The sequence below is a fragment of the Bos javanicus genome, chromosome 1 (genome assembly GCF_032452875.1).
Source record: "Bos javanicus breed banteng chromosome 1, ARS-OSU_banteng_1.0, whole genome shotgun sequence".
NCBI lineage: Eukaryota > Metazoa > Chordata > Mammalia > Artiodactyla > Bovidae > Bos > Bos javanicus.
The window spans coordinates 1,456,447-1,600,625 of record NC_083868.1 but is presented as its reverse complement, the minus strand read 5'-3'; the positions used below and the strand labels follow the sequence as shown (position 1 = coordinate 1,600,625).

Genomic DNA, 144,179 nt, shown 5'->3' with positions numbered 1-144,179 from the left:
TCATGACAGTAATTGCTCCCCCCCCCTCATTTTTTCTTACTTTTTAGATAAAAATAAATCAAAATAGAAGCTCTAAAGTCTTCTTCTAGCGTTCCGGTGGGTGACGGTAGTGCAGCCATGGTGTGTGTGTGCTTCTCTTTGGAGTCCACTGCCTCTTCAGCTCTGTCCTTCCTTCTCCTCCCACCGTGAGCATTCAGCCCCAGTTCTTACTGGGGCAGGGAGGGTGAGTGGAAAGACCAGGCCCTCTTCAGGAGCTCCAGTGATGCGGAAGGTTAGTTTAACATGGACTTCCAGTATCAGGATGGCCGAGTGAGCCACCAGGGACACTTGTCTCCCTTGTTCCAACAATAGAGAAAACACAGTTTTAAATGAAAGCATTACTGCACTTAAAAAGTAATACAATTATGTAAAGTTTAAAAAAAAAAAAAAGCAAGTGGGGGAAAGACAGTTCAATGTTTCTTCGAGAAGTTAAACATAGAATTACCGTAAGACCCAGCTACTCCAACTCCTAGGTATATATCTCCTGAAACTAAAAATGTATTCGAGCAAAAACCTGTGCTTCGGTATTCATAACAGCACTATTCACAGTAGCTAGGAGGTTGTTATGAATGTCCCTCTACTGATGAATGGATATGGATAAACAAACTGTGGTATATCCATGCAACAGAATATTACTTTGCCATGTGAAGTTCTGATATATCCTACGTGATACGAAATGGAAGAAGCCAGTCACGGAAGGTCGCATATTGTCTGATTCCGTTTACATGAAATGTCTGGGATTGAGCAATCATAGAGACAGAAAGCAGATTAGCAGTTGCCAGGGGCTAGGGGAAGGGGAAGGTGGGGAGTGACTTAATGGGATGAGGCAAGAACATTCTGGAAGTCCATAGAGGTGGTAGTTGTACACTGTTGAGAATGTAGTCGATACCATTGAATTGTACAATTTCAAATGGTTGATGTTATGTTACATGAATTTAATTTTCAATGACAAAAATTAAGGAGCAAGAAGGGAAAGTCTTGGGGCGGTGGGGGAGGGGGTGGTCTGAGTCTGTGAGGACTCTGGCGCCACGGATGGCTCTGTGGATTGCCTCTGCGCTGTGTCTCTGGAGAGAGCACTCAGTTTTTGGTGCCATCCTGAAACTGAGCTGGACAGCCTCCGCCACACTGCCCAAGGGAAAATCTGAGCGACAACATGGAATTTTTTCTCTTAAAAAAAATCAAGTGGCTCAGTGCTGTCTGCTGTCCAGAACTCCAGGGCATTGCGGACGTATTAGTAACCACAATTTACAAGGACCCTTCCTGTCTTCTCTATCTCCCTCACAAACCTTCAAATCCTGTATTTTAAATTCCTCCTGTTTTCTTTGGAATGCAGTTAATTGACTTGGAATGACCAGAGTCTCTGGTGGAGAATAACATGCTTACTGGGTAAATAGCTCCTTCTCAAAAGAGCTGCAAAAAACAGATTATGTGCAAATTCAGAGAATGCTTTCTGGTGCCAAGCTCTGGTTGGATCTGAAAGGTCCTGTCAAGTTTCAGATTCACAGCTTGACATTTATATGGTTATTTATGTCACTTATTAGCTGTGGTATGTTTATGACACTCTAATTATGACTGCCCTCCTAGTTTGTCTTGTGAATATCCAGAGGAGATTGCTCTTTGACAAGGCTTCACCCTGGGCTGTTCTTCTTGAACACATCTGGGGAAGGATGGGGGTCAAAAGAGCTGATGGCTTTGGCACGTGTTCATTTTAGTCTGTGATGTTCTTGACGCTTTTGCCCTGAGAACACTGGTTGCCAGGCATTTCTGCCTAGCAAGAGGCAGAAAGACCTACCGTTGGAACCCGAGCAGTGCTGTGTCTTGAATAGCCTTTGTTTCTAGGAGATTCTGAGGCACACAGAAGGAAGCTCTGCATTTCTTTAAGGTGGCTCAGAAAGCCAGCCTGAGTGGGGAATTGTGAAGGGCAATGTCTTGCTTTTCGAGACGTCTGTTCTAATTTTTGACATTCTGACATTAAAAAAAAAAGATACAGAGCCGTGCTTCTGAGCCTTGTACTTTGCAGGGCAAAGGGTCTCTGCTCTGTTTCCGTGGGCCTGGTCTCTCATACTTGGCCCTGGAATGAAAATGGACCACCTTGGGAGCCTTCTGATTGGAGTATTCACTCTCCCCCATCCTACCCATCCTGGCGTGGGTACTGGCTGAAAGGTAGGGTGATGGAGAAGCCAGAGCAGCAGCAGAGAAGTGAAGAGGGTGGATTCTTGGCTCACAACGAGCTCCACCTGGCTCCTCTAGCTCTAGGTGAAGTTCTTGAGAGGAGACTGAATCCTGACACTTGCCAGGAGAACCAAAAACTCTTAAGAAAAGCATGTCTGGAAATAAATGTTGCCCTGAGCTGCAAGAAATGCCATAACAGGTGCACCCTGGCCATGACTGGTGGCCCGGAATGGCTTTGTCTCTCAGGTGGGTTGTTTTTTTTTAAGTATTTTTTTAATTGGCTATTAAAAATGGTTTGGTTTTTGGTTGTACCACTCAGTATGTGAGATTTTTATTTCCCCACCTAGGGATAGAGCCCATGCCTCCTGCATTGGAAGCGTGACGCCTTAACCACTGGGCCGCCAGGGCACTCCCCTGGGGCTTTAATTGCACACTTAATGGTGCCATTGCTCCCACCACTGCCCTCCACAGCCTTCAGAGCAGCTCAGGGCTTTACAACCACCGTCCGCAGCCTCTGGGATCCATACCTGATGATCTGAGATGGAGCTGATGTGATAATACATAGAAATAAAGTGCACGATAAATATCACGTGTTTGAATCATCCCAAAGCCATCCCTCCTCCCCACTCCCACCCTGTCCATGGAAAAATTGTCTCCCATGAAACTGGTCCCCAGGGCCAAAAGGGTTGGAGACCGCTGGTTTAGAGAAAGGAAAGCTGGAATTCACTCACATTTTGCCACCTCCTTGGAAACAGACCTATCCTTCTTGTTTCCTTTTTTTTTTTTTTTTGTAACTGATACACTTATTTATTTTAGCATTTGAAGCTAATGATTTCCATTTTCATAAAACCTAGTTAGGTCCTGATTGGTACCTGCCTTTCCTCAGACCATTTTCGCTTCCTGCTTTTCTTAAGTTAGGGCACCGCTTGCCACACCACTGGTGCTTCCCAGCAGGGCGGGAGTTTGTGTCCAGACTGCTTGAAGTAGTGTCTACCTGTCTATCCAGAGTTTCCGAGACTTTGCAGTATGCCCAGCCAGTTGCCTTCCACCAGGCAGGGGAGTTTTTAAAAAAGAATAAAGGCAAAACGAATGTTAAACGAATGCCCACATAAATATGTCAAACTGATTTTGGACAAAAGGGTCAAAGCCACTCCATGAAGGAAGGATGGTCTTTTCAACAAGTTGGTGCTAGAGCACTGGATGTTCACAGGCGCAGAAATGAACCTCAGCCTCAACCTCACACATGGTATTCATACTTGTGGTGTTACGTAGAAGTCAACTCAAAGTTCTGAGTTGGAAGGACTGATGCTGAAGCTGAAACTCCAATACTCTGGCCACTTGATGCGAAGAGTTGACACTGATGCTGGGAAAGATTGAGGGCAGGAGGAGAAAGGGACGACAGAGGATGAGATGGTTGGATGGCATCACCGACTCAATGGACATGGATTTGGGTAAACTCTGGGAGCTGGTGATGGACAGGGAGGTCTGGCGTGCTGCAGTCCATGGGGTCACAAAGAGTTGGACATGACTGAGCGACTGAACTGAACTGAACTGACAACTCAAAGTGGGTCATAGACTTGAATATAAGATGTAAAATATAAACCTTTCAGAAAAAATAGAAGAAAACCATAGGGACCTGGTGCTAGATAAAGAGTCTCTAGACTTGAGACCAAAAGTATGATCCACAAAGGGAAAAACTGGTAAACTTTACCTTCTCAAAAATGAAAACCTTTGCCCTGTGAAAGACCCTGTGAAGACAACAGAAAGACAAGTTACAGCCTGGGAGAAAATATTTGCAAACCACACACACCCAACAAAGAATTTATATCTGGAATATATAAAGAACTCTCAAAACTCAAAAAGTCCTAACCAATCTAATCATGAAACAAGTAAAGACATGAACAGATGTTTTGTTAGAGAAGGTATGTAGAAGGCAGACATGCACATGGAAAGGTGTTCAACACCATTAGCCATGGTTTTTGTTGTGTCTGACTCTGTGACCCTATGGACTGCAGAATGCCAGGCTCCTCTGTCCTTTACTATCTCCTGGAATTTGCTCAAATTCTTGTCCATTGAGTAGGTGACCATCTCATCCTCTGCCGCCTCTTCTCCTTTTGCCTTTAATCTTTCCCAGCATCAGGGTCTTTTCCAAAGAGTCGACTCTTTGCTTCAGATGGCCAAAGTATTAGAGCTTCAGCTTCAGCAACTGTCCTCCCAATGAATATCAGCCAATAGGGAGATACAAATTAGATCCGCAACAGGTTATCACTGTACACCTATCAGAATGGCTAAAATAAAAACCAGTGATAACACCAACTGCTGGCAAGGATGGGGAGAGACTGGATCACTCGCACGTTGTTGGTAAGAATGGAAATGGCACAGCTCCTTTGGAAAAGAATCTTGCAACTTCTTACAAAATGAAACACGCACTTACATATGACCCTGCAATCTCTCGCTCTTGGACATTATCCCAGGGAAATGAAAACTTACGCTCACAAAAATAAAACCTCGACAAAAATATTCAGAGCAGCTCTATTTGTAATAGTCCCTAACTGGAAACAACCCAGATGCCCTTCAGTGGGTGAATGGTTAAATAAACTTGTACCTCCTCATCTCTGTCAATTTCCTGCTTGTGATACTATCCTCTAGTTATGCAAGATGATGTTATCCTTGGGAGAAACTGGGTGAAGGGAGCTTCCCAAATTATCTCTTACAACTGGGAACAAACCTACAATTATCTTGAAATTAAAAAAAATTTTTAAGTTATATTAAAAAAGTCAAGTGAAGCAGATGCTAAGAACCAGGGGCTGTGAAGCAGGAGGCAGCCCCCAGAAGGAACCAAGGAGGATGGAGCCTTTGCTGAAAGGGACAATTAGTAATAGCACCACCTCTTCTCATATGATCCGCCAGTTATGGTCCTTGGTGTTTACTCGGATGAATTGAAAACGTTTGTCCCCATAAAAGCCTGTACATGAATGTTTGTAGCAGCTTTATTGTAGTCACCAAAACTTGGAAACAGCCAAGATGTCCTTCAGTAGGTGAATGGAATAAATAAACTGGGACATATAGGGAACAAACTTATGGTTACCGGGGGGAAAGGGAAGAGGGATGCACACTATTACATATAAAAGAGATAACCAGTAAAGACCCGCTCTACAGCACAGGAAACTCTACTCAATACTCTGTAGTAATGTATATGGGGGAAAAAATTAAAGTGGATATATGCATGCATATCGCTGACTCACTTTGCTGTACTGCAGAAACTAAGGTAACATTGTAAGTCAACTATACTCCAAAAAAAAAAAAAAGTTGATGCATACAATGGAGTATTATTCAGAGCTATCAAGAGATGAACTATCAGCTATAAAAAGACATGGAGCAAATATAAAAGCATATTATTAAGCTCAACCCAAAGAGGCTACGTACTGTATGATTCTAACTATGTAACATTCTGGAAAGGCAAACCTATGGAGACAGTAAAAAGATCAGGGGTTACCAAGGGTTAGGGAGGAGGGGTGACAGAGAAAAAGGCAGAACATAGGGGATTTTTAGGACAATGAAAATACTCTGAGTGAGACTACATGGGTGGATGGATACATGCCAACATATATATGTCCAAACGCATAGAATGTACAACACCCAGAGGAACTCTAATGTAAACTGTGGGCTCTGGGAGACGCTTGTGTGTCAATTCATTGATTGTAACACAAGGGATATCACATCTGATGAGGGATGTTGATATCAGGGGAGATTATGCACGTGTGGAGGTGGGTGTATGAGAAATCTTAAGTTTAAGTACCTTTGGCTTAATTTTGCTGTGAACCTAAAATGTAAGTCTATCAAGAAATAACAATATCTCTAGTGTTATTGATGTCTTCCCACAATTCAAGGTGTTTTGGGCAACATTTTCTTCCTTAAAGGATCATCCTGAAGACCATGCTCTGGGATGTAGGAAGGGTGGGGGTGGGTGGGCAGGATGATAGTGAGTGCTGTGTAGAGGACCCTAGCAAGGGCCTGTATCAAACAGAAGTGTGCTCTGCCTTCTCTTACTCCACGTAGTGGATGGGAGGTGCTGTGATCCGCACACCTTTTCTCCTAGGGCAGGGATGGGTGAGGGGAAGGCGCCTTGGGGCTCCCTGGTGGGGTGGCTGGATGGATGGGGGCATTGACACTCCAGCTCAGGTCAGCTGGATGGAGGCAAGGAAGAGAGGCGAGTGATCCAAGAGACGAAGGACCAGAGCAGAAAAACGATAGGGGTCTGCTGGAATTTTCTTTTTCTCACTGGTTGCCATGACCTCATATATCCCCGGTGGTCCTAGTGCTAAAGAATCCACCTGCCAGTGCAGGAGACATAAGAGACACAGGTTTGACCCCTGGGGTGGGAAGATGGAGGAGGGCATGGCAACCCACTCCAGTTTCCTTGCCTGGAAAATGCCGTGGATGGAGGAGGCTGGAGGGCTATGGTCCCTAGGGTCGCACAGTCAGACACACCTGAAAGGCCTTAGCATGCGATGGATCAGTGGGGCTCAAGTGTATGTACAGGGTGAGGAAAGGAGAGGGGAGAAGAGTAATGGGTCCAAACTCAAAATCCGGAAGGGGTGGGAGTCTGAAACCTGGGATGGAACTAGCAATTAACCCAAAGGGTTTATTTACTTTAGGGATGCCACATAGAGTCAGAGAAGGGGAGAGAATGTGGTAGGAGGGACTTTCCTTGGTGCCCTGACTTTGGGGGAGGGATGCTTGCTGAGTTCCCTCCTTTGTTGTTGCTCAGTCACTCAGTCATGTCCAACTCTTTGTGAGGCCATGGACTGAAGCATGCCAGGCTTCCTTCCCTGTCCTTCACTATCTCCCAGAGTTTGCTCAAACTCATGTGCATTGAGTCCGTGATGCCATCCAACCATCTCATCCTCTGTGGTCCCCTTCGCCTCCTGCCCTCCATCTTTCCCAGCATCAGGGTCTTTTCCAATGAGTCGGCTCTTTGCCTCAGGTGGCCAAAGTGTTGGAACTTCAGTTTTAGTATCCGTCCTTCCAGTGAATATTCAGGGTTGCTTTCCTCCTTTATACCTTCTCAAACTTATTTATCTTTTTTCAAGCCCTTGTTTGGGAAGCAGATTTTCTTGCTGCCCACCCTGACAGACAAAGCAGTCTACCTTTTGTGGTCTCTTGGGAAAACCACTCAGAGCTCCTGGGACTCTTGGAGCTGGGAGGGTCTTGTTGGTTGCTTCCAGGTTGGAGGCTGCCTCCAGGAAAGAAGCCTAGAGGGTTGGGAATAGGAACCCCAGCTTAGCCCCTTCCTAGCTGTATGAAACCAAAATAGACTCACAGGATGCCTGAAAACTGGAGGAAGAAAAGGAGAATGCACCTGCAGAGGTGGGGGAGAAGTTTCCAGAGCTTCGTGAAGCTAGGTGCTGCCATCTTGGTAAAAAGGAGTAAAAAGTTTGGAAAGAGCCAGACCAGGACTTGTCTTCCAAGTCCTCCTTTCACGGGTGGCCCCTCTGGTATTCATGCTTGGGAAATCCCACGGACCAGGAACCTGGCAAGCTACAGTCCATGGGCTCACAAGTGTTGGATACCACTTAGCGACTAAACCACCAGCACCACCACCACCACCATCTCAACTGCCACCGAAAAAAAAGGCAACCGGGAGGGCCCTTTGTCTGTGCAGTGTGGTGGCAGATGCCCACTCTGTAGTGACCCTAATGATTTTTTTTTAATGGGGACAGTTAAAATGATTTGAGAAAGGGAGTGACATTCAAAAAGACCCATGGTCATCTAATCCCTCCGAACAGGTCTTGCATCTCCACGACCTCTGTTGAGCTGAGGTCAAGGTGTTGACCTGGGGCCACGTGGCAGAGGTGGACAAGGGCCCGGCCCTTCTGCCTCCTGAGGGCAGCCTGGTCCACTGCTGGGCTCACCCCAGTAGTCACTGAAATGAAAACCAGAAGTTAAGGAGGTAAAGAGAGCACTGATGCTTGGCAGGGAGAGGGGAAGCTTTGTCTGAGAAGCAGCCCCGTTTGGAACTTGGAGTCAGAATAGATGCCCCCAGAAGCAGGCACCCTCGCCTGCAGGGCTAAGGGCCGTCCTGTGACCCGCCCACTAGGGCGGTCTTTGGTCTGTGAACTGCCTGCCTTTCTTCCCATCCTCAGCAGTCTTCTGGGCGGAGGAATGGATCTCCCTCGTTGGTTCTCTCCTGAAACACAGCGTGTGAGCCTGGCTCCGCCTTTTGGCCCTCGTGGTGGGGTTGAAACCCGAGAGGGCCAGTGAACTCAGGATCAGAGGCTCTCACCTGTCTTTGTACCCCTTGCCTTTAATCCCAAAGTAAGATGTTTTTTAAATCCCTAGACACTCTTTTAAAATTTCATTTTATTTTTAACCTCTTATTTTAAAATATGTCAAGCCTGCAGAAAAGTCGTGAGGCTGGTAAAGTGGACGTCTGTCTGCCCTTGACCTACATTTACCCATGGTTAACATTGCCATGCGCTCTTTTAGTCCTGCATCCAGACTTATTACGTTATTATTATTATTTATGGAACTGTTCGAGAATAAGTTGCAGACACTGTGATCCTTCATCCCCGAATGCTAAGAATAAGGACTCTCATTTTTATAAACACAGTACAATTGTTAAGTTCAGAAAATTTAGCACAGGAACAATACTAATATGTAATATACAGTCCATATTCAAGTTTCACTGATGTTTCAAAAGATGTCCGTTATTGTACTTTTCTGATCCCAAGTAAAACCTAGCCTCAACAGTTCTTGAAAAGGTGGATCTGGTTGCGCACGCACACACACACACACACATATACACACCCACATATACACATACCACACACCACAAATGCACACACACACACATATACCCCCCCACAGACAGAACACACCACATCACACACACACTACAGACATACATATACCACACACACACATCCATCCCACAGACAGACACACCACACCACACACACACACACACACACCCCATACCACAGACACACACACTACACCACACACACACTACATACACACCACACACACACACACACATCCATCCCACACCACAGAAAGACATACATACACACACCACACCATACACCCCATACCACAGAAAGACACACACACCACACCACACACACACTACAGACATATGCATACCACACACACACACCCACCCCCACATCACAGAAAGATATACACACACACACCACACCACACACACACTATAGACATACACACACCACACACACACACACACCCCACACCACACACACATACACACATATACCCCATACCATAGACACACACACCACACCACACACACACACACACCCATACCATAGACAAACACACCACACAACACACACACTATAGACATACACACACCACACACACACACACCCCCCACACCACAGACACACACACCACACCACACCACACCACACACACACTACAGATATACGTATACCACACCAGACACACTTCTCACACCCCCCACACCACACCACAAACACACACACACCCTATGCCACGGACACACACACCACACCACACACACACTACAGACATACACACACACCACACACCCCATACCACAAACAGACACACACACCACACCACACACACCTCCCACACCCCCCACACTACAGACACACACACACACACACACATTACAGGCATACACATACCATACTACACACACACCCCAGACATAGCAATACCACACCGTATACACACACACCACACCCCCGCACAACAGACACACATACCACAGCACACATATACATGCCCCACATTCTCGCACACCACTCTCCTCACAGAGTGAAGCTTCGTTACCAAGCATGTTCCCTGCAAGAGGATTCTAATGTATTTACTCCTTTATTTTTTCAGACAAGCTGCCTTCCCCCATCCTGGGGTCTTCTCATCAGGCTCATTCCTCCAACTGCTGATGATGCAAAGGGTTTGGGGGCCTGTCCGGATTCGCTCACCGGGCTTGTGGGCCAGGGTGGGGGTGCCAGGCCAGCTGTGGGATACCCAGCTCTCCCTGAAAGGATGAGGTCCACTCATCGGGGGCAGCGGTGAGCCTTTGCTTTTGACCCACCACCATCTGCTCAGGGAGATGGAAAATGCAGCGCTCAGAAGGACTTAGGGATCACACTTCCTCTACATTTGCCAGAGAAGAAAACTGGTATCCAGGGACATGAAGTGACTTGGCCAAGGTCATTTCGCCAGCAGATGGAACGGGGTTCAAACTGCCAATTTTTTAGGCCATCCAACTGTCTTACAGACACCCAAGTCTGGGGGGCAAGGAACACAGGGACAGAAGAGAGAGCACATTCCCTAGAGAGAATGAGAAGCATGGCCTGTGAACATGATTCTGGAAAATTCAAGAGGCAGACCTTTGGGTGTGTCATAGCCCCGAGGACATGTAATATCCAGGTGACTGAGGCCAAGCTCACCTCCTGCAAGGAGGCAACTCCACAGTGAGATGGCCCCCAGGGCTGGGTGGTGAGGGGTCCCCAGGGCTCAAGGGTGAGGTGGCCCCCAACAGGTGATGGGCAGGAGGCTGATCCTGCCCTGGGTCTGTCCCAGCTCTAAGAGCTCTTGGTCTGGATGTTCCATTTTCCTTGGCCTCCATTCCAGGACTGGAGTCTGCTGGGAGGAATTTGCTATCATCTGCTCTTCTTCCTTTGGAACTCACCAAAGGATGCAGACAGGAGACACATGCTCAGTGTGAACGAGAAATCGCAGCTAAAACCATCATTCCTCTAGCGACCACCAGTTGGATTTTACAGAACGAAATGATTAGACGGAAAGTCATAGGCTAACAAAATAGGAGCTTCTGCCAAAAACTCCTCTGCTGCAGGTTTGGAGGTTGGAATCGGTGGCCTGATTTATGGGGATCACATCCACTGGGAACTTGGAGCCGTGAGCCAGAGTTGCAGGGCTTCGTTCCTCCTGAAGACAGCCCGGAGTGGAGACTGGCCAGACAGCATCTGTTTCACACATTAGGAGAGACACACAGAAAACAAGCTATTGTGTTCCTGCCACTCTCATGGCTCCTGTTGGCCCATGCCAAGCCATGGTGGCCAAGAGCTAACATGCAGTGGATGGAACCTGGCCTTCCTTGCAAAAATCTTTTCCTTTCTGAAAACTACTAAAACACCATATTCAGAATCCCATGACTATGGAGAAGGAAGTTTAGGCCAAACGATCAGCTTTCTCTCTTCTTCAGGGTATACCTTCTGATTTTATTAACAACCACAAATGTCATGAACTGACTATTAACATTTATTGAGTTTATTGTGTGCCAGACACTGTTCTGCATGCTTTCCCTATTGTTTTCTTTAATGCTCGGTACAGTCCTGTGAGATAAATTCCATTCTATAGATAAGAAAACCAAGACCCAGAGAAGGTGAAAATTTGGATAAAGTCACACAGTAATGAAGTAGCAAAATCAAGACTCCAGCCCAGATAGTCTGATGCTAGCCTGTACATCCTTAACCACTATCCTTCATTTTTCTTAACAAATTTGTCATCTGGTTTCAGATTGGTGTGTATTTGCTATCAATCAAATGTGTCCTCTCAAAATTCATGTTGAAGCCTAATACCCAATATGATAGAGGTGGACCCTTAAGGCAGTCATAATGGTAGAGCACTCATGAGTGGGCCTAGGCCTTACAAAGAGACCCCAGTAACTTAAATGACCATTGACAGATGAATGGATAAAGATGTGGTATATATACATAATGGAATATTACTCAGCCATAAAAAGAGTGAAATTATCCCATTTGCAGCAACATGGATGGACCTAGAGATTGTCATACTAAGTGAAGTAAGTCAGAGAAAGACAAATATATGATATTGCTTATATGTGGAATCTGAAAAATGAACAAATGAACTCATTGGTTTTTTTATTCTTGTTAGATTGTACTAGATAATGCTTCAGAAATGTATCATCAAATTATATAGTTATCAATAATGCTTTTTCAAGATTTCTGAGTACTTCCATAGCAGTCCAGTGGTTAAGCCAGGTTTAATCCCTGTGTGTGGTGCAGTAAAAAAAAAAAAAAGAAAATCTTACAATTTCTGGTATTCTTAGCATTGGATTTTAATAATTGAATTCCTTTTTAAAAATTTTTTGCTAATTTGAAAAATACAAAATGCCATTTCATAGTTGAATTGTATGAAGCTGAACATTTCTCTTTCACATCATGTATACAAACTAATTAGGCTGGGTTGAAATACACTCACTACATCTCAGAAAGCTTAGTGACATAACCACAGAGGTTCATTTCTTGCGCATGCTACATTTCCACTGTGGGTTGACCAGTTGATGTTTCTCCTCACGTCCTCACTATAGGGTCCAGGCTGCTGAAGCCATCACTCTCTGAAATGCTGCTGGTCATAAGAAAGTGAGAAAGAGTGTCAGATCATGTGTAGGTCATTAAAGGCTCTGGGCTGCAGTTACAAGTATCACTTCCCCCACCATTTCATTGGCCAAAGCGAGTTCCATGGTCACACCCTACTTCATTGGCAAGGAACCTACAGCCTATACGGTCCCAAGAGGAGATCCAGGAAAAACTAGAAGGCAGAACTAATGACAACCACATCTTGGTTTACTATTTATTTTTCCTCTGTAAATGGACCATCTATTTTTGGATCACCTTGTGGTAGGCAAAGATTCTGGGAGAAGAAAAAGAAGTGTAATGTTCTTTATTTTATGCTCTTCTCTGAGAACATTAGACTCTGGTGTCTGTGCCATGGAATTCTGCTGTGGACATCTCTCCCTCTACGAGCTCATGGTTGGGCTTAACCTGGGAGTATTTTTTATTTTGTCTTCACTGTTCTTTTTTGCTAAGTCAGAATGTCAACCTGGAGAAGTATCCAGTCATCTTTTCCTCATTCTCAACAATGGGGCACTGTCCACTCCGATTTTGCCTGTAGCTTTGAGACTAAGTGGTTTCAAGCCTAGGGAGTGTCTTTAAGTGACTGTTTCAGTAGTCACTACAGGATAGTGAGTTACTTGTTTCCCTTAAAAGGCCAGCCAATTTGGCTTCATTTCTGTTTAACTAGTGCTTCCTTTGATGTTACTTGTGTAAAAGAGTGTTATTAAAAACAGTCAAAGTATATTCATACTCCATTCTAAGTACTGTGTGATCCATGTTTCATGATCTGACCAAGAGTGCATGTTTTAGGTAAATACACATATAATTTTCCTTTCAGTATAAATCACATAACTTTAATGAGTTGGCTCTTGTCTTTCTCACCTGATCTAAGAGTTCATGCATAAACTAATTAGAAAAGAAACAGTTTGATTAGACAGAGATGTGATTTTCATCTGGGAGAGCACCTTTAGAAAAACTCTGTTGTTCAGCTGAGATCCCTATGCACACTGGTTGGAACACTCCCGTTTGTAAAAGGAGGACCTCCTATGCAAAGAGGCATGAGTCACTGTGGCCAGGGAGTTATGGTGGTGCAGAGTGGTAAGAGGCACACGTGTCTGGAGACTGCACAGACACCAGCTAAAGAAAGCCAAGAAAATCTACTCCATTATGTCGTTGGCTGTCCCTAGTCTTGAGGGACAGGTCCTACGGCACATCCTACAGTTGAATGCTGGTGATGACCAGACATGGTGGCAATTCTGCTTTGGTTTGCCCTGAGGGTGAGCTGGGAGCCTCATTTTAAAAGAATCAGTGCCATTCCCTTCCCATCTCATCTAGCAACATGGTTCTTAGCCCTTGTTGTTATGGTGGTTGTTCAGTCGCTTAGTCGTGTTCAACTCTTTGCAACCCCACGGACTGCAGTACACCAGGCCTCCCTGTCCTTCACCATCTCCCGGAGTTTACTCAAACTCATGTCCACTGAGTCGGTGATGCCATCCAACCATCTCATCCTCTGTCATCCCCTTCTCCTGCCTTCAATCTTTCCCAGCATCAGGGTCTTTTCTAATAAGTCAGTTTTTCCCTTCAGGTGGCCAAAGGAATTTCAGCTTCAGCATCAATCCTTCCAATGAATATTCGGGACGGATTTCCTTTAGGATGGACTGGTTGGATCTCCTTGCAGTCCAAGGGACTCTCAAGAGTCTTCTCCAACACCACAGTTCGAAAGCATCTTAGCCCTGGCTGCACATTAAAATCACCAGGGAATGGACTTCCCTGGCAGTCCAGTGGTTAAGACTGCAGGGTGCATGGGTTCTATCCCTGGTTAGGGAATCAAAATTCTAGATGCTGCATGGCGCAGACAAAGAAAAAAGAAAAAGTGGATCACCAGGGAAGCTTTGAAAAAAATTGATATCCAGGCTCCACTCCCTAGAGATTCTCATTCAGTTAGTGTAAGGTGGAGGCTCGGATTCTGTATTTTTTCTGGTGTGCGAAGTTGAAATCCAACGAAGCACAGATGCTTCCCAACTCTGCTGTGTCCAGTGAATGAAAAGAACTTCCTCATCAAATGTCCACCAAGCACATTGAGGGTATTTGTTTTTCCACATGGAGGAGAGCCCTTTCTTCCAAGTTTTATACAGTGGCTTGAATGGTGCCCTCCTCCCTCACCCCAAACATATCCTTGCCCCAGATCCTTTGAATGTGACCTTATGTGGCAAAAGGATCTTTGTGGGTATGGTTAAGTAAATGTAGGCAGCTTGAGATGTCATCCAGAATTATCTAGATGGGGTTTACATCCAGAAACAAGTGTCTTTTTAAGAGATAGAAGAGGAATCACAGACACAGAGAAGAGGGGGCGGCAAGGTGGGGATGGAGACAACGATGGGCTTGATGCTGTCCCAGCCTAGGAAGGCCTGCAGTCACCAAAAGCTGGAAGAGGCTGGAAGGAGTCCTGTCTAGAGCCCCTGGAGGGAACACAGCCCTCTGACACCTTGAGGTCAGACTTCTGTCCCCACCCCCAAGCCATGAGAAAAGAAAATTTTGTTGTTTTAGGTCACCAAGTTTGTGGTCATTTGTTACAGTAGCCACAGGAAACTGAATACATCCTATTTCCTTTTTCTCTCCTTCACCCTTTCTTTGGCTCTTTCCCAGATGTCTTGCGACTGTTTTTCCAGAATGAAGTTGGCATAATCTCTGATTTCTCCATACCCTCTCATGACTGTTGCCTCCTGGGACCCCAACTTGTTCCATCTACCACAACAGCCCTTAGCTGTGGGCCCTATTTAAGACCCTGGAGATTTTCTAGCCCATCGTGATGATTCTTCTTTGGAGGGTGCACTTTTTCCCCCTCCACCTGTTGACACCTCTGCCTGAGCTCCTGGGTGATGTCTTCTTTCCTTGCTTTCTCTGAGGTCTTTGTAGCACTGAGCTGGTGCTTTGGGCTGCAGAGAAAGGTGAGGCAGCAGAGAAGGGGGACAGAGACAGAGAGAACTCTATGGTATGAGGCTAGGGCCTGGACAAATTTTATGGGCCAGATGGACAATTTGCAGCTTTCTGAAAGGGATTTGCAGCTAAGGATCTTGTGCATTGCCTTAAGGAAAGGTCAAGGGGATGTTGGAATTTCAGAGGCTCAGAATGTTCTGAGTCTTCTTTTATTTTTCTTCTCTCATTGTCTTAGGTAGAAAAGTAGCCTTTTCTTCTTGTAGCTTCTCCTGCTTAAGCCAGCAAAAGGGAGCAGAGGCAATGGTGTTACAAGGCTGTATCTCTAAGTATTCAGTGACATTGAATGAAAACCTGTGTTAATTAACCTCGTATCTTGCCCGGGATGCCTGACTTGGACCTGGAGATGCTGCTGCTGCTGCTAAGTCACTTCAGTCATCTCTGACTCTGTGAGACCCCATAGACTGCAGCCCACCAGGCTCCCCCGTCCCTGGGATTCTCCAGGCAAGAACACTGGAGTGGGTTGCCATTTCCTTTTCCAATGCATGAAAGTGAAAAGTGAAAGTGAAGTCGCTCAGTTGTATCTGACTCTTAGCGATCCCATGGACTGCAGCCCACAAAAAGAGGCTCCTCAGCTGGTTCCTGTGACCTGGTACCAAGGATGGCAGAAGAAGGGTACCCCGGGTGGATCCAAGGAACAGAGCCAGGGGATCTAGGATAGAAAAGAAAAAGTCTGTCGAAACTATAGTGGCCAAGAAGAGCTACAGAGAGTCCCAGGACCTTCAGAACTGGTGATGCTGGAGAGAGAGCTGACTCTCTGGCCCAGGTTTTGTTTTTCTCTTTTTGTAAGGTTTCTTTCATTGGAAGGACTGATGTTGAAGCTGAAACTGCAATACTTTGGCCACCTGATGTGAAGAGCTGACTCATTGGAAAAGAGCCTGATGCTGGGAAAGATTAAGGGCAGGAGGAGAAGGGGATGACAGAGGATGAGATGGTTGGATGGCATCACCGACTCAATGGACATGAATTTCGATAAACTCTGGGAGTTGGTGATGAACAGGGAGGCCTGGTGTGCTGCGGTTCATGAGGTCACAAAGAGTAGGACATGACTGAGCAAGTGAACTGAACTGAACTGAATTTTGTTTTGGACTGGATTGGCTAAAAGTTCATTTGGGTTTTCAGTAAGATGCTATGGAAAAAACCCAAGTGAACTTTCTGGTCAACCCAATAATATACATTTTATTTTTGAACAAATCTCATTTTGAGATTTGTAGGATTATTGTAAAGATAACACAGAGAATTCCTGAATGCCCTAGATCCAGTTTCCCCTATCATTAACATATAGCATTCATAGGGTACGTTTGTCACGATTCATGAATCAGTATTGATGTGTTATTTGTCACTAAAGTCTACTGCTTTTTCAGATTTCCGCAGTTTTCCCCTAATACCCCTTTTCTGGATCCCATCCAGATCCCAAATGGCATTTAGTCATTGTGTCCCTTTAGGCTCCCCTTGGGTGTGGCAATTTCTCAGACTTTATTTTTTTAATGACCTTGACAGTTTTGAGGGAAACGAGTCAGCTGTTTTGTAAAATGTCTCTGAATTGGGTTTTGTCTGAGGTTTCCCTCACGATTAAACTGGGGCTACACTTTGCCAACAAAGGTCCGTCTAGTCAAGGCTATGGTTTCTGCAGTAGTCATGTACGGATGTGAGATTTGGACTGTAAAGAAAGCTGAGCACTAAAGAATTGATGCTTTTGAATCTGGTGTTGGAGAAGACTCTTGAGAGTCCCTTGGATTGCAAGGAGATCCAACTAGTCCATCCTAAAGGAAATTAGTTGTGACTGTTCATTGGAAGGACTGATGCTGTAGCTGAAATTCCAATACTTTGGCCACCCGATGCGAAGAACTGACTCATTTTTGTTGAAAAATCTCTGATGCTGGGAAAGATTGAAGGCAGCAGGAGAAGGGGATGAAAGAGGTTGAGATGGTTGGATGGCATCACTGACTCAGTGGACATGAGTTTGAGTAAGCTCCGGGAGTTGGTGATGGACAGGGAGGCCTGGGGTGCTGCAGTCCATAGGGTTACAAAGAGCCGGACATGACTGAACTGAACTGAACTGATGGGTTTGGGGGAGGATGACCATAGATGTAAAGTGCCACTTTCTTCACATCATATCAAGAGGTTATGCTACCTATGCAGTCTACCATGTGTAAAATAGATAGCTAGTGGGAAGCTGCTATATAACACAGAGGACCCAGCCCTGTGCCCTGTGATGACCCCAAGGGATGAAGTTGGGGAGGGTGGGAGGGAGGCTCATGAGGGAAGGGACATATGTGTACTTATGGCTGTTTCATGTTGCCATGTGGCAGAAACCAACACAACATTGTAAAACACTTGTCCCCAATTTTTAAAAAAATTTAATACCCACACTTAAGGAATAAGGAGTTACACTTTATCTCCTGGAGAGTGTACTCCATTCTACATAAATTAATTGCAATTTCTGTGCACAGGAAATTTGTCAGTTCTCCCCAGTTTATTTATTTATATCATTATGGGCTGATTTATATATTTATACACTGTTTTAATCCATTATTATTTTAAAATTTTTGTTGCTAAAAATTCTGACTTTGGCTATTAAGAGCTCCTTCAGCTTGCTCCTGGGTCCCTTTGATACACCCCCATCAGTAAGAGTTTTGTGGGGTTTAAGGAACTAGACCTGACAGACAGAGTGCCTGATGAACTATGGATGGAGGTTCGTGACATTGTACAGGAGACAGGGATCAAGACCATCTCCAAGAAAAAGAAATGCAAAAAAGCAAAATGGCTGTCTGAGGAGGCCTTACAAATAGCTGTGAAAAGAAGAGAAGTGAAAAGCAAAGGAGAAAAGGAAAGATATACCCACTTGAATTCAGAATTCAAAAGAATAGCAAGGAGAAATAAGAAAGCCTTCCTCAGCGATCAATGCAAAGAAATAGAGGAAAATAATAGAATGGGAAAGACCAGAGATCTCTTTAAGAAAATTAGAGATACCAAGGGAACATTTCATGCAAAGATGGGCTCGATAAAGGACAGAAATTATATGGAGCTAACCGAAGCAGAAGATACTAAGAAGAGGTGGCAAGAATACAGAAGAACTGTACAAAAAAGATCTTCACAACCCAGATAATCACGATGGTGTGATCATTCCCCTAGAGCCAGACATCCTGCAATGTGAAGTCAAGTGGGCCCTACGAAGCATCACTATGAACAAAGCTAGTGGAGGTGATGGAATTCCAGTTGAGCTATTCCAAATCCTGAAAGATGATGCTGTGAAAGTGCTGCAATCAATATGTCAGCAAATTTGGAAAACTCAGCAGTGGTCACAGGACTGGAAAAGGTCAGTTTTCATTCCAATCCCAAAGAAAGGCAATGCCAAAGAATGCTCAAAATACTGCACAATTGCACTCATCTGACATGCTAGTAAAGTAATGCTCAAAATACTCCAAGCCAGGCTTCAGTAATATGTGAACCCTGAACTTCCAGATGTTCAAGCTGGTTTTTGAAAAGGCAGAGGAACCAGAGATCAAATTGCCAACATCTGCTGGATCATCAAAAAAAGCAAGAGAGTTCCATAAAAACATTTATTTCTGCTTTATTGACTACACCAAAGCCTTGACTGTGTGGATCACAATAAACTGTGGAAAATTCTGAAAGAGATGGGAATACCAGACCACCTGATCTGCCTCTTGAGAAATCTGTATGCAGGTCAGGAAGCAACAGTTAGAACTGGACATGGAACAACAGACTGGTTCCAAATAGGAAAAGGAGTTCCTCAAAGCTGTATATTGTCACCCTGCTTATTTAACTTCATCATGAGAAATGCTGGGCTGGATGAAGCACAAGCTGGAATCAAGATTATCAGGAGAAATATCAATAACCTCAGATATGCAGATGGCACCACCCGTATGGCATAAAGAGAAGAAATAAGGAGCCTTTTGATGAAAGTGAAAGAGGAGAGTGAAAAAGTTGGCTTGGAGCTCAACATTCAGAAAACAAAGATCATGGCATCTGTTCCCATCACTTCATGGCAAATAGATGGGGAAACAGTGTCAGACTTTATTTTTGGGGGCTCCAAAATCACTGCAGATGGTGATTGCAGCCATGAAATTAAAAGACGCTTACTCCTTGGAAGGAAAGTTATGACCAACCTAGATAGCATATTCAAAAGCAGAGACTGCTTTGTCAACAAAGGTCCATCTAGTCAAGGCTATGGTTTTTCCTGTGGTCATGTATGGATGTGAGAGTTGGACTGTGAAGAGAGCTGAATGATGAAGAATCGATGCTTTTGAACTGTGGTGTTGGAGAAGACTCTTGAGAGTCCCTTGGACTGCAAAGAGATCCAGCCAGTCCATTCTAAAGGAGATTGGTCCTGGGTGTTCTTTGGAAGGACTGATGCTAAGGCTGAAACTCCAGTACTTTGGCCACCTCATGCGAAGAGTTGACTCACTGGAAAAGACTCTGATGCTGGGAGGGATTAGGGGCAGGAGGAGAAGGGGACGACAGAGGATGAGATGCTGGATGGCATCACCGACTCAATGGACATGAGTTTGAGTGAACAGGAGTTGGTGATGGACAGGGAGCCCTGGCGTGCTGCAATTCATGGGGTCGCAAAGAGTCAGATACGACTGAGCGACTGAACTGAACTGATACTAATGTGTCTATATACACATATCTATAAATGTTTCTACGTGTAACCGTCAGTATCTACACTAAGCTAAAGACAACCCATTACTTCACAGATTGAGCTTCCCAGGTGGTGGTAGTGGTAAAGAACCCACATGACAATGCAGGAGATGTAAGAAATGAGGGTTTGATCCCTGGGCTGGGAAGATACCCTGGAGGAGAAAATGGCAGCCTACTCCAATATTCTTACTTGGGAGATTCCCATGGATAGAAGAGCCTGGCAGGCTATCGCCCATGGGGTCACTAAGAGTCAGACATGACTAAGAGTCTGAGCACAACAAAAATGTCATAGATTATTCTGGCCTCTTCTCATTTCTTATCTGTAACCTTCCCCTCCAACAGTAAGAAACCTGGCTCTCGCTATTTGTGATCCATTTACTTAATTGTCCAATTCCAGTATACTTATATAGAGATTTTAAAGTTGTTATCCTGTATACTCATGAGAAACAACTTTATCACGTAGGGTACCGTGCTGGGACCACGTTCTTTTAGCCCCTAATCTGACAGATGCCACTCATTTCTAAACTTACTTAGGACAGCACCTTATTCCCCTGCATTCTGCATTTCCTTCTGGGATCTCCTGACCTCCTAAAATGACTTTATTCTAGCTTAAGTAGGAAAATACCAGGGAAGGACTTTTACTTGCCCAGCACTTGTGGTTAGAGTAATGGGAAACTTTGATCATCAGAGTCTATGTCAGTCATTTTCACCTGCCCTGAGAGATGGTGTTGGGCCGCTAAGGTTGCTCATCCATCTAGAAGTTCATGATTGACATGGAAGACGAGCACTTCCACAGAGGACGTGGGGGTGTTGAACAGACAGAAACAACAGATGCTCACAACTTTCCACCCCTTAGTCCCAAGTACACATACCAATCCTTCTTCTCATATTTAGAGTTAAAAATATGCCTCCTTCTAACAATATTTGTGCATCTTCTCTTCCCCAGAGAGTCAACTGAAAACCCACACAGTTACCATACCCAGCTGCAGATCCGGGACCCTGGGCGACACGTTCTGCTTTCTTTTAGCTTTCAGTGTGTCTCCTTATAATCAGGCAAATAGCCAGAAGTATTTGGACTTTTAAAAAAGAATAAAAATACAGGGTAATACTTAACTAAAGATGTTAATCTTTAATGGAAAAATAGGGAGGGGGATTTTCTTAGAAAACGTTTGTGCATTTTGTAGTCCTCTTCACGAAATACCCCACAGGTGCTCAACTACTCTGTTCCTGTGTCAGTCTGGTCCTGTGGACAAGGCAAGCAAGGGAGGATATGGATTTTTGGGGGGACATTAGGTCTTATTCCCAGCATTGGTTACTGTGTGTTCTTATTTCATCTGCTTACAGGGTTCCTTTCTCAGTGCTAATTGAAATTCAAATAAGTATCTTTTATTTTCTCATGACAGTTTAATTTAGTAATCACTTTGTGTCTGTCAACAATTTTATGTGTGTCCTTCTTTAACTCCATTAATCATAGCTGAATTTCAAAGGATTGTAATTAAATTGTATCAAATTGTTTACTTTGAAAACCTCTTAAAAATGTCAATGGACTGGAAATAAATTCTACTAATTGGTACAGAGTGCCTGCAAAGGCAGAATGAGATACAATATGTGACCATTGCTAATATGATAAGACCAGAGTTGACGTTAATGAAAGGACTGTAATAACTTGCCATCTGTTTGATCATCTGATGCTTCTTAGCACGTTGCAAAATACTGCAGAAGAAGGCAGCTATTATGAAAGGTGATAATGCTGTATTTCCAAGCAGCGGTTCTCAGTGGTTGAGTATCACTTTCATTCTTTTAGAGATTTTGGTCTACATCACACATGCACATACACAAAATCTCTGAGTTCCCCAAATGGTAGAATATTTTAAAATATTTCTATTCAAAAAATTAATGTTTTAATATAAAAATCCAAATTTAATATAATTGTCTCACTTACAAGATGATTATAGGATTTATAAAAAGTATAACTTCAGAGACATTACAGGTTGTTGACCAATAAGGACAGAAATTAAAAATCAGATTGATAAACATTGTCTTCTCTCAATTTTATCAAGTTATTACTATGACAGTACATGTAATCTCATTTGGATATAATGTCAAAAGTTTCCATTTAAGTCCCTTTATGTATGTGAGATTCTGACTTCTCTGCCTTCTGACTTCCTGGTCTCCCTGAGATAGATAAGCTTTCAGGTTTCAACAGAAAAATCTTCAGTAATTCCTTATTCCTTAGGCTTTTGCCTATCATACTCCATAATTTTGTTACCACCTGCCCATTATCCTTCATTTCTCATCACCTGTCCTCCCCCTACTCCTATTCCCTTATTTTTCTAGAAAACCACATCCTAACTGCTCTTGACAAGCAGTTCCTAAGAGCTGTGACCCTGTCTTGTTCATGATGTAGATTATGGGTGGATATAATCTTTTCATCACCCATAAATGAATGTCTACTTACTCAAACTCTATCCATTTTCCAAGACCCAGCTTGAACGATACCACTTCTGAGAAGATTTCTCTGATTCCTTCATCTGGAACTAACTTGCAGCTCCAAGCTCCAAGCATAGTGAAAGCTCCTTCTGTTATAGGACTTCACACACACATGTCCTCTGCTGACTATTTGTGCTTAGTTATCTTTGAGACCATGGGGAACAGAGAGGAACTTGGAAAAAAGATCACCAGCTGACTTGATATGCACCACTCATCTGCTGCTTCTCCTTTCACAAATGACAAATAACAAATGGCATTTTCCTACCAAAGTTCTCCTTCAATTTGTGTTCTGGAACCCACTGACTCTATTTTTCTTTGCTTCCTCTCTCTTCTCTTACAACAGTCTCTCCATAGTTATGATCACTGTCATCAGCACTCAATCATGTTCTTATATTTCTCTTCTTAAAAAACAGTCCCTGTTGATGTCACATCTTTTTCTAATCACCATCAAGTTCTCCCTGCTCCCTTTTACAGCAAAACGTCTGTAGATGTCCATGGTAACTCTTGCTACTTCTTCATCTTTTATTTCTTATACATATAACCCCACTACTTCACCATGGTTGTTCCTAGCAAAGTCATCATATTGATCTCCACGTTGTCAAATCCTATGGCCATTTTTCTGTCTATATTTATTTGAGCTTTCAGAGGCATTTAACACAGTTGATTACTCCATGTTAACTTTAATGACATGGGTTCATCAAATTTTATTCCTCCCTTTTTGTTCACCAGAGGTAGAGGCAAATAAATCATAAAATATTCTCAATTAATCCAAAGAAAGTAAAAGAAGGAAAAGGAGATTGGAGGTTGGGAGGGAGGAGGGTTCAGGATGGGGAGCATGTGTATATCTGAAATTAAAAAATTTAAAAAAAAAAAAAAGAAAAAAAAATTAATAAAAAAAAAAATTAAAAAAAAAAAAAGGACAGATGGGCCAAATAGAGGACAAATTGGAAGATGGTAAATGAAAATTCTCCCGAATGGATAGCTAAATATAAATGGTCTAAACACCCTAATTAAAAGACAAGGAATGTCACTGGATAAAAATGCAAGACCACACCATTCCAGTAACTCTCTTTATAAATAAAAAACACAGATAGGTTAAAAGTAAAAGGGTAGATAAAGACATACTATGCTAACATCAATGCAGTGAAAGCTTAACTAGCTATGTTAATATCAGACAAGCCAGACTTTGGAATGTGGAGGATTACTAGGGATAAAGAGGGAGAGTTCATAATAATAAAATAATCAATTTTTCAAGAAGACACAATTCTAAACATACATTTATCAATAACCAAGCTTCAAAATGTATGAAGCAAAAACACACAACTAAGAGGAGAGACAGACAAATCCCCAGTTGTAGTTTAAGATGTCAATAGTCCTTTCTTGATAATTGATAGAAGAACATCAATAAGCATATGCAAGACTTGAATGTATATCAATAATGTGATATAAATAAAAACTCCCATGACAGCAGAAGACTACTTACTTTTTGTTTGCATACAGAACATTCATTTAAATAGATTATATGCTGGGTCATAAAATAATTCTCAATGATTGAAAAAAAATTAAATGGAAAGTGTTCTCTGATGGTAATGGAATTAAATTAGAAATCTATGAAAGAGATCACCCACCAGGAACAAGCAGAGAGAGGAGAGATGGTCCAAGGTTAAAACTTTGAGGAATACACACCAGAGTAGCTCGAAAAAGGCCAGTAAGTAAAAGATCAGAGAATAATAAGGAAAACCAAGAAAGAGGCATCACAGAGGCCAAGGGGGCAGAGAATTCCAAGGAACAACCATGTATTACAGAAGTGTCCAATAAAATGAAGATTGAAACAAATTCATGGGAGACCTGAAGATAAATGATAAACCTCTGAAAGAGAAGCTGCTGAGAAATGAGGAAGTAAAGACAGCACCTATCACTTCCAGGCAAACTACTTTCCGTCCTCGGAAAGCCAAGAACATTTCAAAGCAGGCAGCAGCTGGAGGGAGTCAGGGTCAGGGTCAGTCACTCAGTCATGTCCAGACTCTCGAAAGTCCCTTGGACTGCAAGGAGATCCAACCAGTCCGTCCTAAAGGAAATCAGTCCTGAATATTCACTGGAAGGACTCATGCTGAAGCTGAAAATCCAATACTTTGGCCACCTGATGTGAAGAACTGACTCATTGGAAAAGACCCTGATGCTGGGGAAGATTGAAGGCGGGAGGAGAAGGGGACGACAGAGGATTAGATAGTTGGATGGCATCACCGACTCGATGGACATGAGTTTGAACAAGCTCCAGGAAATGGTGATGGACAGGGAAGTCTGGTGTGCATGGGGTCGCAAAGAGTCAGTCATGACTGACTCACTGAACTGATACTGATACTGAATTTGCTGTTGTTTTCATGATAAAGGAGATTTGAACCTGTCTGCCAACTGAAGATTAAGAGCCAGTAGTAAAAAAGATAAGAAATGGGGTTATGACTGTAAGTAGTAGATTCATCTTGAATACACAGATGAGAGCTAACAGTGTAAGGGTGAGTGTGTTGTTGTTCAGTCACTCAGTCGTGCCCAACTCTTTGTGACCCCATGGACTGCAGCTCGCCAGGCTTCCCTATCCTTTACCATCTTCTGGAGCTTGCTCAAATTCATGTCCATTGAGGCAGTGATGCCATCCAATCATCTTATTCCATGTCATCCCCTTCTTTCTCCTCCTGCCTTCAATCTTTCCCAGCATCAGGGTCTTTTCCAATGAGTTAGTTCTTCACATCAGGTGGCCGAAGTATTGGAGCTTCAGCTTCAGCGTCAGTGCTTCCAGTGAATATTCAGGACTGATATCCCTTAGGATTGACTGGTTTGATCACCTTGCAGTCCAAGGGACTCTCAAGAGTCTTCTCCAATACCACAGTTCAAAAGCATCAGTTCTTCAGTGCTCTGCCTTCTTTATGGTCCAACTCTCACATCCATACATGATTACTGGAAAAACCATAGCTTTGACTAGATGGACCTTTGTTGGCAAAGTAATGTCTCTGCTTTTTAGTATGCTGTCTAGGTTGGCCATAGCTTTTCTTCCAAGGAGCAAGTATCTTTTAATTTCATGGCTGCAGTCCCTGTCTGAAGTGGTTTTGGAGCCCAAGAAAATAAAGTCTCTCACTGTTTCCATTGTTTCCCCATCTATTTGCCATGAAGTGATGGGACCAGATGCCATGATCTTAGTTTTTTGAATGTTGAATTTTAAGCCAGCTTTTTCACTCTCCTCTTTCATCTTCATCAAGGGGCTCTTTAGCTCCTCTTCACTTTCTGCCATAAGGGTGGTGTCATCTGCATATCTATCATAAGAGTGAGTGTAAATGTAGATACATTTGTAGGTTGGGCTGGAAATTGTTACAATAAAGCACCACCACAGATTCACCTTGTATCCTCAGGCCAATGTTTCTCAGAAGTTTTCCCTAGCCCTAACTCGTGAACTCCAAACTCAATTTCCAAGTGTCCTCTGGTCATGTCCACTCATATATACCATCACTTTACATGCATGAAAACAAATTTGATTTCTCTCCGATAGGCCCCCCTCTTGTCTCCTCTCTCTTCCCTTTGTCTCCTCTTGGCCCAGGCAAGTGGACCCTTGAGTCAGCCTGATGTATAGTATATCCTAGCCTTTAGTTCAGGTGAAAAGTTCAGATTCACACGTCAAAAGTTGCAGGGTGTGGTGTATATGGGGTGAGAGTGGGAGAGGGATGGTAGAAAATGATTATAGAAATGACAACCAACCCAAAGTCTACCAGGCTACACCCCCAAAAGTCACCAGTTCACCAAGGTGAGGCAGGAGGGAGGATCTAGGGAGAAAGTGAGCAAGATGAAATTTTGCAAGATTAGAGGAGAATGGAAGGTTTGAGGCAGGGGAAGGTGGGAAGCAGATCCTGCAGAAAGCTCACAGCTGGTAAAATGCTGATACAAACCCTTTCAGTGGTGTGCCTTTGAATCTGAACACGAGCATGAATGATTAAGAGCACCAGCCTGGTACAGATGGCCCAACTCCCCTGATTCTTCCAGATCCAAGCCTTAAAATGTGGACTTTCTCTGGATTTTCCCCTCTCTTTTCCTCATCCCCATCCCATGGTGAATTATTCTTGAGTGCTGGATAGTCTTCTGCAGCATCTTTGCTCTGCAAACCCCCCTCCCAGGCATACATCTTGTCTCCCTTTTCCTTTTCGTCTTGCCAACCACTGTCTAGATTCCTTATACCTCTGTCTCTAGTCAGTTCAGAAATGTTATATATATGTAAAGGTTTTCTCATAGTTTTCTTGCTCTTGGCAGAGTAGATCTGGCCGGAAGCCAGTAGTAGCAATGTGCATGAAAATGGAAATATATATATATATATATATATATATATATATATATATATGGAAGAAAAACACAGATCCAACCTTGGAAAAGAACTCCCTTGAAAGTTTAGGTTGGTATTCTGGGCCAAGATGTCGATTGCTGTTTATTTGCTTTAAGCCAGACATGGTGGCTACATGCTGCTTGTCTTTCCAAAGGTCTCATGAGGCATTACAGCCCCCTACAGCCCTGCACAGGCCCCCTTCAGACTAGCTTTAATTAGGGTAAATGATACTAGTGTTTTGGCCTGGAGACCGCCACGGTCCATTTGCTGGACTGTGAGCCTGGGAGTCGCTCACGCTGGGCTCTAACTCCACTCTCTGCCCCTCCACCAGTGAGCTTCGAATTTTGTAAATGCTGGGCGTGCCAGCCCTCAGGAAAGTGTGCTCTTCTTCATTCATCTTGCCACCTGGGATTCACCTGTGGTTTGGGGACCAAAGTATTAATAGCCCGCTAAATATAGCTCATAAGCCGATCATCACTTCTGTCTTTGACATCACCGTTTTCAAGGACAAAGCCTCCATTTTGTGGTAGACCTTGCTGCTTTAGACATAGAAGAGTCTGGCAACAGAATCTTGTCAAAATTCAATTCAGATGTGTGGCCACATTTACTCCAGCCTTGGCCCAGGGGCAGCAGCGTCTGTTCCACATAGTCGAGCTACCAGTAGTGTCAGCCAACAACTATTTTAACATTTCTGCTCGCAGAATCAAACTGTTCAAGCATCCTCACATTCAAGAAGCATAAGAACCCACTGGAACATTTATAGATCATGGCTCTTCCTGGGTCTAGGGGCTTCCCAGGTGGCTCAATGGTGAAGAACCTGCCTAGCAATGCAGGAGACATCTAAAAGACATGGGTTTGATCCCTGGGTTGGGAAGATCCCCTGAAGGAGGGCACTGCCACCCATTCAGTATTCTTGCCTGGAGAGTTCCATGGACAGAGGAGCCTGGCAGGCTATAGTCTGTAGGGTGGCAAAGAGTTGGACATGACTGAAGTGACTCAGCACACACACACTTCCTGGGCCCTAGTGTAAAGGAACAAGTGTCCCCACTGTGTAAGGAGGAGAAAGAGCTGTGATGTGGGGATTGGGTGGCAAGTCACTAAGGCCCATGAGTTATAGTTGCTCAGTCATGCTCGATTCTTTGCAACCCCACGGACTGTAGCCTGCCAGGATCCTCTGTCCATGGAATTCTCCAGGCAAGATTACTGGAGTGGGTTGCTATTTCCTTCTCCAATGAAGCCCATGAAAGGCAGGGGAAATGCTGTGACTAGGCCTGCCACCCAGCCCTGCCTATGGATGCTACCCCCCACCCCCTCGAGAGAGCTGGTAGGGAGAGCAGCATGGAAGGCAGCCTAGAGGCCTGCCAGGGAAAGTCATGCTTTCATCAAAAGATCCAGATGACTTGTGTGGGGGGGTGCATCCTGGATTAATTTGGGTTGGGGAGCGGAGGCTGGGGACAGATTACTGTTGACTGCCGCAGGCCTGGATGTATGTACGGACAAAGAAAAAACGGTTCTGAGTCCTCAACACGTTCTCCCCTGGGGTTTCCTCCATCAGTGTTTCTCATCAGGAGGTGGACCCACCTCCTTTGTTGTTGGTCAATTGCTCAGTTGTGTCCAACTCTTTGCGACCCCATGAACTGCAGCACGCCAGGCTTCCCTGTCCATCACCAACTCTCAGAGTTTGCTTAAACTCATGTCCATTAAGTTGGTCATGCCATCCAACCATCTCGTCCTCTGCCATCCCCTTCTCTTCCACCTTCAAGCTTTCCCAGCATCGGGGTCTTTTCCAATAAGTCAGCTCTTTGTATCAGGTGGCCAAAGTATTGGAGCTTCAGCATCCGTCCTTCCAATGAACAATCAGGACAGATTCCTTTAGGATGGACTGGTTTAATCTTCTTGCTGTCCAAGGGACTCTCAAGAGTCTTCTCCAGTACCACCTTCTTTAGAGGGGCATTTGGAAATTAAAGGGAGGCATTTTTAGCTCTTGACCATGTTGTGGGCGTTGGCACAAAGGGTGGAGCAGGGAGGCAAAAACTTGACCAGGCTCAGGATGGTGGGCACTCAACAAAAAATGGTCTTGCTGGGATGTCTTCCTGTGAGAAACACACAGAACTCAAGGTCTTCCCTGGAGGCTCCTGTCACATCTGGACAGACTACATTTTGGAGTTTAAGTGTAATTCCTATGCCTCTCCTTTGCTTGACTGCAGGGTACTGCTCATTACAGCACCAGGCTCTGAGTGGCTGAAGAGATGGCTCTACAGCTCAGTCTTTCAGGGGCTGGCGCCCCCTTGGAATTAGCTAGGAACTCCGTGTGCCTATGGAGGTTGTAAACAGATGTAGGAGCAGAAAGGGCAAGCCTCTGAAGGTGGCAGTGAGACCCTACCTTCATTACCACCATGGCAAAGAATATTTGTAGCAGAAATGACTTTCTTTGAAAGCAGAACCAAGGTCTCTGGCAGGACTTACAATGAGGCTGGGTTTAGACAGACGCATGAGAAACAATTTTTATTTACTCTACTACCGGCAGCCCTCAGAAAACACAGGTATCCCTAGAGATAGGAGTTAATCCAGCCTCTAGAAGGTTCTAGAAGCTTGCACACAACCAGGTTCTTCTTTCCCAACCCTCTACTCCTGCCCAGTTGTTGGCTGGTCAGTGTCTTCCCTGGAACCAGTGCAATCATATTTTGACAATGCCTCAAGTCAGGTGTGGGTTTTCCTGGTGGCTCAGTTGGTAAAGAACCTGCCTGCAATATGGGAGACCTAGGTTCAATCTCTGGGCTGGGAAGAACCCCTGGAGTAGGAAATGGCAGCCCACTCCAGTAGTCTTGCCTGGAGAATTCCATGGACAGAGGAGCCTGGCAGACTACAGCCCATGGGGTCCCTAGGAGTCGGACAAGACTAAAATGACTTAGCAAGCCAAGTTTAGAGAGAGGAAGACGAAAATCTGGCTCCCTTGTCCAAGTGTGCTTCTCTTTCCCTCCCTAAAGGTAAGAGCAGAACCTGCCAATGGTTTGCTAATTGTCTCCAAGTGAAAAGATTGTTGAACTAAGAAGAGATTTTAGACTCCCAGGGGCATGACGCCCGTCATTTCACAATGGAGAATTATTTTGCGGTATTTATTTTATGATTCCTGACCCTTGTTCTAAATCTTGCTGGTGTGTTTTCATTTAAAATGTATTAACTGAAACTTGGCATCGTGTCTTGGCTCCATTAAGCTCTACAACAGCTTAATCCAGATTTTATTATACTGGGACTTGAGTATATGAACTGTAATATGGGAGGGAGCTTGAGGATAAAGTAATTTCAATACTTACTATGCATTTAACTCTTTGGGTGCCCTCTTGGCAATCGACCGGTTTGTGGTTGGATTTCAGTGTTTTCATGGTGTTGCCACAGAGACCGTTAGGCCTTTTTTAGACTGGGGCTCTGGAGGCCTCCAGGTAAACTGTAGATTTGGTGGAGTGTTTGGGGTTACATGGTTGTCCTTTGTTAGGCCAGGCTAGTGGACATAGAACCCCGGTAGACAGAAGCTAGCAGCTTCCATCTCCTTTCTGAGCTGCAGGTTGGCCACACCTCCCCCTCCCTATCAGCTCAACTTGGAGCTCTCATGGACTCCTTGACCTCAGCACTTCCAAAGCAGCCTCCTGACCTTCCCCTTGAATCTCCTCCTCTACTGTATTCCCCTTTTGAAAATGGAGCCACTGTCTGCTTCCTTGCCCCGGAAACTCTCTCTCCTTGATCACAGAGTGTGTTGACTCTGCCTTCTGAGTACCTCTGCAATCTCTGTATTTCTCTCCATCTCCACTCCCTCATCCCAGGTCCAGCACCAAGAGCTGTTACCTGGAGAACCCATTAGCTTCCCACCTATGACCATTTGTGGTTGTGTCCACCTGTGGCCTTCTCTCCGGCAGCCAGAATGATCTCTTCTAAGTAAAAGCCTTTGCCTTCTCCCAAGTAAAAGCCAAATGTCCTTAAAACCCTACCCCCAGACCTTCCAAAGTTTCCTACTGCTTCAAATAGAAGTCTTTCACTTGTCCTCAAGAGCAGTGTAATCTAGCCCCTGCTTACCTCCAGCCTACTCTCATTCACCCAACTCTCCTGCTCACTGAGCTCTGGTCTCACCAGTCTTTCCCTTAAATCAGCCCCTGGCTTGGGCTTCTTCATCTTTGAGATGATTTCCTCAAAGAGGCCTTCTCTGATACCCCTTCCACCTAATTAAAGCCCCCTTTATACTTTCTCATCGAACTTGAGAGTTCATGCTTTTAAATTTATTGTTGTATTGTAAATTCAGGACCTGTCCCTTCTACTAGACTCTAAATTACATTAGGGCTAGGGGCTTCCCTCACAGCTCAGTTGGTAAAGAATCCACCTGTGATGCAGGAAACCCCAGCTCAATTCCTGGGTTGGGAAGATCCCTTGCAGAAGGGATAGGCTACCCACTCCAGTATTCTTGGGCTTCCCTTGTGGCTCAGCTGGCAAAGAATCTGCCTGCAATGTGGGAGACCTAGGTTCGATTCCTGGGTTAGGAAGATCCCCCGGAGAAGGGAAAGGCTACCCACTCCAGTATTCTGGCCTGGAGAATTCCATGGACTGTATAGTCCATGGGGTTGCAAAGAGTCGGACATGAGTGAGCAACTTTCACTTCACTTTACATTAGGGTTAGGATTGTTATGTTGTTGCTATGTTAGGATTATTATTATTATTAGGGTTAGGATCAGTATGTTGTTATGTTATTTTAACAACATAAAAAATTTAACAACAATTTTTATGTTGTTAAAAAGAAGACAACATGACTGCAGTGGAGTTGTGTATGCAACACTCACATCACCAAATCAAGCCTTAATGGAATTACAGCTTCAGCTTTCCCAGAAATGGAGTCTTTAGTCAGTCAGTAAGGAATCACCTGATGAGCATTCATTAGGTCATCTGCCTAGTAGACCCCTGCCACCCTCTAAAGGAAAGTAACCTGGCAGTAACCTTGCTCCTTTCTGCCTTCCTGCTCCTTTCTGCATTTCATTTTGCACAGCTTCTCAGAACTCCTTTTTATCTGCTTAATTGGATGTTGACTGATTCATGAATGGATGAATAAAGTCAATAAGACCTCTGAAACGTATTCCACTGAATTTGGTTTTCCACTTTGTTACTCTCACCACTGTAAACCAAGACCAGTGCCTGAGATGTAGTACATGCTCAATCAATGTTGGTGGAGCCCGTAAACACTGCCTTCAAGGAGCTGATTATTGCCTTCACCAGCAAAAACCTACTGAGCCTCTGCTTGTTCACTTTGGATGGCAAAAAACATAAAGACCTTAAAAAAACTTAATATCATTCAAACACTGTTCAGTAAAGTGGACATCCATAGTTACTGAGTTTATAATCTTCTGAGTAATCATGTAAAGGTCATGGATGGGAGGCAGGTGGGGAAGAGTGATGGATGACCAGGGTACATTCTCAGCTTGGTCTTTGCGTTAGAGTTTCAAGTCTCAGAGAGCTGAGTGCAGGCTCCAGTAGAGAGGAAATTCATGGACAAGGTGTGTGGTTGCTACCAGCTAGGTCATCCCCTGGATCTTGTTGTTGTTCGGTTGCTCAATCATGTCTGACTCTTTGCGACCCCATGGACTTCAGCCAGCCAGGCTTCTCTGTCCTTCACCATCTCCCAGAGCTTGCTCAAACACATGTCCATTGAGTCGGTGATGCTATCCAACCATCTGTCATCCCCTTCTCCTGCTTTTATCTTTCCCAGCATCAGGATCTTTTCCAATGAATCAGCTCTTCACATCAGGTGGCCAAAGTATTGGAGTTTCAGCTTCAGTATCTGTCCCTCCAATGAATATTCAGAGTTGATTTCTTTTTGGATTGACTGGTTTGATCTCCTTATAGTCCAAGGGACTCTCAAGAGTCTTCTCCAACACCACAGTTCACGTTCTAGTCCTCTTATTAATCCATCATGGTCTACATGTTTGTGAATCCAGGCATTCCACCAGGGTGACCACAACCACTTCCTCTAAGGTGATGCTGGTCTGCTCTTGTCTCTTTCCTCTCTGGATATCTGGAGACTCAGGGTGAGGAAGTTGGTGGCTTCCTCCATGGACCATGCTGCTGTGAGTACAAAGTCTTCTGTCTCAAGCTGACTGTTGGAATTAAGATACTTTAACTTTCTTTTCTAGGAGGTAAAGTAAAATGGACTTAATTGTTCTTGGTTGTAGTGTGTTTACTTGGCTTCACATTTTCATAGGGCTAGAAAAGGCAGACTCTTTTCTCCAGTGCAACTGGCACACGACAAAGGGCATCCGAAGGTCATGATTTAAGGCCTATCAGTCTGTTTTTCACAAGATCAGATATGATGTCAAGAATTTAGGGTTGGGGGGTGGTTGTAAACCCACTAAGGAGGGGAAGTGAAAAGAAAATAGGCTTCCCTGGTGACTCAGATAGTAAAGAATCTACCTGCAATGCAGGACACCTAGATTTTGATCCCTGGGTTGGGAAGATCCCCTGAGAAGGAAATGGCAACCCACTCCAGTCTTCTTGCCTGGAGAATCCCATGGAAAGAGGAGCCTGGCGGGCTATAGTCCATGGGGTTGTGAAGAGTCAGATACGACAGGGAAAAGCAGGTATTCGAAAAAGATATGCAAAGTCTTTTACCACCTTTTCAGTCATGGGCTATTTAGGGTAAAGACTTGACATGCTTGTGAAGAAACTAGGTACATCCCTGGGGGCCAAAGCTCTGGACTAAATCCACCTAAAGCCCACCTTGGAAAACAGAAGTGACATTTTCTCAAGCCTGCCCCCAGCAGAGATGTGCCTCTTCTCAAGCATCTTGAGCCTCTCTTCATTCCGTTGTGCTTCTGAAAATGGAAAGGGAATTTTCTCAAGAGGTCTCCTACTTTGGCTCTTTAACTCAAAAAGAAGTAACCCTCTGTAGGAGAAAGGAGGCCTAAACAACCTCTATTTGCTTTCTCTAGAACCCTGCTCCTTCCGCTTTTGTGTGCATGAGGAGCCCCAGGAAGCTTGTTAGAATAGAGATGGCTGTGCCCACACCCAGAGATCCTTCTTTAATAGGTCTTGGTTAGGACCTATTTAATAGGTCTTGGTTAGGAACTAAATACTTGCCTTTCTAACAAGTTCCCAGATGATACCAGATGCTATTGGTTTGGGGACCACACTGTAAGAACCACAGCTCTAGAATGAAAGAAGTATAGAATATTAGTGATTAGTTGCATAAGCTTTTGTTTTAATGCGAAAAAGCGAAGGCCCAAAACAAGAACTGTAGTATGAGACTGTGTTAAAAATTAAAAACAAAAGAGAGTTAAGAATAATAAGCACCTTGTACACTTGGATCCTAAGAGCTTAGTGACCTTGCCCAAGGTCACACAGCTGGTAAACAGCAGAGCCGATGAGGAAGAATCCAAGCCAATCTGGGCTGGACCCAAGCTCCTAACTCCCACCCTGTATCCTGCCTCCCCAGGCCAACATCTACACAGATCCATGGTTCTCAGTGTTTCCAGTTTATGGCAGTCAATGTTTCAGGCTGTGATTTCTCCTATATTTCTCTTCTTTTCTAACTACTCCTCATCTCCTAACATCCTCCTACCCTCCTGCAGGCTAATATGAAACTGAAAAGTAGTCACTTTCTATTCTTGAGGATGTTTTAATCTCTTGGCTCTGTGCCCCACCTCCCTTGCCCTTCACCATAGTACCTGGAGACATCTCGGGCAGTGTGAGTCTGTGAGTTGGGAGGTCTTGACACCAAGGTCGAGAAATTTAAAGCATTCAGAGCTTCACAACTACTCACCACACAGAAGACAATTCTCTTTTATCTATTGTGCAAACATGTGCCTGAAATGAGGAACATAATCTTTTTCATTCCCAGAGATATTACCCTGGGCGTCTGTTAACATCATTATTTCCTTTGGAGTCCTAAGTTCCTATCCAGAAGGATTTAATTATGTTTTAGCAAATCTCAGTAAGAAAGATCTAGTGCAATAAGTCAATCTCATTTCAGGTAAAGATCATATGGAAAAATTTTATCCCATTTTTAAGTCATACAATCTTCTTACATTTAAGTGATTTTCTAAATTGCCTAAAATCCTCTTAGCAATGTAGTAGAGTGTATAAATAGTCAAATATATATGCACCCCCACACACTCATGCAAATCTGAATTCACTGAGAGCAAGCATATTGGAGATAAGGTATTGGGGTTTAAACCACCTGGAATAGTATTCCGTCTTGTAACTTTTATACTTGTACTAGTGGTCAAACGAAATGTGCTGTTTTCCCACCCAAACAAAAAAGTAATGCTAACTGGGGAGACCCAAATAACGTGAAATGTGATTACACTTGCCAAAGTCACCATTCTGTTTTCAGAGTAGAACGATGAAAGTTCTTGGTGCCCCCTGCCTCATCATCGATCTGCTGCATGTGTTCTGTGAAAGCGTGAAAAACACATGCGCTGTCTCACAAATCTGTCCTTGTGGAGATGCTCTGAGCATTTCCCTGAAAGGAAGCTCCCGCTCACAGTCTCCCATCAATGTGGAGTCCATCCAGCCACTTCCTTTCCTGTGAGGTCAAATGGGTAGATTCACGAATGGTACAGATGGAGAAGTAGATTAACTTTAGAACGGATGCTGGCATGGATATTCCTGGGACTGAACTGCTTCCAAGCCAGAAATAATCCTCGTGCTTTCAAATTTGGGAAGTCATCGGATGCAATGTTTCCTCTCCCTTTCAGATGGCTGGATGCTGTACAATGCCTGGGTGAGGGGTGGAAATGGGGGAAGTGTGGGCCACTCAGGTGGCTTGCTATGAATAGCTTGAAAAGGAGGCACGCTGTGTCAGCAGGATTGTCAATGAAGCCATCAGAATTTGCAGAACTTGAAACATTGATCATTGATTGGATATTGTGCCTCCAAACAAACGGTCTGTGAAAGTCCATTGATTTATTTACTTACTTGACGAATGCTTACTGCGTGTGTGCTAGGTGGCATGGGACAAAGAGAAACAAGACACGAGCCCTACCCTCACTGATTACTAGGGGGATGAACTAGGACCCGGGGCCCACTCTGGGGATGTGTGCTGTGGCTTCCCTCCCTGACCGAACCCGGACTCCTTCCCCTCAACTCATTTGTCTCACAGAGCGCATTACTACTTGAAATCATTTGCGTGTTTGCGTTTCATGTCCTCTCACTAGAATACCAACCCCCCGAGAGCTGGGACCTAGATTTGTTCAGCACTCTAACCTCCGTGTCTGGAATTGTGCCCAGAACATACTAAATGCTCAACAAAGTGTCTCATGAGCAAAACGCTCAGAAAGGAGGGACTTCAGGGGCAAAGGATGGTGGTGGGGGTCAGAGAGAGAAGGCCTTCCCTAAGAAGGAGGCATCTAACGGTAGCATTGCACTTCGGAGAGTTGTTCAGTCTCCAGGTCCTGTCCGACTCTGCGACCCCATGGACTGCAGCACGCCAGGCTTCCCTGTCTTTCACTACCTCCTGGAGTTTGCTCAAACTCATGTCCATTGAATCCGTAATGACGTCCAATCATCTCAGCCTCTGTCACCCTCTTCTCCTCCTGCCCTCGGTCTTTCCCAATATCCTGGTCATAGACAAAGGGAAGCAAATGCTTCCTTAGCAGAGGGGACAAGGTGAGTATAGGCTCAAGTATGTGAACTGACTTTAAACTGGGACTTAAGGCCGTGAGACCAGGTTTCAAGTGTGGTGGGGAGGGGCAGGAGAGGAAACCACCAGAAGTGTTGGGCCAACTGTGAAAGGGTCTAGTGCCAGTGAAGTCAGGACAACTCATCAAGTTGTTGAAGGATGGTGAAATCTTTTCTGTGACTGGTGGAATAGAAGTAAATAGAAGTAAATACACTGTGCATGTATGTATTGTGTGTTCATGCACGTGTGAGTGTTTTACACACAGTCAGTTCAGTTCAGTTCAGTCGCTCAGTCGTGTCTGACTCTTTGCGACCCCATGAATCACAGCACGCCAGGCCTCCCTGTCCATCACCATCTCCCGGAGTTCATTCAAACTCACGTCCATCGAGTCAGTGATGCCATCCAGCCATCTCATCCTCTGTCGTCCCCTTCTCCTCCTGCCCCCAATCCCTCCAAGCATCAGAGTCTTTTCCAATGAGTCAACTCTTTGCATGAGGTGGCCTAAGTACTGGAGTTTAAGCTTTAGCATCATTCCTTCCAAAGAACACCCAGGGCTGATCTCCTTTAGAATGGACTGGTTGGATCTCCTTGGAGTCTAAGGGACTCTCAAGAGTCTTCTCCAACACCACAGTTAATAGCCAACAAAATTAGTTTCCTTGTTTAGCATGCCAAGAATTTTATCCTACTATTAATAAAGTGGGGTTCCCTGGTGGCTCAGATGGTAAGGAATCTGCCTGCAATGCGGGAGACCCAGGTTTGATCCCTGGGTCAGGAAGATTCCCCTGGAGGAGGAAATGGCATCCCACTCCAGTATTCCTGACTGGAGAATCCCATGGACAGAGGAGCCTGGAGGTCTATAGTCCATGGAGTCACAAAGAGTTGGACATGACTGAGCGACTAATCCTATCCTTATTAAAGTACCTCCAAGATATCTAACAAAGGGAGGGGAAAGTTGTGGTTAGTGTTCTGGAAAGCTCCAGAAAAAGTGTGAAACATGGATCAGGCATGAACCTGCAATAGGGAGGGCATGTCAGAGACTGTGGAAGTACTAGGTGATAATGACCAAATATTCTTGCCTGGAGAATCCCATGAACAGAGGAGCCTGGCCAGCTACAGTTCATGTAGTCGCAGAGTCAGACACGACTGAGTGACTAACATACACACACCGGAGAGAAGGGAAGGTTCCATTCAAGGACTTAAAGATCTAAGTATCCAACTGGATGTAAGGAGTGAAGGAGAAATGAGCAGGCAGAGGATGATGCTGAGATGTCTTACCATGTATCAGGTTTACCATTATCTGACAGTGTAAAATATATTTTGGTTTTGTTTGTTTCTCTGTTTTGTGGACTGTCTGGTGTTACCCTCCAGATGGTGAGCTTCTGAAGGACTCTGCCAATTTTGTTCTCTATTATATTTCTATAGCCTAAAGTCTGCTTGACCCCTATTGAATAATTAATATTTGCAAGTGAATTAATTAATGAGTGGGAATCTCCTTATCCCCAGATGAAGAAGGCCTGGAAATTATTAAGTTCTGATGAAGAGATAGGGAAGAAGACACAAGGGTAAGGAGTGGGTAGAGAGGCTCACGGGCCTTCTAAAACCTGGGAGGGAATTCAGGATTTGGGGTCCAATGCAGAAATCAGTTCAGAGTCCTTAATACGTTGATGATGAATAAGATCACTCAGGGAAGATAAAAAGGGACACAGATCAAGAAGGAAAACCCAGGGCATATTAATATGCAAATGATGTAGGCAAAAGAGATGGACTCAAGATAAGAAATGAGATGATGTGCCTGAAATATCAAAGGAGTGTGCTATTCTAGAACCCCGGTGGGAGAAAACTTCACTGAAGGCAGTGAAACACTATTCACAGCACAGGAGTTTTTTGGTTCAAATGTCAATGGGAAGATGGGCTGATGAGCTAGGTTGTCGTGCTAGAGCTGGCTTGCAAGAACTGGTTGTTAGCTTTGGGGGAATTTTGTGAACTAACATTAAAATTTAAAAAGTGTAAGATTATAATTAAACAGGTTTTCTTAAAAGCAAATATAATAGATACTCAAAACTCCTCACTTCCTCATTGCTTTGTCACATTTTACTATTATCCATGGCATCCACTTTTCAGCCATCCACTCAAAGTGACTGTTTGGTCCTTCATTTAGTCCACTTCTCTTTAGAGAATTCACTTTTGAGCATTTAAAAATTTGTCTGAAGTCTGCTGCCATGCTGCCATACTTCCATTTCAGTGCAGCAGACCATCAGCCTGTTTATCTCATATAAACTTTTTTCCTGGGCAAATTGCTGGGCAGGAAATTATTTTGTATGATAGTTACCCCCGCAGGATACTTGTGGGCGGTTAGACTGCTTCAATATGAACACTTTCAGTGGACTATCTGGAGATCCAATACAGATGCCATCACTAAACAGGTTAAGTAAACAACCAGAACAAATTGTAAGAGAGGAACTTACTATTTGCCAGCCTTTTAAAGTCCCTCATTTTATTTGTGATAAACACAATGCTCACTTCCTTTCAGTTCAGTTCAGTTGCTCAGTATCGTGTCTGACTCTTAGCAACCCCATGGACTGCAGCGCACCAGGCTTCCCTGTTCATCACCAACTCCGGGAGCTTGCTCAAATTCATATCCATTGAGTCAGTGATGCCATCCAACCATCTCATCCTCTATCATCCCCTTCTCTTCCTACCTTCAATCTTTCCCAGCATGAGGGTCTTTCCAATGAGTCAGTTCTTTGCATCAGGTGGCCAAAGTATTTGAGCTTCAGCTTCAGCATCAGTCCTTCCAATGAATGTTCAGGACTGATTTCCTTAAAATTTTCACATTCTTAAAAAAATATTATTTTGGGTTTGAATGAAGAACACACTCTGTCTGTATACAGATACACACACACGTGTGTATTTGTATGGACACACAACAGAGCAAAATACTGTATTGTTTTGATCTATTTATTTTGTTGCCCACACCACACGGCACGTGGGATCTTAGTTCCCCAGTCGGGATGGAACCTCTGCTCCCTGCACTAACAGCAGAGGCTCAGCTGCCGGGCGCCAGGGAAGGTGCCCAGCATTGTTTGTAAACTATGTTCCACCCCCTCCTTTCCTCCCCTTTCTGACCTTGCTGCTCCCCTCTGAGGGGACTAACCTGCCTGCTAGTTGAGAGCTGTAGGATTTAGTAAACAATCAGGTCAAACAGGCCCCAAGTGAAATAAAAGAATATGGAGTGCCAACAACTGAACCCTTATACGGCTAGTTATTTACATCAGATGATTTTACTTTTTTATTTTTGTGTACTGATCTATTTTCTACTTTTTCCACTCAGAATGCTTTTGCATGATTCTTCCCAGATTTCATAATCATCTCTATAATTGTCCTTCCTAGTGACCATTTAATATTCCATTGTATTAATAGAGCACAGTCTGCCCAAACCATTTCCTCACAGTTGGGTACTTGGGCTGTTTCCAAGGATTCATTCTAATATATGACAGGACCAGAAACATCTTTTTTTGCAAATAAGTTTGTTTCCTTGGAATGATTCCTGAGGACATTTTCCCCCAAGAGGCTCTACCAGGTCAAAGAGTAGAATAATTTTTATGATTTGTCACATATTGCAAAATTGCTTTTTAAGACTTTTTTTTCAGTTTATGGTGCCACCAGCAAAGTTTAGTGTGGCTGCTTCCCCAAAGCCCTGCCAACAAACAATTTTGTCATTTTTAGTCATTTCTCCTGTGGTTCTTTCTCCTGCTTGTAGCACAATCCCATGGAGCTAAGGAGATAGAATCAGGAAATAATCTTCCCCTAATTAAAGTCTGGTGCAGTAATATGGGCGAGGCTTTAATATATATCATAAAGAGTTAAGAAATTAAGAAAGATTTATTATTCAAGTACAAAATAAAAAAAAAAAACATGAGAACATGAGTTACCCTTTTAAAGGGTTAGAGACAAAAAGGGAGAACTAAAGGGAAAATGACACATGTTTTAAAACAAAACAAGAATGTAAATATTCTGGCTATTAATATTAGCTCCTTATGAAGCAACAGAATGGCCAGAGTTGCTAAATTTTGGAAATAAACCTGCAGAATAAGCTTTGTTTTTGTTATTTTGCCGTTAAATTAAACACAATATGTGGGGTATTGTCTTTCTCTCTACTTGGCTTGGGATCTGTTTTCTCTCTCAAGAGCCATAATCCAAAATAAGAGCAATGAATATGCTGTTGAATTGGCTTTTGCGTCTTTAAGAGCACTCATTATTTATACAGCAGTACCTAAAGGCTGTATGTGGATACCTCTGGCATCCGTAACAAACAATGCTTGTATACAGCACATTCCTTCAAGGGGACAGCTGTATTTATCCTTTATTATTTGGGGGTATTTAAAACTGATTTCCTCTAAGGGGTCAAGACTTGAGTTTTAGGTTTCACGGAGGAAGTGACTGGAATCAATGTAGCCACCAGATTATTTCACAAACTGCAGCTTCATATCCCTCAGAGAGGGCTGCCTGTGTCGTGTTCCACTTCCCTAGATGCTTATTCAAGTTTTAACTTCTGTAATCTCAGCTCTGTCATCACTGTTGATTACTGAGAAGTTATCCATTATTTTTAGGGCTTGTCTAGCATGCTGAGATTTCCCAACACACACGTCTGTTGCTTGCCGGGGAACCTCCATCTTTGAAACAAAGAGCCTGTGTCCACGAAAGCGAAGTGAGCTGCCTTACTGAGGCGGGTTCCAGACGACCCAGGACAAGAGAAGAGTTTCTGCCTGACGTGGAGAAATTTATTTCTCTTCATGGGATGGAATTAAATTCCCTGTTTCTCTTTTTTCTTTCTTTCTTTGTTTTCATTGAAATATAATTGCTCTACAGTGTCATGTTAGTTCCTGCTGTATAACTAAGTGAATCAGCTATTTGTATACATATATCCCCTCTCTCATGAGCCCTCTCCTACATGCTTCTTTCTTTCTGAAAACGTATGTTTCTCTCTTTTAACTCACTCAGCATCCCTAATGCATCTGATATGCTCTCTTTCCCTTGGAAACTGCCCCTTCTTGGCGTCTCTGGCCTCTTCCTCTGGGTGTCCTACTCTCTGGTGCCTTCTCTCTTCCTCCTCCCATAATCCTGGTGATGGCATGTGCCAACACTCAGGCCTTTTTTTCCGTGTGTATTCCTCAGAGAGCTCTTCCTGCTCAAGCTTCTTCCGCCACCTCTGCACTGAGACACTCAAAGATGGCGGCGTTTTCCACCACGTTCCTTTCCCCTGAGCTCCAGTCCCATCTCTCTTCACAGTTGTCCACAAGACATTTCCATCATACACTTTCCTGGCTGTTGCCTCCCATCCACCAGGTTCAAGAAACTGTCTTCCTTCCCCGTGTGTTGAGATCAGCTAGTTCTCTCACCTTTAACTTTCCACTCAGTCACCCGGACCTGTCTTATGCCTCTTGGACTGGCCTGTCTCTTTATCCCCAAATCCAGGCTCAAAGTTGTGCTCGTGTTTACTTCAAAATGTCTCTCCTACTAGTCTCCCCTTCTGGATTCTGTTTGCCACCCTCACTTCCAGCTCCCCTTACCTCACCACCTCTCAGCCCCTCATCTGTGTCGTCCCCACATCCCTCCATCCTGTCCATCCCTCCCGACTTCCTTGAACATCATGGCTTCCTTGCTTGAGTCTCCTCAGTGCCTCCTTACATCCTACTCCAGTCAGGCTTCAGTAGGACAAGACTGAAGCGAGTAGTTTCATTCAGTCTTTCCTGGTCTTTTTAACTTGGCTGCAAGAAGTGAATTCTATTTCTCCCTAACCTCCAGTCTGAACCATTCCCATGGGTCTGGTTTCTTTGTTTTATGTGCGTGCAATAGCGTGCTGGCACAGTCCTGCACTGGCTCACAAGAGCTGATGCTAAATTTCCAGGAAGTTTGTGAGTCAATTGCTAAACACAGCCATTATTAAAAAGTAAATTATATAAGCTTAAAGAAATTATGTCTAGAAAGTTAATAAACATTTAAAACTCATAAGTCCCTAATTAGTTTACTATTATCTCTGGTCTTGGGACTACTTTTGTCTATTGTATGCTGGAAATACTAAATACTGGTGAGCTAACACATATCTCTTCCCAACTCCACATTTAATAATGTCATACTGGTAGCTCGAAATCAACCATATTTGGAGCAGTTATACCCTGGAAAACTGGTCAATGCTACAAATAAGGGTTTGTTTTCCCAAGACAGGGATGTTGAATATTTCCCAGCACACCACTGCTTGTGTGCATGCGTGTGTGCTAAATTACTTCACGTGTGCCCAACTCTTTGTGAATCCATGGACTGTAGCCTGCCAGGCTCCTCTGTCCATGGGATTTTTCCAAACAAAAATACTGAAGTGGGTTGCCATGCCCCCCTCCATGGCATCTTCCTGATCCAAGATCAAAACCGAGTCTCTTATGTCTCCTGCATTGGCAGGTGAGTTCTTTACCACTAGCGCTGCCTGGGACACCAACCACGGCTACATACCTAGTATATTCCTATGTTTGGGACTTTGTTCTTTTCCCCTCTTATCAGGCTTATTTTCACTGTTTCCTGAGATCCTGAAATCTTCAGTGATTCTATGAACATCCAGTTAAATCTCTCTTCCATGACACTTCCCCTAATAATACTCACTTTCATTGATTTATTTTCCATCCCGACCCTGCATCTTTTATATTGTGAACCACACAAGCTAGTACTTAATAGTATGTTTTTCATTAATTTTAACTCATTGATTCAATCCTGTGTTATTTCATCTTGTTCCTTTAGAGCCTTGTGTGTGTCATACCCCACGCTAGTTTTAGTTCTGGCCTGAATCATTCATTATTATTTCATAATTTATCTTGTCTCCACTAATAGTTTCATCCACCTTGGATGTCATCAACCACTTCACTTCCACACTCCTTTTGGGTCCTGGAACAGATCTGAGCCCCTAATAGGGCTCAACCTAAGTCTGGAAATTGATACAACACTCTGTAATTATTAGACTTTCAAGAAATATCAATAGCAACTATTGCTGACTTTCAGAGGGAAAAAAAGCCTTTTCTCAAGTTGCTCAAATCTTTTATTTCAAGTGCTAAAGGTTTCAGCCCTAAATGTAGTAGCAGAGCGGGGGGAGCTATTTGGGGGGGCACGTAGGAGAATTCGGTTCAGTGCCATGTGGTCACAGTCACATCACTTGTCAGCTCCATTCATCAAGCTCTGAACCCAGGTGATACGATTTACCCTGCTTACCTACCTACATGGTTGCTGTGAAGACTCAAAGGGAAAAAGATGTAAAAGGGCTTTATAAAGTGTTCTTCTAATGTACAGACTGCGAATGCTAAGAGGCCCTATCCTTTGCCATATTCCTCTGGTCAGTCAACTTTGTGTGTGTGTCTGCCAACTTGCTTCAGTTGTGTCTGATACTTTGCCATGTTATGGACTGTAGCCCACCAGGCTCCTATAACCATGGAATTCTCCAGGCAAGAATACTGGAGTGGTTGCCATGACCTCCTCCAGGGGATCTTCCCAACCCAGTGATCAAACCTGCATCTCCTGCACTGCAGGTGGATCCTTCACCACAGAGCTACCAGGGAAACCCCCAGTCACCTATAAGCAAGAATAAAAGGACTAATCTACATATTCCTGATTGCACACAAGTTTTCCCTCCTTTCTCTCCTAAATATAAGGGAACAGAGATGCTGGGGTCAATACTCAAAATGAGATTAGAAAAAAGCAAGAGTGTGGAAGAACAACACATTCTAGTTGTTGGTATTGCATCATCATAGCACCATCTCCAAAGGCTTGTTGGGTCATAAAATATCCTTCCACAAAGACACACCCAGAGAATCACATGCATCGATACAGCTTATTTTTGATTCTTTGAACCATCCTACGAGGTGAATGGATCAGATATTATTATTATTATTATTACTATTGCTACCAATCCTTTCAAATCAGTCTTCAGCAAGGGTCCTCTTGTCTAGTGTCATTCAAGCCAATAGATAAACCAATGGATCAAGACCCAGTTCAGTTCAGAAGCAAAGAAAAGCTTCATTTTTTGATTAGAAATGGAGACGTGGGTACTCATGCTCTAGAGAATCTCTCCCCACTGGTTGTGGGCAGGGTTGTTTATAGGCTTCCAGTCAGTGGGGAGGGAGTGAGGTTCTCAGACGTCAGGCGCAGGCATGCTGCTCCCAGCTCATCACAGTGTCAGACACAGCATCTCTGCACACGGCCCTCAGCCGCCATCTTGAGTTGAGGTGTCATGGGCTGTGCTTCTGCACACAGCCCACCATATTGAAGCATTGGGGGCAGCCTTTTGAAACCAGGAACTCTGGTCTGAAGGGTCAGGCTCCAGGCATTTACCTTATGAGCAAGTGACACTAGACTTTTGTATGGGGGGAGGAAAAAGATTAAGACTTTATTTTATTATCCAGATCCTATTTGCATTTCCTGGGACTTGTTCATGGACTTTGCCAAGGACATTATTATTCCTCTTCACAGGTGTGCAAAGAGTGGGTGAGGTTCAGGGACATCTGTAAAGCCATGCAGTCACTCAGTGGCTGGTCCAGGGTAAAAATCAGTATTCCTGTTTCTTTTCTTTCCCTTTTTAAAACAACAAATTTATTGTAATATCATTTACGTATCACAAATTCACCCATTTAAAGTGCATACATTCCATGGTTTTAGTATACTTACAGAGTTATGTAACTACCACAACAATCTAAGTTTAGAATATTTTCATCACTCCAAAAAGAAATTCCATAGCCATTATCAGTTGAGTTCTGTCTCCCCTCCTCTCCTAGCAACTGGCAAACATTATTTTCTGTCTCTGTTGACTTGCCCCTGCTAGATATCTCATTTAAATGGAATCATACAACATTTGTCCTTTTGTGCCTGGCTTCTTTGATTTAGCATAATGTTTTCAAGGTTCATCCACAATGTATCATGAATCAGTACTTCATTTTTATGGTGAAATAATATTACATTGGATTCATGTTTCTAAGTCAGCATGAATCTAGAGCACCCAGCACCCTCTACACTGTTTCATAGCATCACTCAGTTCTGCACCTCTTTATGAAGATTTATGCACCACCTCCCTTCTCTTTGGGACCCAATGGGAAGGACGTGACTCAACCGTCAGGGGGTTTTATTTTATTTATCACCTTGAGCATCTCAAACAACCTCTGTGTCCCAGAAGCTCAAGCATCTGTCAAAGGTGATGGCTGTGCTCTTGTACCCACTCCACTGGACTCTGAGAGGATGAAAAGATATGTTGATGTGATGCTTTTTGAAAATTAAGTTGCCAGAGGAATTGCAGGCCATCATCAAAAATAAAAATGTCTGCTTAAACTGGGTGCTGGAGAAGTTGGTGAATGAAACGATCTCTGTGCATGCATTTGGATGCAGAGGGCATCAAGGAATTCATACAGATGTCTCTGTGAGTTGTGCCAACTAGTCTAGAGACCTTTCCAGCACTAGGCAAAAGAGATCAGCCTTAAGATGTAAAACTATGAAGTCCAGCCCCATCTGTCCATCTTTCTGACATTGAAAAGGCATCAGCTTGTCCATCCAGTTCCTGCTGAATCAGAAATGCCTGTTCTCATGTTGCAGGGTCACGTGACTGTTGTGGTCCCTTACCTGAGAGTCTGAGAATTGAGATGGCTGGGATGAATAGAGGTGTGAGGCAGAAGAGACTCTGGGGGGACGAATCTCATCCACTGAAGTATTTGTGTTATTCTTTTGAGAATAGGAGCAAATCAGACTGAGCCCAAGCACTGAGTCGCAGTAACAGGTTTATGAGACAGAGATAGATTTTTTTTCCCTTGGTTTTTGTTTGTTTGTATTTTGTTTTTGCAAACTGCTAATGTTCCTTGCATTTTCAAGGGCAGGGCCTTCTCCAAGTTCTTCATCCAGAATTAAGCCATTCGTTCTCCCTCAGGGGAGGTTGGGAAAGAATCAGACCTGTTATGTCAAGAGGCAAAGAGAAACCAGTTTCTGACATCCAAGTAGGGTTTTACAGCAAGACAACAGTCTTGAAAACCAGACTTGGTAGAGAGAGAGAGGACTTTCAAACTTCCTAAATGTATCAAGAACCCACACTGGAGGATGCATATCCTGAAAAATTTCCACAGTTACTGAAGAGGTGGACTTTGTCCAGGGACAGCTAGACTTGGAGGCTCCCTGTTGCAGGGTTGGAGAAAGATCTGAGACATGGAATGAAGAGCCTGAGCCCACCCTACAAAAGAACTGAGAAGGTAGAAGGCTGGGTTAGGTATCAGGGATCTCGCTCACACACTTTTATACCATGGGGCTACCAGAAACATCCAGACAGGCATGGGAAGCCCAAGACCTCAAGACTAGTGGCATGTTTCCCTGTGTATATTAAAGGGAGGCTCAGCCCTTTGGGAGAAACTCTGCTCTTGGCTGCTTCCAAATGGCATGGAAGCCTGGTGGAGGGCTGACTGCAGCAGGGGAGGTAAGAGACCAAACCCCAGTCCAAATACCCCTTCTCACAGTCACAACCCCAGAGTTAGTGGGGACTATTGGGTAAATGAGTGAAATAAACTGTATTTCACTCTCAATGAGCTGTCGAGGCCCCTTACCTGAGAGTCTGAGAATTGAGAAAGCTGGGATGAGTAGAGCCGTGAGGCCAAGCAGACTCTGGGCGGGACGATTCTCATCCACTTATGTATTTGTGTTACTCTTCTGAGATTGTTTCACAAGCTGCCCCTGTGCCAGGCTGGGGAAGACATCAACTCAGTGGGTCAGAGGGAGAACCAGGGACTGACCAGCTGAAAACAGTTGTCTTCAGCTACAATGTGGAATGGGCCCTCAGAAATGCCTGGGTGCCCTTGGAGGGACAGGCAGAGCCAGGCATAATATCTGGCTCAGGGAGCTTTCCAGTAGGGAGGCTCAGAGATGCCAGGTCTCTTTGGAGTCATGTAATTCCTATCTTTCCTCCAAATACTTAGCTGCCATATAGGAAAGTAGAAGAGCAGCAGGGGAGGGAATATGAGCTGTCCTAAAGAGACTGTTAAGACCAGCCTTATAGGGAATTGAACTTTGAATAAACTGACTGAATGTTTACATTGAAAGGAGACCGTTTAAATTGGAAAAGTCCGAACTATTGTTAATTGGCCAGTCTTCATTGAACAGGGTGTGGGCTCATGAGGAATATCAGATGAAGTGATAGAGAAAATAAAGAACCCTTTCTTTGAGCCTCTGGGTTGTAATGTGAGTAAATGCGTGGCCTTGATGTATTTGCCTTCCGTTCCCGTTCTCCTCTAGCAAATATTTCTGAGACCCCACCCTCCTGCAAGCTTCTCTGAACACTGGCAAAACTACCTGACTGTAGTTTCTTCCAGTCTTGGTTAGTGCTATCCCAGGCTAAGGTGAAATTGGTGGGTTACTATGTTCTATTTGAGGTTTCCATTCTCTCCAAGCTGTCAAAGATTAGCAAGGGTGTCTGAAATTCTTCCTCTTATTCTTCAATATTCATATTTCCTCCTCCCTTTCCTCCTCCATAGAAGGAAGTTTTAAGACCCCATCACCACCATTCTGCCTTGGGCTCATAGACAAGGAAGGCCTGTGAGTAATGTCTTCTGCCTGCCTTTTAGCAGCGTCTTCCCGGTGGGTTTGGTTAAGACTCAGGAGATTTGAATTTCCATCTTTTTACCAGCTGAAGACAATCTTCTGCCTTGCTGGTCCGTGAAATGTGTCCTTCTGTTATCTCCTGTTTCTTGCGCTTTGTTTCCTGTGAGGCACTTCCTGCTCTCCCCTCAGCACTTCCTGTTCCCCTGCAGCACTTCCTTCTCCGTTCAGCTCTTCCTCCCGGCAGGTCTGCCATTCTTTTCTGTCCCACTCCACACAGCTGGGTGGGTGGTTGGACCAGGGGCCCCAGGGTGGCGTGGGCATCTCTTTTAAGCATATCAGGAGTTTGGTGGCCTCTGGGTTTGGGCTATGGCTCTAAGATTATGTGGGGGGAAATCAGTTATTCTCCATCCAAGTATGCTGTTTATTTCCTTCTTTGCAGTTATCATGAGATGTAATTTTGTTGTTTGTTTCTTTGCTTACTTATTTCCTGTGTAAGCTCTATGTGGGCAGAGGGTCCTGTGTGCCCACTTTGGCTGTTTTGCCCCATGACAGAACAGTGCCAGTAATACAGTGGCTACTGGATAAATACTATTGAATGACTGTATTGAGAGATGGAGAGACTGAAACGGGTATTAGGAAGTGGAGTGGGGGAGACGTTGGTGGTAAAGACTTAAGACTGAAAGTGAGAAAATCTGAGGCAGCTCATGCCGTGTAGCTGGACATTGCTACTTACTAGCTATGTTACCGATTCTAGGGCAAATTCCTTCTTCATGCCCCAGGAAAAAGGATAAGCCTTCTATTGAATATATCTTTTATAACACCTAATAGACATACAAAAATGCATATGAAGTAATTATTGGACATTCTGTATTCAGTGGTACATTTGTTACAATTGGTGAACCTGCATTGAAAATAGGTAGGATTTTTATTGCACTATTTGTATCTGCCATTTGAGGCAGGCTTCACTGCTGAGGAACTGCTTGCTGACGGGAGGGCCTGATCAAGGAGCAGCTGCAAGGACCAGGCAGAGTCACATCACTCAGAGGCTGTGAATTCAAGAGGCAGGCATGTGGGCGTCTCGTCCATATCCCAGCCTGGCTGGCACTACTTGGGAGACTGTGATTTCAAGGAGCCAACATGGCATCATTCTTCAATGGAACTGCAATGTTAGAAGGCTGTGTCACTTCCACCTTCTTCCAGCGCTAGTGCTTGAGTGACAGTGGGGAGGAAAGCCACGGGAAAGGGGCGGCCCAGCCTGTCCCACTATGCCAACAGGTGTCTGGGGTAAGGAGGAGAGGCCAGTGGGCCTTCCACTCACGTGCTTGATGTACCGGGTTTGCATATAAGATTCTGTTAGAAGTTTTAAAGTTTTGAAGCCACAGACTTAACGTAATCTCTAAAATTCCTTTCCATTTTTGATGTTGTCAAGTATCAGCATTCAGAGACAGAGTAACCTTTCTGAAGAATTACTCTAATGAAAATATTATGTGTACCACAATGTTCATCACAGCACTGTTTATAATAGCCAGGACATGGAAGCATCCTAGATGTCCACCAGCAGACAAATGGATACATATACACAATGGAGTATTACTCAGCCATTAAAAAGAATACATTTGAATCCGTTCTAATGAAGTGGATGAAACTGGAGCCTATTATACAGAGTGAAGTAAGCCAGAAAGGAAAACACCAATATAGTATACTAACACATATATATGGAATTTAGAAAGATGGTAACGATAACCCTTTTGCGAGATAGCAAAAGAGACACAGATGTATAGAACAGTCTTTTGGACTCTGAGGGTGAGGGTGGGATGATTTGGGAGAATGGCATTGAAACATGTATATTATCATATGTGAAATGAATTGCCAGTCTAGGTTCAATGCAGCATACAGGGTGCTCGGGGCTGGTGCACTGGGATGACCCAGAGGGATGGTATGGGGAGGGAGGTGGGAGGGGGGTTCAGGATGGGGAACACGTGTACACCTGTGACAGATTCATGTTGATGTATGGCAAAACCAATACAATATTGTAAAGTAATTAGCCTCCAATTAAAATACATAAATTTATATTAAAAATAAATAAAAATAAACGAAATTCACAGTAGAATTTCTTTATAAAATAAAAAATGAAAGTGGTGCTACAACCAAAAAAAAAAAAAAGTACTATTTAGGGCTGGTAACAGGCATTTGTGACTCCCCTTGTGGCTCAGATGGTACAGAATCTGCCTGCAGTGCAAGAGACTCGTGTTTGATCCCTGCATCAGGAAGATCCCCCTGGAGAAAGGAATGGCTATCTATGCCAGTAATCTTGCCTGGAGAATTCCATGGACAGAAGGGCCTGGTGGGCTACAGTCCATAGGGTCACAAAGAGTCAGACATGACTGAGCAACTAACACAAAAACAGAACAACAGCCATTTTGCCCTATAAACCCCTAAATAGTTTTCTTACTGAATTACTTTTCTGTTTCCCACAAAACTGCATCTTTGGTGCTGAGGAGGCCATGCTCCCAGGGTTGGCTAAACCAGGGAATGAAACAGCCTGCCTACCCTTTCACCCTCCTAAGTCTTGGCAAGGCTTCCAGAAAGGTCCAGGGTCATTTCTTGCAGTAGCTGCCCACCACACGCTCTCACAGCAGTTGGAAGAGCTCTACAGTATACAGGTGAGGAAAAACTTACGTTCTGAATCACTTGAAAGCTTGCAGGTCTCCAAGGAATGACAAGGAAGAACAGTTTGGATTTAGCATTGAGGCCTGGATTAAAGGTACAATTTGTTACCGCACCCGTATTCCATGGTGTTGCCATGGATGCTAAGCCAAAGAGTCACAGGTGTAGGATTTTGATTGTTTTTTTCCTGGTAAAATAGAATTCCCCTTTGAATTATGTACATTTACACACATGAAGCTTTCTAAACAAAGCCTGTGCCCTGCAGCTCAATAATTATTAGGCATATATTCTCCAGCCTGAAGATATGGTTTCGCCTGGAGTGACAAAGTGTAATGGCAGGCTGGCAAAATTCCATGTTTATTTGCAAGATTGGGTTAAAATGATTCCCCAGGTATCGGAATCTGACAAGCCTGAAACCCTTCCTCCGTAGGCAACTTATGTTCCCCTTGGTATAACAAATGGGAGACGGAATACATATTTTCCTGTATTGATGAATTTATGTGGGGCAGGAGTTGCTGAGCAGTAGAATGAGTTTAAAACCCAGTCCTCAAGCAAATATTTTAGAAAGGGCCCCTTGCCCTCATTTCATGTCCAAATATCCTCAGCAACAATTCTACCCTATCTCCTGCCAGAACTCGGGGGCTGCCTGGGAGATGTGCCCCTTGGGGGTATTTGCCAGCAAGCAGTTGTCTTGACTGGGCGGCAAGGATACCACAGCCCCTCCATGTCGCCAGCTCCGGTGGAGACAGACGGGCCTGTCTTCTGCCTCCGGGACTCCTGGGTCTCGGCCAGATGCTGGGGTGAGCTGGGGTGCGAGGGCAGGGTGGAGTGAGACTGCTTGGGGCTGGAAGATGGATGGTTTCATCAGTTTGACAGGGGAGGAGGGCGATGGGCGGCAGGACTTGCAAAACATCACATCTTGGCAAAAATACTTTGAAAAACAGGAGATTCCTGGAAAGCAATAATGCTGACAGCGGAGAGCACGTTCAGGGCCTGCCAAAAAGTGGAGTGTGGAGCTTTGGTTTAGATGCCGAAGAGGTGCTGAGTCCGGGAGCAGGCTGGATTCTGCCCCTGTCTACAGGCCCACTTCGGCCACAGGCGCTGCCGTCAGCTCCCTGTCCTTTTTGGAAATCGGAGGGTTCACACAGCATGTGCGCATTTACATTCGGAGAACTTGCCTCTGCTCTGAGCAGAGCAAGAGCCTGCCTCCTTCTCCCAGAGCTGAGCCTGGCCACCTCCTACCTGAATCTGGTCCTTGTTCAGACCATACCCCCACTTCGGGGGCCTCCCTCCTCTCTGCTCTCAGCCTGTTGGCTTCTCCCTCCCAGGCTCAGCTCCAGCACCATCTCCCCCCCAGCTTCTCTAGCCCCCCTTCTCTGACTGTGCCACACACTTCTCCATCCTGCCTTCCTTGCTCTCAAATAACAATGCCTCTGTGCGAATGAATGTTGGTGTCTTTTTTCCCTTTTAAAGTAGATTTCCCCAAGTGTTTGAGCTCATCCCTCATGAAGATCTACACGGTTCCCTTGAAACTGTGGCCTGAAGTCTCCAACAGACTCTGGCCAGTGACTTGGCCCCATCTGCATCTGGGGTCTCTGGCTGGGGGCCTCCTCCATCCTGTGAGATCACAGGGCCAGCTGGACCTTGTGCTGGGGTTCCCAACAGCAACCCGAGCAACACAGGCACTAAGGTGAAGTCTGTTGCCTGGAGTGTATGTGGATCTTTGGTGAAAGAATCTTCTCTAAGATAGATGGGTGGGGAGGGGATACAAGTCAGAGCATCTGATTCAGTTGATCTGATTCAGTTAAAGGCACTTGGTGACCTCTGAGGACCCAGGGAGATGCACGTCTAAGCAGATGAGGACAGGGACCCACAGTTATTAGTTTCAAACTCTTCTTCCAATGACCTTAGTACCCGAACTGTGAGCCAGAAGCCAGTGACTTTGCTGGACTTTCCTTCCTCTCCGACTCACTGCTACTTGCAAGGAATATGATGGTGGACAGTCTGGCTAATAGGCAAGGAACAGGGTGGGTCAGGCTTGAAGGGCTGGGTGCTGTGCTCTGTGACTGTCATAGACCGAGTTGGGTCCTCTCCAAGAGTTGATGGGCTTCCCTGATAGCTCAGATGGTAAAGAATCCATCCACAATGTGGGAGACCTGGGTTTGATCCCTGGGTTAGGAAGATCCCCTGGAGAAGGGAATGGCAACCCACTCCAGTATTCTTGCCTGTAAAACCCCATGGGCTGAGGAGCCTGGAGGGCTACAATCCATGGGGTCTCAAAAGAGTCAGACATGACTGACCGACTTTCACTTTCACTTTCACTTTCCAAGAGTTATATATTTAATTCCTAACCATCACACCTCAGAATGTGACTGTATTATAGATAGCATCTTTAAAGAAGTAGTTAGGGGAGGCTTCCCTGGTGGCCCAGGAGTTAAGAATATGCACTTCCATTGCAAGGGGCAGGGGTTTGATCCCTGGTCCGGTAACTAAGATCCCACATGCCACCTGGAGAGGCCAGCTGGCATAAAAATAAACTGAAGTAAGCATCTTTTTTATAAAAAAAAAAAAAAAGAAGAAGTAATGGAGGTAAAGAAGTCCTATGGGTGGGCCTTAATTCCATCTTATACAAAGAGATTAAAACATAGACATACAGAGGAAAGGCCATGTGAAGACACCAGAAGACAGCCATCTTCAAGCCAAAGACCAAGGCCTCAGTGGAAACCAACCCTGCTAACACTTTGATCTTGGACTCCTGGACTCCAGAGCTGTGAGAAGATGGATTTCAGCTGCGGAAGTGCCCCCCTTTGCAGGCAGCGGTGGCAGACTCAGACAGTGACGTAAGTGTATGTCAACACGGATAGTCCTGAATTGTATTAATCACATCCCTGAAGGTCTGTAAACAGCACAAGTTCTAGTCACCAAACCTCTGCACTCCTCCTGGGCTCTTGAGGGCTTTGGCACTAGGAAGGGAATTCCAGAAAGGAAATGTGCACCCTGGGAGTTGATGCTCTCATGTGGGCTTCCCTGGTGGCTCAGTGGGTAAAGAACCCACCTTCAATACAGAAGACACAGGAGATGCAGGTTCCATCCCTGGGTCAGGAAGATCCCCTGGAGGAGGGCATGGCAATCCACTCCAGTATTCTTGCCTGGAGAACCCCATGGACTGAGGAGCCTGGCAGTCCATGGGGTCACAAAGAGTTAGACACGACTGAAGTGATTAAGTAGGCATGTGGGTGGCGAATATCTACAGCGTCGCTCTTCTGTGGGTCCAAGAGAGCCTGCCTGGGGACAAAATCAGACAGCAGGGTAGGTCTGGGCTTGGGAGGTGCCAGGGCCTGTGCCACTTACCATCCTTGAGATGCATCAGACTTGACTGATGGTGGAGAAATGGTGTCTGGAAGCCACCAGACCCTGTGCTGCTCTAGGAGGGCTGATCACCAGGATGGGTTTTCCAAGGCTTCTGCTGAGAGTTTCCTGGAGCTGAGATCAGGGCATGGTGGCTCCATTTCTGAGGTTGAGGGTGGGGAGTGGTAGATGCTGGGAAAGATTGAGGGCAAGAGGAGAAGGGGGTGACAGAGAATGAGATGGTTAGATAACATCATTGACTCAGTGGGCATGAGTTTGAGCAAACTCCGGAGGATAGTGAAGGACAGGGAAGCTTGGCGTGCTGCAGCCCATGGGGTCGCAAAGAGTCAGAAACCACTTATCGACTGAACAACAATAAGGGCGGAGGTGGGGGGAATGTGGGGCAGGGGGTCAGGATGAAGGCACTGTGAGTCCACTGATATATTTCCTTCTTTCCTGTGGCCTCAGAAGGAGTTCAGCCTGGAGCTCGCCTGAGAGTGACCCACAGTTTATTGTACAGTTTGCAAAGATTGAGGCATTTCATTTTAATTGAAAATCTCTTGATGCTCTTCCAGCTGTGATATTCTCCAGATGACCCCCTTCAGCAGACTGGAAGCTAAACAAGAAAAATGTCTCTTTTCGAAAACCTGATGATCCAAGTTCCAGACTAGCCCCTCTCCCCGAGGCCCGTGTGTGTTAATGTGCAGATGAAAGGCCTGGGTGCCTTGGATCTATAGAAACTGGCAATTCTCAAAGGCCTTCTTCTGGTCTTAAAAGGGGTCTTGAGATGACATCCAAGTTCTGGCCCTGCCTGATTTTCCCCTGGGATATAATTGGCTGGGTTGAGAACACAGCACGGAGTTTTAAAGTTGCCTTTGAGGTCACAGCTGGTGGGTGACCCCCACCAGAGCACGAGTGACCAGAACCAGGTGCAGTTTGGAAGGTGCTATCACAAGGTGCCCTGGCAGGACAAGAAACCAGGGCTGGTTTTCCCAGGTCAAGGCTGGATCCGCAGGCAATCACGCGTCCTCCACTCCCTGGCCCTCTCCACCTTGGTGTCATTCGAGGTTTGTGTCTGCAGCTGGCCGCAGAGAAAGCTAATAGACTCCCAGAAGTCCTGTCCCCTGGCCTGAGCCTCATTAGTATCCCGGGGTTTCCAAACGTGCAAGTCAGCTGTAGATCCTCAATGCCATTTACAGACCTGCTAATGGTAGACTGTTTACACACCGGCTTGGATGTCCTGTCAGCAACTCAAGTTCAAGGTGACCAACCCAAACAAAATTATCTGCCTCCAAATTGCTGTTTCCCTTGCCCTCCTGGTTTCGGCCAATGACCCCACCATCCTCCCGGCCACCAGGGTCAGAAACCCTGAGCTGACTTCCCTGTCCTCCTTTCACTTGTCCATCCCACATCCTCTCCCGCCCGTCTCTCCCTGTCCTGAGGTTCCTCTCCTCTGCTCCAGCTCACTCCATTATTGCCTCCTTTCTGGAGAATCTTTACAGCCACCCAGCTGGTTTCCAGGTCAAAAAATCTCCCCTCCTAATCTGCTGATCCTCATAGTCAGCATCCACTAAAGTCTCAGAGGCTGTTAACATGCAGATTTTTGGATTCCCATCCCTGATGATTCGAATTGTGGGTGGGGCCTGGGAACATATTTAATGTGCTCCTGGCTGATTCTCATCCTACTGGTACGGGATCATGTTTTGTGAAATTCTGTTCTTATCTTTTTGGCCCCTGTGGTCAGAGAAGTCTTGCTGCAGTGCAGCTGGAACCGGGCCTCTCCTCTACTGGAAGCCACCTGATGCTCCCCTCTGCCTGTTGTTGTTGTTCAGTCACTCAGTTGTGTCCAACTTTTTGCGACCCCATGGACTGCTGCACGTCAGGCTTCCCTGTCTTCCATTATTTCCTGGAGTTTTCTCAAACTTATGTCCATTGAGTCAGTGATGCCATCCAATGATATCATCTTCTATTGTCCCCTTCTCTTCCTGCCTTCAATATTTTCCAGCATCAGGGTCTTTTCCAATCAGTCAGCTCTTTGCATCAGGTGGCCAAAGTATTGGAGCTTCAGCATCAGTACTTCCAATGAATAATCTGGGTTGATGCTTTAGGATTGACTGGTTTGGTCTTGCAGTCTAAGGGAATCTCAAGAGTCTTCTCCAACAATGCAGTTCAAAAACATCAATTTTTCAGTGCTCAGCCTTCTTTATGGTCCAAATCTCACATCTGTACATGACTATCAGAAAAACCATAGCTTTGACTAGATGGACCTTTGTCAGCAAAGTGATATCTCTGCTTTTTAAATATGCTGTCTAGGTTTTGTCATAGCTTTTCTTCCAATGAGCAAACATCTTTTAATTTCATGGCTGCAGTCATCATCCACAGTGATTTTGGAACACAAGAAAATACAGTCTATCACTGTTTCCATTATTTCCCCATCTATTTGCCATGAAGTGACAGGAGCAGATGCCATGATCTTAGTTTTTTGAATGTTGACTTTGGAGTATAGCTACTGGGCCAGACTTTCATAACCTTCCATGTATCAACCCCAACCAAGATTTCTTATTTCCCTCTTTCTGACTAACTATATAAGCATCCCCAGTGGTTCAGATGGTAAAGAATATGCCTGCAATGAAGGGGACTTGGGTTTGATCCCTAGGTCGGGAAGATCCCCTGCAGAAGGGAATGGCAACCCGCTCTAGTATTCTTGCTGGGACAATTCCATGAACAGAGGAGTCTGAAGGGTTATAGTCTACAGGATCACACACTCCTGGGCCAGGCTTTCAGAGCCTTCCATGTATCAACTCCAACAAAGATTTCTTATTTCCCTCTCTCCTACTAACCATACAATTTAGGTCAGAGGATTTCAAACTTATTTAAGAGATGGAATCAATTAAAATAGCTATAAAATTAGGGACTTCCCTGATGGCTCAGTGGTGAAGACTCCAAGCTTCCACCGCAAGGGGCCCAGGTTCTATCTCTGGCTGGGGAACTAAGATCCTGCATGATCCTGCATTACTGTGACCAAAAAAACTCACCACCACCACAACAAACTGCAAAATTAGTACAGTCAGTGCTCTACACTAAATTCTAATTTTCATGGTGGTAGAAGGGCCAGAGAGTTTATGAATTTATAGAGGGCACATATGTAAATTTTAAAAACTTGGATTATTTAGAGTGGTTTGGAAAAAGAATAGTACTGGCATTGTTCTGTTTTATGTAATACTTTCATTCAGTTCTTAGGGTACTACATTTGGGGGTGCATAATTTGGGGATATAGCCTGACTGACCCAGGCCACTTGGTTTAGCGTTAACATGCCTGAATGGAGAGAGTTTGGGCTTTTGAGTTAGTGCTAGATTCAAAATGTGATCCCAGAGTTTATTAGTCTGTGACCTTTGGCTTGTGACCTATGACTTGACACCTCTGAAGCTGTAAAATAAGGACAGTGATGTTCACCTTGGAGTAGGAATTAAAGATAATGTACATGAAGAGCTGAGTAGTAAGTAAAGAGAGGAAGCTAGAGATGCACAAGAGAAGACTTTAGCTTGACCCTCTAGTCCATTAGTAGCTCTCTGAGCCTGGGGGATGTGATCAGCCACAAGTCTCAGGGCCCACAACCAGCTGGCACTGTGGAGAAGAGATTACAGGAGTTGAAGGCTGTAGGGAGAGAGAGAGAGAGAGAGAGAGAGAGAGAGAGAGAGAGAGAGGGAGAGAGAGACTGCTTGTAGCTGTGGCAACCAGGGCCAACCAAGATGGTGGCAGTGGGGCAGGTAGAAAGAGAGGAACACTTCAGACTATTCCTTCTCTCAGAAAGGCTCAGGTGATGGTGGATTAGAACTCAGGCTGAGGCCTAGAGTAGATGGTAACTATTACACAGAGGGTCTTCATGGCTCTGAATTTTCCTCTCAGCTTCCATTCTCTTCCAGGTCCAATCTGTTCTTCATAAAATCTAGACTGAACTTTCTGAAGGAGACATCTTATTTGAACACTTCCCTGTGATTATTTTCCTTTGACTCCCCACGGCCCACAGGGTGCAGTCTAACCCCTTTAGCATGACCTAGATGAGGGAGTCTTCGTCATTTGACTCTCTAGCTTTCTCAGGGACCACTTCCCTCACAACATCTTTATCGTAAAGCTATAGTTGTGCAGCGACTGAGCGACTTCACTTTCACTTTTCACTTTCATGCATTGGAGAAGGGAATGGCAACCCACTCCAGTGTTCTTGCTTGGAGAATCCCAGGGACGGGGAGTCTGGGGTCGCACAGAGTCGGACACGACTGAAGCGACTGAGCAGCAGCAGCAGCATAGTTGTGCAGAACTGCTTGCTCTGACTCTCTGGTGCCTTCGTGACTACGCACACACATTACATCCTCTGCTTGGAGTGTCCTTCCTCTTCTATTTTTTTTTTTTTCAAATTTCTTTTTATCCATTAGTATTCAGCTGAAATGTTACCTACTGTAAGAAGCCTTTTTCATTTCTTTCAAAGAAATTAAAATACTTTTGGAGGGGCTCTTATTGTATTTCCTGTGTATCCCCAACAGAAGGTTCTGCAAATATTTGTCTAAAAATTACTTTCTTCCATGAGTTTCCACCTACTCAGTATTCAGGACTCAGCCCAAATGTCATTTCTTCAAATCCTCACATTTAAGATTTGATCCTTTGCTATGCTCTTTCACAGACCAGAATCTTTCCTTCAGGGTCTTTACCTCAGTCTGTAATTACATGTTCATGAATGAAATGAGCTGACTACCACCCTTCTCCTTTCTAGACTGTAAGTATCAAGTGTCAAACATTGAGTTTGACATTGAATCTTCAGTATCTAGCAGAGTATGCCTGGCACATATTAGGAGCTCAAGAAATACTCTTTAAATGAATGAATTAATAGTTGGAGAGCTCCTCCTGTGGGTACCAAGGAGATCATCAAATCCCTTCTTCTGGAACTATCTTCTTCATCAGTGTTCTTTCAGTTGCAATTTTTTAATCTGTTCTTGATATGCCTGTGCCTCTTCTATGAGAAGTGACTTGGGACCCAACCTCCTTCCATGTTGTAGTTATTCCATATTCAGTTTACTGAAGCTCTCATGGTCACTGAGTCTCTCCATCGAGTCAGTGAAGGGGGAAGACCAAGGAGATCCAGACCTGAAAGTGACTTCTGCTCACATTCCACTGGCCAGAACTTGGTCACATGATCCATCTAATCCCAAGGGAGGTTGGAAAAGGGAGTGAATCTGTGAGCTCAGGAAGAAAGGGAATCAAGTTTAATGAGCTGCTAGCCCATCTACTAGTTGTTAGCTGGACATGACCTTTGGTTGTTTCTACTGGGGAGTGGATGAGGGTGCTTGGAGCTCTATGTTCTGCACTGTGTTACCCAGTGGGGCACATCTAGATGCACAGGAAGGGCCCCATATGTGTTAGTGTTGGGCAGCTAAGGGGTAGAACTTCCGGGGACTTGCTGCTGCTGGAGCTGCTAAGTCGTGTCAACGGTGTCCGATTCTGTGGGACTCCATAGATGGCAGCCCAACAGGCTCCTCTGTCCCTGGAATTCTCCAGGCAAGAACACTGGAATGGGTTGCCATTTCCTTCTCCAATGCATGAAAGTGAAAAGTGAAAGTTAAGTCACTCAGTCGTGTCCGACTCTTAGCGACCCCATGGACCTACCAGGCTCCTCCGTCCATGGGATTCTCCAGGCAAGAGTGCTGGAGTGGGTGCCATTGCCTTCTCTTGCTAGGCTACATTATAATTTCCCTCTGTTTGGAAACTGTCCACCTAATCTTTAAGATTGGGTCCTCATTCACTTTGCTGATACTATGGGACCTGGACACTCTGATCACAATTGGGAGCCACAAGGCTAGACACCTGACCAGCCCAATCAGATCCTCTCATCTTAGAATTTGAAATTTGATCAGAGGCTCAATCTTGGAGATTGGCTGTGAGTCATCTCCATAGCAATTTCATAGACCAGATTCACAACCCCTTATGGGGAAAGGCCCTAGCTGGGGAACTGTAGCTCTGGTCTTCCCATGGCCAGTTACTTTTGGCTTCTTTGGCTTGGGGAATCTTTACTGGCAAATGATTTTATGTCTACGTTATTCAAAGTGGTGGCTATTTTTCCAATCAAAATCATTTTAATCAAGAAAGAAATTTGTTGCTTATCTGACCTTGGGCAAAACACTCTTAACAGTCACAAATTTCCCATTTATAAAATAAGCATAAGTTTTTCTGCCCTGTTTAATCTCTTGGGACTATTAAATGGAATCAAGTATATGAAGTTCTACAAAAGCTGTGAAAAACCATACAAATATAAGTGGGACTACTTGTCTATAGCAAGAAGAGTTTTAAAAGCTTTCTCCAAGTATGAAATAGAAGGCTTTCTTTCTTTCTTAACTTTAATTGCTTTGTGGTCAATTCCTCTTAAGCACAGGAAATCTCCATAGTTAGAGGTTTACTTTTTTCTTTTGCTAGATATTTAATACTTTGATTGTTTTTGACACTAAAATTACCCATTATGGTGTTGCCTTTGCCAAAGCAAACCCAAATTTTATATTATTATTTCTGTTTGGGGCCATATTCAGCATCTCTGTTCAAGAGTCTGAAGCAAGCAATTATTACCAATTCCATCATACCCACTGCACTCTTTTTATAACATATCTCACACCCCTTGTACTTTCCTGGAATGCAATTGCATGCATTTCCTGGGGAAACCATAACAAAGTACCATAGACTGAGTGACTTCAGAACTAGAAGTTCATTGACTCGCAGTTCTGGAGACTAGAAGCTGAAGGTTGGGTGTTGACAGGATTGGTGTCTTCCGAACGCTGTGAAGGAAGATCTGCTCTTTGCCTCACTTCTTGGCCTGGAGATGGCTCTGTTATCCCTGTGTCTCTGTGTTGTCTTCCTTCTCTGTGTGTCTCTGTATCCAGATTTCCCCCTTACAGTAAGGACACCACCATACTGAATTGGAGTCCACCCTAATAGATCAAACCAGTCAATCTTAAAGGAAATCAATCCTGAATATTCATTGGAAGGACTGATGCTGAAGCTGAAGCTCCAATATGTTGGCCACCTAATGCCAAGAGCTGACTCACTGGAAAAGACAATGATACTGGGAAAGTTTAAAGGCAAAGGGAGAAGGGGACTGCAAAGGATAAGGTGGTTAGATGGCATCACCAACACAATGGACATGAATTTGAGCAAACTCTTGGACATAGTGAAGGATAGCCTGGTGGGTTAAAGTCCATGGGGTTCCAAAGAGTTGGACACAACTTAGTGACTGAACAACAACAACAGCTAGGGACCTAATTTTAACTTGGTTATTTCTGTCAAGGCCTTATTTCCAAATAAGATCATATTCTGAGGTGTAGAGGTTAGGACTCTCACATTTACATGTGTATGGAGGGATGCAGGCACAATTCTACCCATAACAGAAATTAATCACCTACTCTCACCCTGCCTCCCATCAGCTCATCCCTCAGGTGCCCAAGCGCAGAGCTGTGTTCATGTTGTGGATGTTTCCATCCGCAGCCAACCTTCTCACAAGGAGCTCTGCATTCCTGCTAGAAGATGGGATTGGAGGCATGCTTAAATGCACTACTGACACCAACAAGAAGAATCAAACCAAATAAAAAAGCTTCTGAGTAGGGGTTCAGAGCATCAGTAAACCATTTTTGTTCTGGAGCTGGGAAGAAGACTTTGATGCAGGGAACAAATGGAGAAAATGTGGTCCCTGCTCACCCTCTGTGAATCTGAAGACAGAGTAAACACTTCCAGGCATTCTTTCTAGCCAGGGAAACAGGCTAAGCAGTTGTCTGGAGCCAAAGACTACCAGGAGTAATAAGAAAACCCTTAAGTGAGTTTTCTCCATCTGTTTAGTTTCTTATGCTGAAAAAAAGGAGGAAAAATATAAATAAATGATTCAGAGAAATGTCACATGCCATTACCTTTACCATGGAAAAATAAACAAGGCTTCACTTCATTAGGCAGGTTCTAATGTGACCAGTACGTTCTGGTGATGGCCTCCCTGGGCTGGTGATCTTCAAGCTTATGAACTTCCAAGTTGGCTTGCCTAAATTCAACTTCAGCTGAAACTTGGCTCCAGCCTCCAGGCAGGGCCATCTGTGGGGGTATCAATCCCTCTGGGCATCTCCCTATCAATCCTGTTATCCAAAAATGAAATCAGGTTAAAGGCAGCATCTGGGTAGCCTGGAAAATGAGAAGTTGAGATGTATGGTATGTAGATGTAGGAAGGTGTGCAGGTGTAGGAAGGTGGGGCTGGCTCTATGGCTGTCCATACCAACTGTCCATCTTTTTAACACCAGATACACTAGCCAGCTTCCAGTCCCCCAAAGCTTCCTTTGGATGGTTCAGAGCAAATTACAGCATGGACCCAGCTGACAAATCTTGATACATCATGCCTTTAACATTGATTCTGCCCAACACTGGAGCAAAATAAGTCAATTTGGACCTTTAACTTTAAAATCCAGTTCCTCAAGATGGCAAGAGTGTGTTCCCATTGCGCTCAGTCATGTCTGACTCTGTGTCCCCATAGCATGCCAGGTTCCTTTGTCCATGGGATTTTTCAAGCAAGAATACTGGACTGGTTTGCATTTCCTTCTCCAGGGGATCTTCCTACCCCAGGAATCGAAATGGAGTCTCCTGCATCTCCTTTATTGGCTGCTGCTGCTGCTGCTAAGTCGCTTCAGTCCTGTCTGACTCTGTGCGACCCCATAGACGGCAGCCCACCAGGCTCCCCCATCCCTGGGATTCTCCAGGCAAGAACACTGGAGTGGGTTGCCATTTCTTTCTCCAATGCATGAAAGTGAAAAGTGAAAGTGAAGTCGCTCTGTCATGCCCGACTCTTCGCGACTGCATGGACTGCAGCCTTCCAGGCTCCTCTGTCCATGGGATTTTCCAGGCAAGATTACTAGAGTGCGGTGCCATTGCCAAACAGATTCTTTACCCCTGAGCCACCTGGGAAGCCCTGGTTCTTGTTAGTCTCCAGCTAACCTTCTAAACTTCGAGCAGTGCCAGGGAAGATTGTCACTGAACAATCCCTATAAAACAGTGTCCTTTACAAATTCTCTCTGCAGAGCACTGAGTCCAGGGTCTTATGTGCCACGCTCTTCAGCAACCAGAATTTGGAGATGGTGAGTGTTGAGTGGCAATTGCTTTCTATGCTGACACCTCTGTCCCCCTCCAGCCCACACACCACCAGCTTTTCAGAAAAAAGCCAAGGCCACATTCTACCAGCAACCTCAACTTTTCTCTTCCTTATATCATAGCTTTTCTAGAATTTTTCTCCCCCTTTCCTTCTCATTCTCTTTTACTGTAGATTGGTGCAAAAGTAGTTGTGGTTTTGCATTGTTGAAACTTGCTGTTTGATATTGGAATATATTCTTAAATAAATGTGGTTATGTAATATATCACTTTAATGCACATTTCTCACTTTATTATTTTTTGTTAATGGTCTGTTACTTACTGTTCTTTTGTATTTATTTAAACTACAGAAATGATGTTAGATAAAAAGCAAATTTGAGAGATTTTTTTAATTTGAGTTCAAAATGGGTAAAGCAGCGGAGATAACTCACAACAGCAACAACGCATTTGGCCCAGGAACTGCTAACAAATATGCAGTGCTAACAAGTGCTAACAAATGCAGCAGTGGTTCAAGAAGTGTTGTAAAAGAGACCAGAGCCTTGAAGATGAGGAGCACAGTGGCCGGCTGTCGGAAGTTGATAATGACCAATTGAGAGGATCACTGAAGCTGATCCTCTTACAACTAACTACATGAGAAGTTGCCAAAGAACTCAATGTCAACAATTCTGTGGTCGTTCAGCATTTGAAGCAAATTGGAGAGGTGAAAAAGCTAGATAAGGGGGTGCCTTATGTGCTGACCACAAGTCAAAAAAATTATTGCTTCGAAGTCATCTTCTCTTATTCCATGCAACAACAACAAACCATTTCTCAAATGGATTGTGATATGCACTGAAAAGTGGATTTTATACAACTGGCAATGACCAGCTGAGTAGCTGGACCAAGAAGAAGCTCCAAAGCCAAAGTTGCACCAAAAAAGGTCAAGGTCACTGTTTGGCGGTCTGCTGCCATCTGATCCACTGCAGCTTTCTGAATACCGGTGAAACCATTACATCTGAGAAGTACTCTCAGCAAACTGATGAGATTCGCTGAAAACAGCAAGGCCTGCAGCTGGCATTGGACAACGGAAGGGGCCCCGATTCTTCTCCATGACAACGCCCAGCTGCACATCGCACCACCAAGACTTCAGAAGCTGAATGAATTGGGCTATGAAGTTTTGCCTCATCTGCACCATATTTACCTGACTTCTCACCAACTTATTGCTACTTCTTCACATGTTTATTATTTGCCAGGCATTTTGCTGCATGCTTTATATGCATTATCTCATCCTTCACATAAATCTATGAAGCCCCCTCTATTATTAGTCCATTTTCAAAATGGGGAAACTGCGGCTTAGCTGATCAAGTAAATCAAGGTCAGCATAATTGACAAGGGCTTCCCAAGTGGCACTAATAGTAAAGAACTTGCCTGCCAATGCAGGAGACATAAGAGACATGAATTAGATTTCTGGGTCAGGAAGATCCCCTGGAGGAGGGCATGGCAAGCCACTCCAGTATTCTTGCCTGGAGAATCCCCAAGGACAGCAGAGCCTGGTGGGCTACAGTCCATGGGGTTGCACAGGGTTGGACATGACTATCGACTTAGCACACACATAGTTGACAGATGGAGGAGCCAGGATTTACACTCAAGTCTGCTGACCCCACACTCTGAGCTTTGAAGTGGTGACTCTTGGCTCACTACTGTGGTTACTTCTTAACTGGTCTCAAAAACATACAGATTTTCCTGTGCTTTCTCTAGGCCTTCTTCACTATCCCAGAGTCATCTCCCTAATGCGTAAATGGGACTGTACCTTCTCCAACCTTCATTACCTGCAGCATCAAGTCCAAACACCTTAGCTTGACATTCAAAGTCTCAGTGCTATCAGGAAGATTACAGCTCTCGTCCTTGAGGAGACCCCTTCTTATCTCCATTTATAGAAATCTTCTTTCTCCTCCAATGCCTGGTGCAAATGTGATCTGCTCCATGGGACATTTCTGACCACACTAACTAGAAATGTTGTTCTCTTTGCTTAAACTCCACTGTGCTTAATTTGGGCTACTCCTGTTATGTCTGTGCCCTGGGCTGATTCATAATATGATTATCTGTGTTCATGTTTAGCTATAGTCTTGAAGTCAAGAGCGTCCATTTACTTATTTATTTTTAAGTTATTTCTTTATTTTTGGCTGTGCTGGGTCTTTGTTGCTGCACGCACAGGCTTCCTCTAGTTGCGGTGAGCAGGGGCTGTTCTTTTGTTGCAGTGTGTGGGTTTCTCACTGAGGTGCCTTCTCTTGTTGAAGAGCACGAGCTCTAGAGAGGGAGCTCAACAATTGTGGTGCACAGGCTTCATTGCCCCACAACGTGTATGCAGATGACACCACCCTCATTGCAGAAAGAGAAGAACTAAAGAGCCTTTTGATGAAAGTGAGAGGAGACTGAAAAAGTTGGCTTAAAAATCAACATTCAGAAAACTAAGATCATGGCATCTGGTCTCATCACTTCATGGCAAATAGTTGTGGAAACAATGAGAGACTTTAGTTTTTGGGGTTCCAAAATCACTGCAGATGGTGACTGTAGCCATGAAATTAAAAGATGTTTGCTCCTTGGAACGAAAGCTATGACCAACCTAGACAGCATATTAAAAAGCAGAGACATTACTTTGCCAACAAACATCCATCTAGTCAAGCTATTGTTTTTCCAGTAGTCATGTATGGATGTGAGAGTTGGACCACGAAAAAAGCTGAGCGCTGAGGAATTGATGCTTTTGAACTGTGGTGTTGGAGAAGACTCTTGAGAGTCCCTTGGACTGCAAGGAGAATCAACCAGTCCATTCTAAAGGAAATCAGTCCTGAATATTCATTGGAAGGACTGATGCTGAAGCTGAAACTCCAACACTTTGGCCACCTGATGCAAAGAACTGACTCATTGGAAAAGACCCTGATGCTGGGAAAGATTGAGGGCAGGAGGAGAAGGGGACAACAGAGGATGAGATGGTTAGATGGCATCACTGACTCAATGGACATGAGTTTGAGTAAAGCCCGGGAGTTGGTGGTGGACAGGGAGGCCTGATGTACTGCAGTCCTTGGGGTCTCAAAGAGTCGGACATAACTGAGTGACTGAACTGAACTGAATGTGGGATCTTAGTTCCCAAACCAGGGATTGAACCCATGTGCCCTGCATTGGCAGGTGGATTCTTAACCACTGGACCACCAGGGAAATCCTCCCTTTATTTTTGCAGCCCTTACAACATCTGTCAGAATGTCTCACACAAAGGAAGTGTATTAATTGAGTGAACACTGACTGCTGTAACAGACATCCCCGAATATTAGTCACTTGACACAATGAAAGTTTGTTTCTCACTAATGTGAAGTTCGATTGGTGACAGAGTAAACCCTGCATTCATTCATTTGAGTTCAGAATGATATGAAAAATGAAAATTAGATAATAATTACTTAGTTAAGTGGGTTTGTGGTTTCTATCATCTTGCTTCAACAAAACCACCACCCAATAAAGTGGATAAGTGGGCTTTAAATGAACCTGTAGAGAAATTACTTACATATAATACTAATAAAAACAGTGGTGAACCACCAGAAAAATGTCAGGGCTGACGCTTCTCCAGATGCCAAGGGCTTCCTTGGTTACATTATGAGGCAAAACAATGATAATCTATTTACTTCTGGCAACAAGTCACATACACACACACAAAACTTGACAAGATCAAAAAATCTGCTTGAAATACGGACTTCTATCATCTGCCATTAGCAATGGAATCCAAGTAAATGCATATTGCCATTTGGGTTATCACTAAAGCTGGTATGAGGCCAGCACTATTTACAAACATTTAAAAACGTATTGGGGTTGCAAAATGTCAGACATGATGTAGCAACTAAATAACAGCTACAACATATTATCCAGACTATGAAGGTAAATTTCTAGTGTTTAAACATTCAGGGCTATCCACCATTCCATCCAGTGCTTTACAAAAATCACAATAAATTTGTCAATAAGTATTTGGAAGCCCCTTAAGAGCTTAAATTTTATATTTAATAGTAAGTTTCTTATTTAATAGTAAATGGGGGAAAAGATACACGCTATGAAGGAAACACTTATTCCTATTGTGGTGGCAACAGCTCAAAAATAATGCAGGGAACACAAATGGGTGACCAAACAAAAAATGCATTCCTTTGTCAGCAAATACTGCTGGAAGAAGCCTGGGAAATATCACTGAAGCTGTGAAGAAACAAGTTCTAGGAGAAATGAGACTGCGTGGGTGGTTTACTACAGAGTTGGATTGAAGTACAGATGTTTCTGACATGTCTCAGCCTATGGAATTCGTTCATTCTACTCGGTCATGGAATATATCCAGGACTACTTTCTTTGTAAACCTCTAAAAGAAAGATGGACTGGAGAAGATATTTTTAGTGCTAAGTGACACAGGAATAATGTTGTATGAGAACATGGTACACTGTAACCCTTGACGTGGCAGTCCATTTGACCAAAATAAAAAAGGAAGCCCAGGGTAGCCTTAAGGGATGTATCCAAGGGTGAATTTTTAAAAAATATTTTATTAAAAATTTTTTATTTATTTTGGTTGTGTTGGGTGTTCACTGCTGAGGGCGGGCTTTCGCTAGTTTCAGCAAGAAGGGGCTACCCTTGCAGGACAAGGGCTTTTCATTGCAGTGGCTTCTCCTGTTGCAGAGTATAGGCTCTGGGGGCTTGGGCTTTAGTATTTACAGCCTGTGGGCTTAGTAGTTGTGGCTCGTGGGCTTAATTGCCCCGTGGCATGTAGGATCTCCCTGGACCAAGGATGGAGCCCACGTCCCCTGCACTGGCAGGTGGATTCTTAACCACTGGACCATCACCCAAGGGTGATTTTTATTTATTACTCCCTTCACAGGAACTTATCATTAGGAAGAAGTCATAGCTGGAGGGCACAAAGTTTTAGAAGACGATATTGATGAGGCTAACTTCCAAAACAAAATATAGCAATAAAACAAACACACAAAACGTTAAGTTATTAAAGAGTTCCTTGAGTATTTTGTAATAGAAGTGGAAGTATTGTGAATGTGTTTTGGATCATACAGAGATTTACAGGTTATCTTTTGTAAAACGCTTTAATGGATTTTCCAACTTAGAGTCAGGGCATTCCTTGCTTTTACCATAAGATTAGTGTTGCAAATTCACAGTTTCTGAGGCATGTGTTGGCCTGTGGTTTGCTAGCTGGCAGATTTTTTTTTGGAGTGAAAAATAAACATAATCTGTAAAGGTAAAGTTGATTATCTTAATTTTGAGCAAGTACATTACTTAACTGATTCTCAAGAGGAAACCATGCTATGAAGAAAGCATTTTGAAAACAGATATTTGGAAATGTTTCATGGCTATATAGTACTTTTGTTGAAAAGGATGTTTTAGCTATAAAAATTCATATCTGCATGTTAAAAAATGAAAAAAAAATTTTAACCTGTTCAAAAATACTTCAGAGGAAGTATTTCAGTGAGTTTTTAGCCTGTTCGTTAAAAATGTTAAAAAGTCGATGCCTTCTGATTAGACTGCAAGAAACTTCTGTTAAATGAGGAGAAAAGAAACTTAGTGCAATTTCAAGAAAGACTTGGTCGTGGTTTGTATGAAGGATTGAATAATGAGCATCCAGACCCAGTAAGTACAAACAGACGCTCAGATCTTCTGCTTAGCTCTCTCATATTGGACAGTCACTTTTTAAAATCCATCATAGCCAGTAAAATCACATCTCTAAACTTTTGTTGTTTTCCAAAGTATGAAGCTGACTTGCAAAAATAATGAAGTATATTAATCACCTCTCTTTCATTAAAAATATATTTGAAGTACCTTTCATCATCAGTCCCTATTCTATAGGACACGAGTGACAATGCTTAATTCAGTTTATAGAATGTCAGTTATATATAAAATAGATAACTAACGAGAGCCTACTGTGTAGCTCAGGGAACTTTACTCAATGCTCTGTGGTGACCTAGATGGAAAGAAACAAACAGAGAAATCTCAAACAGAGGGCATATATATGTATGTATGACTATTCACTTTGCTATACAGAAGAAACTCGGAGAAGGCAATGGCACCCCACTCCAGTCCTCTTGCCTGGAAAATCCCATGGACAGAGGAGCCTGGAAGGCTGCAGTCCATGGGGTCGCTAGAGTCGGACACAACTGAGTGACTTCACTTTCACTTTTCACGTTCATGCATTGGAGAAGGAAATGGCAACTCACTCCAGTGTTCTTGCCGGGAGAATCCCAGGGACGGGGAGCCTGGTGGGCTGCCGTCTATGGGGTCGCACAGAGTCAGACACGACTGAAGCGACTTAGCAGCAGCAGCAGACAGAAGAAACTAACACAACGTTGCAAAGTAACTCTACTCCAATTAAAATTTTAAAGAAAGCAAACTCTGTCAAGCATGTGACCGCCTGTGACCCTAGCATTAGTCACAAGTTGCTGACAGGATCATAAGCAAAAACAAAGTTTCTGAGTGGTTTGAGGAATTTGAATGGCTCAATTTGATGGCTTTCAAATGAGGCACAAGAAGTTGTCCTTTAAAAAAAAAAAAAAAAGGGCCATCTACTGGCTTATCTGTGCCGAATTAAAATGTGAATAAGGCCTGCACTAGAAGAGAAGCTGGTTAAGAAGAAATACCTAGTAATGTCTCCTTCACTCATTCAACATTTTATTGGTTCTGTACCATGTGGCGGACACCCTGTAGGCACACATACCCAAGACAAGGCCCTGCCCTCAAAGAACTGGAGCACAGATGCCCTTGATAACCAAACATGAAGGTCAAGTCCAAACACTGGCTAAAAGTCTTGCCTCCTCTTCTTTTCCCACTTTCCTCAGTTGAGGTTCTTTCACAAAATGACTTAACACCATCTCCCTCCAAATTCTTGCCATTGTGTTCTTGGTTTCCCTGCTGGGAATTAGCGAAAGGTCTGTCATTCTACAATCTTGAAACTTTGTGCTAGTTAATTAAAAATCTCCTAACAGTTCAGTTAATCCCATCTGCTTTCAACCTGAATCTTCTCACAATGTAGAGATTTGTGTTTCTGGCTCTTTTGTCATTCTCCTCACAGCTTCTTATTAAATCTCTTCTTGAAGCCATTAACAGCTTCCTCTTATCTTCCTCTGGTAGGAAAATAGAGGGACATGTTGTTAAATTGACATGAAGGGACGTGATAATAAACAACCATTATTTATGAGCACCAATTCCCTTCTTGGTAGAGGGCTGAATACTCTACAAGCATTATTTGATTTAATCTTTTCATTCCAACAGTTGAACCTCACTGGGGAAATTCAGGCTCTGAGGCTATTTAACTGCCCCAGAGTAACACAGAGAGTCAGAGCCCATTTTTTTTTAAGTCTTTGTTAAATTTGTTACAATATTGCTTCTGTTTTCTGATTTTGGACCACCAGGCATGTGGCATCTTAGCTCCCCAACCAGGGGTCAAACTTGCACCCCCTGCGTTGAAAGGCAAATTCTTAACCACTGGACCACCAAGGAAGTCCTCCAACCCATGTTTGTGCAATGACAAAGTCCACAGTCTAACCGTTAGGTTCCCTGTCTTTCCTCTTTAACTGTGTACCAACCCTGAAACAATCCCACACTTAACACTTTAAACTAGTTAACATCAACCAACAAGTATCCTGCATTTAGTGACAAGATGCTCTCAGACTCTTCCACCATCCAACCAGTGGGTCATGGTTTTGCAATTCAGATGTGCGGGAAAACAGTCTTCAGTTTTACAAACACTGTCCTTGACATTCTTGTTAGTATCCAAGGGACTAAGGCCCCCTCCATCTTTCTTTTCCACTTGCCCTCATGCCCTTGGCTATGGCCACATCAAACTACCAAGCCTTTGCATGATAACTTGTTACAGCCTCTAGAGTTACTTCTGTTACTCTAGAAGTAACTAGAGTTACTTCTCCCTTTAACTCCTTCCCTATTCATCCCCTGCCTGCTTGTTGATCTCTGTTGATCCTCAAGGCCTAGGTCAAGGGTCCTATATTCCCTGAGGCTGTGCTTGAGACCAACTCCGACCAGCTGTCAGCAGCATGATCATCCCTCTCTGGGACCACACGTCTTTGTTCACACACACTGACCACACTCTTACTGTCCATTGCCCTGCTGGACAGAAACTGAGGCTGTGTCTGTTCAGGGTTTTATCTCAGCACCTACCACAGCATCAGGCCCTGGGGGTGGATAATTAGTGCTATTTGAATAAATGAATGAATGAATAAAAAGAAACTGTGGAACGGGAACAGAAATGGGAGGATCTGGGGAGTCTGACCATCTCGTGGGCTGGAATGGTTTTGCATTCCAGAACTTTGCACAAACACTCAGATGCAGTTCAGCCAGCCAGTGTGGGTGGTGTGACTTGGAGCAGGGGATCAAGAGGAGAGAGAGCTCTCCTAAGTATCCACTAGGGTTGGGACCCCCCACAACTTGGCCTGATCCACCAAGTTCAACCCAAAGCCAGGAATTCAAAAAAAAACATCCTAGTCCCCTGTATGTGGCCACAGCACAAAATAACAAGACTGTTGTTTTTAGGATCTAGGACACTGTGAAAAAATAAAGGGTAAAAGTGAACTGACTACACACCTAAAGGTTACATCTTCCTGGGGTGGAGCATTAGTGTAGACAGGGAGGCAAGGGGAGTGTGCTAGCTTCCTGTTGCTGCTGTAACAAGTTATCACAAACTCTGAGGCTTAAAACAACACAAATGTATTGCCTCACAGTTCTGGAGCTGAGAAATCTGAAATCAGTTTCTGCAGGCTAAAATCAAAGTGCAGGCAGGTCTGTCTTCCTTCTGGAGGCTCCAGGGGAGAATCTGTATCATTGCCTTTTCTGGTGTCTATAGATCATCTACTTAGCCTGGCTCATGGTCCCTTCCTCCATCTTCAAAGTGTTTTACTTCTACTCTGCTTCTATCCTTAGGTCATCCCACCTCTCATTCTGATCCTTGTCATTCTGACAATCTCTTATCAGGACACTCATGGTATTATTAAGCTCCCCAGATTGTCCAGGAAGATCTCCCCATCTCAAGATCCTTACTGTAACCACATCTGCAAAGTCCATTTGACCAGGTAGGCAACATTTTTATAGGTTGCCAGTATTAGGACGAGGCCATTATTCTGCCAACCATAGGGGTTATTGTTTAGTCACTAAATTGTGTCTGACTCTTTGCAACCCCACGGTCTGCAAAACATGTCAGGCTTCCCAGTCCTTCACTATCTCCCGTAGTTTGCTCAAATTCACATCCATTGAGTCAGTGATGCCATCCAACCATCTCCTCAGTCACCCCTTCTCCTCCTGCCCTCAGTCTTTCCCAGCACTAGGATCTTTTCCAGTGAGTCAGCTCTTCACATCAGGTGGCCAAAGTATTGAAGCTTCAGCTTTAGCATCAGTCCTTCCAAACATTCAGGGTTGGTTTCCTTTAGGATTGACTGGCTTGATCTCCTTGCTGTCCAAGGAACTCTCGGGAGTCTTCTCCAGCACTGCAATTCAAAAGCATCAATGCTTCAGTACTCAGGCTTCTTTGTGGTCCAACTCTCACATCTGTACTTGACTACTGGAAAAACCATAGGTTTGACTATACGGACCTTTGTCAGCAAAGTGATGTCTCTGCTTTTTAATATGCCGTCTAGGTTTGTTATACCTTTTCTTCCAAGGAGCAAGATCTTTTAATTTCATGGCTGCAGTCACCGTCCATAAGAGGTAAATTCAGGAGTCTGTGTTCCATGTCCCCGAGAAATATTTTTTTTTGTAAAGGTAAAAAGGAAGAATAGTCATATCAACCAAATACAGCCCTTACACTAAAAGAAAGCATGAGGCTTCCCTGGTGGTCTGGTGGCTAAGGCTCCACACTCCCAATTCAGGGGACCTGGCTTTGATTCCTGGTCAGGGAACTATATCCCACATGCTGCAGCTAAGAGTTGACATGTTACAACTAAGGATCCCACATGCTGCAACAAAGATGTATATAAAAGAAAACAAATCAATTAAAATTTATTTTGGCTTACTTTTGAACAAAGCAGAGAAAAATTCACTTAAGGTATAAATAACCAAATTAACTCTGGTTGAACTGCAACCCTTTCACTGACTAGCTCTGTGGACTTGGGTGACTTATTTACTTTCCCTGATTGATCAAAACAAGAATGCAAATAATTATTCATGTATTCACCTCCCCATCGACACTATGATCTCTTGATCTCTTGATGACAATGGGAAATTTTTAATAAATCATACAAAGCATAAAAAATTAATTCCATGTCTTCAACTCTAATATATCATAATTCCACTGATTAAAAAATATAGAAATGCATACCCATTTGACTCAAAACCCAAAAGATGCACACAGAAATATAAAAGGCTGACTGTACAACTGGGATAGAACTAGAACAAATAGATTCAGTGACCTTGAACGTAGACAAGGAGGAGTCTCATGAACATTTTCTAATATTTTCAATAGACATCTGTTATTTTAAAATTATTTTCCAACTTTATTGAGATATAATTGGCATATAATATTGTATAAGTTTAAGGTCTTGTAGGTCATCATAGTACCATTCAACTTCAGCTTCTTGGGCATTAGTGATTGGGGAATAGACTTGGATTTACTGTGATATTGAATGGTTTGCCTTGGAAACGACCAGAGATTCTGTGGTTTTTGAGACTGCATCCAAGTACTGCATTTTGGACTCTTTTGTTGACTATGAGGGATACTCCATTTCTTCTAAGGGATTCTTGCCCAAAGTAGTAGATATAATGGTCATCTGAATTAAATTCACCCATTCTGGTCCATTTTAGTTCATTGATTCCTAAAATGTTGATGTTCACTCTTGCCTTCTTGATTCATGGACCTAACATTCCAGATTCCTATGCAATATTGCTCTTTACAGCATCGGACTTTACTTCTATCACCAGTCACACCCACACCTGGGCATTGTTTTCCCTTTGGCTCCATCCCTTCATTCTTTCTGGAATTATTCCTCCATTCTTCTCCAGTAGCATATCAGGCACCTACCAACCTGGGGAGTTTATCTTTCAGTGTCCTATCTTTTTGCCTTTTCATACTGTTCATGGGGTTCTCAAAGCAAGAATGCTGAAGTGGTTTGCCCTTCCCTTCTCCAGTGGTTCACGTTTTGTCAGAACTCTCCACCATGACCCATCTGTCTTGGGTGGCCCTACACAGCATGGCTCATAGATTCATTGAGTTAGACAAGGCTGTGGTCCATGTGATCAGTTTGGTTAGTTTTCTGTGATGGTGGTTTTCATTCTGTCTGCCCTCTGATGGAGAAGGAGAAGAGGCTTGTGGAAGCTTCCTGATGGGAGAGACTGATAATGGGGGAATCTGGGTCTTGTTCTGATGGGTGGGGCCATGCTCAGTAAATCTTTAATTCAATTTTCTGTTGATGGGCAGGGCTGTGTTCACTCCCTGTTGTTTGGCCTGAGACCAAACTGTGGTAGGGGTAATGAAGATAATGGTGACTTACTTCAAAAAGACTTATGCCCCCACTGTTGTATTCAGTGCCCCTGACCCCATGGCAAGCCTCTCTCAACCTATGCCTCTGCTGGAGACTACTGGACACTCACAGGCAAGTTTGGGGCAGTCTCTTGTCGGGACACTGCTCCTTTCTCCTGGGTCCTGGTGTGCACAAGGTTTTTTCTTGTGCCCTCCAAGAGTCTGTTTCCCCAGTCCTGTGGAAGTTCTGTAATCAAATCTCATTGGCCTCCAAAGTCAAATCCCATGTGGATTCTCAGTCCCTTTGCTGGATCCCCAGGTTGGGAAATCTGTTGTGGGTGCTAGAACTTTCTTAACAGTGCCAGAATTTCTTTGGTATAATTATTCTAAAGTTTGTGGGTCATCTTCTCAGCGGTTCTATGGTGGGGCTAATGGTGACGTCCTCTGAAAGGGCTTATGCCACATGCCATGTGACCCAGGTCTGCTGCAACCAGAGCCCCTGTCCCCACAGCAGGCCACTGCTTACCTGTACCTCCGCAGGAGACTCTCAAACACTCAAAGGCAGGTCTGGCTCAGGCTCTGTGAAGTCTCTGCGTCTTAGTGTGCACAAGGCTTTTTTTTGAGCCCTTTGAGTATCTCTGGCAGGTATGGGGTTTGATTCTAAATGATTTTGTCTCTCCTACCATCTACTTGGAGTTTCTCCTTTGCTCTTGGACATGGGGTATCTTTATTTGGTAGGATCCAACATTCTTCTGTTGATGGTTGTTCAATAGCAAGTTGCAATTTTGGAGTTCTCACAGGAGAAGATAAGTGCACATCCTTCCACTCCATCATCTTGTGCTTCGTCTTAGGGGACTGGAATATAAAAGTAGGGAAGTCAAGATATACCTGGAATGACAGACAAGTTTGGCCTTGGAGTACAAAATGAAGCAGGGCAAAGGCTAACAGTTTTGCCAGAGAATGCACTGGTCATAGCAAACAGCCTCTTCCAACAACACAGGAGACGACTCTACACATGAACATCATCAGATGGTCAATACCAAAATCAAATTGATTATGTTCTTTGCAGCCAAAGATAGAGAAGCTCTATACAGTCAGGAAAACAAGACAAGGAACTGACTGTGCCTCAGATCATGAACTCCTTATTGCCAAATTCAGACTTAAACTGAAGTAGGAAAACCCACTAGACCACTCAAGTATGACCTAAATCAAATCTCTTACAATTATACAGTGTAAGTGACAAATAGATTCAAGGGACTAGATCTGATAGACAGAGTGCCTGAAGAACTATGCACAGAGGTTCATGACATTGTACAGGAGGCAGTGATCAAGACCATCCCCAAGAAAAAGAAATGCAAAAAGGCAAAATGGTTGTCTGAGGAGGCCTTACAAATAGCTGAGAAAAGAAGAGAAGGGAAAGGCAAAGGAGAAAAGGAAAGATATACCCATTTGAATGCAGAGTTCCAAAGAATAGCAAAGAGAGCTAAGAAAGCCTTCTTCAGTGATCAATGCAAAGAAACAGAGGAAAACAATAGAATGGGAAAGACTAGATATTTCTTCAACAAAATTAGGGCTACCAAGAGTTCATGCAAAGATGGGCACAATAAAAGACAGAAATGGTGTGGACCTATCCAAAGCAGAAGATATTAAGAAGGGGTGGTAAGAGTACACAGAAGAACTATACAAAAAAGATCTTAATGACCCAGATAACCACGATGGTGTGGTCACTCACTAGACCCAGACCAGACATCCTGGGATATGAAGTCAAGTCGGCCTTAGGAATCAGCACTACGAACAAAGCTAGTGGGGGTGATGGAATTCCAGTTGAGCTATTTCAAATCCTAAAAGATGATGCTGTGAAAGTGCTGCACTCAGTATGCCTGCAAATTTGGAAAACTTGGCCGTGGCCACAGGACTGGAAAAGATCAGTTTTCATTCCAATCCCAAAGAAAGGCACTGCCAAAGAAGGCTCAAACTACTGCACAATTGCACTCATCTCATACACTAGCTAAGTAATACTCAAAATTCTCCGAGCAAGGCTTCCACAATACACGAACAGTGAATTTCCAGATGTTCAAGCTGGATTTAGAAAAACCAGAGGAACCAGAGATCAAATTGCCAACAGCTGCTGGATCATGGAAAAAGCAAGAGAGTTTCAGAAAAACATCTATTTCTGCTTTACTGACTATACCAAAGCCATTGACTCTGTGGATCACAACAAACTGTGGAAAATTCTTCAAGAGATGGGAATACTAGACCACCTTACCTGACTCTCAAGAAATCTGTATGTAGGTCAAGTAGCAAGAATTAAAACTTTACATGAACAACAGACTGGTTCCAAATTGGGAAAGCAGTACACCAAGGCTGTATATTGTCATCTTGTTTATTTAACTTACATGCAGAGTACATCATGTGAAATGCCAGGCTGAATGAAGCATAAGCTGGAATCAAGATTGCTGGGAGAAATATCAATAACCTCAGATATGCAGATGACACCACCTTTATGGCGGAAAACAAAGAGGAACTAAAGAGCCTCTTGATGGAAGTGAAAGGGGAAAGTGGAAAAGCTGGGTTAAAACTCAATATTAAGAAAACGAAGATCATGGCATCCAGTCCCATCACTTCATTGCAAATAGATGGGGAAACAATGGAAACAATGACAGACCTTATTTTGGGGGGATCCAAAATCACTGCAGATGGTGACTGCAGTCATGAAATTAAAAGATGCTTCCTCCTTGGAAGAAAAGCTATGATCAACCTAGACAGGATATTAAAAAGCAGAGACATTACTTTGCCAACAAACATCCATCTAGTGAAAGCTATTGTTTTTCCAGTAGTCATGTATGTATGAGAGTGGGACCATAAAGAAAGTTGAGCACTGAGGAATTGATGCTTTTGAACTGTGGTGTTGGGAAAGACTCTTGAGAGTCCCTTGGACTGCAATGAGATCCAACCAGTCCATCCTAAAGGAAATCAGTCCTGAATATTCATTGGAATGATGGATGCTAAAGCTGAAGCTCCAACACTTTGGCCACCTGATGTGAAGAGCTGACTCACTGGAAAAGACCCTGATGCTGGGAAAGATTGAGGGCAGGAGGATAAGGGTTCGACAGAGGGTGAGATGGTTGGATGGCATCACCGACTCGATGGACATGAGTTTGAGCAAGCTCCAGGAGTTGGTGATGGACAGGGAAGCCTGATGTGCTACAATCCAGGGGATCACAAAGAGCTGGACATGACTGAACTGAAGTTTAACTTGTGCAATGTTGATTTGATATGTTTATATATTAGAAAATGGTTACCACCATAGCTCGCTATGCTGAGCTTTCCTGATGGGGAAATTTCCCTATGGCTCAGAAAGTAAAGTCTGCCTGCAATGCAGGAGATTCAGGTTCAATTCGTGGTTCAGTAAGATCCCCTGGAGAAAGAAATGGCAATCCTCTCCAGTATCCTTGCCTGGAGAATCCCATGGGCAGAGGATCCTGGTGGGCTACAGTCCATGGGGGTCACAAAGAGTCAGACACGACTGAGGGAGTAATACTTAAATAGCTCACTAACAACTCTATCATGTCATATAACCAGCATGACTTTTTTGTGGTAACAACATCTAAGATCTACTCTCTCAGCAATTTTCAAATAAAAATACAGTATTATTCACTATAATCACCCAGAACTACATTAGATTCCCAGAACTTAGTCATCTTCTACCTGGAAGTTTGTGTTCTTTGACCAACATCTCCCTCTTCCCTCAGCCACCCAGGCCCTAGTAACCACTGACCTACTTTCTGTTTTTTCAAGTTCCACCTTTTTAATTTGAAAAAAATATCTGGCTGCATTGAGTATTCATCGGGCATGTAGGATATTTAGTTGCAGCACATGGGATCTAGTTACTTCACCAGGGATCAAATCTGGACCCCCTGCATTGGGATCTCACAGTCTTCACCACTGGACCATCAGGGAAGTCCCAAGTTCTGCACTTTTGCCTCCCACATATGGGGTTTCCCTGGTGGTTCAGACAGTCAAGAATCTGCCTACGGTGCAGGAGGCCTGGATTCAATCTCTGGGTTGGGAAGATCCCCTGGAGAAGGGAATGGCAACCCACTCCAGTATTCTTGCCTGGAGAATTTGTGGACAGAGGAGCCTGGTGGGCTACACTACATGGAGTTGCAGAGTCAAATACAACTGAGTGACTAACACATACACACATTCCACGTATAAGTGATGTCACACACTATTTCCTCTGACTCACTTCACTCTGTATGACTTAGGAGCCAAGCTGGGTATCCCTGACCTAGAGAGAAAGCTCAGGTGACCCTAAGGCCCCTGGAATGGCAGACATGGATTTGGTAGCTGGAAAGGTTGTGGTGGATGTGCTACCATATTTTGGCTAAGATTATGAAGCATCCAGGGAGGAGGAAACTTATGGATATTTCCCTTCTGGGCTTGGTGGTCTTGGAAAAAGGAGATTTATCAAGGGAGAGCTGTTGCCTGGGAAAGGCCAGCTGCTCTGCAGCCTAGAGGTCTTCCAAAGTGTATCTTGTTGCGGAGCCCAGGTCCAGGGCAAATGCGTGCGATCCTGGCTCTGTCATTCCAGTTCTGCTCTGGAGCAGCAATATTTCAGATGATGCCCACTCCTGGGGCTTGAGACTCCCACCTTCTGCAGGTGGGGTGAGGTCGTGAGTGAGGTGGGGTCCGTGCGTGGGGACCTCACAGCTGTGGGCAGTGAGAACTCAGGTGTCCCTGCCTGGGCTCTGAGCATGTCTCCCCACTCCTGTCTTCTCCCGTCATTCTGTGCCTCTCCCTTGGAGAACAGGACTTTGTACATAGTGATGGCATGCACGCGTGCTCAGTTGTGTCTGACTCTGCGACCCCTCAGACTGTAGCCCACCAGGCTCCTCTGTCCACGGGATTGTCCCAGCAAGAATTCTAGAATGGATTGCCATTTCCTCCTCCAGGGTGTCTTCCCAACCCAGGGATCAAACCTGAGTCTCCTGCGCCTCCTGCATTGGCAGGTGGGCTCTTAACAAGGAGCCACCTGGGCACCTGTACATAGTGATTAGTTATTGCTCAATAAGTAAAGATGTCTTTAAAAATTCCAAGTTTAAAGTTATTTAGTGGAAAAGTAATAAATAAACCCAATGATTACTATTCTTTGATGAGACAGGATGAATAAAAACTCAAAGACTGTCGAACTATAGGCATTCACAAAATGGCATTTCCATAGAAAGAGAAGGGAGAGTATGGGTGATGAGGCTGGAAATGGGCATCCATTTCCCATCCCCACACTCCTCTAACCCAGCCTAGACTGAGCCTTAGAATCGGTGGGAGAATGTTGAAAAAAATAACAGTACCAGAGGCCCTCTCCAGACCAATTAAGTCAGAATCTCTGGGCATGGGGCCAGAGCCTTCCAATTTTTTTAAAAAAGCTTAATTTTGAACCACCCTAATGTCCATCCAAGATGAGAACAGTGAACCCGGCTACTTTGTATTCCAGCCTCCCAGGCAATGAAGTTCTGGAAGTGAATTCTGAGCCCCTGTGGTCACCCCTCCATGGTGTCTATGGCTTGGTCTGACCCACCCCCAGTCTGCACCTGTCTTCTTTCCTATCAGATATTCATCAAATGCCCAGAAGATATACCAGTACTTGAGAAACAGTCCAGGTTCCTGACCACGGACTCCAGAGAGAATGGAGTTATTTAGGTATATAGTTCCCCAGGGATCAGTCACCTGGAAACTGGCCTCTCCTGGCAGCAATGATCCTTGGAGACCAGCTCCAACTTCTGCCTGACCAAGCCTTGCACAGGAGGCTCCTTTCCCACCATCAAGCTCTCTTTCTTCATCCTGCTCCCCCCACTGGCCATTTCCCAGCCCTGACCCCATCGAGTGGTCACCTTGCATGACCCATACATTTCCTGTAGCTGTCCTCAACTCTGCCTTAGACTAAAAGACTCAATTTCAGATCAGCTCTCCGGACTCAGTTTCTCTGGCCTCCTGGACTTGGGTTTAACTCCCAAAGTGGAGATCCCAACTGGAAACTTTGTCACAGCTTTCCCTAAACCCTGGGGGTTTCTGTTCCTGATTTTCTCCAAACCCTCTCATTCCCCCTGCTGTCCAAACCTTACTCATGAAAATCATTTTTCTCAATTGCCTCATCCAAGGTTTCCGTGGGGAACCAAATCTATTCCTCATAACTGTGTGGTAAGCTTTAAACAAATATCCGCAGTGGCATTACAATAATGTCCACCAGATATAGCTCCAAGGGGATGGGTGGAAACAGAGCCGATGAGAATGTGGTTTCCAACATCAGTCTTTTAAGTGCATAAGTATCTTGGTGAGTGGTTAAAAGAACCTTAGCTGTTTATTTTACTTCTCCCTCAAGTCAAGTTGAAGACTTCTTGCCTATAAACCATGAAGATGCAAATTACTGTGGCCATTTTGTGGGCTTTCTTATTATAAAAACCACTTGTTTTCATGACGGTTCATCATGATGCTATTTTGAAATTTTAGGTGAAATTTTTGATAAACTCTCACCATTCCTTCTTATGCAAATGGAATTCCGCTGAGTTTGGGAATGTCAATCCTTTTTCCTTTCCCTCCGAATCTCACTCTCCTCTGTCAAAGAAGCACTGGCTCCAAATAGCTCCTTTCACCTAAGAGCTAAGATGATGGTGATGGCACGTCGTCTAGTTCTTAGGATTCGGCCCTGCCTGCCAGGAAGGCTACCTTGGCTGAGGGTGGGTGTGGCTGGGGCAGGACTCCGGTGGACATCACCCTCAGGAGGTGTGTCCTTCAGTAGAAATCAATGTCATCAGGGGTGAATAGAGCGGAAGATGTCAGCTTCCTCTTCCAGTCCCCACAGCTGTGAGAGTTTCAGTATGAAAGGTCTGTCTCCCACTGCCCCATCCCATGTCCCTACACTGCAGAAGACTCTACGGGCTGAGGTCTCCTAACTCATCAAATCTCAGTTCCTTCTTCCCTTGGTGTCACTGGGCATCACCCAAATCCCTCGCTATCCTAAAACGGTTTGCAACAGAATTGCATGTTCATGAAGTTGGACTCTCTACCCATTCACATGGCTTGACATCTGCTCATTTCACTTTTTCACAGTTTCTCTATCAGGAGAGTGATGAGGGAAATCAAAGGAAGGGGGAGGAGAAGGTAAGCTTTAACTTTGCCTTATTTGGGTGGTTCAAGTATGACAGCAAAACAGTCCTCTCCACCTCCAGTGCCCTGTGCTTATTCGGTCTATCTTGTCAGGAATACCATACACTACAGACAGAGCTTTGGGAGTTGCTCAGATTTTCTCCAAGTCTACTTCAACAGCAATAAAACAATGAAGGCAGCAATCCATAATGCAGTGGGTTCTCATCTGAAAGAAGATTGGATTCACCTGAGGAGTTTTGAAAAAAATGCCAATACCCAGGCCCCATTCCAGACCTATTAAGTGGGAATCTATGGGAGACAGTGTCAGACTTTATTTTTTTGGGCTCCAAAATCACTGCAGATTGTGACTGTACCCATGAAATTAAAAGACGCTTACTCCTTGGAAGGAAAGTTATGACCAACCTAGATAGCATATTCAAAAGCAAAGACATTACTTTGCCAACAAAGGTCCATCTAGTCAAGGCTATGGTTTTTCCTGTGGTCATGTATGGATGAGAGAGTTGGACTGTGAAGAAGGCTGAACATCGAAGAATTGATGCTTTTGAACTGTGGTGTTGGAGAAGACTCTTGAGAGTCCCTTGGACTGCAAGGAGATCCAACCAGTCCATTCCGAAGGAGATCAGCCCTGGGATTTCTTTGGAGGGAATGATGCTGAAGCTGAAACTCCAGTACTTTGGCCAGCTCATGCGAAGAGTTGACTCATTGGAAAAGACTCTGATGCTGGGTGGGATTGGGGGCGACAGAGGATGAGATGGCTGGATGGCATCAATGACTCGATGGACTTGAGTCTGAGTGAACTCTGGGAGTTGGTGATGGACAGGGAGGCCTGGCGTGCTGTGATTCATGGGGTCGCAAAGAGCCGGACACGACTGAGTGACTGACCTGAACTGAACTAATGGGAGACAGGTGAGGCCAGGCAGTATTTTTTTGCAAGCTCCCAGGTGAGTCTAAAGTACTGCTCTAGTCAGTCAGTCAAGAGCAGTGGTTCTCAAACTTAGCACACATTTGTATCTTTTGGACAACCTGTGAGGCCCAGTTAGTTGCACTTTTGACAAGTTTCCAGGTGATGCTGATGTTGCTGATCCTTTCTCTAGGACAAGCTTTGAGAATCCTTGGTCAAGAGATTGAGATAAAATTCTAGGTGTGCTAATTCTCCATAACATTTCCAGACAAACATTTTCAGGAGAGGGCCATATGATAAATATTTATAGACTAAGCAGTGTGCCAAATGACCCCAACTTTAGTCTTTTGTTGTTGTTAGGAATCTAGTTCTCTTTTTATTAAGTTAAACAAAGCAAAGTGCAAAAATACAAAATAATATGGCTCTTCTCACTATGGTTTTTTTCTGGGGGGTGGGGGAACAATTATTTTCACAATAAATACTATATAAATACTTAAATATAAAATAAATAAATATTTCTAGTTTTGTCATCCACACGGTCTCTGTTGCAACTCCTCAACTCTCCCATTGTAGCATGAAAACAGCCATAAATAATGTGCAGACAAATGGCATGGCTGTGTTCCAATAAAGCTTTATTTAGAGGGCTTGGAGGATTTGACCTATCAACCATAATTTGCTGAATCCTGTTGCCCAGTTTTACTACCAGTGTTATCTAAGAGAGGATTTCTTTTTATCTAGCTTGGTGTTCTTTAGGCTCTCTGAATCTTAGGATTGATAACTTTCAGTTCAGTTCAGTTCAGTCACTCAAAGAGTCACGTCTGACTCTTTGCAACTCCAAGGACCACAGCATGCCAGGCCTCCCTGTCGATTGCCAGCTCCTGGAACTTGCTCAAACTCATGTCCATTGAGTCGGTGATGCCATCCTCATCTCATCCTCTGTCCTACCCTTCTCCTCCTACCTTCAATCTTTCCTGGCATCAAGATCTTTTCCAATGAGTCAGTTCTTTGCATCAGGTGGCCAAAGTATTGGAGCTTCAGTTTCAACATCAGTTCTTCCAATGAATATTCAGGACTTACTTCCTTTAGAATGGACTGGTTGGATCTCCTTGCAGTCCAAGGGACTCTCAAGAGTCTTCTCCAACACCACAGTTCAAAAGCATCAGTTCTTTGGTGCTCAACTTTCTTTATGGTCCAGCTCTCACATCCATACAAAGCTACTGGAAAAACCATAGCTTTCACTAGATGGACGTTTGTTGGCAAAGTAATGTCTCTGCTTTTTAATATTCTGTCTAGGTTGGTCATAGCTTTTCTTCCAAGGAGCAAGCATCTTTTAACGTCATGGCTGCAGTCACCATCTGCAGTGATTTTGGAGCCCAAGGAAATAAAGTCTGTCACTGTTTCCATTGTTTCCCCATCTATTAACTTTCAACAGAACTGTAAAACTCATGGTTATTATCCTTGTGAATATTGCTTCTTCCACATCGTTTCTGTTGTCTGTTCATGAAAATCTGATCTGTAACATATTAGATCCTCTCAGTTTATCCTCCATGTCTCTTAACCACTTTTATACTCTCTACTTCTGTTTCTCTGTGCTACATTCATATCTTTTTTTCATTTCAAATGGTAGTTTTTGTCTCTTTATCAAATCCACCTGATGTGTTTTGATGGTCTCTTATATCTTCTCATATATTCAGTTATCTCATTTATTGCTTTAAGGATTCTTATGTAAACTAATTTCATATTCTGTGTTGATATTTTCAGTATCTGTGATCTTTTCAGGCCTGATGTTATGGTTTATGAATTCTTTCAATTTTCATTCATGCTGACTTATTTTTTTCATGAGTCTCATGAACTTTGACACTGAGCTCATATTCCTTAGAACTTTATCTGTGATCATTCTTTGAGGCCTATACGGCATTGCATTTGTTTCTGTCAGGTGCCTTGGCATACTCTCAACTTGGTATTATTTTAAATAAATTGCTTGCTTTAGAGATTCCCACATAGTATGAATTTTGGCTTACTGTTAGAAATTCTTGGGCTTCCCTGGTGGCTCAATGGTAAAGAATCCGCCTGCCAAGCAGGATATATAGATTCAGTCCCTGGGTCAGGAAGATCCCCTGGAGGAGGGAATGGCAACCTACTCCAGTATCCTTGCCTGGAGAACCCCATGGACAGAGAAGTCTGGCGGGCTACAGTCCATGCTGTTGCAAAGAGTCAGACACAATTCAGTGACTAAACAACAACATTAGAAATTCTTAGGGGATAATTCTTTCCAGCTCCATTCAGAGCCAAGGTGGAGACAGAACATTCCCTCCTGCGCCCCTCTTTTATTCTGCAGTTCAGTTTTTAGGGGTTGCCCTTTGGTGGTCTGGGCTTTATGTGAGAGTGTCCCAGTCATCATCCTGCCTGTCCCTGGTGTCTACATGACCCCTTATAATCTGAACTTGATGCTGGGAAAGATTGAAGGCAGGAAGGGAAGGGTGTGACAGAGGATGGGATGGTTGGATGGCCTCACCGAGTCAATGGACATGAATTTGAGCAAGCTCCAGGAGCTAGTGAAGGATAGAGAAGTCTGTCATGCTGCAGTCCATGGTGTCTAAAAAGCTGGACATGGACACGATTGAGTGACTGAACATCAACAAGGCCACCAACACGGACCTGGGACTCCACAGGCAACTGCTGCCTCCACTTCAATTCTCCTTCCTGGACTCACGCTCTCTCAAGGCTTCTGATCTCCCAGGAATCCCTTGTTCTGTGCATGTTCAGCTGTGCTTCACAAACATTGTTTTAATTAATATCATTTCCAGCAATGTAAGTGGTCTACTTAGGAGAGCTGTCACCATATTGTCAGGGACACTGATAGGCAACTACTTCCAATTTCCACTTTCTCATCTCTCAGTGGAGAAGCCAACAGAACTGGGACTCAATTCATTTTTATAATGAATGGATCCGTGATTTTTATATTATTCTCAGCAGTCTTAGTGTTATAGTATCATTACGCTACTGTGCAGTTTGAGGACAGATTAATGAAATATTCCTCAGATTAGACCAGGTTGGTTACTCACATGAATCTGTTTCCTAGGACCTTTTTTAAAAGGAGCTGTATGGGATTCATGAACCTATTTATTCTTTGAAGTTTTGAGTTTCCCTGTGTGATTCAGAAGACCTACAGCAAGTTGAAATGTGTTATTCTGCTGAGGCATTGATATAAACCAGCTACACATTGAGGCTCATACTGGAAACTAATCATTTGGCTTCATGGATGTGCTCAGCTCACAAGCTCACAGTATCCTCATCCCAGGGCAGTGTGTTGATCTCCTCTCCTTGACTTACACTATAAAGTAAGTCTTTTGAAATTATAGAAAAGCAGAAAGTCACTTTCTTGGTGTAAAAAATAGTCACCAAGTAAAAGCTAGACATTTTTTAAAAGTCAAAAAGGAATTTAGATTGTGGTGCACACGGACATGCAGGAAATGCAACTCCCTGTGGACCTGTGGTTCAGGAAGACGCCAGGAGCCTGAAGAAATTTTCCACATTCTTGGAATGGGGAATTCTGGAAGAATCAAGAGTGTCATCTCATTAGGATTTCAAGTGCCTACTACAGACTAATAAATAGGTTTGTGAAAAATAAAGTTAGGCAGAAACACTATTAAAAAGAGTCTGCAAACTTTGTCACTTTCTTACAATACTCTTACCATATGATCTGGCAGTCAAGATCCATAGTATTTATCCAAAGCAGTTGAAAAAACATATCTATGCAAAAACCCTGCACAAGGATGTTTACAACAGTTCTAATTGCCAAAACTTGGAAACAACCAAGATATCCTTCAGTAGGTGAATAGATAAACAAACAGGTACATCCAGGCAGTGGAATATTACTCAGCAATAAAAACAAATGAGCTGTCAAGCCATGAAAAGACAAGAGAAATCTTAAATGTATATTATTAAATGAAAGAGACTAATCTGAAAGGACTAACACCACATGATTCCAACTGTATGATATGGTGGAAAAGGAAAAACTGTGGAGACAGTAAGAAGGGATACCAGGGATTGGCGGGGGGGTAGTATAAAGAGACATTACTTTGCCAACAAAGGTCCGTCTAGTCAAGGCTATGGTTTTTCCTGTGCTCATGTATGGATGTGAGAGTTGGACTGTGAAGAAGGCTGAGCGCCAAAGAATTGATGCTTTTGAACTGTGGTGTTGGAGAAGACTCTTGAGAGTCCCTTGGACTGCAAGGAGATCCAACCAGTCCATTCTGAAGGAGATCAGCCCTGGGATTTCTTTGGAGGGGATGATGCTGAAGCTGAAACTCCAGTACTTTGGCCAGCTCATGCGAAGAGTTCTGGGAGGGATTGGGGGCAGGAGGAGAAGGGGACGACAGAGGATGAGATGGCTGGATGGCATCACTGACTCGATGGACGTGAGTCTGAGTGAACTCCGGGAGTTGGTGACGGACAGGGAGGCCTGGCGTGCTGTGATTCATGGGGTCGCAAAGAGTCAGACACAACTGAGCGACTGAACTGAACTGAACTGAGTATAAACAAGCAAAGCACAGAGAACTTTTAGCACAGTGAAACTATTCTGTATATAATGGGCAGTAATACTGTTTTGGTGGATATGTGTTATGAATTCTTTGAAGCCAATAGAATATACTGATACAACACCAAAACCAAACCTTATGTAAACTACGGACTTCCAGTGATGATACGTCAGTGTCCGCTCATTGACGGTAATAAATGCAGAAATCTGGTAGGGGATGTTGGTCATTGGAGAGGCTATGCCTGTGTGGGGACAGGGGTTTAAAGCAACTCTTTTAACCTTCTGCTCCATTTTTCATTGACCCTAAAGCTGTACAAAAAATAAAGTTTATGCTTTTGAACTGTGGTGATGGAGAAGGCTCTTCCACTCCAGTATTCTTGGGTTTCCCTTGTGGCTCAGCTGGTAAAGAATCTGCCTGCAATGCGGGAGACCTGGGTTTGATCCCTGGGTTGGGAAGATCTCCTGGAGAAAGGAAAGGCTACTCACTCCCATACTCTGGCCTGGAGAATTCCACGGACTATGTCCATGGGGACGCAAAGAGTAGGACACGACTGAGCGACTTTCAGTTTCACTTGAGAGTCCCTTGGACAGCAAGGAGATCCAGCCAGTCCATCCTAAAGGAAATCAGTCCTAAATATTCATTGGAAGGACTGATGCTGAAGCTGAAACTCCAATACTTTGGCCACCTGATGCAGAGAACTGACTCACTAGAAAAGACCCTAATGCTGGGAAAGATTGAATGCAGGAGGAGAAGGGGATGACAGGGGATGAGATGGTTGGATGGCAGCACCAACTCGATGCACATGAGTTTGGGTAAGCTCTAGGAGTTGGTGATGGACAGGGAAGCCTGACGTGCTACAGTCCATGGGGTTGCAAAGAGCTGCACACGACTGACGGACTGAACTGAACTAAAAAAAGAAAAAAAGAACCTGCAAAATGCCATGAGTTTGTATCCCAGCTGCTTCTTCAGAATAGCTGTTACTGCCTGGCAAAAACTGCCCACCTGAAATCACCTATGGGGTCTAGGCCAAAGTGACTGCACCTCCCTGGGTGTGTCTGCCTGGCTGAGAGAGTGAGTGTGGGCCCTGCAATGCTGGCCAGAGCAACCGCATCTTGGGGCTTAGAGCCTCCTCCAGGGGCCTGGGACATCCCCTGTGCAGAGGGATTTAGGCCCTCTGGCATTTTCTGCCTTCCCAAGTGTCCCAGGGGCGGTTTTCCGGGAAGATTGGTGTGCTGGGCAAAAACCCAAACCTCTGGGAGAATCACAGTGAGGTGAGAGAGGCTAGAAGGACAGTTAAAAGGTTCCACACCTCTGGCAGCTCTTGGTTCCTAGTAGAAAGCAGGATGTGCTCATGGAGACACACCAGCACACACACAGGCACGTGCACAGACTTCGCCGGATTGACAGACTTATGCAGATCCACGTCCATGGCAACACCTGCGCGGGAGTCCACAGTCACCATATAGAGACACACAGATCATCCAGGCAGCATGCCATGCTGGAAAACAAGCAGTGGCTCTTGCAGAACATGCTCTTTCTATCGCCTGGGGAGTGAACTGTGCTAACACGTGCCCCCTGGGAATGCAGCAGCCTTCCAGAACAGTCAGCTCTCCTTCCTCCCGTCTCTCAGCTGTGTGAGCTCGGCCAACACCTGGAACTCCCGCGAGGTTCCGGGCGGATGCACACGTGTGTTCATCTCGGTCTGTCTGGCGAGAGGGCAGTGCAGGGCAGGGACTTTCCGCCTCTTGCAACTTCAACGCCCAAGGCAGGGCTGTAATTCAGGGTTGTCAGTGGATGACACTCAAGTCTGCCCACGTGACATTGGAGGTCCTTGGTGGCAAGAACATGCTGCCTGCAGCTGCCTGAGAGGATCAATAGCCGGAGACCCGAAGGGATGGAATCACATGGGGTCAGAGGAACATTTGTTTCTCTCCCTTGGGCCCAGCAGCAATGCCTTCTTGACTTGGAGCCTGACTCGGAGTTGCATAAGCTGCCTGGAGAAACCGGGTGTAGGAAGGTGTTTTCAGTAGTTTGGGACACTTCTGACTCGAGGCTGCACATGGAAGAGGATCTTCTAAGTGGAAACAGGCCCATATGCTCATTGGCAGATGGAATCCAACTGGATGTGGAAAAAAGCTCAACAGAGGGCTCAAACCTAACAAAAAAAATCAAGTGAAACAACACCATTTGAGTGTAACGAAGACTTAAAACGATGTTAGAAACATGTCTGGTACTAGTAGATAGTTTGAAAAAGTTAGTTTAAAAATCTTTCTGTTGAGTTGAAAAGCAGGAAGGCTTTCAGTACTTCCATTCTTTTAAAACCCTTTACTTTTAAACATAATAGATTTGTTTTCTTTTAAAAATTGTTTTGTTGAACTCTTTTGCAACTGTGGTAGACAGAATAATGGTTCAAAAAGATGCTCACATCTTAATCCATGGAACCTGTGCATACATTTCCTTAATGGCACAAGGGGCTGTATACCTGTGATCAAGTTAAGGATTTTGAGATGAAGATATTATTCTGGATTAGCTGAGTGGGTCTAGTGTACTTACAACAGTAGTTTGCAGTTTTACAGAGGGAGATGGGAGAGTCAGAGTCTGAAAGGAGATGTGAGGATGGAAACAAAAGTTGGAGTGATGTCCTTCGAGGGTACAGGAAGGGGCTACAGCCCAAGGAATCTAGGTGGACTCTAGAAGCTGGAAAAGGTAAGGAAATGTGTTCCCTTCTGCAGCCTCCAGAAGGAATGAAGCCTGGGCTCAATTTTAAGATTTCTCAACTCTAAGATAATAAATTTGTCCTCAGCCACTAAGTCTGTGTTAAGAAATTAACACAAGATGTTGTGATTGGTCAGATCCTGCATGCTAGCTTGGAGGAGAACTGACTTATTGACAAATAAATTACTGCTCCATCTGGACCTTCATACAGTTTCCTTGGCTGCGTTCCTTTGTTTGGGTGAACTTAGGGTATGAATTGCTTACATGCTTTTCAGTATGCTAAATGAAAAATCAATGTTAAGAAGTTTAAATCTCTATGTCTTGTTGAGGTTTGACAAAAACCATAAAATTCTGTAAAGCAATTGTCCTTCAACTAAAAAGTAAGTTTTTTGTTTTTTTTTTTAAAGTTTAAATCTATCTGTATCTGATTACAGAGATCTTCTATTCATCTTTGTTGGGGATTATCCTCCTGTATTAGTTGTCTAGGACTGCCGAAACAAAGTACCACAGACTGAGGGGCTTAAACAACAGCAAAGTATTTTCTCACAAAGCGTGACAAAGCATGGTCCACTGGAGAAGGGAATGGCAAACCAGGGCTTCAGCACCTGAGTTTGCTGGAGGGACATAGTTCATCCCATAACATCTATACTGGGTACATGTGGGACAGGGTCCATGCCAGTCCGTGCCAGTTGTTCTAGCCAAGTAGAACAACATGTGCATACTACTTGAGTGACATGTCCAGACTTCTGTCTATAATTCCATGCTTTGTTCCACTTTTGATACACCTGAATGTACCACACCGTGAGTGTAGTTGGAACTGTATCACCTTGTCACCTTCTGACACACAAGCAAATGTGTTCTAGAGATGATTACAAGAAGACAGGGACAGGCCAGCTCTGGAGTGGCAAAAACTATCTCAGAAAAATCTCATGAGGTTGGGAAGTGGGGGAGACAAGGGGGAAGAGTGAAATAAATGCAATTAGATCCCTACCTCAAACCATACACACACACACCAGACAGATTATAAACCTACATGTGAAAAATTATTAAAAAATAGGACAACAGCTACATGATCTTAAGAGTAGAGAAAATCTTTAAAAAAAGAATTTATAAATCCCCAAACAATAAAGAAAAAGATATGTTCACATGCTTCAAATTTTAAAACGCTGTACAGAAGAACCTATAAACATGTATTGACAAAAGATTAAAAACGTACTGGGAGACGTTTAATAGACTAGGAATTAGTAAAACACATAATAAGGAAAACAAGAGTAGGAAAACAAATGAATTGTCCAAAGAGGAAATGTGAATGGTCAACAAATAAAAAACAAATAAACAAAAGGTGCTAAAACACAGAGAAGGCCAATAAAAAGAACAAAGAGAAACCATTTCCTAGCCATTGTATTTGTAAAATTAAGTAATCAGTCTGTCTCAACTGTTAGCAAGTTTATAGGGGAAATGGTAAATTGTTGCTGAAAATGTGAATTGGTAAAGACATTTTGGAGGAAGTTTGGTGTACTTAGAAAAATGTGCTTGCCCTGTGGCCTAGAAATTATGCTCTGGGATGCGCAATAGACAATCTTCTGAGTAGTTCATAAGCACCCTATATGCAGTGGTGTCTGTTATGCAGTGATCCCCAACTTTTTTGCCAACAGGGGCTGGTTTCATGGAAGACAGTTTTTCCGTGGACAAGGGTGAGGTGGTTTCAGGATAATTCAAGAACATGACATTTATTGTGCACTTTATTTCTATTATTATTACATCAGCTCCACCTCAGATGATTAGGCATTAGATCCCAGAGATTGGGCTCCCATTGTACATTTTCCGTTGTAAAATGTAAACAATGTTACAACATTGTTTGAAACAGCAGAAAAAAGGGAAATGATGGAAATACCCCTCAATATAGGAATAAACAAATAGAATGTGATATTTTCCCACAATGAAATACCATAAAGCAATTAAAAATAATAAAGCTGATATATATATCATTATTAAAAGATCTTAAAAACATAAGGTAGAGTATAAAAAACAGGATGCAGATTGATGGGATATATGAAGATGATGTATGTTTAAAAAACACAAATGGGAGATATTCCCCTGGTGGTCTAGTGGTTAGCATTTGGAGCTTTTACTTCTAGGCCTGGGTTCAGTCCCTCGTCAGGGAACTGAGATCCCATGGGTCATGGCAAAAAAAACCCCCAAAAAACCATATACAGTGTGTGTGTTGGGGGGGTGGGGACTGGGGCATTTTAATGGATGAACATCTACCTCGAAAATTGTTTTTAACAGAAGGGAATGATACATGATCATTTTAGTCTCTAGGGGAATATGGGAAGGAGTGGGTGGGGTTGCTGGTTTAAGGGACACTAGCTAACATTCATCCTTGAATCCCCCCTCCCTGTTCTCTGCCTTCCCTCCTTCCTTCCTTTCTTTGTTCTTTTTTTTCTCTAAAAGTTGACAAGAACTAAATATGACAAAGGCACTCCCCTGATCACTCAGTGGGTAAAGAATCTGCCTGCAATGTAGGAGGCACAGGAGACTCAGGTTTGATCCTTGGGTTGGGTTCTATCCTGGGTCGGGAAGATCCCCTGGAGGAGGAAATGGCAACGCATTCCAGTATTCTTGCCTGAAAAGTCCCATGGACAGAGAAGCCTGGAGGGCCCCAGCCCACGGGATCGCAGAGTCAGACACAACTGAGCATCTAAGCATGCGTGCAGACGTGACAAAAAGTTAACATTTGTTAACTCTAAATTGCAGGAATATGGAAGTTTAAGTTATTCCATAATTTTACGTAATTTTTATTTTTTAACTTTTTATTTTTTATTGTAGTATAATTTATTAACAATGTTGTATTAGTTTCAGGTGTGCAGCAAAGTGATTCAGTTATACATATTCTTGGATCTGTTCTTCTCCAAATTCTTTTCCCAATTAGGTTGCTACGTAATATTGAGGAGAGCTCCTTTTACTATAAGATAGATTCTTGTTGGTTATCCATTTTGAATATGGCAGTGTGTTCAACTTTGAAATCCCCGAAAGCAGAAACCAAACCAAACAAAAACACCCCTAAATGTTATACAAATAAATAAAATAATAAACTATTAAAGCTCTGGTTAAGGGAAGTAAGGCTTTCCTGGTGGCTCAGCAGTGGAGAATTCACCCACCAATGTAGGAGATGCATGTTGGATCCCTGGATCAGGAAGATCCTCTGGAGGAGGGCATGGCAAACCACTCCAGTATTCTTGCCTGGAGAATCCCACGGGGATGAAGAGTCGGACACCACTGAAGTGACCGAGCACACCAGGGAAGTAAAGGAAACAAAGTGTGATGCTGCGTATGCTGTGTTCCGGAGAAGGGAGCGATTCCTCACAGTTGGGAGTCCCCACTGGCTTTTCAGCTGGAAAGTACCATATAGACATTCGGAGCTGAGCCCCTGTTCTACGTCCCTTGTGAATGACCTCCAGTCTCCTGAAACACAGTGGTAGGGAATCTTCCTCCAGTGCCAGAAACTGGCTGCAGTGTTCTGAAGCAGGTGGTTCCATTTCTCAGTAGCTTAAATGATTAAGGCAAATTCTTATTTCTGAAAAGAATTCTATTCTGTAGACTCTGTTCTTTGGGTTTCACTTCTTTTCTTTTTTTTCCCCCTGGAGCAGCAGAGATTAAATCTAGTGCCCCTTTAACAGAAAAGTCTTTCAAAATGTGTAGACAGCTATCCCACATTTATAAGTTTTTACATCTAATCATTTAAAGGGCTTTTAACACAAATACAAACATGCAAGCGCCACATGGAGACATTGCAGTAAAATACAAATAGGCTGAGAAATTGAACTTTTAAAATTCTCTTTAAGAACATGGAAGAAACTAACTTGAGAACACAGAGATCTTGGTCCATCTCGGGGAATGAATTTTTCTCTGGTCTTACAGGCAAAGGGGTTCCCCTCTCAGGAGGGAGAAGAATGTAATTGATGACCAATCCTTATCACACCTGAAAGGGCAAGAAGTAAAGGGGAACTGGATGACTGGTTAGGAATGATACTTCAACAGACGTAAGTGGAAGTTTATTATCTCCTTTTTAATGACATTGTATATTTGATGAGAGTAGCAATGCCTTGCAAACTTCAGTGCCCATGTGAGCTAAGAAAGGGATCTAAATGCTGACTTAAGAAAGTTAATCTTAAATGCAAAGGCCTCTGAAGACACGTCCCCCACTAGATTGATGTTTATTGCTTGGTTTCTTTCTGAAAAGTCTTTGAAAAGTGACCAATGGACAAGATAGCCTGGTGGCATTCAGTTGGAGAGTTTATTGGTTGACATTGTTCAAGTTACCTGAGACGCTGTATGTCATTTTGGGTAAGAGGAAGAAGGGAGGAAAGAATCTGAAACTTAAGTTCCCACTGTTAGTAGTGGAACAAGGCTTCCAATGCAAGTTCTTCCTGGAAAATAACTGTCCCTCATTTTATTTACTTTTGTTTCAAACCTCACCATCTCAAAGAGACTGAAACCGCAATAGCAATAACACAAATATTTAATGACTGGTTTCATCCAATCAAAATGGACTATGGTTGCTATGCCCTCTGGGGATATCCTGGTCGAATACCTGCCCTGTTCTCAGCTCCGATCAGTCAGACCCCGGGAAACCCTTCTGAAGGTGAAACAGAGCAAGTGAAGCTGTCTTTGTCTTTGATAAAGCGGCTTTATGGCATTCCCTGAAGTTACAGTCTATGTGTTAAAATGCTTCTTTGTAAAGCCTCTCTTTAGAAATCACTTCCGTCTGCAGAAGGAAATAAAGGAGATTTATTTTCCCTTTATGGGGAAGGAGTGGTTTAGAGTGACTCTATTTTGGGTTGACTGACAAAGCTCATTCCTTCTCAAAGGTCTCCGGGTGGCCAGAACTGAGAGAAGGGATGTAGCATCCGTTCTAACACTCTCTTCAAAGTCTTCCACCCCCATGGTTCCACCTTTGGAGAAATTTCTTCTCAAAACCCCATCCTCACGCTCCGCTTGCCACCATCTTACTTTCCAAGTCATCTCGATGCCACGCCCAGCATGTTGTTTTCCTCTCCTCTCAGCCGGTTCCATTGGCCCCTCCCTCCCGTGGTAAATCCATTTCCTAATCCTGACATCTCCCCAGGGTATAAATAAATCTTTAGGTGGTGGTTCCGACACATCATCCCATAATCCGGGGGTGTCATGACCACCTAGGATGGAAAAGTAATTTCATAACGATTCCCTCACTCTTCCCCTGCCCCCTCCTAATTGCTAATGTTTATTTTTGACTCTAGACAATTAAAATCAGTTCTGTTTGGAGGATTTCACAACACTCCTCGACATTTTTGAAGATGCAATGGAGAAAAACTGAAGAGAGAATGAAAACCTAAGGTCTGTGCAGCATCTCCCAAGTTGGTGGGGCTTTTCCTCTTGGTTGTGCAAACCCAGTCCAGTGGGATAGAGACATGACTGCCGCAGGAAATGCATTTTTCTGTTAGCCAAAAAGCAGTGCTGTTGAATGGCTTGATAGACCACAAAATTACATTCCTCCACTCACCACTGGGAACAAATGTAATGGGAAAGTATATTACCAATTTGCATCACCTGGGTTCACTACAGCCAGAGGTAAAGAGGTTAATCCAACCCACTCACTTATTTGTACTGGATTAATTTGCTGTGAGTGTTTTGGAGTCTTTGTGCTATCTTTTGATTCAACCACATAACTGATGAAATTAAGCACTGGAGGTTGCCTGGCTTCTTAGTTTTGAGGCCACTACCTCTAGAACTTGCATCATTCAGATTAAGAAAGAGATTAAGCTAATGAGGAAAATTCTGGACTGAGTTCGCCACAGACATAACATTTAGTGTCAGTCCAACACTGACCCCAGTATTCTAGGTGCATGAAGACTGGCTGGCTTCTCAAGAAGTTCCATGGGCTGGTGCCCACTTAAGAAGTCTGCTCTCCAAAGCTCAAACCTCAGTAATTGTAAAAACTTATTGGAAATACTTGCAATATTTTCAAGTTGAAAATATGCCCATATATTTTAAACAATCCCAAAGGGATCAAGAATGGGGGAATGGCAGGGCTGGGTAAGAAGCAGCCTCGTGCTGAAGGCCCAGGAGGGAGAGTGCCAATGTCAGACTATTGGATGAGATTTCTGAGCAAGAACCAAATATTTTAGTCCTCCGGCATTTGTGGAAATTATTTTAGCAGGGAACAGCAATGGCACTAAGACAATGATTTGTTTTCTCAAAATCCAAATTAAGAAATTGTATGGCTCGGTGTTTACCCTCTAACTAAGAATTTAACCTTTTCTTTCAAACACTGTGCCTGAATTATGAGAGGTCAGAGCTCTATATTTTTAATGGCAGGGGGGGTCTTAAAGACCCCCCAAAATTGCTTGGTAATAGATCAGGGATCTCCAGCCTCAGATAACTTCCACATATATAAATTGCAAGCCAGAAGGAGGCACTAAGGAGAAGAACAGAAAGGCTTGTTTGGAGAGCACCACAAATAATTATAAGTTATGGGAACAGAGAAGAAAATAAAACATGCTGATTAGAAACATCAGGATGAATTGGCATTGATTTTGCTGTATGATAGAAAATCGGTTTCAATTTTTTTTTTCCAACAGATGCATAGCATGGTGAGTGAGGAATTAAATTTTATTCCAGGTTCAAATTTAAGTTTGGAAATGAAATTTGGGAAGGTAAGCCTCGTTTCACAGAAACTAAGCAACTTTCTGAATACTCTTACATAAGGTATCCAAGAGACGACTGACTTGATTATCCAGTATCTGTAGCCTCAGAGAAATTATTCTCTTGCTTTTGAGTTTCAGTGCATGTTTAGTCCTTGTTTATTCATTTAGTGATGCTTTCTAACATTCTTTTCTGTGAATCTTTGCCTGTTCTGGTTCTGTCTTCTCATCTCTGAGAAAACCAGAACTGGCAATAAAGCCCTTGCTTGTTATAAGGCTGCAGAATGTGTCAAAGCATCCATTCTGCTCAGTTCAATTGCTTCTGTTAATTTCTCTTTACTTGTTGTTGTTTAGTTCCTAAGTCGTGTCTGACTGTTTACAACTCCATGGACTGCAGCACACCAGGCTCCTCTGTCCTTTATTACCTCCTGAAGTTTGCTCAGATTCATGCCTATTGAGTCAGTGATGCCATCCAACCATCTCATCCTCTACCACCCCCTTCTCCTTTTGCCTTCAGTCTTTCCCAGCATCAGGGTCCTTTCCAATAAGTCAGCTCTTTGCATCAGGGGTCAAAGTATTGAACTTCGGCTTCAGCAACAGTCCTTCCAATCAATACTCAGGATTGATTCCTTTAGGATAGGCTAGTTTAATCTCCTTGCTGTCCAAGAGACTCTTAAGAGTCTTCTCCAGAATTCCTTAAAAAACTGGAAATAGAACTGCCATATAACCCAGAAATCCTACTGCTGGGCATACACACCAAGGAAACCAGAACTGAGAGAGACACGTGTACCCCAGTGTTCATCGCAACACTGTTTACAATAGCCAGGACATGGAAGCATCCTAGATGTCCATTGGCAGACAAATAGATAAAAAAGCTGTGGTACATATACACAATGGAGTATTACTCAGCTATTAAAAAGAATGCATTTGAATCATTTCTAATGAGGTGGATGAAAGTGGAGCCTATTATACAGAGTGAAGTAAGTCAGAAAGAAAAACACCAATACAGTATATTAAAGCGTATATATGGAATTTAGAAAGATGGTAATGATGACCCTATATGTGAGACAGCAAAAGAGACATAAATGTAAAGAACAGACTTTTGGACTCTGTGGAAGAAGGCAAGGGTGGGATGATCTGAGAGAATAGCACTGAAACATGTATATTACCATATGTGAAACAGATCGCCAGTCCAGGTTTGATGCATGAGACAGGGCGCTCAGGGCTGGTGCACTGGGATGACCCTGACGGATGGGATGGGGAGGGAGGTGGGAAGGGGGTTCAGGATGGGGAACACATGTATACCCATGGCTGATTCATGTGAATGTATGGCAAAACCACTACAATATTGTAAAGTAATTAGCCTCCAATTAAAATCAATAAATTTTACAAAAGAGTCTTCTCCAGGACCTCACTTAGAAAGCATCAGTTCTTCAGCGTTCAGCCTTCTTTATGGTCCAACTCTTCACATCCGTACATGACTACTAGAAAAACCATAGCTTTGACTATACAGATCTTTGTTGGCCATTTCCCTTTAGGTTCTTAATAATTGGAGTAAATACAAAGGTCACATGAATATTTTCTTTCTCCTTTTTAGTGAAGTGTTGGTTACCATCATCAATTCTGTGTCTTAAAGTATCTGTTTCTGAAAGTAACTTGCGGGCTAACTTTCTCCTCAGAGGTACAGGTCCTGTGATGTCATGACTGGGTAGACCTGTCACTTGACCAGCCAGGGCTGCAAGCACGTTCCTGGCCTTTGGCAGAACTGGCAGATGGGCACAGCCTCTGGGTTTGGTCATGGCTGTTCCCTCTGGCCTCCTGAGAATATCTGTGTGTCGCAAGAGCATCTGTCCTCACCCCGGGCTCCACTGGCCTCGCCTGGAACCATACCACTTAAAGGCCATTCAGACCTCACCCAGTTGGCCTCCCTCTGCCCAAATCTTCAACATAGGCTGATGTTAAGAGTTCCCGTGTCCCTGCTCCCAAGCCTTAGAAGATCCTGCTCGTGGGTGTCTGTTTGCAAGGTGGTCTTGGGAATCTCTGCAGGGTTGGTGATGAAGTCCAGGGAGTGCCAGCCCTCTGCCCAGGGCAGCTGCTCCTACCCTGGGGCTCCTCTGAGCCCCCCATGCCCTTGCCGCCACCCATCTCATTTGTCCTAGGAGGAGACAGGACAACCCACGAGAAGACAAGCACCATGAAAGCTCATGCCTGGGCTTACCGATGCCCCTGGCCTGAACGTACCTGAACCATGCCTGAAACACCCACTGCACTCAGAACAGTGTTGTTTCACATGAGATGAGCCTGCCTGCCTTCTTTTTACCTCTTCCCTTCCTTCCCCTTGGAAAAGAAGACGTGGCCTCTCTTCCAGTCAAGGAGGATCTCACCTGCTGTGCCAGTCTCTCCTCTAGAATCCTAGTCCTTGTTTGGTTTCCTTCCTAGAATTATCAATGTCAACTTCTTCTTAGCCTGAGCATTATCCCTCTTCAAATGACATTCTTTTGATACTTCTCCCCTTTCCCACCATTCCATACTCAAGGTTGACAACTTGTTCTTACCAGGGTAAATAAAAATGCTACCACTCAGAGAAGGGACAGGCACCCTCATAAGGAGCTAAGAGGATACTACATGAAGGGACATTGGACAGTGGCTTTGAAGTGTTCAGAATTAGTTTTCAGCATTAAAAAACAAATAAGATATTTCAGCTACCTTACCCTAGTAGCTCAGATGGTAAAGCATCTGCCTACAATGCAGGAGACCTGGGTTCGATCCCTGAGTTGGGAAGATCCCCTGGAGAAGGAAATGGCAACCCACTCCATACTCTTGCCTGGAAAATCCCATGGACCGAAGAGCCTGGTAGGCTATAGTCCATGGGGTCGCAAAGAGTTGGACTCAACTGAGCAACTTCACTTTCACTTTTCTTTCAAGATATTTCAGCTAAGAATCAGATTTTTGCAGGCTGCATATGTGCTAAACTACTTCAGTCATGTCCAACTCTTTGCGATGCTATGGACCATAGCCAGTTAGGCTCCTCTGTCCATGGGCTTCTCCAGGCAAGAATACTGGAGTGGGTTGCCATGCCCTGCTCCAGGGGAATCTTCCCGATCCGGGGATTGAACCCATGTCTCTTATGCCTCCTGCACTGGGTTCTTTACCACTAGTGCCACCTGGGAAGCCCTTTCACAAGTTACTCCTGAAAAATTAGATCTGATCATGCCAGGCTTATATGTCCACATCTCAACTGTCCCTTTCCAGAAGGTCTTGCACCCAAACGGATGCCACATGTGTCATATCCTGCACGTTCTCCTGCAACGTGGTCTTGCCACTCTGCCACCAAGAGATGGGGTCTGATTCCTCTCGCCTTGAGTCTGGAGAGAATCTTGTCCTCGGTCACTTGCTTGCAACCAGTAGAATACGGAGGGAGGCAGTGCTGCATGATTTCTGAAGCCAGGAATGCCCACAGTTCACCAGAGAGAGGATCTGCTTCCATAGCTGCCATGTGTACATGTGTACCGAGATATCATCAGTGACATAATCCTTGTGGGCAGACACCCTCTCTGGTCCCTGTTTGTGTTGTTGTTGCTGTTCAGTCACTAAGTCATGTCCAGCTCTTTGTGACCCCATGGGGTGCAGCACACCAGGCCTCCCTGTCCTTTACCATCTCCTGGAGTTCGCCCAAGTTCATGTCCATTGGATTGGTGATCCCACTCAACCATACACTCTGCCACCCTCTTCTCATTTTGCCTTCAGTCCTTTCCCAGCCTCAGGGTCTTTTCCAATGAGTCGGCTGTTTGCATTCATTCCAGCATCAGTCCTTCCAATGAATATTCAGGACTGATTTTCTTTAGGATTGACTGGTTTGATCTCCTTGCAGTCCAAGGGACTCTCAAGAGTCTTCTCCAGCACCACAGTTTGAAAGCATCAATTCTTTGGTGTTCAGCCTTCTTTATGGTCCAACTCTCACATCCATACATGACTACTGGAAAAACCATAGCTTTGACTAGCTAAGAGTTTTTCTGCTGAACATGGGTGTGGGCTGTTGGACTTACGGATGGAGAGAGGGAAAGACTGAGCTACTGACCACTCTTCATTCTGTCCTTCTATCTCCAAGATCTCACCTTTCCCCACAAAACCATTGCAACTGTCTCAACAAAACCCACCTAAGCTTCCCCACCATCCATGAAAACCACACTCTGAAAGACAGAACCAGGCAGAGACAAGAGACCCTTTGTTGATGAAGCATTTACTGCCATATTTTTGAGAGATTAATAGGCATCAGGATATGAAGAGGGGCTAGATGCAAATACCTTCCATAAGAATGTATTTAAAAACCTGATTGCAAACATAATTCACATTGACTACAGAAAACTCAGAAACACAAAGAAGAAAATTAAAATGTCCTCTCTCATCACACCTAGATATAAATATCTTATAGATATTTAGGCTACATCCTTCTACTTTATTTTGTATTCCTATAAATGGAACAATAATGTTCCAAAGTTCAGATTTTGTTGTAACCCCGTGTCCTGAATATTGTACATATTTTCCCATGTTACTAAATATTCATGTACAGTGTGATTTTATATATACTTTTATACACAGTATTCTATTTATGAAGTATCCTAATTTATGTTATCATCTCCTATTATTTGATATTAAGTTATTTCCAGCTTTCTCTTATTATCCATAACACGGAAGTGAACAACCATCCTTGTCTACATATCTTTTCACTTGTCCTTGATTGTTTCCTGGGTAAATGTCTATAAATGGGATCACTGAGTCAAAGAAACCGTATTTTCAAGGCTTCTGCAATTTATTGCCAACTTATCCTCTAGAATCATGTTCTTACCAACAGGAGTGTCCATTTCATCAGATCTATACCAGATGGAAAATATCTTCTTATGCTTTGGCAAATCAACAGTTCTAGTACTTTGGATTCAACAATAATTTGCCAATAGACAGTGACAAAGCACAGAAAATGAAACAGAAGAAATCTCTGAGAATACAGAATGTCTCCTTTACAGAGGAGGAAAGTGGGACCCAGAAAATGAAGTGATTTGCCCAAAGTTATACAGATAATTGATGGGTCTCTCATTGACACTGGTCATTGCAGCACAGTGACCAATTCTGGTCGCTGTGTTGGATCAGTGAGCTAATGACTAATCTAGGCTTTCCTGACCTCCCTTTGCCCCTTCCATTTTAAAGAATTGTATTTAGGCAGCTGCCCATACTGGTGGCTAGAAGTTCTCTTGGACCCCCAAACAGTTCCAAATCCTCTCCATGTTTGCTTTTCAGTATATATTCTGTGTCTGGTCAAACTTGCTAACAATGAGCCTTGTTTCAGGTTCAAAGAAGGGCTAAACGGTCCATGAACTAGAGTAGCAATCTTCCTAAAGAACAGCCCTGACCACTCCCCGCCCCCCACAAAGAAGAGTCCTGTCCTCCCCGAAGAAGAGTGCACACAATGGTATCTATTCAAATTCAAGATGCAGGACACTCTGCAGACACAAGCAGCTTGGAAAGTTGAGAGAAGCACTGTACATCTAGCCTCTGTCCCTTGAAAGCTCACTGCCCCATTCCTCATAGCTTGCTCATGCAAATCTGGCTCATCCCTGGTTCTTAAGGCTCTAGTGTCTACATCATAGTCCACACTTTGTGGACCTTCTTTCTGCTCTGATTACTGTGATACCAATCTCTCTTTTTCTTAGTTTTTGTCCTACCTTCTTATGTCTATTGCAAAGTCTCTGGCTTTTCCAGTAGTCACATATGGATGTGAGAGTTGGACTATGAAGAAAGCTGAGCACTGAAGAATTGATGCTTTCAAACTGTGGTGCTGGAGAAGACTCTTGAGAGTCCCTTGGACAGCAAGGAGATCAAACCAATCAATCCTAAAGGAAATCAACCTTGAATAGTCATTGGAAGGACTGATGCTGAAGCTGAAGCTCCAATACTTTGGCCACTTGATGCAAAGAACTGATCCATTTGAAAAGACCCTGATACTGGGAAAGATTGAGGGCAAAAGGAGAAGGGGCAACAGAGGATGAGATGGTTGGATGGCATTACTGACTCAGTGGACATGAATTTGAGCAAACTCCTGGAGATAGTGGAAGACATAGGAACCTGGCATGCTACAGTCCATGAGGTCTCAAAGAGTTGGACATGACTAAGCAACTGAACAACTCTTTCTTTTAGCCTTAAATATGTGGCAGACATCTCAAATCCTGAACTCAGAAACATGCATTCTTTTTAATTTAAAAGAAAACCCAAATTGATTTTACCTTCCACTTTAAGATCCTGTTTTGCCAGATGGTGGAAAGTGAAATGTCAGTGGCCTCAGGGTGGTCTCACATCCTTACTCGCTGCCCTGCTCCCCCTGCTCTGGGACCCTTGTTCCTTCTGCGGGGAGGGGGCTGGCATCTGTTCATTCCTCATCATTTTCCAAGCACACTGGCACACCTCGAGGCTTCCGTCACTCCTGTCAGGCCTCTGTCCTCAGCAGTGTGTGTCACCACAGTGTCTTCCTGGGCCCCCCTGAGCTCTTGTCAAAACTACCTCTCCATTCATCTCACCCTCTCCTTCCTCCCCTCATAGGCTAGCATATGTAAAATATATTGGCAACGAGAATTTGCTGTATGACTCAGGAAGCTCAAACAGGGGTTCTGGAACAATCTAGAGGGGTCGGAAAGGGTGGGAGGTGGAAGCGAGGCTCAAGAAGAAGGGGACATTTGTATACCTGTGACTAATTCATGCTGATGTATGGCAGAAACCAAAGCAACGTTGTAAAGCAATTATCCTTCAATTCAGTTCAGTTCAGTTCAGTCGCTCAGTCGTGTCCGACTCTTTGTGACTCCATTGCCTGCAGCATGGCCAGGCTTCCCTGTTCATCACCAACTCCCGGAGTTTACTCAAACTCACGTCCATTGAGTCAGTGATGCCATCCAACCATCTCATTCTCTGTCGTCCCCTTCTCCTCCCACCTTCAATCCCAGAATCAGGGTCTTATCAAATGAGTCAGTTCTTCGCATCAGGTGGCCAAAGTATTGGAGTTTCAGCTTCAGCATCAGTCCTTCCAATGAATATTCAGCACTGATTACCTCTAGGATGGACTGGTTGGATCTCCTTGCAGTGCAAGGGACTCTCAAGAGTCTTCTCCAACACCACCGTTCAAAAGCATCAATTCTTCAGTGTTCAGCCTTCTTTTAATCCAACTCTCACATCCATACATGGCTACTGGAAAAACCATAGCTTTGACTAGATGGACCTTTGCTGCAAAGTAACATCTCTCTTTAAAAATAAGTAAATAAATAAAAGATGCTGGCTCTCTGTCCATCACCTCTGTGCTCCTCTGGGCAGATGAGAAACATCTAGTTACTCTCAGAACTAATGTGGGTATGGGGAAATTGTGCTGTAGGACTGGACCATCTGCTTGGTGACATGGACCCCATTTCTGCTTCTCCAGTACTCATGCTTGGAATGGAAGTACCCTCCTAGGCTCACCCCTTTTAGGAATCCTCTTGGGTAGGATCCTAGAGAAGAACAGTGCCTCACACATGAACTCGCTGTGCCTCTGGGACATTGCTGTCATTCCTGTTCCCACCCCATGCCCCACCCCCATCATCACGCATCTTCACTCCCACCTTGCACCTTGGCTGGATCAAATTAAAAATTCCTAACTTTGGAATGCCCCAGTTTACAGAATATGAGAAATAGCTGGTGAGCAGAAAAAGGAATGTCTGGAACTAAAAGCATTACTTTTTCTTAAAAAAATTGAGGTATATTTGACTTACAAAGTGTTAATTTCTGCAGTAGAGCAAAGTGATTCAGTTATACATATGTATACATTTTAAAAATATTCTTTTCCACTATAGTTTATTGCATGGTATTGAATACAGTTCCCTGTGCTCTATAGTAGGCTTTTGTAGTTTATACATTCAATACATAATAGTTTGTATCTGCTAACCCCAAACTCCCAGTCCATACCTTCCCCACTCCTCTTCCCTTGACAACCGTAAGTGCATTCTCTGTGTCTGTGAGTCTGTTTCTATTTTGTAGATAAGTTCATTTGTGTTGTATTTTATAGTTCACATATAAGTGATATTATATGGTGTTTGTCTTTTTCTTTCTGACTTACTTCACCTAGTATGATAATCTCTAGTTCCATCCATGTTGCTGCAAATAGCATTATTTCATTCTTTTTTATGACTGAGTAAAGTATTCCATTTGTACGTATATACCACTTCGTTATCCATTTATTCATCAGTGGACATTTGGGTGGCCTCCGTATCTTGGCTATTGTGAAGAGTGCTGCTATGAACATAGGGGTGCACATATCTTTTTGGATTATAGTTTTGTCTGGATACATGCACAGGAGTGGGTTGCTAGATTATATGGTAATTCTATTTTTAGTTTTTTGAGGAACTGCCATACTGTTTTCTATAGTGGCTGCACCAACTTACATTGCCACCAGCAGTGTAGGAGGGTTTCCTTTTCTCTACACCCTCTCCAGTATTTGTGATTTGTAGACTTTTTAATGACCATTCTAACTGGCGTGAGGTGGTACCTCACTGTACTGTTGATTTACATTTCCCTAATAATTAGCGATGTTGAGCATCTTCTTATGTGCCTATTGGCCATCTGTATGTCTTCTTTGGAGAAATGTATAAAAATGCTAGAAATCACATCACATCATATTATTTAATCTGTCACACCATTGTTGTGCTACCCATACATCTATTGTCAACCCTCGATACTCAAATTCCTTCTGAGCTTGTCCCCATTTAGCTCTGGTCTGTGCTCACATCATCTTTCCATAGCTCGGCTCTCAACAGCTACCCCAGATGTGATGGTGGCACCTCACATGTGTCATGGCCAAAACAGAAATCAGTTTCTACCTCTCTTATTTCATTTACTCCAACAGACTAAGACTACACCCCACTACCCATCCCTTTTGACTCCCTAAGGTCCACCCTGTCACCCTGCTTCTTCCTGCCAGGAACTTCACCTGACCACTCTGTTGCTCAGTAATGGCATTCTTCTCAAGTCCTAGAGCGCTCACTCACTCCTCGCTGAGCACGCACTACATGGTACTGTTGTTTGATGAGATCATTGCCATCTAAGGGGCAGAGACTCTGCCTCTTTCACTGCTGTGTCCCCAGGACCTGGTACAATGCTGGGCACACAGTAGGTACTCACCAGACATTTTCATAATAGATGAATTCTGTTAACAAGTTTTCAGCCTCAGTAGAAAAAGCTGTGTCTTACACCTCTAGAGAAGCATGGAGTCTGAAAAGTTCATGGCTTTGAATGAATCTTTGCACATGATGGTGGTTCAGATAATAAATCTGTCTGCAATATAGGAGACCTGGGTTCGATCCCTGGGTTGGGAAGACTCCCTGGAGAAGGGAATGGCTACCCACCCCAGTATTCTTGTCTGAAAAATTCCTTGGACAGAGGAGGCTGACGAGCTATAGTTAGTGCAGTGGTAAAGAATCTGCCTGCTAATGCAGGAGATGAAGGAAACGTGGGTTCAATCCCTGGGTCGGGAAGACCCCCTGGAGCAGGAAGCGGCAGCCCACTCCAGTATGCTTGCCTGGAAAATTCCATGGACAGAGGAGCCTGATGGGGTCGCAAAGAGTCAAACATGACTGAACATGCACACACTACTACTTTGCTCATGATGGTGATAATTAAATGAGGAAAGGGTATAGTGCTTATCGTTGAATTGAGATGTTTTAAAAAATTTAATTTTTATTGGTGTATAGTCGCTTTACAATGTATTATTTTCTGCTCTACAGCAACAGCAAAGTGAATCAGCTATGCATGCATGCTAAGTCACTTTAGATGTGTCCGACTCTGTGCAGCCCTATGGACTATGGCCTGCCAGCTGTCCATGGAATGCTCCAGGCAAGAATGCTGGAGTGGGTTGGGTTTTCTTCTCCAGGGGATCTTTCCAACCCAGGGACTGAACCTGCCCTCTCTTACATCTGTATTGGCAGACAGGTTCTTTACCACTAGCGCAACCAGGGAAGGCCTACATATACATATATCCCCTCTTTTTTGGATTTCTTTCCATTTAGGTCACCAGAGAGCATTGAGTAAGTTCCCTGTGCTATGCAGTAGGTTCTCATTAGTTATTTTATATATAGTAGTATAAAAGTGTTTTTAAGTTAGGGAAGTCCTGATAAAACACCCCCATCACTAAATACTCAAGCATACCCTATCTGGGTCTGCTATATTAACTCCTCCCTTAACAAAACTTTGACTTTGTTTATTGGGGTATCTGTAGTGTAACAGAATCATTCCACATGCATCTGAAACCACTCAAATAATGAGCATGCATTGAGTATCTAATATGTGTCTAGCACTAGGCATGGAAAGAGAATGAAAAAGAAATGAAGATTATTTCAAGAAATATGCTTGTCTCCCAAAGATTTTACAATCTACTTAGGGAGTCAAGAAAATAACAAGAGGGAAAGAACTTGGTTACAGAGCAGAAACTCAAGAAGAAGGCCTAGCAGCTGAAGAATTAGGAGATAAGAAATTCCTAGAGGGATTAAAGAAAGCCTCACAGACATGGTGGGGCTTAGGTTGGAGCTTATGTTCCTAGGTCCTTGGTAACAGGAGAATGCCTTTGCAAATATTCAAGAGCTTGGAGCATAAAGAACAATACTATGTGTGGTTAATCAAGTGCACAGTTTATTAATCTCATAAGCCTATTAAATACTATTATTCTTCAAATGCCACTTACCCAACCAATAATGTAAACAAAAGATTAGATCTGCTAGACAAAGTGCCTGAAGACCTTGAAGGATGGAGGTTGGTAATGTACAGGAAGCAGTAACCAAAACCATCCCAAAGAAAAATAAATGCAAGAAAGCAAAGCTTATCTGTGGGGGCTTTACAGATAGCGGGAAGAAAGAAGAGACGTGAAAGGCAAGGGAGAAAGGGAAACATTTACCCAATTGAATGCAAAGTTCCAGAGAACAGAAAGGAGGATAAGAAGGCCTTCTTAAATGAATTAGAGCTTCCCTGGTGGCTCAGATGGTAAAGTGTCTGCCTGCTATGCGGGAGACCTGGGTTCGATCCCCGGATCAGGAAGATCCTCTGGAGAAGGAAATGGCAACCCACTCCAGTACTCTTGTTTGGAAAATTCCATGGATGGAGGAGCCTGATAGGCTATAGTCCATGGGGTCGCAAAGAGTTGGACACAACAGAGTGACTTCGCTTTCACTTTCTTAAATGAATAATGCAAAGAAATAGAAGAAAACAATAGGATGGGAAAGACTAGAGATCTCTTCAAGCAAACTGGAGATATCAAGGGAATATTTTGTGCAAGGATGGGCATGGTAAAGGACAGAAACAGTAAGGACCTAGCAGAAGAGATTAAGAAGAGGTGGAAGAATACACAGAAGAACTATACAATAAAATTCTTAATGACCCAGATAACCATGATGGTGTGGTCACTCACTTAGAGCTGGACATCCTGAAGTGTGAAGACAAGTGGACCTTAGAAAGCATTACTATGAACAAAGCTAGTGGAAGTGACACAATTCAGCAGAGCTATTTAAAATCGTAAAAGATGATGCTGTTAAAGTGCTACATTCAATGTATCAGCAAATATGGAAAACTCAGCAGTGGCCACAGGACTGGAAAAGTTCAGTTTTCACGCCAATCTCAAAGAAGGGCAATGCCAAAGAATGTTCAGACTAATGTACACTTGCCAGCAAGGTTCATTTCACATGCTAGCAAGGTTATACTCAAAATCCTTCAAGCTAGTCTTCAGCAGTACATGAACTGAGAACTTCCAGATGTACAAGCTGGGTTTTGAAGAGGCAGAGAAATCAGAGATCAAATTACCAACATTCACTGAAGCATGGAGAAAGAAAAGAGTCCCAGAAAAACATCTACTTCTGCTTCATCAACTACACTAAAGCCTTTGACTGTGTGAATCACAACAAACTGTGGAAAATTTTTAAAGAGATGGGAGTCCAGATTATTTTACCTGTTTCCTGAGAAACCTGTATGCAGGTCAAGAGTTCGAAGCAAGAGTTAGAACTTTACATGGAACAACAGACTGGTTCAAAATTGGGAAAGGAGTAAGACAAGGCTGCATATTGTCACCCTGCTTATTTAGCTTATATGCAGAGTACATCATGTAAAATGCTGGACTAGATGAATCACAAGCTGGAATCAAGATTTCCAGGAGAAATGTCAACAGATGATACCACTCTAGTGGCACAAAGTGAAGAGAAACTAAAGAGCCTCATGATGAAGGTGAAGGGGGAGAGTGGTTTAAAACTCAACATTCAAAAAACGTAGATCTTGGCATCCAGTCCCATCACTTCATGGCAAATAGAAGGGGAAAAAGTGGAAACAGTGACAGACTTTATTTTTTGGGGCTCCAAAATCACTGCAGATGATGACTGCACCCATGATATTAAAAGATGCTTGCTCCTTGGAAGGAAAACTATGACAAACCTAGACAGCATATTAAAAAGCAGAGACATGACTTTGCTGGAAAAGGTCTGTTTAGTCAAAGCTATGGTTTTTCCGGTAGTCACGTATGAATGTGAGAGTTGGACCATAAAGAAGCCTGAGTGCCAAAGAATTGATGCTTTTGAACTGCGGTGTTGGAGAAGACTCTTGAGAGTCCCTTGGACTACAAGGAGATCAAACCAGTCAATCCTAAAGGAAATCAACTCATTGGAAAAGACCCTAATGCTAGGAAAGATTGAAGGGGATGAGAGAGGATGAGATGGTTGGATGGGATCACTGACTCAATGGACATGAGCTTGAGCAAACTCTGGTAGATGGTGAAGGACAGGGAAGTCTGGTGTGCTGCAGTCCATGGGGTCCCAAAGAGGCGAATGTGACTTAGTGACCGAACAACGATAGTATCTGTGGCTTTGGTAGAAGCAGATAGGTGTTCAGATGCTCTGATGCCTGAAGGAGTAACTTTGCCTGGATAGCCAAAGGCAGGGGCAGGAAGGGGTCTCAAGGGAATGGTGCTGACTTTCCAAGTTGGTGTCCAGTTTGGTCAATGTGGCCCAGATGGCTGACCTCAGGTATTGGGCCTGCCTTGGACACCCCCTGCAGGGAGGGGATGAGGGATCTCTGAGTAAGGGGTAAACCATCCAAGATGACAAGCTTGATTCTGGGACCAGGATGATCCTTAAGGTGGGTCTTCTCCCTTCCAGGATGACCATGGACCACCAGCAACAGAAGCATCCATGAAAGCCACGGACATAGAAAGCCTTTAAATAAACTGCGGGCTATTGGCTGCAGTCAGGAGCTCAGCAGAGCCTAGCTGTTCCTTTATTAAATTGGCATCATTCCTATCATTGCCTGGCTTCCAGTGTGCTCCCTTTAGGCGAGCTGGTGATTTGCGAGGTCCCGTCTGCCTGGACAAACTAGAGAAGGAAGGCAATTATGCAGATAATTCAAGCAAGAGCCTGGCTCCGCCGAAGCTCTATAATCACCTGAAGAGCCTGTTTGTCAGAACATCTCCAATGGCACAATTCAGACAAAAAGAATTTTGTTTTCTGGATGATTGCCTCACTCTTTTGGCAGTGTGATTTTAGCCCCAGTGGAAAACTGATATTTATCATACTCTGGTCCTAGAGCCTGCGGAATCAATAAACAAGATGTCGCGATCGGGACTGGTAACAGCTCCAACTGTGCAGAGCAAAAAAACAAAGAAAGAAAGAAAGGAAAAAAACCAGAGCTGATTGCACTTCCTTTGCATAGCTACCTTCTCGTCCTGCTCCCCGCTTCAGGGCCAGGATTCATGCAGGCCTCAGAAACCTGCCTGGGCCTGGGCCCTGCCCCTCTCTTGTTTCTTTTCTGGCTGTCTGTCACCACTGCAGAGCTCAATCTTTCACAGAACTCATCTAAGTAGCACAGGAACCTCTCCTGCCTCAATCTGACTCACGAAGACCTTAGGCCAGTGTTGTGTGTGTGTGTGTGTGTGTGTGTGTGTGTTAGTCGCTCAGTCATGTCCAACTCTTTGCAACCCCATGGACTGCAGCCCACCAGGTTCCTATGCCTGTGTTAGGGAGACGACTCGCCACTTTTTGCCAGTCAGCTTGGTGGCACTTAACTCGGGCCATGAGCGTGATCAGGACGTATGGGCAGCTATCTTGGTGAGACAATGTAGAGGGTGCGAGGAAGGCCCGTTGGCTTTCCAGGGTGCCTGGAATTCTTCTGTTAGAGATGCATTTATTTAGCTCTCCAAGTGTTGTCTACCTCTAAGAGCCTCCTGGGCTTCCCATGTGGCTCAGCTGGTAAAGAATCTGCCCGCAATGTGGGAGACCTGGGTTTGATCCCTGGGTTGGGAAGATCCCCTAGAGAAGGGAAAGGCTACCCACTCCAGTATTTTGGCCTGGAGAATTCCATGGACTGCGTAGTCCCTGGGGTCACAAAGAGTTGGACGCGACTGAGTGACTTTTTCACTTTTTTTTCAAGAGTCTCCTAGTGAAATACCACCACTATATGGACTCTGTGGGAGAGGGAGAGGGTGGGAAGATTTGGGAGAATGGCATTGAAGCATGTATAATATCATGTATGAAACGAGTCGCCAGTCCAGGTTCAATGCACGATACTGGATGCTTGGGGCTGGTGCACTGGGATGACCCAGAGGGGTGGTATGGGGAGGGAGGAGGGAGGAGGGTTGAGGATGGGGAACACATGTATACCTGTGGTGGATTCATTTCGATATTTGGCAAAACTAACACAATATTGTAAAGTTTAAAAATAAAATAAAATTAAAAAAAAAAGAAGAAAAAAAAAAAGTAAAGTCAACTGATTAGTCACCTTAAAAAAAAAAAAAAAGAGGAGGAATCATTCCTTAGGCCACATGAGAACGAATAACAAGAGCTGGTGCTTACTCATCGTTACTTCATCCTCACCGCATTCACAGGAGGGAGGTGCTGCTATCACTCCCGTTTTACAGATGCAGGGTCCAAGGCACAGAGAGGTTTAGTAACTGGTCCCAAACCACATGGGGAAAAAGTGAAGGGGCCGGGACTGAACCTGGGCAGTCCACATGGACACTGCGGCATAATGGCCCCTCCCTTCTTCCTCTTGGGGACAAAGTTGGGTCTCTCTCCGATGGTGACAACTCAGGAAGGGAAGTGAGCACCTCACAGCTAGCTTTGGTTGGGGAGGAATTGAGGACAAGGCAGAATCCAGGACGTGAGTGAGGTGTCAGGGACCTCGCCTGTGAATGTCAAGGTCTTCTCGAGATGGCTTGGGGATCCCTGGAAGAGGACAGGCCCCTCTGGCCCTGGGTGGGCTGGGGGTGTGAAATGGCACCCCAGGGTCACACGGTTGGATGGACACAGGACAGCAGGAGGGTGAGGCGGACATGCTCAGTGGAGCCTGCTTCTTGACCATTGAGTTCTGGCTCTGCTATGTTTCAAAAGGGAGGCCCTAGAAAGTAAAGTTTATCCTCCTTGGGACTCAGTTTCCTCACCTGTGAAATGGGAATAAGTATGGCAACAGTACATACTCCATGGGTTGCTGGGAGGACAGAATAACTGCGGGATGACCTGGCCTGAGGTGGGTATTCAGTGGAGCTCATTGGGCCTGTAGGGCAGGGCGGAGCAGATTGGGTGGAGGGAGTCTCTGATGGATGTGGGAAGATGCTGGGGAGGGGCCTGATTAGACTGGGGGGAAATTGGGGAAGCCTTGGAGGAGATGGAGACAGGCTGGGCAGGCTGACACATTTGGGGTAAAGGAAGTTGTGGATCACAGAGGAAAAGGAGGTGACATGTCTAGTAAGCTGATGATTGACCTCTGGGTACCTCTGGACTTTCTGGAGTTTTGCTGTGATTCTGTAATCTCCCCACAAGGCCAGGGGTCTCAGCCAGGCATGGTCTCTCGCTCTCCTGCAGGTAGTCTCTCCTTCTTCAGCCTCCCTCCCCAGGGTGGGAGTCTGCCCTGGGGTCTATCTTTAGGCTTGAGAGTGAGACTTTCATTTGATGGAGCAGTTAGATGATAATCAGACTTCAGATGTTCCAGAGTAAGCAAGTGGTTGTGAGATGTGATGGTGGGTGAAGACCTTGTGATGAGGAATCTTGGTGAAGAAGATGTGGTACAGAATGGCAATGGAATATTATTTGGCCATGAAAAAGAAGGAAATTCTGCCATTTGAGGCAACATAGATGGACACTGAGGGCCTTATGCTGAGTGAGATAAGTAAGAGAGAGAAAGACAAATACTCTATGAGTTCCCTTATATGTGAAACCTAAAAAATCCAAAATCCTGAAAACAGAGAGTAGAATGGTGGTGACCAGGGGTTGGGGTCAAGGAATTGATGGGGGAGATGTTATTTAAGGGTATAAACTTGCAACCAGTAGTTAAATAAGTCCTAGAGGTCTAATGCAGAGCGTAGAGATAGGAGTCAACAATACTGTGTTATAAAGTTCACAGTTGCTGAGAGTCTAGATCTCAATTGTTCTCATGACAAAAAACAAATGCTAAATTATGTGATGAGATACAGATGTGAACTAATGCTACCATGGTCATCATAATACAGAAGTGTATCAAATCAATATATTGTGCCCTTACACAATGTTACATGTCAATTGTATCTCAATAACATTTATAAAATTTCATTTCATTTAATTAAAAGAATGAATTTTGGCCATGAGAGATGGTCAGCTAGGGAAGAGCATGAGCTCTGGAGAAGATGGTTTTGTAATGTCAGGAAGGAGACGGTGGGGAAGGAGCTGAGAAAGGTGTATGAGGAAGGTCCTCTAAGGTGAGGGCAGGCGATGGGTGAGAGTTTAGTCAAAGTTTTTGGCCCTGGGGAGGGTGGATGGGCTGCTTTCCTGAGGCCAGGTGGAAGGAAAGGGTGACCAACATGGAGTGAAGTAATTATCAAGAACAGAGAGTGGTCCTTAAAAAAATAAAAACAGAACTACCATATGACCCAGCAATCCTGCTATGGGGCATATACCCAAAGAAAACCATGATCAAAAAGACACATGCACCCCAATGTTCATAGCAATGCTGTATACAGTAGTCAGGATGCGGAAGCAACCTGAATACCCATCAACAGAGGAATAAAGAAGATGTGGCACACATATGCAGTGGGAATACTACTCAGCCATAAAAGAACAAAACTGGGTCATTTGTAGATATGTGGATGGACCTGGAGATTGTCATATAGCGTGAAGTAAGTCAGAAAAAGAAAACAAATATCATGGATTAACACAATATGTCCATCCAGTCTAGGAAAAAATGGTTTAGATGATCTTTTCTGCAAAGTTGAAGTAGAGACATAGATGTAGAGAACAAATATATGGATACCAATGGGAAAAGGATGGGCTGGGATGAATTGGGAGATTGGGATTGACATATAGACACTATTGATAATGTGCATAAAATAGATAACTAATGAGGACCTACTGTATAGCACAAGGAACCCTATTCAGTGCTCTGGTGACCTACAGAGGAAGGAAATCCAAAGAAGAAGGGGTGTATGTGTATGTACAGCTGATTTACTTTGCTGTACAGTAGAAACTAATGCACCACTGTAAAGCAACTATACTCCAACAGCAATTAATTTTGAAATAATAGAAACAAATAATAATAAAAAGAACATTGCTGTGTGACACAGGGAGCTCAGCCCAGTGCTCTGTGACAACCTAGAGGGGCGGGGTGGGTGGGGGGTGGGAGGGGGGTTCAGGAGGGAGGGGACATGTGTATACCTGTGGCTGATTCATGCTGATGTATGCCAGGAATCAACACAAGGTTGTAAAGCAATTATCCTCCAAAAAAATTTAAAAAAAGGAGAAACAGAGAAGTAATTGGTGTAAATGAAGACAAGTCACTTTTCATGACCTGAAAATCCTGGGAAAGTTATCAGCCAGGGATGAGAGAGTATATTAAAAGTTGAAAAAAATAATTAAACATAAAACTGTACATTTATCTCTGGTGTCATGGTTTCCCAAGTGCTTATTGTACATCATCTCATTTAAATAGAGAGGAGAAGTCTGAAATAGATGCCGAGTTGAGCCAACTTTGCACGGCATGAATGTTTACAGAAAGTTATGTCCCAAAGGAGTAATTCAGGCAGAGGAAGCGGAGCCCTCAGAAACTAAGAGCTAAGAGGGTCCTTTCATTCAGAGACACGAAGGCAGAGACCTGTGGCCAGGATCCGAGCCAGCACTGGCTGGAGAACTTTTAGGGAGATTGTAATTAATCAGATTGGAGGTTTAAATTCAGAAGTGGTCAAAGTCGAGTATTTTCAACGACTAGCAAAGTAAATGTACATCAATGGCCAGGACTGTTGGTGAAGGATGGAACCCATCATTATATGTGGTCACAGTGTCCCCGGAAACCCTACTCCACAGAAAAGGCTCAGTGTGCATGTCACATGGCATAGAATTGAGAGAAGACAGAATCATCGATCTTCTTAAAAAATGATCTCTTTAGTGGAAAGAAAACAGATTATACAAGAACAAAATCATGCCGGGCCAATCTATTAGAATTTGACATGAAGGTGAGTAGTCTTCTGAATGTAACTTATATAGAATTTCTACACAGCTTTGTCTTGTCAGTGGATACTATGTGATATGGACTTTCTGTGAAATAGGTAAGGATGTAAAGTTATGAAAAGGGGTCAGTTTAAGGAGTGAATGTACCCTCTGGAGTCAGGCAGCCTGGTGGCCCAGAGAAAGTGACATTTCCAAGGGTTGCCAAAAACACTAAATTCTTTGGTGCCAAATTATCAGATCAATGGACAGAGACTCTAGCTACATTTAATAGGGATTCTAATATGTTTAATAAGCAACACATGGGGCTTCCCAGATGGCATAGTGGTAAAGAATCCGTCTGCCAATGCAGGAGACCCCCGGTTCAATCCCTGGGTTGGGAAGATCACCTGGAGAAGGAAATGGCAACCCACTACAGTATTCTTGCTTAGGAAATTCCATGGACAGAGGAGCCTGGCAAGCTACAGTCCATGGGGTCGCACAGAGTTGAACACGACTGAGCACTCATGCACGCAAAAGCAAAACATACACATTGATTGGTCTCTCTTAATAGTAATGACAATCCTAACATTCACAAGAATTTAGTAAGTATCTGCTCTACTTCAGACCCTGCTCCAGGTGCCTTGTCATCTGTAATCCTAACCCTCCCAAGAGCTCTGCAAGGCAGAAACAAGTATTCCTAATTTACAGATGAGCAGCAAAAGCTTGGAGAGGGCTCCTGGATTTCTGTTCTTTCTCCAGTGTATTAAATTGCTAGGGCTGCATACAGAATACCACAGTCTGGGTGGCTTAGATATCAGACATTTATTTTCTCATAGCTCTGGAGGCTGGAAGTTCATGATCAAGATGTCAACCTGTTTGTTTTCCCCTGAGGCTTCTCTCCTTGGCTTGTAGACTTCCGTCTTTCTGTGGTGCCCTCAAATGGTCTTTCCTCTCTGTCTGTATCCTAATCTCTTCTTATAAGGACACCAATCAGATAGAGTTAGTCGTGGTGTTGTTCAGTAGCTAAGTTATGTCCGACTCTTTGTGACCCCATGGACTGCAGCAGGCTTCCCGGGCCTTCACTATCTCTTGGAATGTGTTAAAACTCATGTCCATTGAGTTGGTGATACCATCCAACCCTCTCATCCTCTGTCATCCCCTTCTCCTCCTGCCCCCAATCCCTCCCAGCATCAGAGTCTTTTCCAATGAGTCAACTCTTCTCATGAGGTTGCCAAAGTACTGGAGTTTCAGCTTTAGCATCATTCCTTCCAAAGAAATCCCAGGGCTGATGTCCTTCAGAATGGACTGGTTGGATCTCCTTGCAGTCCAAGGGACTCTCAAGAGTCTTCTTCCACACCACAGTTCAAAAGCATCAATTCTTCAGTGCTCAGGTTTCTTTATGGTCCAACTCTCACATCCATACCTGACTACTGGAAAAACCATAGCTTTGACTAGACAGACATTTGTCCGCACAGTAGTCTCTGCTTTTAACTTGACTCTTCTTTGAAGGCCCACCTCTGAGGACAGTTACATACAGAGGTGCTGGGGGTTCAGGCCTCAACATGTGAATCTAGGGGTACATGCAGTTCAGCCCACAGCTAACAGCTAGTAGAGTAACATAAGGGAAAACCGGGGTAAGCTGGCCATGGAGCCTCGTAAGCACCCCTCTCAGAAGCTGGGAAGGTGTGCTTTCTTCCCTTGGGGTTTGGGGAGGGTGGGAACAGTAAATGAACCCCACAGTAAACTTCCAGAATTTGCTAGGAGGTGAAAGCCTCTCTCTCCCCCTCCTTTCCACACACCCGCCCTTCCATCCCCAAATGAAGTCTTTCCTCTAGGTCAGAAGTGCTGAGTCACGCTGTTCCTTTCCTTCACCCCAGGGTCAAAAACACAGAGTTACAAGGAGAGACGCGGCCTCCCCCACCCCAGCTCAGGGCCCAGTCAGAGCTGCTGGAGAGAGGCCCACAGAACAGAACTGAGGTGGGGCGTGCGGAATGGGGCCGACTCCAGAGCCGCCCAAGGCACAGAAAACCTTTCTGCATTCAATTTGTAGCAAAGTAAACAATTTGCAGCAAGTAAACAGGGCGCCTATTGTGTCCAGCGTTCTGTGGACTGGGCTTCAAAGAGGACTTTTGTTCTAAAGGATATTTTAAACTTCTTCATTAGCTAGGAAAGCTATTTTAAAAACTATTTCCCAGACACCCAAATACCTATCATAAAAAGAAGAAGAAAAAAACCACAACACTTATGAATAAGCAGGAATGGTCATGTGTAGCCCTGGCTTCAAGGCTGATCAAGGTGGCTTCCCTGGTGGCCCAGGGGGTAAAGCATCTGCCTACAATGTGGGAGACCTGGGTTTGATCTCTGGGTTGGGAAGATCTGGAGAAGGAAATGGCAACCCACTCCGATATTCTTGCCTGGAAAATCCCATGGATGGAGAAGCCTGGTAGGCTACAGTCCATGGGGTCACAAAGAGTCAGACATGACTGAGCGACTTCACTTCGCTTCACTTTGCTGTCTACTCCTGAGTGAGGCTTGGAGACAGATGCAGGTGAGGAGGATAAGTCTCTTGCCTTGAGGGCTAAACGGGTGACGAGGATGAGCCTTGGAAACTGGCTGTGAAGGACAACATCACTCTCTCCCCCGCACACAGCTCTGCTTGGGAAGAAGTTGAAAGGGGAGAGGGACTAGCTACACAACTCCAGGGGGCGCCTTCCACCTCGGCAAAGCTCAGCTATTTGTCTCAACTCCTGTGGAGAAGGAAATGGCAACCCACTCCAGATTTCTTACCTAGAGAATCCCATGGACTGAGGAGTCTGGTGGGCTACATACAGTCCAAAAGTTGCAAAGAGTCTGACACAACTGAGCGACCACGTATGCTGTGTGAGAGGAACCCCTCTGGGGGAGTTAAACTGAGGAGGTGGGAAACAGGGCTGAGGAGCCAAGGAACGCCTCAAGGAGTTAGGACCGGAAAGAAAGGGGTGGGAGGGGTCTGGGTAGTCCCTGTCTAGGGGCTTCCCTAGGGACACAGGAGAAGCCCCAGCACGTGTCCTACCAAATCCTCATTATGGCACCAAAATGCTCCCCCAGGCATGCTGAGAGCCGGCAGCTTATGTCCTGTCCTGAAGGCCCAGCAGACACCCTGGCGGCCTTCCTGGAGGCTGCGGCAGGTTGCTCCATGGAGGGGGTGCCACAGCTCTCAGGCTCTAAGAAGCAGGCTACCCGTGGGATCACTGCTGCTGCTGCTGCTAAGTCGCTTCAGTCGTGTCCAACTGTGCGACCCCATAGACGGCAGCCCACCAGGCTCTGCCGTCCCTGGGATTCTCCAGGCAAGAACACTGGAATGGGTTGCCGTTTCCTCTTCCAATGCATGAAAGTGAAAAGTGAAACTAAAGTTGTTCAATCTTGCCCGACTCCTAGCGACCCCATGGACTGCAGCCTACCAGGCTCCTCCATCCATGGGATTTTCCAGGCAAGAGTACTGGAGTGGGGTGCCATTGCCTTTCTTCATAAACATACCCAGCTCCTTCTCAGGGGCTCCCGAGAACCTCCGGCAGACCTGCCACCCAGGGCTGGCCACGAGGGAAGCCACATCAGAGTCCCCTACATGGTACCTACCTCTCTTCACCCTCGGGGAGGAACTTGAGGCCCAACAAAGGAAGCTGACACAGAAGGCATCCGGGAAGAGAAGCTGGAGAGGCCACTGTGATGCTTGCCTTCTCCTGCTCTGGCTCATTCTTCAGTTTCCTCAATGAGAGCTGTAACCTTTGGATGTTGTTTAGTCACTCAGTTGTGTCCTACTCTTTGAGACCCCATGGACTGTAGCCCACCAGGCTCCTCTGTCAATGGGATTTCCCAGGCAAGAATACTGGAGTGGGTTGCCATTTCCTTCTCCAGGGGATCTTCCTCACCCAGAGATCGAACCCAGGTCTTCTGAGTTGGCAGGAGGATTCTTTGCCACTGAGCCACCTGGGAGCCCCTGCAATCCTTTGTCTGATGGCATTTACTCTCATTGTAATGTCAATACACTGATAGTTGACCTGTGATCAGGATAAGGACAGTTCCATCAGATCCTTTCCTAGGAGCAGATTGGGGTGGGGAAGGAGGGGAGACCCTAAGCCATTCTTGGTGGTGGTGGTGGTGGTGATGGTGATGGAGAGGGGGTTGTGGACCAGCAGGAAGGTGGGCAAGAAGCAGGAAGAAGGCAGAGAGGAGCCCGAAACGAGTCTGCCCACTACACAATATTGCCTCCATCTGGCCTGGCTTGGACAGACTGAATGATTGTGATATTATCCAGAATACTAGGCCGCTGACCAAAGACGTCTCCAGATGCTCAGAAGTTGTACTTCCAAGCATAATTCTTGGCTGTCCCAGAACCACAAGTAATTGATGATGTGCCCTCCCCACCCGCCCCCTTTCCACATCTTATTCTTTCCAGCTCCTGGACAGATACATTTTCTTGTTTGCAGACTCATTCATTCCAGGTTTTGCAGCAATCTCAGACTTGAAAAATGCAAGCGCAGTGTGGTCGCGTTCATCTGTGGTCACCTGGTCCTCATTAAGGCCATTGGAGGCAGCCAGGACCCGGTTTTGTGATTAGTGGTTCTCCTCCATGTAGGCTTGAGAGCTCTCAGTGGGCTCTCGTTGTTTGCATGAAGTCCTCGGAGGACAATGCCAGGCTCAGCTCCACGTTTTCCACATGACCGATGGCATTCGAAGCTTTGCAATCCCAATAGGCACATTTCTTGACTGGCTTTGTTTCTCATGGGTTCAGGTGGAATAAAAAGGTTTTCTGCTGCCAAGAATGTCAGTGTGTGGTTGGGAAGTTGGCATTTTTCTCTAGGAGGAAGGGAAGTCAGTTGGTAAGTGACGGATGTCTCATGCCAACAGTGAGAAAGGTTGTTTCAGTATTTCTCAGTTTTAGTGAAACTAGAGTCTGCCATCACGGGTAAGGAGGGGCCAGGAGTCTTCCTGGGGGGCTTGTGAACGTCTCCCGCTAGCAGCAGGCTGTTGTTAAGCCCTGCTGTGTACATTCTCCTGAGGCCGCCTGGAGGCTGGGGCTGGGATTGGGGTGGGGTGGGGGGTGCTCTGGGATTCGTCTTTCATTTCTGCAGCTGGGAAGATGGCTCGGCCTCTGCCAAGGCCTTTTGTCCCATTTTTCTCTTGCTTCATTGGGACATTTCCGGAACCAAATATATTCAACTAATCCTCAGCTTCAGGAGGTGATTGAATATCCAAATGCTGGCCCTTCCATTGTCCGATGACTAGGACCAGCTGAAACACTCAATTTTGCAAAACAGTCACACTCCAGCCATTGGCCCAATTATCTCTTCCAATTACAATGTCTTCCCATTCTCTTCTCATGGAAGTGTTTGAGGCCCCTATGGATTCTGGGAATTCTCAGGCTGAATTCCACCCTTCATGCACCAGAGACACGAGGCAAAGTCGCCGGCTCCATGGGTGTTTGGTTCTACTGTACTTTGACATGGATTCCAAAGTCTGTGTCTTACTGAAGACAGGCTATTGTTGTCTTTATTATTTTGAAATGGACACACTGCTGAGAGCCTGGATCTGAGCCTGAAGATAAATACGGGTACTCAGAGGCCTTGAAATCCATCCTTGCAGCTTGCTAATCCTTGCAGGCCTTTTAGAACAGAGCCAGACTAAACAGAGAGCTGCCACTCCCTCCCCAGGGCCAACACTTTGGGGCTTTTGTCAACTGGGCAGGAGTGCAAATCCTTAAAGATACCCTCCATAGAAAGCCTGTTTCTTTATGTTCTTTGGGTCGGACCTTAGCCAATGTTGGCAGCGTGGCCTTGCGTGGCCCTGGGGAACCTCGACATTTCTTCATTTGAGTGTCCGGGGTCTAGACTCCAACTCGACTGCGTGTCTCAGGGAGCAGGAATGAGGTGTTGTCAGCCTCTGAGATTGAGAGGAAGCTTTGGAATTAGGAAGAGTCCGGTTTCTGACAAGACAGTGGAATGGGAGTCAGGGAGGAAGGCTTTGGAGCGACAAGATGGGGAGGGAAGGTGGTGAACAGGCAGGCAGTCCGTGTTGATCATCCTGTGCTAACGGCGCATCTGGTGTCTCTCAGAGTCACTGAGAGCTTGGGGAACTGTATCCTTTCACTCAGCCAGGTGCCTCCCAGACATGCAAGTGCCAGGTACCACCTGCCCCTCAGACATACAAGGGCCAGGTAACCCCCCAAGATTTTATGCAAGGGCCAGGAAGCCCCCCAAGCATGAAAGTACCAGGTACCCTCCCCCTGACATGCAACTGCATTAGCTCTGCAGCTATATATGATGCTTCACCCAACGTGGCGACCTCCAGCCCCACCGAGAACCACTCACAGGCTGTCCCCTGGCAGAACCTGGCACTGCAGGGTGGTCCACAGTTCCTCCTGTAGGGGTTGTCTCTCCATCTTCCCCACCACTTCTCCTGCAGTGTGTGTATTAGACGCCCAGACCTGTCCGACTGTTTGTGACCCCACGGACTGCAGCCCTCCAGGCTCCTCTGTTTATGGGATTCCCCAGGCAAGAATACTGGAGTGGGTTGCCATTTCCTCCTCCAGGGAATCTTCTCAACCCAGGGATCAATTCCTGCTGCACTGCAGGCAGATTCTTTACCGTCTGAGCCACGTCAAAGCTTTCTGTATCCCCATCGCTCTCCCCTTATCCAAAAGACACCAGTGAAGAAGGGGAAAAATCCTCCTGTTTGGGACAGCACCCTCTTTTAGTTCTTTCTTTGGGTCCTAACCTCCAGCAGTCCCTTGCCCCAGCTGGGTGACACTGTTTCAAGACGGCCCACTTTGGGGACCTGATTTCACTGTCTTTGGAAAGCCACCCTGAAAGGAGAGTCCAAGTTCAAATTCAGTTCCTAAGAATAAGGGAATCCACACATCCACTGTGACTGGGATGATAGGGGGGACTTAGGTGGAGGTTGGGGGCAAGGATCAGGGAAGGGAACCAGGTGGGGTGGGGGCGGGGTGGCAAGTCAGCCATCTTGTCTCAGGAGAACCTCAGCTGAGTCGCAGAAGTGCCTCTGCGGCTGTCGTGGAAACCTCTGGACTACACAGTAAGCCCCCTACATATGAATGAGTTCCATTCTGAGAGCACATCTGTAAGTCCAATTTGTTTTTAAATCCAACAACGTCGGTCTAGGTACCCAACTAAAATATTTGACTATATAGTGCTATACTGTAATAGGTTTATAATACTTTTCACACAAATAACACATACAAAGCAAACACAAGAATTCTTTTTTTTACTTAAAAATTTTTTTCTTTTTAATCAGAGGATAATTATAATATTGTGATGGTTTCTGCCATCCATTAAGAAGAATCAGCATTAGGTATACATATGTCTCCTCCCTCTTAAACATCCCTCCCACCTCCCTCCCCATCCTACCCCTCTAGGCTGTCACAGAGCACCGGCTTTGGGTTCCTTGTGAAAGTTGCTCAGTCATGTCTGACTCTTTGTGACCCCATGGACTGTACAGTCCATGGAATTCTCCAGGCCAGAATACTGGAATGGGTAGCCTTTCCCTTCTCCAGGGGATCTTCCCCACCCAGGGATCGAACCCAGGTCTCCCACATTGCAGGCGGATTCTTTACCAGCTGAGCCACAAGGTTCCCTGTGTCATACAGCAAATTCCCATTGGATATCAGTGGTAAAGAACCCACCTGCTAATGCAGGAGACATAAGAGACGCAGGTTCGATCCCTGGGTTTGGAGGATCCCCTGGAGGAGGGCACAGCTCCCCACTCCAGTATTCCTGCCTGGAGAATCCCATGGACGGAGGAGACTGATGAGCTACAGTCCAAAGGGTCGCAGAGTCGGACTTGACTAAACAGCTTAGCATGCACACATGCACACATACATTCCAAAGGTGGAATTCAGATCCTCTCAGAGGTGAGAGTTATACAGTCCATGAGTTCACAAAGAGTCCGACACCGCAACTGATCAGTGTCCTCCGTCTGAGTGCCTGAGCACACAGCGCACACATCTACATGACATATGATAACATATATGTTTCCAAGTGACTCTCAAATCATCCCACCTTCTCTCTCCTCCACACTGTGTCCAAAAGTCTGTTCTCTATGTCTGCATCTCCACTGCTGCCTTGAAAGAGAAAGACACATACTGTATATTAACGCATTTATATAGAATCTAGAAAGATGGTAGTAAAGAAAACGTGATTAATCTTACAGTACAGTACCTTGAAAAGTACAGTAGTACCATACAACAGCTGGCACACAGGGGCTGGCATGGAGTGAACAGGCAAGAAGAGTTACTGACTAGAGAGAGAGGAGGTGGGAGATGGTAGAGCTGAAGGATCATCACCAATAGGAGATGGAAGGCAAGCTGTAATTTCACTCATGCCTGATGTTGATGGCACAGGTTCGGGTTCCTTGCTCAATTCAATCTATCTATCCTCTTGAGTGGGCTGACTTGCAAGAATAGCACTGAAACACATGCATTCCCACATGTAAAGTAGATAGCCAGTGGGAGTCTGATGTATGATGCAGGGAACCCAAAGCTGGTGCTCTGTGACAACCTGCAGGGATGGGAGGGGGAGGGAGGTGCGAGAAGTGTTCAGGAGGGAGGGGACACAAGTGAAAAAAGAACACAATCCAGTGATGTCTGGGTAGCAGCTCATCATAGATGGCATGGCAGCACTGGATTGCATTTTGAACGGCTGCTGAACCATTCATGAACCATTCTACATTTGGGTCCTGGGTCCCAAAATCTAACGGTGCCCCCTCAAATAAAGAAAGCACCCTTGCCGTCTCCCGTGTCATGAATCTCTTTGGTTATTCAGTTACTTCTTCCTTTCTCTCTCTCCATCCTTTCTCTGGATCTCCAACTCCATCAGGTCTTCATTAGTAAGCAGCTCGTGTTGCATAGCAAGGAGTTCAGTGAAGTTGTCCTCCTGCAGATCTGGCTTGAAATAAAGACTCTGTACTACTATACGCCACGCAGTGCTCTAAAGTACACAAAAGCACAACCACTCGTAGGACACGTGTGCACATGACAACGTATGCCAATAAGTTACGTGATTGGACATATGAACACACATTCACATCTTTGAAATTTCGCAACTTGAAGAGTTTGTATGTAGGGAATTTACTGTAGTGTAAGGTCACCTTTTTTTCACTTTTCACTTTCTTGCATTGGAGAAGGAAATGGCAACCCACTCCAGTGTTCTTGCTTGGAGAATCCCAAGGACAGTGGAGCCTGGTGGGCTGCCGTCTATGGGGTTGCACAGAGTTGGACACGACTAAAGCGATTTAGCAGTTAGCAGTAGGTAGGCAGATGGAAGAAATGTACATGATCTTCTGCAAGAAGATTTTCCCCTGAAAATCAGCAAAGAACAAAGGCCCAGAGACTCAACCCAGTGGAACAAATTCAGCTCTTGCCTGACTTACGATCCTTGAGAACAGGAACCATACCTACTCATCATGTCAGTTCAATGTCAAATACAGTTCCAGGCTCAAAATCAAGGCACAAGGAGTGCCTGCTGAGCTGAAGAAGTCCAGGCTGGTCAGGGCCCAAGTGTAAGAGGAAACCAATGATATTCAGACAGTTGGGAATTGGGTCCAGAACCATGCATGCTGTTAGATGCTGGGCTAAGAGTGTCCACTGACAAATGAGCATCATGAAAGGGCATTAAAATATTTTTCTTTGTCAATTTTAAAATAATGAGTACTCATTTTTATTTGCAAAACAATGCAAAGATATAGAAAGAAAAAGTAGTCTCTCCCTTCATTCCTCTCATCTTCATAAACTAATTTTCTCATCCTTAGAATTCCAAGGTTTCACCAAGTTATGTCTAGGTGTTTGTCTTTTTAAAACAAATGATCCCATCTGGAACTTGGGCTTTTCAATCTACAGGCTTAAATCTTGTGTCACAACATGGAAAATTTCTTCTGTTATTTAACTATTGTTTCTCCTTCATCATCTGTCCTCTCCTCCCACCCCACTTCTGAAACTGGTACTGTTTGAAAGTCATCTCTTGTTTGGTCCTCTAAGTCTCTTACTGGTCCCGACTGGTTTCCATCCCTTTGTATTTCCATATCATGAGCTATTTCTTTCCCTTGGTCTTCTAGGCCTATAATTCACAGCTCAGCAGTGATTATCCTATTTTCTGTTTATTTCTGAAGTTTATAAAATAAAGAATAATTTTCTTTTAGTAGTTCCAAGAAGTCCATTTCTCAGACCCTAGTTGTATCCTCTGAGCATCCTCATTGCTTTGTTCAAGCTCTTTCATCAGTCCTCCTCCAACGGGGTTAGTGGCTTGGTCTTTCCAGCCCTCATCACAGAGACCCTTAAATGTTCCTGATTTTGTAGTCCACTGGCAGATGGGTCAGGATGAAAGCATTTGCAGTGGCAAAGCCCATAGGCAAGGGAAGGTTCAGCGGTTTCTGCTTGTAGGAGCTAGCCATAAGCCAACTGATCAACCACTTCTCTATTGCTCTGAGCTGATCAACCTCTCTTTGAGCTCCTGGAATCAGGGTCTAGATCTTAAAGAAGATGAAGGGGTGGGAATTTAAGAGCACAGGTGGGAGAATTGGCTCCAAAGAGGAGGAGAATATACCTTCTTCTGACCCACAAGACTGGCAGGAGGGGTTATAAATACAGACACCGCACTTGTCATTTTGTGAGCAGTAAGTTGGGGGAATTCATGGTCCATGGCAGAGATGTGTTTGGGGTAGCCATTTGACTGTTCCTCTGATTCAAAGAGAAATAGCCACTCAGCTATGTTCTTCAGCCTCCCAGGGTGTTCATCTCTCACCATCAGCTAAAACAATCAATGGCTTGAACATCCATCTTTGCCTTGTCCAACATGATGTCAGGTGCTGTGAGGAACAAAGTATGATCAGAACGCAGAGTTCCCACTTGGAAATGCTACCCCCGACCCTCAAGGATCGGCTCAGTTGCCATATCCTGAATTCTCCCTCTTCCAAGGGACCAGGATCCTGTCCCTCCACGTGCTCCACGTGCTCCTTCTCTGGGGACCTGGAAGGATGCTGCAGCTGCCCTGGGGGCAGTTCTCTGTACAAACACACTGGTGTGGGGTGGTTTGGTAGGAAGTCCCTGAGGCTTTAGCTTTCCTGAGCTGTCTTTGGTTTACCTGTGGTGAGGTGAGATTAAGGAGGAGCCAGGGGTCTGGCTAGAGTAGAACATGGGAAGTCACAGCCAGACCTCAACGGGGAAGCCAAGTCATAGGAAGCAGGTGGCTTTGCATGGAGCCAAGAGTTGAAGAAGGACCACATGGCCTTGGCTTTTGGCCACCATTTCCGGCATGATGAGGTTCAACTTGCAGACAAGGGCCATTGCCCTGGAGCCAAGCAGAAGCAAAAGTCACCACCCTAAAGATGCTGAGATGTCCCCTCTGCCTTGAGGTTACTGAACCATCACCACCCCATACTCTCAGAGGCCATGACTATCTTGGGACCAGAGAAGAGAAATCTGAGAATTTGAGTATGTTTTGTTTTTTTCTAGAAAGACTGAACATAACTGACAGGACTGTTTAAATTTGGGGGTCTAAATTATAGAGCAGAGTGGATTAAAAATTAATCTATTCCCATTAGCCAACAGTAAAGACTGAAAAGGAAGACAAATTACAGACAAAATAAAGGAGCTTGTTTTATTCCCTGCATATTCAAACTGTACAAGGAATTTGAATATGCATAAACACACACACACATTTTCATGTCTTTGGATTTTTTTCCTGACCCCATTGGTTAGAAAATGACCCAAAATTCATAGGAGAAACCACAAAAAAGACAAACAACCCAATTAAAAAATGAGCAAAGAACTTGAAATGAACAAAGGACTCAAAAAAAAAAAAAAAAAGAGGTATAAATGACCAAGGAGCACATGAAAAGTTGCTCAATGTCATTAGTCATCAGGGAAATGCAAATCAAAACCACAACGAGATATCACTTCAAACCCACTAGGCTGGCCAAGGCTTTTTTAAAAGGGTGAAATAGAACATGCTGGTGAGGATGTGGAAAAATGAGAACACTCATACACTGTTGATTGAAATATGAAATGGTGCACTCTGGAAAATAGGTAATTCCCCAATAAGTTAAATATAGAATTACATGCCACCCAATAATTCAACTCCTACATATGTTATGTATATGTATATATATAACCCCCAAATTGAAAACAGGTGTTCAAATGTAAACTTGTTCACAAATGTTCATAGCACAACATCCCAGAAGTCGAAAGAACCCGAATGCCAATCAACAAATGAAGAGAATAACAAAAATAGCGTACCCATACAAGGGAGTTGAACACGACGTAGTGGCTGAACAACAACAGCAATACAATAGAACATTGCTGCTGCTGCTGCTAAGTCGCTTCAGTCGTGTCCGACTCTGTGAGACCCCATAGACGGCAGGCCGCCAGGCTCCTCCATCCACAGGATTCTCTAGGCAAGAATACTGGAGTGGGTTGCCATTTCCTTCCCCAACATTATTTAGCCATAAAGAGAATGAAATACCAATATATATTACAGCAGGAATGAACCTTGGAAACATCATGCTAAGTGTAGAAGCCATACACAAAAGACTGTATACTGTGTGATTTCATGTATTTAAATAACCAGAGTAGGCAAATCTATAGACACAGAATGCAGATTGGTGGTTTCTAGAGAGGAGGAATAGAAAGGGACAACTTCATGGGTTCAGGGTTCCCATTTAGGATGATGAAAAATTCTGGGACTACAACATGGTAATGGTCTCACAACACTGTGAAGATACTTAATGCCACTGAATCACACACTTCAAAATATGTTATGGGTTGTTTGTTGTTTCAGTTGCTAAGTCATATCCAACTCTTTTGTGACCCCATGGACTGTAGCCTGCCAGGCTCCTCTGTTCATGGGATTTCCCAGGCAAGAATACTAGGGTGGGTTGCCGTTTCCTTCTCCAGGGGACTGTCCTAACCCAGGGATCGAATCAATGTCTCCTGCATTGGTAGGCAGATGCTTTACACCTAAACCACCAGGGAAGCCCTTATGTTATGTATATTTTACCGTAATTTAAAAGAATTCGTAGGATTAAATGGATTAAAGATCTAAACATAAGACCAGAAACTATAAAAATCTTAGAGGAGAACATAGGCAAAACACTCTCTGACATACATCACAGCAGGATCCTCTATGACTCACCTCCCAGAATATTGGAAATAAAAGCAAAAATAAATAAATGGGATCTAATTAAAATTAAAAGCTTCTGTACAACAAAAGAAACTGTAAGCAAGGTGAAAAGACAGCCTTCAGAATGGGAGAAAATAATAGCAAGTGAAGCAACTGACCAACAACTAATCTCAAAAATATACAAGCAACTCCTGCAGCTCAATTCCAGAAAAATAAACGACCCAATCAAAAAATGGGCCAAAGAACTAAACAGACATTTCTCCAAAGAAGACACACAGATGGCTAACAAACACATGAAAAGATGCTCAACCTCACTCATTATCAGAGAAATGCAAATCAAAACCACTATGAGGTACCATTTCACGCTAGTCAGAATGGCTGCGACCCAAAAGTCTACAAGCAATAAATGCTGGAGAGGGTGTGGAGAAAAGGGAACCCTCTTACACTGTTGGTGGGAATACAAACTAGTACAGCCACTATGGAGAAGAGTGTGGCGATTCCTTAAAAAACTGGAAATAGAACTGCCTTATGACCCAGCAATCCCACTGCTGGGCATAAACACCGAGGAAACCAGAATTGAAAGAGACACGTGTACCCCAATGTTCATCGCAGCACTGTTTACAATAGCCAGGACATGGAAGCAACCTAGATGTCCATCAGCAGATGAATGGATAAAGAAAGCTGTGGTACATATACACAATGGAGTATTACTCAGCCATTAAAAAGAATACATTTGAATCAGTTCTAATGAGGTGGATGAAACTGGAGCCTATTATACAGAGTGAAGTAAGCCAGAAAGAAAAACACCAATACAGTATACTAATGCATATATATGGAATTTAGAAAGATGGTAATGATAACCCTGTATGCGAGATAGCAAAAAAGACACAGATATATAGAACAATCTTTTGGACTCTGTGGGAGAGGGCAAGGGTGGGATGATTTGGGAGAATGGCATTAAAACATGTATAATATCATATAAGAAACGAATCGTCAGTCCAGGTTCAATGCAGGATACAGGAAGCTTGGGGCTGGTGCACTGGGATGACCCAGAGGGATGGTATGGGGAGGGAGAAGGGAGGGGGTTCAGGATGGGGAACACGTGTACACCCGTGGCAGATGCATGTTGATGTATGGCAAAACCAGTACAATCAGAGATCAGATCAGTCGCTCAGTCGTGTCCAACTCTTTGCGACCCCATGAATCACAGCACGCCAGGCCTCCCTGTCCATCACCAACTCCCGGAGTTCACTCAGACTCACATCCATCGAGTCAGTGATGCCATCCAGCCATCTCATCCTCTGTCATCCCCTTCTCTTCCTGCCCCCAATCCCTCCCAGCATCAGAGTCTTTTCCAATGAGTCAACTCTTCGCATAAGGTGGCCAAAGTACTGGAGTTTCAGGTTTAGCATCATTCCTTCCAAAAAAATCCCAGGGCTGATCTCCTTCAGAATGCGCTGGTTGGATCTCCTTGCAGTCCAAGGGACTCTCAAGAGTCCTCTCCAATGCCACAGTTCAAAAGCATCAATTCTTCGACGCTCAGCCTTCTTCACAGTCCAACTCTCACATCCATACATGACCCCAGGAAAAACCATAGCCTTGACTAGACGAACCTTTGTTGGCAAAGTAATGTCTCTGCTTTTGAATATGCTATCTAGGTTGGTCATAACTTTCCTTCCAAGGAGTAAGCGTCTTTTCATTTCATGGCTGCAGTCACCATCTGCAGTGATGGTAGTGATTTTGGAGCCCAGAAAAATAAAGTCTGACACTGTTTCCACTGTTTCCCCATCTATTTCCCATGAAATGATGGGACCTGATGCCCTGATCTTCGTTTTCTGAATGTTGAGCTTTACGCCAACTTTTTCACTCTCCACTTTCACTTTCATCAAGAGACTTTTTAGTTCCTCTTCACTTTCTGCCATAAGGGTGGTGTCATCTGCATATCTGAGGTTATTGATATTTCTCCCGGCAATCTTGATTCCAGCTTGTGTTTCTTCCAGTCCAGCGTTCCTCATGATGTACTCTGCATATAAGTTAAATAAACAGGGTGACACTTGACGAACTCCTTTTCCTGTTTGGAACCAGTCTGTTGTTCCATGTCCAGTTCTAACTGTTGCTTCCTGACCTGCATACAAATTTCTCAAAAAAAAAAAAAAAAGATGTTACACATAAGTCATCCAGGACCAGAATATGAAAATGTAAAACTTTCAATAAATGTATCATTATCTTAATCAATAAAATTTTAAAAAATTAAAAATAAATAGGAAAAAAAAAGAATTCATAGGAGTGATGCTATGGCTGAAATATCTACTCCCTGCTGATAACAGCCTGTATCCATTGGGTGCTTACTGCCTGCTGGGCATTTTACAGAGATTATCTCATTTTGTCCTCAGAGCAATCCTAGGAGGTGGTGTCATTATTCCCATTTTGCAGGTGAGAAAGCAGATTTAGAGAGCTGAAGTAGTCACCCAAGACCCCAAGCAGTTAGCCCTCTCACCATGCAGCGAGATGGGAGAGCAAGGAGCTGCCAGGATCTCCCCCAACCCCTGTCCTTAGAGTAGTAGGTAAGCTTTCAGGACATAGCATCCAACCTGTGAGGGCAGAAGAGGGTCCTCCTCAGACTGGGGCTGAGAAGGGGAAGGCATCATTGCAACTGCAATTGCATCATTGCAATTTGCTCTCTCATGTAGTGAACCCCAGAGAGGGAAAGGGATCTAGGAGGCGCATCCCAAAGGCCATTGGAAGGAAAACCAAGGACCGTCATCCAGGAAGGAATAGCTGGTGTTACCTGGATCCTGAACTAAGGCCCTTCTCCTCTGGGAAGACTGTGGACCTGACCCCAAGGGAAGCCAACTTGTAAAGCATTTCCCAGCCCGGATGGCCAGAGTGACCCCACACCAGTGCTGCATACTAGTTTCTTATGAAAAAATGGGCAAGCGGGGCTGCTGAGAAAGAGTGAGGGAGAAACTCACAGCCAGAATCGCTGGGGGCGGGGCAGCACGAGAGCCATGCAGGGTGGTAGCCGCTCTGTCCCTGCTGCAGCAGACTGGACGCAAAATCTGCAGCTGAGGAAGTTTCTGGTGGTTCAGTGGTGGAGAATCCACCTGCCGACGCAAGGGGCGCGGGTTTGAGCCCTGGTCGGGGAAGATTCACGTGCTGCGGGGCAACTAAGTCTGTGGGCCACAGCTACCTGCACCCTACAGCTGGTGCTCCGCAAGAAAGGAGCCGCCACAGTGGGAAGCCTGTGCCCCACAACTAAAGAGCAACTCCCGACTCGTAGCAGTTAGAGAAAGCCCGCGTGCAGCAAGGAGCACCCTGCACAGGCAAAAATAAATAAGTAATTAAAAACTTAACAGCTAAATTGAAATAATATTTTTTTATTATACAGAGTGAAGTAAGCCAGAAAGAAAAACACCAATACAGTATACTAACACATATATATGGAATTTAGAAAGATGGTAACAATAACCCTGTATACGAGACAGCAAAAGAGACACTGATGTATAGAACAGTCTTTTGGACTCTGTGGGAGATGGAGAGGGTGGGATGATTTGGGAGAATGACATTGAAACATGTATAATATCATATATGAAACAAGTTGCCAGTCCAGGTTCGATGCACGATACTGGATGCTTGGGGCTGGTGCACTGGGACGACCCAGAGGGATGATATGGGGAGGGAGGAGGGAGGAGGGTTCAAGATGGGGAACGCAGGTATACCAGTGGCGGATTCATGTTGATATATGGCAAAGCCAATACAATATTGTAAAGTTAAAATATAAAATTTTAAAAAAGAGAGGAAAAAAAATAAACCAAAAAAAAAAAAAAAAGAAATAATATTTTTTTTAATCCCCAGTTGAAGGACAAGCTTCAGGTACAAGCTCAGTGAACAGAAGAGACATGCCCTTGGCATCGGCTGACCCAGCCCGGGGCCACTGTGCCCGGGTCCCTGGTGAAATTCTGCCCTGTGTCATCTTCTCCGAGGAAGATCATCACCAGAGCCCACTCTCTGGAGAGCAGTGATAAGCATTCTCTGTTTGGTCGGTAATTGGCATGAAAGGCCACAGTCCTGAAGTAGGACATCACTGGATTCCTGTCGATGCAGAAACTTTGGTGAGATTGTAACTCTGGCCTCTTCTGAGTTACCAAAATAGAAGTGGCAAATATTTGTCAGCTCTCCTGCCAATTCCTGTTCATTTCTAGTGGCTTCCTGGGGTACAACGTCGAGAACGATCCTGAGCCCATGTCCGAGGCTCAGTGGAAAAGATAACCACTGTTGATTAGCGAGGTCTGCAGTAGATGAATAGCAGAAGCACAGTAGTGGAGGCTGGTTCCTGTCCCGTGGGCATTAGACACTGTCAAAGGGTGGCTCAGGGGTCTTCCCTGGTGGTCCAGTGGCTAAGACTGAACTCCCAATGCAAGAGGCCTGGGTTCAATTGCTGGTCAGGGAACTAGATCCCACATGCTGCAAACTAAGTTCTCATGCCACAGCTAGGACTTGGTGTAGCCAAATAAATGAATATGTGATAAATGGTGGCTCAGTTGTGGGCTGGGATGACAACCCCTATTATTACAGATATTCTTATAAAGAGTGACCAGGGCATCCACTCCAGTATTCTTGCCTGGGAAATCCCATGGGCTGAGGAGCCTGGTGGGCTATGGTACATGGGGCCACAAAGAGTCGAACACGACTGAGCACACAGCATACACACACAGGACATTCATGCTGTGGAAAAATCTTTGGAGGTGATGATCTCTCCCTTCCATTTGAGGAAAAAAGCTTCCAGAAAGACGCCTTTCTTCTCCATTATCTGAGCTCCTGAGAAGGGCAGCAGGTCAAGGGCCATTTCCTCCTCTTTCCCCCGAGGAGTGAACTGATGGTTGCCAGCAAGGGCCTCTTTCTCCAAGGCTGTTCTGGAGCTCTTGTTTGCCCAGGGCAGCTGCAGTCACACAGTTTGTTTCTTGTCATGGAAAGCTGAAACTTCTCAGAGCCCAAGCTAAATACTGGCTACGGCAGAACATCCAGTTTTTTTTTTTTTTTTTTTCCATGAGCCCCTGCTGAATTGAAACCCAGAAGCCAGTGGCCCACCTGCCAATTATTACAGTTAATTCTGTGCAGGCTTGACTCAGGAACCGAGACAGAGAGTTCTGTTTGCTGCTGGGGGCACACAGGGCGGGCGGGAGGGGCCGTGAATGCCCGTGTGTGTGTGTGTGCCTGGGCTGGTCCTGGCAGCCATGGCGCCCTCCCCTGCGCCGGGAGTCTGGCATCCAAGTGTGACTTCAGTGGGGCCTCCTTCTCCTTGAGTCGGCCTCTGAGATCAGAGATGTTGACGGTCAAGAGCTTCTCTTCCTCCTGCTCCACACCACGGCCACCCGCTTCTTCTTCAGAACTCAGTGAAGAACACTTGTGTTTATTATTTTTTTTTCCCCAAAGGAAAAGAGAGAAAGACATTCAGGTTAAAACTCTGGGAGTTTTCTGTTGCCTTTTCTCCTCTGACCCCACTGCCTTGTAAGATCCCATTAACTCGGGGAGAGAACAGTCGCTCTTTGTTCCCCGGAAGCGAAGAGTGAGTTTTGTGGTGGACCACGGGGTGAGTTCCAGTTTGGTCTCGCCTGAAGGTGACCTCAATCCTGGTTGCTCAGGGCTCTCTGTCCTAAGTTTCTTCAGGTCTCCTTCAGTGATTCATGAGTTTATCCATTCATCCATTCATGTGTTCATTTGCTCCTAGTAAGCCAGACAACTAGGTGGGACATCTGGTTGACTGTGAAGGGGAGGAGGATTTCCTGCCCTCTGGGAGTGAAGTGGGAAAGTAGAGAGTAAGCAAATAATTACAGGAAAAACCAAGGACCGCGTGGCCAGCGCTAGGTAGGGGATGCTCGGGGGAAGACCTAGCTCTGTCCCACAACAGGGGAGTGAGTGCACAGAAGATGCTAGAGCAACCACTCGGGATGTGGTGCAAACCTGTTAGGAGGAGACAATATCTAGAAAGTTCAGTTCATAATCTAGAACGTTCAGAAAGGAAGTGGTCCCTAACTTCCTTGTTATTTTAAGTAGAGAGCTGAAAGGGGAGTTGGATGAAGCAGAGAATGGATCTGGGTAGTGGGACAGCAGGTCTCAGGAAAGGAAATAGTGCACAAAGGCCCCCCAAGATCCACAGATCTTTCCAACCACTGAAGTCTATGGAGACCAGAGCATCGAGGGTGGCAGTTGGGGGAAGTCCTGAACGAGGTGAGCTGCAGCAGGCAGTAGGGCAACCACGCCCGGCCTCATGAGTCTGGAGAACCAGGGCCTCCTTCTTCAGGATGCAGGGAGCCATGGGGTGAGCTGAAGCTCAGTTCATAGCATCACTGTTCCTGCTCCCATCCTGTGGTCCCTGGATATTTGCGGTGGTGGTTTCATTGCTAAGTCGTGTCCAACTTTTGCGACCCCATGGACTGTAGCCTGCTAGGCTCCTCTGTCCATGGGATTCTCCAGGCAAGAATACTGGATACTGTCTCCCCCTAACTCAGCAAGACAAGCCATTGGCCAAAAGTGACTGCCCATGGTGGACACTGTGCCGGGGCCAAGGCTGGCATAAAGATGACAAGACCCAGGCCTGACTCCAAGGTGCTCACCCATGAGTGGGTGGATGGACCTGGAGGTGGGTGCCCTTGTCACCCCAAGGAGGGAGCCATGACTTGTTCCAGGCAGGGAGGGGTGGGAGGATGTCTGGGGGAGGAAAGGAGACTTGAATGAGTCTCGTGGAGAAAGCCATTCACACATGCAGGCTGGAGATCCAGAGGTAGGATGGCACGGTGAGTTTGAGACCAGGGGTCGCAAGGTATGTTTAACTGGGCTGTCTGGCCCCTTAGCCTAGAGCATTCGAGCCTCCTGACTGACCCAGAAAGTGGGTGGCTGATTGGAACCACATGTTGGCACCAGCTTTCTCCTGTTGATGCAGGAGGGGGGCTTCATGCCAAACACGGTGCTGAGAGAGGAGCGGCTGGTGGAGGGGGGCAGTGCTGGGCTGGTCTCTCTTCTATGAAGAGTGCTCCATCCTCCGTGATGGACGGGAGGCCAAGGATGTCAGCTTATGACTCCTGCCCTGCATTTTAGACGTGACCACCCTGGGAGATTTCTAGACCCGAAAACTCATCTTAAAAAAAAAAAAAAAAAAACCCACACCTGCCCAGGGTCCCAGGGGACACTGTGCCCTGTGCTCCCCTCTGGTCTCAGCTGCAGCAAATGTCTCCAGACCGTGGCCACCTAATCACACGGTATAAGCGTCTATTTTAGTTACATAAACAGAGTTGTCTACATTTGGACTCCGGGGCTGGCTGCAGGAATTTGTAAACAGCGTGGCGTACGCGTCTCACAGAAAGTTGCCAGGACATGCTCCTTTCCCACTGTCTGTTGTCCAGTTTTCCCTTTTATAGAGAGTCTGGCTGGGAAAGGGAGACGGAACTTATTTGGGAACAGGAGACAATCTCTCAGGCAAATTCCTCTCTCCCGTTTCTGCAACCACTACCTCCTCTTCTGAAATGTTGAGGTCTGGTATGGAATGAAGGCTGCTCCTGAGTTATGAGTCCCTCGTAAATACTAGCTTCTCACAAATATAAATATCAACCTCACGCAAAACAAATTTGGGGAGTTGTTATTCTCGGAAGGATAACAAGGGATTATGAAGCTTGAGGCAGGTTCTAAAAGCTGTTGGACAGCACTGTTTCTATCAGGGCCAAGACCCCATGTGACATCACAACGTCCCCTTTGCTACCCCTGCCTAGGAATGTTCTTCAGCTTCAAGCAGGGGCTGAGAAGATTCTAGAATGAAGATAGGCTTGGAGCCACGGAGAAGTGGTAGCCTCAAGGGGGAGAGGGGCGTTCTTCCTTTTCCTTCATTGAACAACCATTTAGGAAGCATCTATTCAGATTAGATGCTGCATTCAGCACTGTGAGCCTTAGAAGACGTCTAACACACACCGTCGGCATCAGACAACATCAGCGAAAGGTGGGAACATGAAGAGTCACGTAGATGGATTTGGACTGGCAAAGGGAGTCGAGTTTTACTTAACACGGGTCTGCTGAATGAATAAGTGAATAGATGAGTGAACAACAGGTCTGTGACTGAGAATGAAGCCTGCTACAGTGGCTGGAATTGAATGCTAATCTTAATTTCATTGCAAGTTTACTTTTACTCAGACTTAAAGCTAGAGTCACAAGCTGTCCCTTTCAGCCTGGAACTTAGGGGGCAGGATGGAAAGCAATTCCCAGGCAAACCAGCACAAATTGCTCCCCCTGCTCAAAACTTTGAAGGAAAGAGAAATAGGAAGAAGAAAAGCTCCCATCGATGAAATACCTAAACTGGGGGGAAATGCGAGGAAAAGTCAGAGGTCATTGAGACATACACCATATATACAGCAGTTGTGTCTCTCCTTTCATGTTTAGGAGAACAAAGAAGCAGAAAACAATTTACCCACATAGAAAGACACAGGGAAATTAGTAGGTTATGGGGCAATGGGCACGGACAAGCAAAACAAGAGAGCTTCAGTTCTTAAAATATTCTCAAACAAGCTCCACAGTAAACAAAGCTGCTGCTGCTGCTGCTAAGTCGCTTCAGTCGTGTCCGACCCTGTGTGACCCCATAGATGTCAGCCCACCAGGCTCCCCCGTCCCTGGGATTCTCCAGGCAAGAACACTGGAGTGGGTTGCCATTTCCTTCTCCAATGCATGAAAGTGAAAAGGGAAAGTGAAGTCGCTCAGTCGTGTCCAGCTCTTCGAGACCCCATGGACTGCAGCCTAACAGGCTCCTCTGTCCATGGGATTTTCCAGGCAAGAGTACTGGAGTGGGTTGCCATTGCCTTCTCCGAAACAAAGCTACAGGTAGCCTTTTGTTTCATCTCTGCAGAGAATGGCAGAGAAATCAGGACTTTGAGTCACTGAAAATGTTGTGTATGTCTGGAACAGTTGCCTATGTTTCAGGAGCATTTATACAAGGAAAACCTGAAGCTACAATAAGCAGGAATTTAAAGCAATTAATGTTTAGTGTAAAGGTTCTATTTTCTGCCTAGGCATTTTATTTCTTTAGTTTTTTCTGTAAAGTGTAACCCTTTTAGAAAGGTGGGTGGGTGTTAATATTTAGTGATTTGATTTTTAAGGAAGCAAAGGTGTCTGCTCGTTTAATAAAAGAGTTTAATGTGTTAGAGATGCTGTCGCTGAGTGGGAAGCAGCAGGATGTCAGAATCAGTGACCATCCAGGGAGACAAGTCCCGCTGGTCCACGGGATGAAAAAGCTCAGCTTTGGCGCCACCTGGTGGCACTCACCTAAATAAGAGGGAGGCATATTGCTCATTTAAGCTCAGAAAGTGACAGAAAAGGTCCCTAAGGTCATCGAAAACATTATTTCATGCGTTTTTGCACCGTGAGCAGTTGTGCAGAAGAATGATATGGACCTGGTTCTTTCATTATAAAACTTGAGTCTGATGGAAAATGATCTCTGAAGGCTTTTTATCTTTTATATTGTTTTTTTTTTTTTAAGTTTCTTAAAAAATTGAAGTGCAATTGATCCACAACATGGTGTTGGTTTCTGGTGTACAACAAGGTGATTCAGTTATACATACATGTGAGTCCTGTTTCATATTCTTTTTCATTATGATTTATCACTGGGCTTCCTAGGTGGCGCAGTGCTAAAGAACCCACCTGCCGATGCAGGAGACACAAGAGATGTGGGTGTGATATCTGGGCTGGGAAGATTCCTGGGGAAGGCAATGGCAACCCACTCCAGTGTTCTTGCCTGGAGAACCTCATGGACAGAGAAGCCTGGAGGGCTACAGTCCATGGGGTCACAGTCAGACATGACTGAACACACACACATATGATTCATCACAGGATACTGAATATAGTTCCCTGTGCTCTACAGGAAGACCTCATCCTTCCTTTACGATGCAAGCGACTTGAGCATGTGAATTCAATGCCTTGTGCCTGGGGTTTCTTATCTGTATAATTGGGGCAATGATGAAACCCATTTCATGGGATTATTGTGAACCTCAAACGAGCTAATATATGTGAAGAATTAAACTTTTGGAGTCCAAGATTATGACTTCCGGTCGTCATCTCTTTCTCATCTGTCAAGTCTCAGATGGGGCTTGCAGGTTGGGCATACAGCAGGTGCTCAATAACTAGGGGCAGCTGAGCTAGTGGCAATGGCTTTGACATTATTGTTGGGCAGGGGTAGGGTGAACCTGGGAAAGCTGGCCGGTGGGCTACAATTTTCGACAGTATTTGAACTTTGGTATTGTTAGTGATTTCTTGAGAGAAAGGGATGCAGTGGTCCATTAGATCTCTGCAGGAAACCACAAGAGCAGCCAGAGCCTGGTTTCTTCAATGACAGCTAAGTGCGAGGTTGAACTTCCTGAGCAAGACTTTGCCCCGAGGCTTGAACACCACTCTTAGGTCCTGCCCAAATTTTGACAAATTCACAGAGCCATCAGAGAGGAGACAGCTCTGCCTGACACTGCCGTTGGGGCAAACAGGGAAGACGGTGGTAAGGGGAGAATTGGAGAAAGTGGAAATGATGGTCGGGACCCTTCTCTGTGTCTTGATTGCTCTCTGTGCTGGACTGGAAGATCTTTAAGACCCCATATGGTCTTAACGTTCTACCCAGGGTTCATTACCATGGATACAAACACAAAGCTGTCCTGGTGAGGATATGGAGAAACTGGAATTTTTCACTCCTTCCTGGCTGGAATGTAAACTGGTATAGCAACTCTGGAAACTAATTTAGCAGTGTCTTAGAAAACTAAATAAGCATCTGCCCCATGACCCAGCTTGAAAAGAAAGCTATGACAAACCCAGACAGTGTTTAAAAAGCAAAGACATCACTTTGCCAACAAAAGTCTGTAGAGTCAAAGCTACGGATTTTCCATTAGTCAAGTACAGATGTGAGAGTTGGACCATTAAGAAAGCTGAGCGCTGAAGAATTGATGCTTTTGAACTGTGGTGTTGTAGAAGACTCTTGAGAGTCCCTTGGAGAGCAAGGGGATCCAACCAGTCCATCCTAAAGGAGACCAGTCCTGAATATTCATTGGAAGGACTGATGCTGAAGCTGAAACTCCAATACTTTGACCACCTGATGCAAAGAGCTGAGTCATGGAAAAGACTCTGATGCTGGAAAAGCCTCTGATGCTGGGAAAGACTCTGATGCTGGGAAAGACTGAAGTTAAAAGGAGAAGGGGGCAGCAGAGAATGAGATGGTGAGATAGCATCACCAACTCAATGGACATAAATGTGAGCAAACTCTGGGAGATAGTGAAGGACAGGGAAACCTGGCGTGCTGCAGTCCCTGGGGGCCCATGGCTTATGGACTGAACAGCAACAGTATGACCCAGAAATTGAGCTCTTGAACATTAATCTTGGAGAAATGAAAACTTAGGTTCGCATCCAAATCTGTACATGAATGTTCATAGTAACTCTGTTTGCCATAGCAGAAAACTGAAAACAATTCAAATGTCCTTCAGCAAGTGAAAGGTGAAACATCGCTAGAATGGAATACTACTCAGAAACACAAAGAAACTAGCTATAGACATACACAGCAACGTGGATGGATCACAGGGACATTATGCCAAGTGCGAAAAATCCATTCTCAGAAGGTTGTTTACGTATGATCCTATTTACAAAACATTCTCAAAATGACACGTTTGTAGAGGGTGAAAACAGAAGATAGAGTGTGGGAGAGAGGGATGCAAGTGTAAAGGGGATTGTAAATGGGGTTTCTTGATCTTTCCAGATGGCGCTAGTAGTAAAGACTCTGCCCGCCAATGTGGGAACCACAGGAAACACAGGTTCGATTCCTGGGTCAGAAAGATCCCCTGGAGGTTGAAATGGCAACCCGCTCCAATGTTCTTGCTTGGGAAATCCCATGGACAGAAGAGCTTGGCGGGCTGCAGTCTAAGGGGTCGCAAAGAGTGGACTCGACTGAGCACACAGAGGCTTTCTTAGAGGTGAGATGGGGGTGGGGCAGTTCTGTACCTTGGTGGTGGTAGTTTCATGAATCTACACATTAGAGGAAAATTGCACCAAACTATACACACACATCAATTCAATGGACATGAACCTGGGCGAATTCCAGGAGACAGTGAGGGACAGGGAGGCCTGGCATGCTGCAGTCCATGGGATTGCAAAGAGTCGGACACGACTTGATAACTGAACAACAGCAACAAGCACACAGAGATGAATGTCGGTAAAAACAGTGAAATCTGAATAAGGCTTGTGGTCTAGTTAACAGCGTTGTATTGGTATAGATTCCCTGGTTTTGATATTTCATCATAGTTTTATAAGATGTCATTTACTGAGGAAAGCTGAGTGAAGGGTACATGGGACTCAACATGTTTGCCACGTCTTCTGACTCTACAGTGATTTCAAAATAAAAATGATAAAAAAGGAAATGTACAGAACAGTTGTATCCATCACCGTCTAATATAAAAGTGAATAAATAAATAAGCCCAGACCTTGTTCAGGGCTACTGGCTGTGAGATCCAGCAGGAGGGAGGCCCACCACCTAAAGCACAGTGCATCTCTGATGCCCAGCGCTGACCACGGCTGGGCATGTGGCTCTGTGAGCCAGGCACGCCTGACAGTGCTGTGGGGACACAGTGTGGTCGTTTTGAGCACCACAACCTCTGGTTTAGATTTGCTTTCCCTAGCCTGAGCCAAGGAGAACCTATAATAAACACCATGCCTAGTCAGGTCTGAAAGACCATCGGCAAGAAAGAGGTGGTCAGTTATTCTCCAGACAGCAGGAGTCATCCCTCTGGGCCATCTCTCTTCTGGATACCCATAAAGCTGTTCTGTCTCCTTGAGGTTGCTGCTGCTGCTGCTGCTGCGTCGCTTCAGTTGTGTCTGACTCTGTGCGACCCTATAGATGGCAGCCCACCAGGCTTCCCGTCCCTGGGATTCTCCAGGCAAGAACACTGGAGTGGGTTGCCATTTCCTTCTCCAATGCATGAAAGTGAAAAGTGAAAGTGAAGTCGCTCAGTCGTGTCCGACTCTAGCGACCCCACGGACTGCAGCCTACCAGGCCCCTCCGTCCATGGGATTTTCTAGGCAAAAGTACTGGAGTGGGGTGCCATTGAGGTTGCTAATCTGAAGCAAATTCTTTTTCTTTTAATTTAATTTTATTGTTGTAAGAACATTTAACAGGAGATTTGCCCTTTAAAAAATTTTTTTAAGTGTACATTATTGTTGACTCTAGGTGCAATGTCGTACAGCAGATCTCTAGAGCTTGTTCATCTTACTTGACTGAAAGTTTATGCCTAGTGATTAGTAATTTCCCATTTACAATCCCCCCAGCCCCTGCAACCACCATTCCACTTTTTGATTCTATGAATTCGACTATTTCAGGTGTCTCACATGAGTGGAAGCATGCGGTGTTTGTCTTTCTGTGACTGGTGAATTTCCGTCAGCATGATGCCCTCAGGTTCCTTTGTGTTTTGACATATCACAGAATTTCCTTCTTTGTAAAGGCTGTATAGTATTCCATTATAGGTTCTACCACATGGTCTTCATCCATTTATCCACTGAAGGGCACTTAGTTTGTTTCCATGTCCTGGCTCTTGTGAACAGTGCTGAGATGAACATTGGGGGTGCAGATATCTCTTCAAGATCTTGATTTGGACTCGTCTGGATACATACCCAGGGCTGGGGTCACTAGATCACGTGGTAGTTCTAGATTTAATTTTTTGGGGGCCTCTGTACTGTTGTCTATAGGGACATGGCCATTCTGCATTTCCACCAACAGTGTTCAGGGATTCCAGTCTCTCCACATCCTCTCCAACACTTGTTGTCTTTAAAAAAAATAATAATAATAACATGTGTGAAGTGAAGCAGATTCTTCAAGCTACACACTTTGGAATCTAGGAGAGTCCTAAAGACAGTTTTCTCCCAGACAAGGCAAGGACTTGTTCTAAATGTTCAAGGAGATGGAATCCTTACAAATCACTTCTTAAGGGAGTGGGTACTTGAGTTTGGTGGATGTCCCTCCTTGAGATCCAATCTGAGTGCATCAGGAGGGCAGAAGGGCTGGGTGTCCACAGTGATGGGGCCTAGGTGGGGTTGCTGGGGCATCTGGGGGTCTCTTCCAGCCCCGGACACTCCCCATCCCAAGCTTCTGTCTTTGAATCAGACACAAAAGTTCCAAAGAAAACCCACACAACAATCTGCCTAAATGAAGCAGTCAGGACTGAGGAGAGATGTTGTCATGGACATATCTGGGAAGCATTTCACCGGATACATTCACGGGAAGCTGGGTGCTAAGTAGAGACCAAAAGGCAGGTCTGATTCCTGGCAAAACTGGAAAGCAAGACAAAGTTTGCTCATGAGAATCTTCTTCTCTGTTCCCCTTTGGGGTTGATTTGCTTTTCCCTACAAGGGTCCAAGGCCTCCCAGTACTTCTAGGGGAGACAAAGCCCCCATGGTTCTCCTGTCTCCACTTTCCATCCAGTTTCAGTCACCTGCACACCTGTGGCCCACATGCTGAGGATTCTTTTTTCTTTGTTTTGATTCTCCTCCGCTTTGAAAATTGTCTTTGTAAAATAACCCTGGTATCACAGTAAGGCAATCGTTCATTCCAGATTAGCACAGGAGAGGAAATGATACCGAAAGCTCAGTTTCTAGCTACACGGGTGCTGAATGGAATCTCAGAGACAGAGATTTGGGTGAAGTGGGAAAGGACAGCTTTATTACCTTGCAGGAACTGCAGGAGACCTAGTTTTGATCCCTGGGTCAGGAAGATCCCCTGGAGGAGGAAGTGGCAATGCACTCCAGTATTCTTGCCTGGAGAATTCCCATGGACAGAGGAGCCTGGTGGACTACAGTCCATGGGGTCACGAGTCAGGCATGACTGAGGGGCTTAGCACACCCATGAATCTGGAAAGCATGGAGAGCTTTTGTTCAACCAGACTCAGAATGAGAAATTACAGACAAGATTCCTGTCATGGAACTCAAGTTCTAGTTAGAGACTGGGCATGGGGATCAATAAAACAGGGTCACTTCAGAATTCAGAGATGCCATCATGCAAGGTGGTACAGTCTGTGCACAAATTCCTCTAACACTCTGAGTGAAGGGTGTCCCCTGGTTGTGCACTGACAGTGTATGGAACAGGATGGGGCAGCCCTACACAATTCAGATAATTTAAAATTGTTCTGAGTGACTGATGACTGGGCTGGGCATCCATGTTACAGACCTGGTGAGCAGGGGAATAAACTTGTCTGAGAATATGTCATTTGAAGTGAGCAAGAAGCAAGCCATACTAAGATCTGCAGGAATATTGTTCCAGGCAGAGGGAACAGCTGATGCAGAGATGTTGTAGCAGGCCAAATGATGGCCCCTCAAAGATGCCCAGCTCCTGATCCTTGGAACCTATGAAAAAGGTAACTTACATGGCAGAAGGGATGTTGCAGCTGTGAGTAAGTGAAAAGCCTTGAGGTGAGATTATTCTGGATTATTTGCACAGGCTAGGTGCAATCACAAAGGTCCTTATAAGAGACAGGCAAGAAGGTCAGGGTGAGTGGTAAGAAATGTGAGGATGAAGC

General features: G+C 44.5%; 1 long non-coding RNA gene across 1 annotated transcript; it reads right to left on the bottom strand.

Moving 5' to 3' along the window:
• Window positions 1–45,947: 45,947 nt before the first annotated feature.
• LOC133239240 (uncharacterized) lies at window positions 45,948–48,849 on the bottom strand. The gene is made up of 3 exons (XR_009733814.1): window positions 48,101–48,849; window positions 47,359–47,495; window positions 45,948–46,717 (listed from the first exon to the last, which is right to left on the bottom strand). It is a non-coding gene; the product is annotated as an uncharacterized LOC133239240 (long non-coding RNA).
• Window positions 48,850–144,179: the final 95,330 nt, after the last annotated feature.